This window comes from Delphinapterus leucas, chromosome 7 (genome assembly GCF_059928025.1).
Source record: "Delphinapterus leucas isolate spDelLeu-1000000601 "Yukka" chromosome 7, BTC_Dleu_Yukka2, whole genome shotgun sequence".
NCBI lineage: Eukaryota > Metazoa > Chordata > Mammalia > Artiodactyla > Monodontidae > Delphinapterus > Delphinapterus leucas.
In genome coordinates this window covers 1,657,334-1,796,729 of record NC_143135.1, presented here as the reverse complement: position 1 = coordinate 1,796,729, position 139,396 = coordinate 1,657,334, and the positions used below count along the sequence as shown (strand labels likewise).

General features: G+C 56.7%; 3 protein-coding genes, 1 long non-coding RNA gene and 3 pseudogenes across 14 annotated transcripts in view; 5 read left to right on the top strand and 2 right to left on the bottom strand.

Moving 5' to 3' along the window:
- Nucleotides 1–17,978: 17,978 nt before the first annotated feature.
- On the bottom strand, nt 17,979–38,655 carry TSPAN32 (tetraspanin 32). Of its 9 annotated transcripts, none has more exons than XM_022591060.3 (13): nt 38,531–38,655; nt 37,732–37,846; nt 36,826–36,923; nt 33,136–33,210; nt 27,378–27,479; nt 26,782–26,868; nt 25,219–25,302; nt 24,865–24,935; nt 24,017–24,348; nt 21,647–21,777; nt 21,297–21,389; nt 18,786–18,845; nt 17,980–18,569 (listed from the first exon to the last, which is right to left on the bottom strand). In XM_022591060.3, the coding sequence occupies exons 1-13, from the start codon at nt 38,594–38,596 to the stop codon at nt 18,384–18,386; spliced, it is 1,500 nt and encodes a 499-aa protein (XP_022446768.1). In that variant the 5' UTR covers nt 38,597–38,655; the 3' UTR covers nt 17,980–18,383. The 9 variants fall into 9 exon arrangements, 8 of the variants coding, with proteins under 8 accessions (XP_022446767.1, XP_022446768.1, XP_022446771.1 ...); XM_022591062.3 differs by having other exon boundaries at nt 18,398–18,569; nt 18,786–18,946; XM_022591059.3 differs by having other exon boundaries at nt 17,979–18,845.
- Nucleotides 38,656–59,532: 20,877 nt separating this feature from the next.
- Nucleotides 59,533–61,399, top strand: LOC149748659 (uncharacterized; annotated as a pseudogene).
- LOC149748658 (uncharacterized) lies at nt 61,372–62,341 on the top strand (annotated as a pseudogene).
- Nucleotides 62,342–62,978: 637 nt separating this feature from the next.
- On the top strand, nt 62,979–64,628 carry LOC149748657 (uncharacterized; annotated as a pseudogene).
- Nucleotides 64,629–64,724: 96 nt separating this feature from the next.
- On the bottom strand, nt 64,725–69,372 carry LOC115803576 (uncharacterized). 2 transcript variants are annotated; one of them, XR_004024309.2, is made up of 3 exons: nt 69,215–69,372; nt 66,392–66,846; nt 64,725–66,252 (listed from the first exon to the last, which is right to left on the bottom strand). It is a non-coding gene; the product is annotated as an uncharacterized LOC115803576 (long non-coding RNA). The 2 variants fall into 2 exon arrangements; XR_016393718.1 differs by having other exon boundaries at nt 64,725–66,846.
- Nucleotides 68,975–70,971, top strand: ASCL2 (achaete-scute family bHLH transcription factor 2). Of its 2 annotated transcripts, none has more exons than XR_002647073.3 (2): nt 68,975–70,479; nt 70,567–70,971. XR_002647073.3 is itself a non-coding variant. In XM_022591058.3 (2 exons), exon 1 carries the CDS (start codon nt 69,356–69,358, stop codon nt 69,929–69,931), a length of 576 nt encoding a protein of 191 aa, XP_022446766.1. In that variant the 5' UTR covers nt 68,979–69,355; the 3' UTR covers nt 69,932–69,948; nt 70,567–70,971. The 2 variants fall into 2 exon arrangements, 1 of the variants encoding a protein (XP_022446766.1); XM_022591058.3 differs by having other exon boundaries at nt 68,979–69,948.
- A 66,404-nt stretch (nt 70,972–137,375) lies between these two features.
- Nucleotides 137,376–139,396, top strand: part of TH (tyrosine hydroxylase) — a 6,975-nt gene continuing 4,954 nt past the window's right edge. Inside the window, exons 1-2 of the mRNA XM_022592258.2 lie at nt 137,376–137,482; nt 138,898–139,104. Coding sequence (XP_022447966.1) covers nt 137,393–137,482; nt 138,898–139,104 — 297 coding nt within the window. The 5' untranslated portion in view covers nt 137,376–137,392. The remainder of the gene's footprint in view (nt 137,483–138,897; nt 139,105–139,396) is intronic.

Below are 139,396 nucleotides of genomic sequence, written 5' to 3'. Positions count from 1 at the left end.
TGTGTCTTGGGGGTCGAGAGAGGGAGGACAGGTCAGCCACCAGAGGGTGAGGGATAGTTTAGGGTTCGTGCAGGGAGGGATCGGGGCGTAATTAAGGGTGCAGTGAGATGTCTCTTAGGAGACCCCCAAGGTGTGGAATCTGTCCCTCTGGGGCAGTTTGCGGTGATGGTGTGGGGCCTGGTCAGGCGTTTCGGGGGGTCCCCTGGCCTCCCCTTCAGTCTTGCTCTGGGTACGAGGAGGGGTGAGGGCCCTGGGCCCAGACAGGAAAAGAGACCTGCAGGCTCTGACCCTGGCTGCACTGAGACTGGTGGGGCTCCAAGGCCCAGGATGGACATCAGAGTTCCCGCCCCCCGACCCCCCACCGGCCATGGGACCCCCAGAGCCGCACGGCCACGTGCGCTCACTATTCACAGGGATGCTCCTCCTGGCCACCGTCTGAGGCCTGAGGGCGGCCTGGCGTCTGGTAACCGCTTAGCCTCCGGACCACTGGAAATCTTAGCCGAGGGCAGCTGGAGGAGGCCCCGCCCCAGGGAGAAGGACAGAGACGGTCCCCGTCCTGCTTGCGGGGTGGGGGAGCCTCAGGCTGAGGGAGTCACGGGGCCTCTTAACCTTGCCCCTGGGCGCCCAGGCCCCCAACAAGAGGCTCCCAGGGTCTTTCTCCCTCGAACAAGCTCTGATAGCATTGCCTTGTTTACGTCTACATGATTAGTACCACGGAGAGGAACTCTGCGTCCTGGCTGCCCTGGTGAGACCCGACGGCGAAATGGGCGGTGCCCAGAAAGGAAGGGATTCACGATCCGCTGTCCAGTACCGGCTCCCACGTGGGCGGGGAGGGGGCCCCACGTCATGACGGGCCCGGAGTGGGAGTCAGGTCGGGTCTACTGAGAATAGGGGGATGTTTCAACACTGGGACCGGGATCGCCCAGGCTCCAGGGATCCCATTTGGTGGACGCAGCAAAGAGTGGGGTCGGAGCCTTAAACCGTTGGTGCTTCCCGTTGAGGAGCTGGTGGGTCTCTCTGGAGGGAGGCCCAAGGCCCCTGAGCAGCCTGCTGTGGACAAGGCGGGGTCGTGCAGATGGAGACGTGGGCTGGGGAGCGGAGGCGGGGTCCTCGGTATCCAAACTGTGGTGGCGCGGGGCAATGGGGTTTCCGCTCTTACGATTAAGGAAAGCGAATAGCAATCAGCCCTGCCCACTGTCACTGCTTTGCCGAAGGACTCAGCTCTGGTTTCCAGATGAGACCAAATAATCAAATAACTGGGAGAGGACGTTTAAAACCGATACCAGCCAATGGAGGTGGGAGGGCGGCAGCGGACGAGAGGCGGGCAGAGGTCCTGGGGTCTCGAGGCCCCGCAAGGAGCTGATATCTGACCTCGGGCGGTGGGGCCCCAGGGAGGACTCAGAGGAGGGCGGGACGCTCTCCAGTGTTTGGATGCCTTTGGTGGCAACTCTGAGGATGGATTCAAAATGTGTGTGTGTGGAGGGTCCTCCAGGGGCCCAAGTGGGCGATGAGGAAGCCGGATGGAGTGACAGCATGGAGTCTGAGGAAGCCGGATGGAGTGACTACCGGGGGACAGGCCAAGGGACTTGCAGGAGGGGCCACTGAGGGATGTACCAGGCTTGGCTGCCTTGTGGGAGTGGAGAGGCTGTTTCCCGTGGGGGTACAGGTGCAGGGGAGGGTGGAGAGGGTCTGAGTCTGGGGGGGCCGGGGGGCCTCAGCAGGCAGGTGAGACGAGGCTCCCCCTCCCCTCTGTCCGTCCCTCTCCCCGGATTACACACCAGGGGCTCTCGGAAGGCGGGCGGGGGCAGGCAGGGGACTGGGGGCACTGGATGCCCAGCCTGAGGTGCTGTACCTGGGCTGATCCCAGCGTCTGGGTGCAGCTGGGGGACCTTTGACCTCAAACAACAGGCTCAGCTGGCCAGGCAGGTGGATGGGGGCAGTGAGTCCCGCAGCCCTTCTCCTTGGGGACTCCCTGGGGGCCGTTCCCCATTACCCACTTGGGCCAGGGGCTACTCTAAGTCCCCTTTAGAGCTGAGGTCCTGGCCAGAGTGCCTCCACTCCTGCTGGCCGTGGGGGTCTGGGCAGCGCGTGGGTCCAGTGGAGGCTGAGCCCTCGGCACCACCAGCCTCGCTGAAACTAGCCCTGGGCAGTGGGGCTCTGCTTCCCGGCTCTGTGCCCCGCGCACCCTCTGGGCCCCTCGCATCTCTTCCAGGCCCCCATTCTCTTGCTGCCCCTCCTCCCCTCCCCACCTCTGAACTCGCCCAGCCCCCCTCACACCACAAAGCCTGGTCACACCGATCCCAAGAACTCCTGAGTCTCGGGAACACTGGAATGGGGGCCCCACTCGGGCCAGCCTCCCGTGGGGACTTGGAGCCTTGGCCCCAGGTGGGCAGAGCAAGGACCCCAGCAGACCCAGTGCTCAGGTGGGGTGGGTGATGGGGAAGGGCTCTGAACCCCCGAGCTTGGGGCTGGGGAGAGCAGAGGCTGCACCCCTCCCCGCTGTGCCCAGAGCGGGAGCAGGGGCAGAGGGGAGTCCTGGGGAGCCCCCCACGCCTAGCCTCCCCAGAGGGTCAGCCTTGGGGCCAGCATCTGTGCCCGATCGGGGCCCTGCTGCATCCTGGGGGCCATAAATGGGGTTCTATAGGGGTTCAACCAACATATGTAAATGACTGAGCAAAGCCCACAGCCCCCCACCCTCCTGGCCTGGCTGGTGGGGCGGGAGGGCGTGACACTGGGTAACTGTCCACTCACAGTGCTTGGCTGGGTGGCCGGCTTCCCTCACACCCCGCCCCGGGCCACATACCCCTCCCTGCTCCCTCACCTCACAGAGCCCACGGGGTAGGAGAAGCTGGGGGAGCCATCTCCTGCCCCAGACGTGGCCCATCTCGGTGCTGAGGCCACCGGGTCACTGCCGGTCAGTCTCCCACGCTCCTGGGCCGCCAGCATGTAGCTCCATCCTGTTTCACCCCCGTCTCATTTTCCTTGAGCCCCTCTGTATAGGGCGCCAGGGTGGGGACGCAGCACCCTTTGGGCTGGGGGTCTGCTCTGTCTCCGTCTGTAACTCCAGACTCCATGTTCCCCCCCCCACCCCCATCCCCGAAGTGCATAGGGGTGTGTAAGGTGGAGAAGGTCCTGTGAGGCCAGAATGGAGCTGCAGACCTGCAGGTGTCTGCGGGCGTCGCCATCCGTCCAGTTCGGAGCCCCCTGCTGGCCCATCCATGAAGCCCCTCCTCACCCGGGCTCTGCCAGCCTCTCAAGAGTCCCCTCCCAGGGCAGGCGGGACGTCCTGCCTCCCTGCATGCCACGTCCAGGTCCGGGAGCACAGGCCTCGCCCCTGCTCCTGCCTCTGCCCTGTGCTGGCTCTGGGGCAACATGGAGCCGTCTGTGGAAGTTTTCATCCTCCCTGGGTGATGCCTTGCCTGCACCCCACCTCCAGGGTTCCCGAGTCCTCTCTGCCTGTTTATTTTATTATCTCCAAAATGTTTTCTACAAATCACCAGGAAACCTGATTTTGGTGGTGAGGGAGCTGGGAGGACGGCGTGGTTACAGGGACAGACCTCCGATCACGGGGTGCAGGGCAGGAGACAGACCCGAGAAGTCCAGGACAAGGTGACCCCCACTTCCTCCTGGGGGGTCATGACCCCTTGGCCACAGGAGCCCGTGCAGAGCTGGCGCCCATCTTGAAGTACCTCCAGTTCTTTTCTTCTAACTGTTGAGTTTTCCCCACACTCTCTGCTCAGATTCCAGAGACGGGCACCCAATGGCTCATCGGCTGTTATCGTTTTCACCCTTGGCCAGGTCAAAGGATGCTGGCCAGACCCTGATGCTCTGCAGGGGCCCCGGAGGTCCAAGGTCGTGAGGGACAGAACACGGACATCTACGCCTAAGGACAGACCTTGGTCCGACCCCTCCAGAGGCTGTGCACGGGCCCCTGGGCAGGGCCTGGGCTGGGAGGCCCAGGGCTGGATTCCTGATGGAGGACCTGTACTTCTTCATGCTGCTGACCCTCCCTGAGCCATCAGGTCAAGCCCTGGGGTGTCTGCCCCCATCCCCCTCCAGCCAGCCCACCCTGCATCACACCTGCTGGTCTGCTTCCTCTGTGGGAGGGGTGACGTTATGGGTCAAACTGTGTCCCCAAAAAATTCATATGTTGACGTCATAACCCCCAGTACCTCAGAATGTGACCGTATTTGGAAACAGGGCCTTTACAGAGGGAATTAAGTTTTCGATCTCAAGAGGCGATCACCCGCATTTAGAGTGGACCCTAAATCCAGGGACAATTGTTCTTATAAGAGAAAGTCACGGGGAGATTGGACACAGACACAGGGAAAAGGCCATGTGAAGAGGAAGCCGGAGGCCGGCGGGACGCTTCTTCAAGCCAAGGAGCCCCACCTGTCTGCAGCAAGCCACTAGGAGCTGGGAGAGGGGCCTGGACCAGATCCTCCATCACAGCCCTCAGAGGAACCCGCCAAGCCCTCACCTTGACCTTGGACTTCCCGCCTCCAGGCTGTGACAGGGTAAACCTCTGTTGTCCAGTTCGCCCAGGCTGTGGTATCCTGTTACACAGCCCCGGATGACGACGACACTTAGATTTGGTTCTCTTTTGTGCCCAGGCATCCAAGGGCCAATCTGGCGATGTTTTAGCGCTGTCTTCCAGGAGCGTTGCAGGGAGTTAAATCCCGTGTCACCGGGAGGGTTCGATATCCAGACACTTAACTCAGCTTGGTATCCCTTCCCCGTGGGGCGGCCCGCTCCGGACCCGGCCTCTCGCAGCCCCCAAAGAGGTCCTGCAGCTTCCTCTGCGTCTGGTCCTATCATGTCTGAACCAGCTCAGGGCTTGTGGCGGCCTTGGTCCCGAAGGGGGAGGTGGGGTGGAATTCTACACCATTACAAGGACAGAAGCCACGTGAGGGGGTTCATCGTGTGTGTCAACCTGACTGGGTCACGGGGGACCCAGGCTTTTGGCCAAACTTTATGCTGGGTGTGTCCCTGTTTCTGGAGGAGCTTAGCATTGGAATGTATAGACTGGATAAAGCAGGTGGCCCTTCCCAGCACGGTGGGCCTTGTCCAGTCAGATGAAGGCCCGAATAGAACAAAAGGCTGAGTGAGAGGGAGCTCCCCCAGCCTGATGGAGGAGCTGGGCCACAGCCTTTTCCCGCCTTCAGACTCAGACTGAAATGTGGGCCCTTCCCCGGTCCCGAGCCCACTGGCTTTTGGACTAGAACTGACACCAGCTGCCCTCCTGCTTCTCCCAGTCGCCAACTGCAGGTCCGGGGACTCCCCAGCCTCCCTGATGGCATGAGGCAATTCCTCGCAATCAGCCTCCTTCTATGCACACACAGTCTACTGGTTCTGTATCTCCTGAGAGCCCTGATGGATATGCTGTGTCTTTGGAACTGTTCCAAGAGTCTGAAGTCAGCATCCTAGGAGCCAGGTGCGCTGGATCTGGAGGGGACCAGCCCAGCCCTGTGTCCATCGCAGGTGGGACAACGCACTCAACGCCACTGACCTCGACTCCACCCGCGAGCCCACTGTCACCCCTTGGGTGTCATCAACCTCGGAACTGCCTCACCCGTGAGACTGGAGGTCCCAGGCGCCTCACTTCCATCCTTGCACTTGCCCTGTGTTTATCTCATACCTGCTTTGTCTTGAGCACCTACTTTCCTGCCGTTCCTGTCTTCACATCTTAGCCACCAGCCTACAACAGCCATCCTTCACACTAATCGTGCCCTTGCTCGTGTTGATGCCGAAAACCCGGCCTCTGTGCAGCGGTGCCTAATCGAATCTCGGAGACGGAGTTTTGGGTGAAGTAGAAGAGAATAGCTTTATTGCTTTGCCAGGCAAAGGGGGACACAGTGAGCTCCCCGCCGCCCTGAAAAACCGTGTGTCCCAACCCCGGGAGGGTTTGTTGAGGAGTTTTTAGCAGTGGCTCAAGGGCGGGGTTGCCGATAAGATCAGGGTGTGTGCAGGGCCTGCACTCCTTTAATCTGGCCTCGGGTGGTCTCTTGATGCGGTTCTCTGGAATGAAGAATGATAACATCTTCCGTTTGTTGGGGGTTTTAGTTCTGCAGAAGAGCTCAAAGATATTGTTCTGTGCATCCCTTGAGGTGGAACCAGGACCTGCTCCAAGGCTGCACTGTTGTTTCTTGACTGCTCCTCCCTTGTCTCTGCATCCCCTCCCTTCCCTGATTGGCAGCTGTTTGCGAGGCTTCCTGCCCAGGAGCCCCACAGGGTCCTCCGGGGTTTCAGTGTCTGCGACTCCTTTTAGTCGGAATGGACACCACACTCCCTGGGGGGCCTTCTTAGGACATGATTGCGTCAGCATTCCTGAGTCAGAAGTGCCAGGGTGGGCCTGAGGATCTGCATTTCTACCCCATTGAGGGGTTGCTACTGGTTCAGCCATCACACTCTGAAAGTAGGCTATGTTGCAGTAACAAATACACCCTGAACTCTCAGGGTTCTTCTTTCTGCCGCATTCAGTCTCGTGGGCTGAGCACGTCTGCCTCATCTTCTAACTGTTTTTGGAAACTGGCCTCCAAGGTCACCTTGAAAGGGGGGACCACGTGGGAATTAGCTTACTTCCCTTCCCCTAGAATCCCACTGGGTGGAATGCAGTCATGTGATGCTGAGTGACCGCACTGACCGTAGGGGAGGCTGGGAATTGCAGTCTGTTTGCCCAGCACCTAGTATCCCCTCTTCCACCAGGGCCCCTCTGCTCACCAGACAACTTCTTCTCACACACAGAACACATCCTCTTCCTCCCCAAAGCCCTCTGGCTATGGCATCTACCCCCCAGGTCCGAATCTCCAGGTGGTAACACATCAGGTGGGGGTGAGCCTCCTCCTGGTCCTGCAGCTTTTGACTTTAAAAGTTGACAGATTGTATCCGCGTCCTCAGGCCTCACCCTTACCTGTGCCCACGCTTTTGCTATGGGACTTTGGGGTGCCCTCCCACCGTGGTTCAGGAGCTTTGCCCCTTGGCGCTGGCCTTAGTCACGTGACTCGCTTTTGTTCTCATCAAGACAATACACCCAGGCCAGCCTTCTTGAGGACGAGACACATGGCGTGGAGCCAGCCAAGGTCTGGGCACAGCAGCCAATGTCCTGACATGGCAGGCGGAGCCCCACCTCATGTGCTGCAAAGTGTCACAGTGACGTGTGGATACTCGTTAATTTAGGTGTTTTGTTATGGCAGCACCCTACTTCAAAGAATCTTTTTCTCTGTTAGTCAGGATAGACCAGGTTATGCTGTGGTAACAAATAAGCCCTAGACTAAAATGATGTGGCACTGGCTTAGCAGACAGGCTGCTGGTGTTACAGAACCAAACTTGGGTCTGTGCACTCACGCAGTAAAACCAGTCTCCTGACCTCAGGTCATGGAAAAGGAAAGCACAGCATTTATTGCTGGTGCCAAGCAAGGAGTCCGGTGAGCTAGGGCTTAAAAGACCTGAACTCCCCAAAGGCTTTCAGGGAAGGATTTTTTTTTCTTTATTTTCTTGTGTGCGTTGGGTCTTAGTTGCAGCACGCAGGGTCTTCGTTGAGGCGTGAAGGCTTCTCTCTAGTTGTGGTGTGCGGGTTTTCTCTCTCTAGTTGTGGCACATGGACTCCAGGGCACCTGGGCTCTGTAGTTTTGCAGCACACGGGCTCTCTCATTCAGGCGCCCGAGCTCAGTACTTGTGTCGCACGGGCTTAGCTGCCCCGCAACATGTGGGATCTTTGTTCCCTGACCAGGGATCGAACCCAAGTCCCCTGCATTGGAAGGCGGATTCTTTACCACTGGACCCCCAGGGAAGTCCTCAGGGAAGGATTTTTAAAGACAGGGTGAGGGAGGGGAGGTTGTGGGGTGTGTGATCAGCTCGTGGACGCTCTTCTGATTGGTTGGTGGTGACGTAACAAGGAGTCAACATCACCAGCCTTCTGGTTCCGGCTGGTCTGGGGTGTACGCGCTCGTGGACATCGTAGAGTTAACTTCTCCCACCTGGTGGGGGTTTCAGTATCCGCAAAACAGCTCAAGGACGTGGCTCAGAACATGATCCACAGCCCTGGAGGAGGAGCTAAAGTCCTTGACTTTGTTCAGTGGCTAAAGTATTATTATTTTATCTTATCTGACTGTTTTCCTTTCTTACTGCATTTTCTCACTTCTCTGATTAAATTTATTCTTTGACTGAAGATTTTTACAGACAAAAGGCAGGCAGGGGACATGGAGGGGGATTCCTGCTCTGTTACACTGGCCATGGGAGCCGATAGCAGAGGCTGGAACAACGGTGGTGGGTGGTCCACGTGATGCTGAGGCTCTGCATTTGGTAAAAAACACCCGTGGTCACTTCGCAGGGGGACCGTGAAGGCGCTGAGCCAGTAGCCAAGGGCAGAAGTCGGAAAACAGAATGATGCATGTGTGCAAGTGTGCTGTGTGTGTGTAAGTGTGCTCTGTGTGTGTGCAGGGGTGCTGTGTGTGTGTTGGGTGCCATTGGCCTCACGTGTACAAGGAAGAGGTGAGGTCGAGAAGAAGGCCCACTCTGTGAGCAGAAATGAAAGTGAATACGGACACGGATCCAGGAATTCAGAAGTTGGCAAAGTTGGAAAGCCAGCTGCTTCCAGAGTTGGGATTTTAGAAGCTTGGTGACAGAGGCCCGGAACAACGTCTGAGTCGGAGCAAGCGAGGCAAAGGTCAGAGGGAGGGTCAGGCGCACATCAGTGCCCCAGAGCCCCGGCAGCGGCCGTCGGGTGCAGAGAGGAGCGAGCACACTGGTGCGTTCAGTGGGCACGTCTGGGGCCGGCAGCCGTCCCGTCGTCCCGTCGCCGCGCGCCACCCTGGACGTCCAGCTTTTGTTGCTCCTGACACAGAGCCCTCACCTCCAAGCAGCTGGACATTTGGTTTCCTCTGCTTGGAATTTCCCCCCCCACCCTGCCTGACACACACGTGCACGCGCACACACACCCACATGTACACAAGCACGCCCACACGCACACACATCCACGTATGTGCACACACAGGCACACACGTCTTCATCCCCCCGGCCTTTCGGGTCTCAGCTTGGAGCTTGCCCACCAGCTGGGCTGAGACCCTTGTGGCGCCCCCTGTGGCTCCCACCCCGCCCCATCTTCCTTCCTCCGTCTCGCTGGCCACCCCACGGGCTTGTGGCCCATTGGCGGGTCTTCCTCTGTCACCGCCGGCGTTGCCAGCTCCGAGCCGTGTCCCGGGGCCCGGTGCCCGGGGTGGGCTCAGCACGTTGTGGTCCGGTGGGCAGAGGAGGGCACAGCTGAGTGAACAGGGGAGGGGCTGACCGCGGCCTCTAGTGGTGGTGCTGCAGCTGGTGTGCAGGGTCAGGCCTGACCCGGGGGAGCCCTGGAACACGCCTCAATGGGAGGCTGTGAAGGGACGCCAAGGCTGGGCCGGGCTGCAGGCGGTGGACCTGAGAGTGAGCTCCGTGGCCCAGACAGAGGCTGCCGACACTTGGACACCGGGCAAACACAGGGGGCCCTGCGGGGCCCCAGCCCCGGCTTTACTGGAGCCTCCAGCTCTGGGGCTGAGGCTGGGACAGAGGCAGCAGCCGGCGAATCCCGGGTTCTGACCCTGAGCAGCCCAGTAGCTGTTCTTTTGTGCCACCCGATCCTCCCAGGCCCCCTCCAGCGTCTTTGAACCTGGGTCCTGGCAGCCTGGAAGGGACTCGGCCTTGGATGCAGGGGTGGGAACCCTGAAGCTGCCGGTGGGAGGCACGGGGTCCCTGCACAGCGGACTCCAGCTCCCGGGGGCTCTCCAGACCTTGCCCACCAAGGCCCTCGACCCCCTGGACGTGTGTCCTCACGGACACAGTGCCCGACAACCCGCACCTCGCCATCCGCAGAGCCGCCCGGAGGTGCCCGACAGCCAGTGGGGCAGTGTGAGCACTCTCCTTCCCCCGTGAGGTCTCCCGGCTCCTGGCGGGGAGGTGAGGCAGACGCCGCCGGCCATGCGGACGGATGGACACCCAGGGCCTGGCTGCGGGGACTGCTGCATGACCTCTGCCCCCAAGGCCTAGCAGGGCCTCCGACCCGGGACTGGGGCCTGGGGGGGGGGTTCTCCCTTGCTGCACTTGTCCCATGGATTGGGCACTTTCTGATCCCTCGGGCCAGAGGGACAGAAACCACCGGTGCCCACCCCTCACCCTCCCGAGTGGTGAGTTCTTGCAATCCCCTCTGGTCTGAGAGCTGGGATGTTTGTCCTCCCAGGTCACCCTGACCCATCTGGAGAGGTGCCCTGGACCCAGCGGGCTGCGTGCCAGCAGGAGGGAGGGCTGTCGGCCGCGGGCACGGTGGGGCCGGAGAACCCCCGGTGGGGGGTTGCCCCTTGCTGCCGCCGGCCAGGACCTCCAGCACTGCACCCTGACAGTGGATGTCAGCCTTTCCGCCCTCACTGCCCTTCCCCCCCGGAGCGAGTGTTGCAGATGGGGGGAGGGAGTTCTCCTACTGCTGGGCACCGAGTACATGTGATGAAGGACGGCCTGGGCCCTCCTGGGCCGGAACGAGTCAGTACCTGACAAGCGCCCAGACCAGCGCTGGGGGTGGAGGTTGCCGTGTGACTTCGGGGACCCCTACCATCCCTGGGGCACTGGGGCTGGCGGGGGCAGGGGGCACTGCTGGGCCTCTGCTGTCATGTTGTACATTTGTGAAACTGTGAAATGTTTTCACATATATGGAAGGGTGTGACAATGTGCAGGTGACAAGACAGACAGCAGTGCCCCAGCTAAGCAGTAGGCCGCTGCCAGCACATTGCATGTCATCAGCCAGGGAACCCCTGGGGGGTGAGTGTCCAGCGCTGAAAGCCTGAGCGACCGGCACACACCAGACGGGGAAGGAGGAGGCCTGGCTGCCCTGGGATGGAAGCCAAACAGAGCCTCTGAGCACCATCCTCCTGCAGCTCCTGGAGCGTCTGCAAGAACCCGTTCTGGGGGGGCAGGGGGAGCCACAAGGAAGGCCTGGGAGGCCTGTGACCGTTAGAAGGGCAGCAATGGGACCAGATAACGTGGCAGGACTGTGGCCAGCGGCACCAGAGCCTGTCTCAGAAGCCTGCTGTGGGGTGAGTGTCCCCGGCTGACCCTGGGTGGGGGGAAGGGGCGCTCATTGTCACATGGTCAGGACAGGCCAAGGACCAAGCCGAGCCGGGCCAGCCTCGCCAGGGCGCTCTGAGGACAGCGGACGCAGGGTGCCCGTGGAGCCCGTCCCTCCACTGTCAGCCACGAGACCGTCTCCACGAAGGCCAAGGACTCAGGAGGCCAGAAGCCAGGAACAAAATAGTTTAAAACATTTACCCCAAACAACGAAGGGCCAAAGGAGGAAACCGTTGTGGGAAGTTAACAATACCTTGGAAGAGCAGAAAATAATGAAATGGGGGCGGGGGTGGATACAGGAGAGAGGGTTGATAGCCAAAACCTTCCCTGAAAAGATGAACGAAATTAACAAAGTCTGGCGAATTGGATCACGAAAGGACACAGACAACGAAAAAATGTTAGGAAGGTAAAAAGGGACCTACCGACAGATTCAGCAGGAGGTTCAAATGACAGGGAGAGAGGATTTGATTACGTTGGCAGGTTTTTATTTGTTTATTTTTCAATAAAACTAAGCATGCAGCTACCACACAACCCAGCGATGACAGCCTTGGGCATTTCTCCAAAAGAAATGAAAATTTGCGTCCACTCAAAAAACTGTACACAGGTGTCCATAGCAGCTTTACTTATCATAGCCCCTTGGGGGTGTTTCCCAACACCCACATCCAGTTCTCTGAGTCTCTGGACACCAGTGAGGGATCCAAGCCTATTCTGACGCCGTCGGCCTGGAGTTAGTGTCAGACCCCCAGGTTAAGGGCTCAGCCCCACTAGATGGTCCCCACGCCAGCCGCAAGTCCAGGGCCACCCCTACTTCTGACCGACCAGCTGGGAGTCGGGGATTCTCACCACCCCCTCCTCAGGTTTGATAATTTCCTAGAATGGCTCCCAGAACTCAGGAAAGTGCTTTACTTACTATCACCCGTTTATTATAAAAGATGCAACTCAGGGACAGCCAGATGGAAGAGACTCATGGGACCAGGTGGGGGGCTGGGGGGGGCGAGGAGCTTCCATACCCCCCCAGGTGCACCACTTCTCCTGGCGCCTCCACTGTCCACCAACCAAACCCCGTCGGTTTGGGGCTTTTATGGAGGTTCCAGTCATAGGCATGGCTGGTTAAATCACCGCCACAGGGACTAACTCGGCCCCCAGCCCCTCTCCCCTCCCCAGAGGTCGGGGGGGGGCTGACCGTTGCAACCCTCTAATCACGCCTGGTCTTTTTGGAGACCAGGGCTCATCCTGAAGTGAGCTAGGGGCCCCCAGATACCCTTCATCTCAGCTCACAAAAGGACGCTCATTACTCCAGAGACGCCAAGGGTTTTATTTTATTTTTAAATTTCGTATTTATTTATTGTTTTAGGCTGCACCGTGCAGCATGAGGGATCTTAGTTCCCCGACCGGGGACTGAACCTGTGTCCCCTGCACTGGGAGTGCAGTCTCAAACACTGGACCGCCGGGGAAGTCCCAAGAAATGCCACGGGTTTTAGGACTGCGTGCCAGGAACCAGAACAAAGACCAGGTATTTATATTTTCTTATATCACAGGCCACCCTCTGGCCTCTGACTGCATCCCTTACAGTAAAGTGATCATAAAAGTCAAAAGATATTGGCATCTTGCCAGAGTCGGCCCGGTCCAGAGTCATATCAGGTGGGAATATCCCCCAGGGTGAGACCTCTCAGGACTGCAGGCCTCCATCCGAACTGGTCAGTTTCCAAGACAGGAGAGGCCCTGTCCCCACGGCCTCACCTTTCAGGCCTCTGGTGTCATTGAGCCTGAGCTAAGGACTGCCACCGTCTTCCTCCGGGCCTCTCTCAGGTGTCGGTGTAGTATGGGGTTTCCTTCCTGACATCACAGAACCCACTGATTCATCTCTTCACCCTCAGCTCCTGTTCCTCCTTCCTTCCCCTGGTGCCCAGACAAGCTGGTCTAGATTTCAGGCCAGGATGCGAGCCCCAAGAGTCCTCCCCCCAGTCCACTCCCGTCCACGCAGGTGCAGGGCTAGTGGGCTATCCGGCCCCCGGCCGCACGGCAGCATCCGCTGTCAGCCCCCGGTTTGCCAGATGGGGCGACGTCGCCACTGGCCTCTACAGGAATTCTGACATCAGGTTTAAAAACATAGTTACAATTTCTTTTTTTCTTTTTTAAATTTACCATCTTAACTAGTTTTTAAAATTAATTAACTCATTAATCTGGCTGTGTCAAGTCTTAGTTGCAGCACGCAGGCTCTTCATTTTGGCGTGCGGGCTTCTCTCCAGTTGTGGTGCACGGGCTCCAGAGCACACGGGCTCAGTAACTGCAGGGCGCGGGCTTAGCCGCCCCGTGGCACGTGGGATCTTAGTTCCCCAACCAGGGATCGAACCCGCGTCCCCTGGATCAGAAGGCGGATTCTTAACCACTGGACCACCAGGGAAATCCCCCCCTTGCAGTCTCTCGAATAGGAACCACCCCTGCTTCTGGCACTTGTGGTTGCAGATTTGGCGCTGTGACCACTGCAACAATTAGGGGAGGTGACGTGGGGAAGAAAGAAAAGAGTGCACCCCCCACTGGCCCTGCAGGAATTGCACAGTCATACCAGTACCCTCCTCCAACCCCGCTGCCCCAGCTCCACCAGAAAAAACAGGAGCATCCATCCAGTGGGATCACCCCACCAGCCCACCCACGCGGAGCGCGCGCCCTCATGCTTTCATCTCCCTGTGCTTCAACGCCCGGCTGGTCCCTCCGCCCGCCAGCCTGTGCTCTGAGGAGGGCAGCTCTGCCCGTGCTGGACATCCTGGGCCCTAGAGTGAGTTCCTCATTCTGATGAAATGGCAGTTGGCTGCCCAGATTGGTGCAACATTTCTGTTCCAGTTTCTTATGGCTCTGAGCGTCTACACCTCAGATCAGATGGAGTCAGCCAGGCCCCATCCCGAGGGAGCGTCTGTTCCTGTCGGGACCCCTTTGCAGACCCTGGGAGCCCAGCCTCAGTCTCACCTCCCAGCTGTGATCAGGGCCTTGCCCCCGGGAACGGCCACATGGTCATTGGCCGCCTCGGTCTCTTGTTGGTGGCAGAGCAGCTCTCCTTGGCACGTTGTGCCTCTGAGGGTGTGCCTACCTGAACGCACCCCCCAGATTCCCATGGAGATTTCCATGGGACCACGTCCCGCGTGGGCATCCCTGTGATAGGCCAGTTTTCCACGGCCCTCCTGCCTGACCATATGGCCGGGTCGCTGGCTGCTGCCCATGTTGTCAGTAAAAACCCGAACGTCGGGACTTTTCCCACCATTCGGTCCTTCCCCCGCTGCTAGGACAGCACACGCAAGCCTGCACGACGCCGGGCTGAGCTGTTTGCGCCCTCCTCGGCCAGGTTGGAGGCTCCAAAGAGGATGCTGCCGCCGTCCGCACACCGAGCAGCTCTCAGTCGGTCAGTTGAGAGCTGATGTAGGGCACTGTCCAAGTGACAGCAGAATCTAGCAGCTCTTCACTCGGTCCGTCCTAGGGGAGCCAGTCCTGGGCCAGAAGAGGGTCCCCGCCCGGGAGGGTCTCACCTCACGTTTCCCAGGCTGCAGGACCCGGTGTAAAGTGTGTCCATGTCATCATAGAGCTCTTCTGGGCAGCACCGCCCCCGTGAGAGCATTTCCCCCACAACACCCTGGACTTTATGGGTATTTCAGGATTCATGATCATTTTACGTCCTGTGACTACTGGGGTAGCTCCAGTGGGTGTCTGATACCAAGGTAATAAGTCCACCCAAACGGAAGTTCTCTCGCCCGAAGTGCCTGCAGGCATTACTGGGAGGTGCCCGCAGGCTTCTGCCCTGAGCCCCCATCTCGGCCTCACGCAGGACCATCGCACAAGGACCCGCCTGCCTAGCGCCCCAGCTTCTACTCCCCACTGCGTGGCTCAGGTCGTCTTACTGGTTCCCATTTAGCATGTCTGGTGAACACAGCTTGAAGGGTGGAGTCACATGCCTGTTTTACTAGTTCAGGCAGGAGAAACGCCCCCCAGTCGGGCACCATGTCCATCCCCCCAGTGCAATCAGGTGGAAGAGGTGCCGTCGCATCACAGAAAGCCTGTTCAAACATCCCAATGCTCCTCCAAATTTTGACCTTGCTTCCATCGACCCTGACATTCTTCGTGGTGGCCTGCACTGGGATTTCATCTATAGGATTTGGTTTCACAATACTAGGTAGGGGACGCGTCTGCCACTATGACATAATACTCATGTCATAAAACGTTGGGTAAGGGAGGCACAACTTCTTTACCAAAAGCCTGTTCAAACATCCCAGCTGCCATCTCTGGCGCCCCTGTGCTCTCCCCATCCCATCGTTCCGATTGTTGGCTGCACCAGCTGGTTTTGGTACCACCACACGTGGGGCTCCGGCATCAAGGGGTCCTGGACCATGTCTCTCCACCCCTGACCCTGGGGCCCACTCTGTGCACCAGGCTCTGGGTCCCCGGCCGGGGGTTGAGCCAAGGGACCCTTTTGTCGACTTTTATCTTTTTTTTTTAATTGGAGTACAGCTGATTTACAATGTTGTGTTAGTTTCTGCTGTACGGTAAAGGGAATCAGTTATACATATACACATATCCACTCTTTTAGATTCTTTTCCCGTATAGAGCATTACAGAGTATTGAGAAGAGTTCCCTGTGCTATGCAGTGGGTCCTTGTTAGTTATCTATTTTATATATAGTAGTGTGTATGTGTCAATCCCAGTCTCCCAGTTCATCCCTCCCTGCCTTTCCTCCCTGGTAACTATAAGTTTGTTTTCTACATCTGTGACTCTATTTCTGTTTTGTAAATAAGTTCATTTTTTTTAAGATTCCACATATAAGTGATATCATATGGTATTTGTCTTTCTCTTTCTTTCTTTTTTCTTTTTTTTTTGCGGTATGCGGGCCTCTCACTGCTGTGGCCTCTCCCGTTGCGGAGCACAGGCTCCGGACGCGCAGGCTCAGCGGCCACGGCTCACGGGCCCAGCCGCTCCGCGGCGTGTGGGATGTTCCCGGACTGGGGCACGAACCCGCGTCCCCTGCATCGGCAGGCGGACTCTCAACCACTGCGCCACCAAGGGAAGCCCTGACTTACTTCACTTCGTATGATAATCCCATCCATGTTGCTGCAAATGGCATCATTTCATTCTTTTTTTATAGCTGAGTAATATTCCAGCGTGTGTGTGTGTGTGTGTGTGTCTGTGTGTCTGTGTGTGTGTGTGTGTGTGTGTGTACCACATCTTCTTTAGCCATTCCTCTGTTGATGGACTTTTAGGTTGCTTCCGTATCCTGGCTATTGTAAATTGTCAACTTCTATCTTGATTAAGCTGCCCTATCACTGTCCCCGGGAGGTTCCAGGTCTGCTTTCTCATCGTCACCTCTGCCTTCCCGCTTCTTGCACTCCTCCAAACTGGGGGAAACAGACCAGACTTATTGGGAGCCCTTTAATGTTAGGGGTTCAGTAGGGGGTCCCTTTGTCCCACCCACCCTGCAGAGGGCTGTATTAAGACCTCTGTTTTGCCCCATCAATGTCCCTTTTATTAATCCATCTTTTAATAACAACCTAAAGATTTCCACCCTGCTAGGAGGACTTCCTTGACTCTGCATGGCCCTTTCCTCATTCTTTTGTTAGTTACTTATGTTTTGAGAAGTGTCTGTAAGACCCATTCAGGAAAGATGAGACAGCAGATTCTCCCATCAGGCTTCCTGGAGGAGGGGTGAAGGGTGCATGGGAGCTCCCTGCACACTTCTTTGCAACTTCCTGTAAACGTATAATTATTCCAAAATAGAGTGTCACAAAAAAAGTTGTGCCGTGAAATATGAAAACTTCAATGAAACAAAAACATTAGAAAATTATGAACGGGCCAAGTTGACTCAAGAAGAAATAAAAGTAAGAATCTCCCAAGTTCTCAAGTAAGTCTCAGTTGATGAAGGAATGCGTGTCTTTCCAAAGAAGAGCCCTCCAAGGGACACAGAAGGAATGGCAAAATCAGCACATTGGCTATCTATGGCTGAGGAGCCGGTTAGCCCCAAATGTAGTAGTTTAAAATAATAAACACTGGGCTTCCCTGGTGGCGCAGTGGTTGAGAGTCCGCCTGCCGATGCAGAGGACGCGGGTTCGTGCCCCGGTCCGGGAAGATCCCACGTGCCGCGGAGCGGCTGGGCCCGTGGGCCATGGCCGCTGAGCCTGCGCGTCCGGAGCCTGTGCTCCGCGACGGGAGAGGCCACAACAGTGAGAGGCCCGCGTACCGCAAAAAAAAAAAAAAATAATAATAATAATAATAAACACTTACGGGAATTCCGTGGCGGTCCAGTGGTTACGACTCCACGCTTTCACTGCTGAGGGCCCAGGTTCAATCCTTGGTTCGGGAAATAAGATCCCGTGAGCCATGTGACATGGCCAAAATAATAATAATAAAATAAAATAACAAACACTTATTATCTCAGTTTCTGTGGGTGCTGAGTCTTGTGGCCCAGGGTCTCTCACAGGATAAGCCCCAGGATGCACTGCATGGTGCCTCACGAGGTGGCCCTCAGTGGCTGGGCTACAGCCTCATCGGAAGGCACGACTGGGCAGTGTCCCTGTCCAAACTCACTTACTGGGCGTGGGCAGGATTCATCCTTGCTGGCTGTTGGCTGGACTCTGCCCTCCTTTACAGGGCAGTCCTCAATACAGCTGCTGCTCCCCGTAGAGCGAGCAAGAGAGGGTAAGAGGACAGAGGCTGGTGTGGTCTCTGGAGACACCCCATCATTTTTACCTCATTCAGGTGTTGGAAGCAAGTCACTCACTAGATCAGCCCACACTCTAGACAAGGGGGTTGCACAGGGGGGCATGACTATAGCAGGAGGAAGGGCTCTCCGGGGCTAATGTGTGTGTGTGTGTGTGTGTGTGTGTGTGTGTGTGTGTTAAAAAATTAAACTTTAATAAATGTTCATTAAGTCAAATGCAAGCTCTTATTTAATAGGAGAGAATGAATTTATCTTAAGCTCTAACTATTGAATTTTACTGGTCAGTCGTAAGTAATGAAGTTTTACACTAAAACATTATACTCTGGGGCTTCCCTGGTGGCGCAGTGGTTGAGAGTCCACCTGCCGATGCAGGGGACACGGGTTCGTGCCCTGGTCCGGGAAGGTCCCACATGCCGTGGAGTGGCTGGGCCCATGAGCCACGGCCGCTGAGCCTGCATGTCCAGAGCCTGTGCTCCACAATGGGAGAGGCCACAGCAGTGAGAGGCCCGTGTACCGCAAAAACAAAACAACAACAAAAAAAATCCATTATACTCTGACATTTGTATCTTATTTGAAAACAGTGCTGTAAGCCAGTGGTCAGCAAACTAGGACCCGCAAGTCAAATATAAATAAAGCTTTACTGAAATACACCCACAGCTACTCCTCTGTGTTATGATAGATGGCTCCTTTTGCAAACAGTCGCAGATTTGAGTGGTTAGACAGATACCGCAGAGTCTCGGGCTAATTTCAATGCCGACTCCCACAATCAGGAACTTGCCACCTTGCCGCACCTGGTGAAATAACCGGTTCAGACAAGGACGATCCACAGATGCTACAACCAGGAGGAGGATGCTTGCTGGGGACCTGGTTATCACCAGGGCGTCCAGAGCTACAACTTTACAGTGGAAATATCTGGTGTCCCCAGTGATCAAACTTAGCCTCACTAACATGGGACAAGCAGGCACCATGCTCCCCGGGCATGGGCAGCAAGGAGCACCACGCCTCACCTGTGCAGGGATCCTGCCAAAGTGGTCCAGCTGCCATACAACCGAGCCTTTAGCGCTGACCTCCAGTTGCGGGAAAAACAGGGTAGGGAGGGACACGTAAAATGGCACCGTGAGGATGGCACCTCCAGAACCTGGGACCTTCGGGCACCTGAGCTGGGCTCCTGAAATGAGTTAGCGGCGTGGGGGAAAATACTGCGCGTGGGAGGAAACTGCTGTAAATTAGAAAAGACTGGAGACATACCCAAAGCAGGGGGTTTGATGGAATCTTGGAGTAAACAAACCAGCAATAAAAGCTAATGGGGGACATGGTGGACATGGAATATGAATTCGGTTTTTCAATGCTATTACGGAATTATTGTTAGCTTAGCTCCATGATAATGGGATTGCGGGTCTGCTGGGGATGTCTTCCATTTTTGGAGATGAATGCTGAACTGCTTATCTATTTTATTTCTGGTTGAAGTGTCATAATGTATGGAATTGACTTTTAGAAACTTACATATATCAATACATACATCTTAAAGTAAATATATGTGTGTGTATACGTATGCATGTCTATATATAAAGAGAGAGACAGAGAGAGACAGACAGACAGAGGGAAAGAGAGAGAAAATGAGATATTTATTCTAAGGAATTGGTCCATGCAGTTGGGAGAGGGGCACATCTGAACTCCCTGGGCAGGTGGGCAGGCAGGAACCCAGGCGGGCTCTGTATGTTGCCGTCTTGAGGCTGAAATCCTTCTTTTCTGGGAAACCTCAGTCTTTGCTCTTAAGGCCTTTGACGGATTGGGCGAGGCCCATCCACTCGATGGCAGGTGACCTGTTTTACTCCAAGTCTTCTGATTTAAATGTTAATTTCATCTAAAAATACCTTTAGGACAACAGCCAGCTGTTGGTTGGACCAAACAGCTGGACACCGAGGCCCTGCTGAGTTGACACATAAAATGAGCTGTCCCAGTGGATATATGTGTGTTCACTGCATTACTCTTTCTACTTCTTTTCTGTGCTAAAGCTTTCATTAAAAGGTAAAAAACAAAGAGCATTTGTTCACAGAAGTCACTATAAAGAAAGCGAAAGTCAAGCCACAAATATTTACAATACATACAAATAACACAGGATTTCTACCCAGTGATACGTAAAAACTTCCCCATGCGTCGGAAGAGACGTAGGATCCAATTAAGAAAATGGGCAGAAGACATGAACAGGCATTTGGCAGAACACGAAACAGAAATGGCCAATGATCACGAAAACAGGAAACAGGAATAGGAGATTAGAGCCATAATGTGACACCACTTAACACCTGCTAGAAGGACAGAAGTTTAAAGTCTGTGGGCAAGAACACGTGTGCGCTTCTGCGAGCACTGAAATCGGAGCGAGCAGTCAGAGGACCGCTGGGCGATGTTCCTGAGGGTGGGCCCGCGCACGCACAGTGATTCGGCGCCCCTGCCTCTGGACGGAACCCTGGATCAAGTCTTCTGATTGTGAGCTGTGCCCCATTGGGGCGGGGGCGGGGGTGGGTGGGGATCTTGAAATCAGGTGGTGACATAAGCGCAGCCGTAGCTTCAGGTGTTCTTAATCAGTGCAAATCGATGTAAGGGGCCGCCCCCCGGCGTGTGGCTGCTCGGCCAGTGAATCCCTGGTTTTGTTTTTGCATTTTTAGGTTTGTCCAGAGATGTAGAAAACCAGAGGCCGTTTGCTTTCACCTGGAAGGGCAGGACTGCGGTCTTGCCTCGGGACCACACGGACACTCGGGGTCTCAGCCACAGCTGAATCCACAGGGACCTTGACCATGTGTCCCCCCCCACCCCCGAGATCCTGTGCTGATGAGATCTGGAGAAATGTCTGGTCACTTCGGTGAAAACTGCACCTGGCAGACTGAGAGTAAACCCTGGGAAAACACAAGTCCTCGCTGGGTCCAGTGGACACAAGCGTGTCCCCTCGGCAGCCTTGGTCACCTGTGCACAGGTGGAGGAAGCCACGTTTGGGCATCGGCTTTGCTTTCACCGGCACCCAGGAGGCATGTTGGGCTGCTGGCTTTGAGCGAGGTGCAGAGCAGCGGAGGTGCCCTGGTGGCCACACAGCTTGGTCCTTGTGACCCGGGGACCCCATGGCCCCAGCGGCTGCTGTGGAAGCTGAGACGGGGAATCTCAGCGCCATTCCCACACGGACACGCAGCCACACTCTTTGCAAGGACCTCGCCTCCCTCTGCGACTCAGCATTTGGCTTTCCTCTGGGCCAGGGGAGAAGCTGACCCCTGTCCGTGGGACAGCAGGGTGACCCGAACCGCGCATCCTGAAGTGGGTGTCATCTGTCCACTGGGTCACGTAGCTGAGCAGGCCCAGCAGCTCCGCATCGCCCAGTGAGGTTGGGTGTCTGGACTGTTGTAAGGTTCTTGGAGCCCCGTGGAGGGCATGCAGCCTCTTCCCCAGCCACCCCCATGCTGCCTGGTGGCCTCGTGAAAAGCAGACAGAGGGTAGGAGGGGGAGCCACCCGTGGTCCAGCTGCCGAGCCTCACCTGGACACCCCTACAGCCGGATGCTCCGTTTGTTACAGCAGTGTCCAACTCTGCACTGCAATGCAGTATCTTCACGGGAGACCAGCCTGCCACCTGTAGCAGGTTCAATGACTTTGGACCCTGTACTGGTCAGGATGCTCCAGAGAAACTGCACGAGTGGGATATCTGTCTCTACATCCATCCATCCATCATCCACCCATCCATCCATCCATCCACCCACCCACCCACCCACCCATCCATCCACCCACCCACCCATCCATCCATCCATCCTCCATCCACCCATCCATCCATCCATCCACCCACCCATCCATCCACCCATCCACCTATCATCCATCTATTTACCTACCTACCTCTCTATAAAAAGATATGATTATTTGGAATTGGCTCCCGTGGTCATGGGGTCTGGGAATGACCTGCCGTCTGCACACTGGCGGCCCAGGAAGGCCAGTTTGGTGATGTCGTCCGGTCTGAGTCTGGAGGCCTGAAAGCCAGGGGAGCGGATGGTGTAAACCCCAGTCTAAGGGCAGGAGGAGGTGACAGGAGCTGTCCCAGCTCAAGGGGTGGGGCCAGAAAAGGGCACGTTCTCCCTCCCCTGCCTTGTTTTCTGTTCAGGCCTTGGGGACCAGATGGTGCCCTCCCACCTGCTCTCCTGCGTCCGCGATCCAATGCTGATCTCACCTGGAAACAGCACCCCCCCAGGCTCCCCCAGAAGTAATGTCCCACCCGGGCGCCCGGGGCCGGTCACGTTGACACAACCGTAGACATCATGGGCCCCTGCCTTGTGGGGGAGGGTAGCGACTGTTCCCACTGGACTTGGGCCTCGTTCTGGATTTGGCTTTTCTCCCCTGCATGTACCGGCACCTTCCTTATTTACTTACTTAAAGCCTTATTTGCTGTCCCGGTTCCTCACGTGTCATTGTTTCTGACCAAGGACCTGACTTTACAGTCAAAGAAACAAGGTAATGGGAGGTGCCCATGGGCTTCCCGAGGGCCACCACGTACCCTGCTCCTCAAAGGAGGTGACCCTGAGGGATGGTGGCCTAGTCTTGGGCATCATTTAGGACCACGGCCAGGGGACAGTGCGGGGACACTGACGCTGTGTCCTGCAGGACATGCTAGTCAGCAGCGCCTTTCCCCCTGAGTCAGGATGCACGGTGTGGGGGAGGTAGGGGTGGGGGGCGGCACCCTTCCTGTGATTAGAACGACTGAGCCACTCACAAACGTTTGCCTCTCGGCCCTGTTGGTCCCTGCATTCCTGGTTTGGCCATTTTAGTAACCAGCAAAGGAATGCTTTGAACAAAACAATAGTGTCCTTGAGTTGGAAGCTGGGTGGGGGGTTCCACCTGGCCCACTTGGGGCTCCTCTGTCACTGGGTTAAGAGGCCATGAAGGGGCCACAGGGATGGCTGGGTGACGAGAGACGGTGGCAGAGGTGACCACAGGACGGAGACCTTCCTTCCCAGCTCCGTCCCTGATGAAGAGCGGGCTCACCCAGCAGGAGAAGCGCTCGGACCCGTGAGAGGACGTGGACAGGGTGGTGGAGCAGGGAAGCCCGAAGGTCGGTCACAGCCTCGTGGCCACTGCAGAAAGGAGCACCGTCTACAGCTTCTAGCAAAGCCCTTTCTCCTGCGGTGTCATGTACGTTTCTACAGAACTTAACTACATCCCCTTTTCTTTCCACCACTGCTGTACACAGGAATTCAGCTGGTGCTTCTTTAAAGTTTATTTTGCCTGATGAGAAGAATGGGACCAGGAGAGGTGCGCACATCCCCGGATGCCCTGGACGGTTATCAAATGCAGAACCGTTGGACTTCCGGCACATTCCTTGGGGGCAAGGCCTGTGTGCCTTCAGTTGTAGGAGAGCTATTTGCTTTATCCTGGCTGAGCACCATCTTGTTTTTGGAGGCGTAAGTGTGGGAAGAGAGAGAGAGAGAGAGAGTGTGTGTGTGTGTGTGTGTGTGATTGGAAACACAAGGGTTGGACTGCAGCAGGCGTTGGTCACTTTGTCCCTTTCTGGTTGCCCATCACAGAGGGCTGCTTCTTACTGGGGAGGCACCCGACTTTGTTGGTTTTGGGGGGCGGGCAGGGCTGAGCTCCCTCTATGGAAGTTAAAAGGGCCGCACAGTCCCTTCTCTCTTATCAGTTACGCTGGGGCCTCGGCCTAGGCTGGGTCAGTCTGGCGTCCCACCCAGGACTTTGGTTTCGAGCCACGGATGCAAATCGTCAGGGACAGTTCGTTAGCGAGAACTCACCAGCCGGGTAGTTGGATGGCCAAGGGGAGAGGCCGTGGCAGGCGGGATATCTCAAATGCATTCCCCAGAACCCGTGAACACAGTATCACCACAAATGTGATTTCTCTGTACGGCAGGAAATTTACCCGGGTGGCCCTCATCTACACACGTGAGCCTTTGAAAGCGGACTGTCCTCCAGCCTTGGGGAGAGTCAGAGGAATTCCCAGCAGGAGCAGGAACCCACCTGCCATGGTGACTTGAGGATGGAGGGGAAGGGGTCTCGGGGAGCACAGCGGCCCCGCAGACAGCAGGCAAGGAAGGGACGTCAGTCCCACAGCCGCACAGAACCGAAATCTGGCAACAGCCTGACCCAGCCTGGAGTGGGTCCTCCCCAGAGCCTGCGGGGGCAGCCCATCCCAGCCCATCCCTGGGTTTGACCCTGTGGGACTCAAAGCAGAGCCCAGCCAAGCTGCCCCCTGCCCTCACTCACCTCCCAGCCTGTTCCCAGAGTCTGCAAATGGCGCCCGGTCCCCCGTCTGCTTACATGGAGGCTGCTTGTCTGGCGGGGTCCCCTCCCTCCCCATCCCACCACCATGTGGAGGAAAACAGCTCATCCCCTCCTGGGAAGGATGGCGTGCGGGCCAAGGCCGGAGCGTCTCTGTTGCTCCTGTGTGTAGGCGGGTGGGTGTCCTGGGGCAGCGGAGGGTCACCCGAGCGACTGCTTGGACCCCGACGGCCCCTGCTTCAGACAGGTGAGGAGGGGCGGGCCCCTCCCGGCAGCGTCTGTAGAAGTGGGGCTCCTGGGGCTGGCAGCCACGGGCCCTGAGGGGCAGAGGGATCGTGAGGCCGTTGGAGGATGCAGAGGGGCCGGGCGGGATGCCTGGGCAGGGAGGGCACCCAGGTGGCCAGGGCAGAGTGGCTGAGTCAGGGAGTGAAGGAGGTGGCAGGCGGGGACTCTATGAGCGCTGAGGGGTGGTGGGGCGCTGCTCGGCTGCTGGGACCGGGTCCTCCCTGCTCCCTGTTCATGGGAGGTCCTGGCCGGGGGCCCCAGAAGCACCGTCTCCCGATGTCGGTGGAGTTGGCAGCTGTGAGGCCAGGTCTCGGCCAGGATGGGGGCTGCAGGGTGGAGTGCGTGCTGCCCCTCCCTCAGTGGGCCCAGCCTCCCCCAAAGCACCTCCTCTGGAGAATTGGCCTGGCCCGTGGTCCAGGGGTCCCACTCGCTGGGCAGAGGCAGAGACCTTGGGAGTGGGGTGGGGGGGCATGCTCTCTGCCTGCCCGCCTCCAGCTGCAGGGCTGTAGGACCCCTTTGGGGAGGTGGGGAGGGGCGGGCGGGCCTACCGTGGGCTCAGGGTGTATTTGCCCGAGCGGATGGCAAACCAGAGGAAGGCACTGAGCGGCATCACGTACACCTGGGGGAGGTGGAGGCCCCTGCACCAGCAGCTCCAGGGGAGGGGGCTCATCACCCCCCGAGGAGGTCACTGGGCTGTACAGGGCTCCCAGCCGTCTAGGGAAGGGAATCAGGGAGGCCCTGTCACCCCTCAGGCCTGCTCCTCCCGGCTCCCTGCTCAGGGCAAGCCTTGCTGGTCCCCAAGACCCGCGATCTGACCTGCGGCTGCCCAGCCCTGCCCTTCCGTCTGAGGTGGGAGAGCACAGGCAGGTGGGGAAGGGGCGGGGGTGGGGGTGAGAGGGTACCATGGAGGCGAGGCCGAGGCTGATAAGGGTGGAGGCGATGTTCCTGTGCATCCTCAGGACGTTCCTGATCCCCTGCAGGCAGTCCTGCGCAGAGGGCAGCACGCGTGGGCCCCTTGACCGCCCCTCCCAGCCCAGGGCAAGGTGCCTCCACCAAGGCATGGAGCTGCAGCGCCCACCTAGGACAAATGCTAGGGAGATGGAAAGCCGGGGTGCGGCACATCCCAGGGAAAACCACCCCGAGCTCTGGGGACTGGCATTGAAAACAGGCAAAAACAAGCAGGGTGGAGCCCACCTCTGCGGGGACTGTGGGGGCCCCAGGGGTCCAGTGGGTGCCATCCTCTGGGCGTCCCCTGAGCTGCCTGTGTTGGGACCCCCCAAACCCCATCCAGGGTGGGACAGAGAGCCTGGGTGAGGAGAGGACACAGGCTAACAGGTTGGGGCATGGGTGTCCCCAGGCTGTCCTGGCTCCATCCTGAACTTCCACGGCCTTTCCAGGACGTGGCATCCGCAGAGGCTCTCTGTCTCCAAGGAAACGGGAGGTGACGGTCTCAACTCTGAACCACTGATGATGGCATTTGGTTTTGGGGAAGGACTTGGCATTTGGGGGCACGCTGGGGAAGGATGTGCTGTGGGACATGCAGGGTTCGATTGTCAAGGCTGGGATGCCGGGGGAAAGGAGGCCGGCTTGGTGTCTGACTGTCCGTCCATCTGTCCATGAATTCCCTTGATCGGGTCTGGTCCCCCAGCGTGGTCCCACTTCCTCTTGGAAGGCAGCCCCGGGGTCAGACCACCATCTAGGACAACGTCCCTGCCCTCCCACCCCCTCCCCCAGGTGTCCCCACCCACAAGGCCTTTACAGTCTCCCCGTGGCCCCCACCACCCCAGAAGGTACAAGAAACCAGACTTTGCTCCCACTTTGCAGACGGGGACCTGAGGCCTCTCCCTGGGTGGCGTGAACAGGCCTCCCGAACCCCCTTCCCTGCATGCAGGGCCCTCCTCTGCCCTCGCCCCTCCCAGCGCGAGAGCCCAGGGCGCTGTGCTGGCTCCGTCCCTGGCTGGGCCTCCAGCCATTTGCATCCTCCTGTCCGTTTCTTGGAGGGTGGCCAGGAGCCTCTTGCCAGAGATAGGGGTGTTTGCTTCCCGGACAGCGGGGGAGGGGAGCTGAGGAGGTGGGGTGGGGGGAGGGGGGCCGCCGTCATCCTGAAGAATAATGTCCCTGCCTCTGTCTCTCGTCACTGAAGCCCTCGTGGCCACATTCTGGCCTAGGCTGATCCTCTGGCAAACGCCCTTCTGGCCTTCAGGGGCCCTCGAACACCTGCCCCCCGCCCTCCTAGAGGCTTCCGATGGGGGGCGGTCTCAGTGCCTGACACTGTGCCTGGCCGTGGGGAGCCCCCAAGCTGGGAACTGTGTGAAGGGGTGAGGAAGTGATTGGGGCCTGGAGAGGACCCGGGCCCGCGTCCGTCAAGTCCCCCCAGCCCAGGGTAGCCCCCAGGGTCAAGGCGTGGGAGTGGCCCTGCTCTGGGGCTGAGCCCCCCGGGGTCTCTGCAGGCCCTTCCCCCTCACCTGTCTGGCGGCCTCCTGCCCCCGACACAGGTCAGCCTGCGAGCCCTCCGGGAGGCCGAGTGGGGGGCTCTTACCACAGCACTGAAACTGCAGGGACAGAAGAGGGAGGCGGTTCGCTCTGAGAACCCCAGGATCCCTGTCAGACATATGGGGAAACTGAGGCACGAAGGGCACCTCCCCCCTCCCCCCCAGAGGCCAGGACCGGGGCTTAGGGCGAGGCTGCTGACTCTGCAGGGGGTGCCGGGTTCCGGGCAGCCTGGCCAGCAGTCACTGGGGCCCCACCGAATGCTGTGCCGTCACCATCCTGAAATTCTTCATCACCTTTGGACAAGGGGTCTTGCACTCTGCTCTGGGCCCCGCACATTCTGGAAGCAGCTGCCCTTCCAGGGCAGACGGAGGACAGGACCTCTCTGTCCCCTCCCCCTCCCCCCAAGGGGCACTGATAACTTGTGTCCTGGGACCTTCTGCTCAGCACCTGGCCCCCCGCCGGCTGGCTCTGGGGGCCTACCTCTGCCCATTTTCTAGATCACAGCCCACCTGGGGAGGCTGACCAGTCCAGGGCTGCCCAGGGAGGGGGCCTCCCCCACCACACTCACCATGTCCTGGATGGCCACCAGCTCCTGCCGCCAGATTCCTGACGAGCTCTTCACCGCCTGCTCGTACACCTGATCGTAGGCGTCCAACACGGCGTCCTCCACCTGTCCCGAGAGCATCACGGGAAGGCCCCTGTGCCGGTGAAGCCCCTCCCCCGATGGAGCCCCCCGAAGGCGGGGCCTGGCCCTCGGGTGCTGAGTGATGTCCAGCTGGCCCCCTCCTTCTCCTTCCACGGGGCAGAGCTCCCTGGAAGCGGAGACTGGGTCCCCTGGGTGGCTGGTCACAGGGGTCCCCATACTTCAGTTGTGGGGACCTCCCCCCAAGAATGGCCGTTAATGCCACTCTTGCCCCTGGGGGGTCCTGCAGGATAAACCAGAGGCCCGAGCTTGGCCACCCACCCCCCAGCTCTTGTCTTACAGCGGGAGGAGGCCCTGGCCGAAGTGTCCACCTGCTTCTGTTGATCTGGAAACAGGCAGTGGGGAGGGAAAGCCACCGGTGGGCCCTGGGGGGAGACGGCCAGGAGTGGCCTCGTGCCAGGAGCTCAGCTCCCCAGGGATGCTCCAGGTCTTTGCCCAGAACCATCGGTAGGTTCTGAAAAGCCCAGGCAGCTACCCAGAGCTGGCCAAGGGCACCCGGGGCAGACGAGGCCCCTTGGGGGCAGACGAAGGAGAAGCAGGGTAGCAACAGGGGCCCGGCCGGCTCTGCCTTCACACCTCACCCAGACCTCATTGCCTCTGCCCCCTTCTGTGCCTTTGCTCGTGCTGCCCCCAGACCGAAATGCCCTCCCCTTGCCAAGTGATTTCATCAGAGACTAACTGGAATCTTGCCTCCTCCAGGAAGGCTTCTGTGACTGCACTGGGTTCGCTGGCCTCTGGCATGGGCAAGGCCTCTGAGCTCCCTTGCCCTCTGATGCCTCTTTTCCCACCTCAGAGACGCTGCGCCCTGCCTCCCTTCCCTTCCCATCCCCATGCTGTGCTGACAGCGGGGACAGGCTGGCAGGCGCTCAGGGGTGCCCTGCTCTGGCCACTCACCCCCACCCTCCAGAAAGGAAGGGCGGCTTCCCCACTCCCAGCCTGGAGGACTTGGGAGCAGGTGGGCAGGGGGGCGCTCTCGCCCAGGGCTGTCCAGTAGGAACCAGACCGATTTCCACACTGAACATCGCTCCCAGGGCTCATTAACCATCCCGGCTGAGACCTTGCCCACAGAGTCAGCCAGCTGCTTTGTTCCCCACCCAGTGGGAGGTGGGCAGTGTCCTGGGCTGGGGGCCAGGCGCCAGACCAGCCACCACTGCGGGAGACCTGGCTGGGGGCCCTCTCTTGGCCTTCGTTTCCTCGAGTGACATGGGGGTGGAGATCTGCCAGGCTGTACTACGTCCTCGTGGGAGGGGGTCCTGGTGAGGACTGAGGGGCTAGCAGAGCTGGCTCCGGGTCGGTGGTGCAGGAGGCCGGGGCAGGGAGGCCAGCTCAGCCCACCCTCAGGGTTTCAGCCCCACCCCCAAGGCCCACTAGGGCCCAGGGAGACCCTGGCCCCTCTGGAGGTGTTGTTACTGAAACATGAACGGGAGGAACAAACCCGCTGGTGGTTGAGCTGCGCATCTCTCCCCAGGACCCCAGAAGTGGGGCGCGAGTTTCTCCTTCCCATGCAGAAGCAGATCTGGCAAAGCCACGCCCCTGCCCAAGACCCCTGGGCCTGGCATCAGGGGGCCAGGCTGACCCTCCCGAGGCCTGGGGGCCTGGGTGGTGCTCTACCGTCTGCTCCTCCATCACCAGGTTCAGGGGCTGTGTTTCTCCATGAGAAAACTGGGGGTGGGCTGGGAGGTCTCGGAGGCCCTTGGGCCCTGATACCTGGGTGCTCCCTGCCAGGGTGCCCCGATCTTTAAGCCCCATCTTCCAGGGCTCCAGGGGGCAACCCTCAGGACGGGAGTGCCTGGAGCGCTGAATACAAACCAGGTGCCTGGGGCGTCCCTGCCAGCCTGGCTCCCCACCCTGCCATTGACCTCTGCCTCCCCATTGTCTGCTAAACCTGCGGGGGTGGGGGGGAGGCGGGGGAGAATAGCTGCAGAGGGGGTGGCCCGTGGGAGCTGCAGGTGGTCTGCAGACCAGGGCCTTGTGCCCCAGGTCTGGTCCTGGTGGCCGCTGGACTATGGGGGAGGGGCCCAGACCTGGGAGCTAGAGGACAGACAGCCTTTCTCTGGGGCTCCCGGCAGTGCTGTACTTAATCCGTGCATGAATTATTAAGTGGAGCCAGGCAATTCATTGCCCCGCAGCCCGTCTGGGGACAGGGCGCTGTGGCAGAGTGGCTCTCAGGCTCCCGCAGGAATATAATTAATAGCCCTCGTGCTCTGTATTCATAGCACGGCCACCCAGTCCCTGCATTGCCGGCCCTCCCAGCTTCAGGGCGCCTACCAGGGCCCCGAGGGAGTGAGCGCCCCAGGGTGCGGGGGAGTGAGTGGCGGGGGAAGCAGGGAGGTGCCCCCGCTCCAGGGTCTGCGGCCTGGCTTCTGGGCCACCAGGAGTCATGGCCAGCCCCTGTCCTCTCCTTGTCCCCAGGTTTCCCATCTTGACCCCGTGTTTCAGGATTTCTTAGGGGGTCACTCAGGGGAGGTGCAGCGGGAGAAATGGGGGTGAACAGATCCCCTGGAGCAAACAGCTTGGCCCTTTGTGCTTCTCTGCTCCCTGGGCCTCCAGGAGGATCTCATGGAAGGAAGGAGCAGGGCTGGGATCTGTCTGGCCCAGGTTGGCCCTGATGCCAAGGCACCTGCCCAGGTTCCCGGGGTTGGGGGGCACAGGATGGGTGGCTTGTCCTGCCCCTGCTGCTCGGGGCCCGTGCCCTGGCCAGTGCCCAGCTCTGCACTGGCCTCAGTGATGGAGGACAGACCTGGGCTCAGGGGGTGCAGGTGGGTCCCACTGGTTCATTCCCACCACTCAGCAGCCCCCTCATCGGGGTTCTCTTGCTCCTTTTACAGATGAGGAAACCGAGGCCCAGGAAGGCTAGCTGATCCCAAGGGCACCGGGTGAGAGGCTGACCCCAGACTTTGAAGCCAGAGCTGCCCCACCCCGGCCTCCTGTGGGCCCGGACACGGAGGAAGCCCCAGCTCCGACTGGGGTCAGGCAGGACCCCGAGAGCTGGACCCTGAAGGCCAGCTGGAGCGCGGACCAGACAGGAAGATTTCTGTCGGGGATGGCGGCAGGGGCTGGGATATGGAAAAGGCCAGCTGGGAGACATCCGCTTTTGCCCCCTCCCCTTCCCGGAGCGGGGACCCCAGGCAGACTATGACCTGTGGCCCCTGCAAGGCCCCTCCCCTGCAGAAGTGCAAATCCTGGGCTCAGAGCTGTAAACAGTGTCAGGGCAGAAAGGATGGGCTGCAGCCGCTCCCCAGGAGAGCTGCAGCGGGGGCCCAGGGCACCCTGGCAGCTGTCTTGGCCGGGACCACCCACACGGTGACCCAGACCTCGCCCAGGCTTCTCGGTGGATGGGAAATGTGAGGCCAAAACACCAGCCGGGCCCAGCACTCCCTGGTCACCGAGAGCTGAGGCTGCCTTGCCAGGCTCCGACCCCTCCAGAGCCAGAGGAAATGCCCTTTCTCCATCTGGTATTCCATCTGGGTGACCCCAGATGATGCCCAGGTGGTGGTGAACAGTTTGGGGTGACCCTTGGGCAGGGAAGGGTAAAAAGGCATTGAGTCAGGGCGAAGAGCCCTGGATGGTGGACCCCTCCTGCCCGGCCTCTGCCAGGGCGATCTTGCCCTCCCCCTCACCCCCGTGGGCCTGAGTCCCTCCATCTGCTGACCAAGGGGATGGCCCCCACCCTGGAAGGTCTGGTGACGGCCTCATCAACTCCAAGGAGCACTGGGGCAGGCAGAGGGCAGCGGGGAGAAACTAGGCCCATTACTGCAGGTAAGACCAGAGTGGGTAATCACACACCTAAAAGCACACAGCACGAGCTCGGCCTCCTACCTGGCTGCTCTCTGCATCTTGCGTGAACATCTGGGGGGGCCTGGGCAACAAGGGGGTTGGGGCCGCTGGGACTCCTGATACACAGGCAAAAAATCATTGCTGGTCACCTGCTGGAACAGGGTTTTGCCCAGAAAGCGGGTATACTCCAGCTAGACTGGCTTTGGTTTCCCTGGTCCTTACAGAGTACATGGGGAAACTGAGTCCCAGTGAGAGGAGAAAGGATTGATCAGGGTCTCAGAGAGTCCAGCCGATGGGGCCCGTGGGGCTGGACTCTCCCGTCCCTCTCTGTGGCCCTACCCTCTGGCCCCGCAGCTCCTTCGGGGGCTGCCTCGGGGTCTTGCCTGGGGCTGGGCTCTCACAGGTGAAGGCTGGGGCGAGTTCTGCTGCCTGGGCTGTGTGCATTGCTGCGGACGGGGGGCGCTGCTCTCCGGCACCTCTCAGCCGGGGGGGAGCAGGGGCCTGAGGCCCGGGACAGACGCTGAGAAGCAGACGGGGCGTGGGGGTGGGGAGAGGGCCCTTTGGGAAGGGCGCCCGGGGGCTGCCCTGCAGGCTCGCAGCTCAGCTGGGGAGAGAAGTCTGATCCTGTCGGGGGGCCGTGGGCACAGGGTGCTGGAGGGCAGTGGCGTTGGCCGGCCTCGCTCTGTGCCCTGGCCTGGTACTGGCCAACTGGAGCCACCGGTGTCCCCTCCTCAGCCAACTGTGGACCCTCCTGGCCCCCACTAGTCCCCGGGCCCTACATGTGAGCCGGTCTGGGGTCGCTGCCCCTCTCCCTGAGCCTCTTGGGCACCCACATCCTCTGCCCGGCCAGAGGGGGTCTGGCCTTGACCCCCAGCCCTGGTCTGGGAGGGGTCAGCTCTGCTCATGAACTTGGCCAGCCCCATTTCCCAAGCAGGCTCTCAGCTCCGTCTCAGGACCCAGAGTTCAGACAGAATTTCTGCAGGGCCAGGCTGCCCCAGCCCCCTGTGTCCCTTGGGAGCAGTCCCTCCCAAGCTGTGGTCCTGCCCTGCTCCCCGGGGTCAGCGCCCACCCTAGACCCGTGGCCTGCAGTCTTCGAGCCCTGCTCTCTGGGGGCCGGGGCCCTGAGTGACCGTGTTACCCCAGAGCTGGGGCATCCCTGCCTCCCAGCCCTGAGCCGCCCTGGAGCCCCGCTGAACCAGCGGCACCCAGAGGACAGAGGGACGGATGAACGGATGAAGGAAGGAAGAAACAAAGGAGCCCCCTGCTATGGGGACCCACACCCACCATTACCACGGTCACCACCGACATGCACGTCCCTGGGAAAAGCCCACAGTGAAAATGGAAGGAGTAGGGTCACGTGAACGGTCCCACCTCCAGGCAGCTCGAGTCCTGGACTGCAGGGCCGCTGTCGTCCTGTGGAGGAGGCCTGGCCGTCCCCTCCACTGTCCTGTAGCGCCCACGCCCGGACAAGGCCTCCCCCTGCCTGGCCCGATCCCCGTCAGGAGAGCAGCCCCCAGTGCATTTTCTGGAACCGACCCCCACTAATCAATCCCTTAGGCCAGCTGGGGGGCCTCCCTCCAACCCCCCAGGTCCCATCTTCTGGGCCCAGGGGGGCCTTAGTGAGAAAGGGGTGTCCGAGGCCTGTACCTGCTTCCCCTCCTTCTCTGGGGATCCGCTGTCCCCAGCGCAGGAGAGGACCGGCCCTCTGGTCTCTGCGTCCCCACCTCACCCCCAGGCAGAGAATGTCCCCACAGTGGTGACTGGCAGGTGAGAGGGAGCACGGAACCGACTTTCTCATCCCTGAGGGACCCTCGCCGGTGGGATGGGGGCGGGCCGGGGCGCTCACCTGCGTGGGGTTGTGGCATCTCCAGAAGGCCACCTGCACCAGGACGCAGAACGCCAGGGCGAAGCACAGGAAGGCCTGGGGAGGAGGAGGGGCCGTGAGTCCGGGCGCCGTGGTGGCGGCCTGGCGGCTCCCCACTGCCCAAGCGGGAGGCCTTGGGCGGTGGGCACACTGGTCTCCATCCCTTCTTTTGGCCCTTCTCGGGAGACCCCCTATTGCTGGTTTTAGCTCCCGTGAGGGACCTTGATGGCAGTGCCACAGCCCCTGCCCCAGGGACGCAGGCAGGCAGTACCTGGGATGAGGGAGACCCCTGCCCTCTGCGGCTGCTGCCGGGAAGGGCACTGACCCCGGAAGGGCCAGGCAGGGCCTTCCCGAGCCTGAGATTCGGATCCCGGAGAAGAAACGAACCCCTTTTAAGCCTGGGCAGGAGGGGTGGCTCAGGGGCTGCCGGCCCCCCTGAACAGGGAGGGCCTTTGGAGGAGGGGCCGCTGCTTTGCTTTTGTTCTCTGAAACATGCCTCCCGGGGGCGTTCGGCGAGAGCGTGGCCAGGAGGACACCCTGAGACGAGGTGACTCCCGAGGAGAAGCCCCACCCCCTTCTTCCCACCCTGCTCTGTCCCCGTGGCCCAGCCGCCCCCGTCCCCACCTCCTGCAAACCCCTGGGCCCCAGGGCTTTGGTGGCACGTCTCTCAGGGGGGTTCTGAAGCTGATGAACTTTACGGCCCCTCCCCGCAAAATGCACATATGCCCCCAAAGCTCTTTTGTGGGTCGTTTCAGAGGGTCATCCCAGACTAGGAACCCTGGCCCACGTGCTGCCTCGGGGACATCCCCCCACCCATAGTCTGCCTTGTCACTTTGTGCTGGTGACCCTGTGATTCGGGTCTCGGGCTGAGGCTCCTTCTGGAGCCTTGGACAGTCAATTTGCCTGCTGACCACACGGCCCGGGGGTCCGGAGGCCTGGTGTCACTGCCCCACCTCAGTCACCCCGGGCTGTCCGTGGCCGGGGGCATGCTGCGGCCAGGCTCTCCCAACCTAGGGGCCGCACTCAGGGTGGCACCTGGAATGGAATGGAGGGACACCCCAGATGCAGATGGACACATACGCTGCCCGGGCTGGACGGGGTTGAAGAAACAGTCCACACAGGGGTGGGGGTGGGGGTGGGGGCCCACCAGGCTCCATTTAAGAGAGGGCCACCCCGCCAGCGCCCAGACTCAGTGCACAGGGACCTCCGGCTCTTCTCAGGGGCGGGCGGTCCACCGGCCTTCACCCCATGTTCCCTCCTGCCTGCCCAGGGGTCTGCAAGGCCTCAGTCTCAGGACAGCCCGGAGATGCTGCCTCCTCCCCCCTCTCCATCCTCCCCGCCCCCCCCCCCCCCCGGGCTGGCCGAGGGCCGCCTTTCCCATCTGGAAGCCATTGCTCAGCACTGCCTAGCAGGCTGGAGGCCCAGAGCCAGCTCAGGGGACCAGCATTTTCCAGGAACCGGCTCATTCCTCAGGAAAGCGAGCATCACTCCCTTCCCTCCCGCCGCCAGTCCGCCTGCATGGAGGGTCCTGGGCGGCGATGGGCCCGCCGGGCCCCCCAGGCCCTCTGCGGGGCTGAGGCGCTGGTGCGGCCGGGCCCAATCCCCACCGGTTCCTTTCTCCCTATTCTAAACAAAACCACATACATAGATCAAAATGGCTGCCTCGGCGCTGCTGCCAGCCCTGCTCCGAGCCTGCGAGCCTCTCATTTCCTGTGTGTGACGCTGGTGCGGGAGGGGGCTGGGGGGGGCAGGAAGCGGCGGGGGAGCGGCGGGTGGGAAAGATCTCCGCCCCCTGGCCCTCCACGCGGGCTCACGCACGCCAGACGCGCCAGACACTGAGATGCACACGCACGGCCGTGGCTCAGCCGGGCAGTAGGGGAGTGAGGCCTCCCAGACCCCGCGGGGCCGTGCTGGGCTTGCCATCCAGGCTGGGGGCCCAGGGCGGGAGGTTGGGGTGCAGCAGGCGGGCGGCCGTGGGGCCCGACCCAAGTAACGGGAAGGGACGCGGAACAGAGACCCTGGTGCTCCCTGGCCCCTGTCCCCAGATCAGGGTGCGGAGCTGGGGCGGTCGGGAGCTGGGGAAGGCCCTGGTGACCGGCTGGGCCGAGAGCCCTTGAGCCAGGAACCTTGGGAACAGGAGCCTTCGGCATCTTCCCGCCTCGGCTCTGAGCCCAGCACCATGGCGCCCCCTGGTGGCCGACGCTGCAGACTCGGCGCTGGCCTCTCCGGGCCGCCCTCGCCAGGACCCCTGGGTCTGGCCCCGCCAGCAGCCTTGACCTCCAGCCCTGAGGCCCTCTGGCAAGCCCCACGCCTCAGGGCTCCCCTTTGGGAGGACAGTGCACCTGCCTGGTCAGCTGCCACTGGGGCCTCCTTCCCTCCCCCCATACCCCAGCCAGACTGCACAGGCCCGGGTCTTAGTGCGCCCGCGCAGCACTGCCCTGCCCACGCTCCTGCGGGGTCCTGGTTAGGGCTCGAGCTGCCGGATGCCCCTCTGCTCCCCAAGCACACCCAGGGCCGGGGCCCGGCTCCAGGAGGTGACTCTGTCCCTGCCCTTGGAGATGTTTACAACCCAGGAGTCATTCAACCAACATTTGCTGACACAGGCTGGGCCGAGAGCCCCGCCAGCCCTGGGGACCCAGAGGGCTGCCCTCAGGGAGCCCAGGGTTGCCGGCCTCAGAGGCCACCCTGGGAAACATAGCCCCGGCCTGAGCTCGCAGCGGTTGTCAGCCCCACAAACCACTCCCAGGGGAGGGGTGGGTTTGCCGGAGCAGAGGGCCGGGGGCAGGAAAGCGGGAGGCCTTAGGGACCCGTGGAGGCACAGGGAGGCTGGACTTGGTCTCACGCGCCTCGGGGAGCCCGAGAAGACTCTGGGGGGTGGTGTGCATCAGGTGACAGCACAGGGCACCAGCCAGGAGCTGAGGCCCCAGTTCAGGTGAGAGGAGGGGCTTGAGCCCAGAGCGGGCAGGCCCGTGGTCCCTGGGGAGACGGGGCTGGCAGGTGGAGCAACAGGACAGGCCGGTGGGGACCAAGATAGGGCCACGTGGAGGAACAGGTATGGGGGCAACACAGGGCCACTGCTGTGGGGCGAGGTCAGAGGCTTGTGGGACCTCGAGGGGTGGGGAGACCCCACCGCTGGTGGCTGCAGGGGAGGGTGTGCCGCTCAGGAGGAGCCCGACTGCAGGCCGCCTCGGGGCCACTGCCCAGTCCCGGCCTACAGGTGATCGACTGGGCCTGGCCTCCTGGTAAGGGGATGGAATTCACCCAAACCACATATGCAGCGACTCCAGTGTCACAGAACCAGGCCCTCCCTGGGCCTTTGAAACAGTGCCCAGGCCTGGGAGGGTCAGCTCTGCCTTTCAAGGCCCCCATGGATGATGGGTGTGAGATAGGCACCTGGTGGAGGGGGTTCTGGCTGTCCCGGGTGGAGGGGCCCTGGCTGTCCCGGGTGGAGGGGCCCTGACTGTCCCGGGTGGAGGGGCCCTGGCTGTCCCGGGTGGAGGGGCCCTGGTGGTCCCGGGTGGAGGGGGCTTGGCGGTCCCGGGTGGAGGGGTCCTGGCTGGCCCACATCCCTGGAGCCTCAGTTTCTGTCGGGACACAGGGGAGAGGCAGGCTCCGTGGGCTCACAGCCCTGCCAGATCCCGTCTTGGGGAGCTGGGGACACAGAGAACTCACCCCAGCCATGAGGCCCCCGGCCTCTCTCACAGTGGCTGCAGCACTCAGCACAGCCCCCAGGGTCAGGAGCGCGGCCAGGGTGATTCCTGTGGAGAAGGCTGAGAGTGGAGAGATGTCAGTGTGCCCAGGGCAGGGGTCCCATGTGCACAGAGCCAAGGTCTGAAATCCAACCTGAGAGTCAACTTGGGGTGCTGAACTTTGGGGAGCTCTGAATGGGCCTTGTCTCGTCAGGCAGGGGTGTACCTCCCACCACCCATCCGCCTCCATGCCGGCCCCGCCCTCCCTCCTAGCTTCCTGTCCCCCCTGTCCCCCCATTCCCGGGGCTATCTTAGAGCCCACATCCCTGCCCCCAGGCCCTACTGACAGGTGGCTGTAATCTTATCAGTCCAGGCCCGGCCCCAGGCTTCCTGCTCTAGGGAGTCTGGGGTTCAGGGCTCAGGGTAAAAACATGAGGCCTGCGGCCACCAGGAGACCTGGGGTGGGGACCACCAGCCCCAACCCCCTGAGCCTCGGCTTCCCCCACAGCCGCCCTCCTTGGCCTCCAGTGTGCTCTCTCCGGAGGCCAAGCCCCCCGGGGGCAGGGTAGGGGGGACAGGATGCCATCTCTGATGCTCAAGGCCTCATCACGGGTGAGCACCCCTTCCTGGACACAGAGGACAGGGTCCAGATACCACCCGACACGCCCACGCTGTCCCTGGGGTCCCGAGCGGGAGACCTGCGCAGACCCCAGGCTCTGCCCAATGGAGCTGGGACTTCCAGGTGGCCCTTTCTTCCTCTGACCCCACTGCCTGCCCCAGCCCGGCTTCACTCGGGAGAACTCACGCCAGCCTGGGGCTCCTCCCCAGCCACCTTTGCTCCTGAAGCCCCCTCCCCAATAGTGGCTGCCCTGCCCAGAGCCTCACTTACCCCAGAGGTGCAAAGCTTCATAGCGGGTCCTCTGTGAGGATGCGTGGCCGATGACAGCAAAGTGAGGCCCGAAGTAGGTGAGCACTGCCGCGGTGGCCACAGCGAGGCCCAGTAGCTGGGGGTGGGGTAGACCCAGTGTGTGGGGCAGGGCTGGGCACTGACCCGTCCCCCTGCCAGCCTCCCTCCAGCTTCCGGGTCTCACAGGAGACAGGATCGGCTGCGGGGCCTCTGGGTGTTTCTGGGGGTGGTCTCAGGGAGACCTTTGCCCCAGACACCCCCCAACACAGACACGCCCCCGCACACACAGACACACTCACACAAGACACCCCAGCACACACACTCACACATCCCCCCTCCCCTGCAACACGCACACCCGCTGTCCATCTTCTCCAAGGGCCTGGAACCTTGCATCATTCCATTTGTGGAGCAGGGAACGGACCCACCCAGCCCTTCTCAGCCCGCCTCTCTCCCCCCGCCACGAGAGCACCTTCCAGAGCGGGAGGCCAGCCCCCGCCCCGCTCCCCCAGAGAAAGCCCCTCCGAGCCCGTTTCACCAGCCCACCAAGGCCCTCAGGCCTTCTCTAGGGCCCATGCCGCCCGGCAGTAGGACAGGCACTGCTCACGGGGCATCCTTCTGCTGCCAGGAGTCCGCCACCAGAGCCCCAGGTGCATGTCCACCGGGGCGGCAGGGCTGGTGTGGTCGGGGCGGGGACCGCAGTTCCAGAGGTCTGGGAACACGGCTCAGCACCCCCCCCCCCGCCCCCCCGTCGCCTCCTGCCCCTGCCCAGCCTGCCTGTTACCAAGACAAAGAGGCTGGTGACAAGCATCTGGCATTTGGCCACCCTGACTCGACTCCAAGGCCCCATGGAGGTCTCCTCTGCTCTCCCCTCCTCTCCTCTGCTCTCCCCTTCCCTTCTCTTCCTTCCCCTCCCCTCCCACTGTGGTTTCCAACTGGGCGGGGGCCTCAGACCACAGCTGCCCGCCCAGGAGCTGGGTTACGTTGGTCGCCTGTCTGTCTGTTTGCCAGCACACCAGGAACTGAGCCTCCGGGGACCCCAGAAGAAGGGCAGGCAGGAAGGCGAGGGGTGGCGAGGCCAGCTTCTGCCCCCCTGCTGCCCCCGCCCCTGGCCCAAGACCCCAGGATGCTTGCAGATAAACGAGACCTCTCCCAAAGGTGCTCCTGGCGTGGCTGCAGAGGACCCTGGGTGGAGGTGGGCAAGTGGGAGAGGGCACATGCGTGGGGGTGACAGAGCTTCCTGTCTCTGGAGTGTGCGAGCAGAGGCTGGACCTCCCGTTAAGTCCTGCCTGGGGCCATCGTCCTTGGAGGACTTGGGGAGAGAAGGTCTGATCCGGACGTCCTTATTGAAGCATTGTCTTACGAAACATCTTTTGAAATGTTCTGTGACATCAAAAGTTTTGAAAAAGCAACTTGATTTTTGATGCCTCAGCGGCACAAATGAGTAATTTAGGGCCGAGCCATCTGGAGGGCGAGGGGGGTTGGGGGGTGCTGGGCCCTCACCGGTACCCACACTGAGGCTTTGTCAAAACCCGAATCTGTAATCAAACTAAACCACGTGAACCCGGGGATGGGGCACGGCTGCAAACCCAAATGAACGTGGGGCTGTGCTAACTGGGCTACTGGGCCCAGTGTGGGCCCGGAGGGGACACGTGGTGAAGGCGCTCGCTGGGTCCCGCCTGGGCCAGCTGGAACCACTAGGGCCCCTGCTGTGGTCCTCCAGGGCTGGCCACCTGTGCACGGCTCACCTCTCATGCTGGAGTGGCCCCCATTCAGTGTCTCGTAATGTGGGTCCTCTGGACCCTGGGGGACCTCAGCTGGGGAGGATGAGTGCCCCAGATAGCCGTGGGTGTGGTGATGGTTGGCCTTCTAGAAACCAGCAGAATGGGGCTCTGGGCTGGCTGTCAGCTCCGCCACCTCCTTGCCCAGAGCAGGGGCCAGCCAGGACCCCTTATCTATCCCAGTGCCCCCCGTGTGCCCCCCTGGCCCCCAGGAATCCCTGCCCTGGGTCTGCAGGGACAGGAGGGGTCCCCGATGTCACCACATGTGGGTCGCTCCGGTGGAGCCCAGGTGTGGCCTAAGGGGGCGCAGCGAGAGTGAAAGTCTGGGATCCGGGGCAGCAGGGCCGTGGGCTGGGGAGCTGGCCACCTGGACCCTCCCTCCAGCAGAGATGAGCCACAGGTCACCGTGCCTGCCTCACTTCTGGCATTATCTTTCTCTGACTTTGGGGCAAATCTTTTGGAGCAGGGCCGGGCCTGGCTTCTTGACCTAGCCCTGTGGAGCACGTACCCTGCGCCAGGCAGCTGGCACAGATGACCTCACTGTGTTTTCCCAAAGCGGCACCAGACCCCTCTGTGGGCAGGAAATGAGGCTTCCTTGATGACTGGCCTGGTGGGGACTGAACCCGGGTCAGACCCCCTAAAGACCAGGCTTCTGACCACGGCCCCCGACCGTGGCCCCCTTGCCCCATGCCCACTGGCTTGGCAGGGAGCCTGGCCTATGTCGGGCACCATCCACACTTGCCCCAGGGAACCCCTTTCCGTGGCTGAACCTCACCTTCCCACTTCGACAGCCTGTCTGCGAGAGGAAGTGGCCTCTGGAGGGGAAGCCGCTGGCCCTGCCCGGCTGCCTGACCCTCAGCCACTCGCCCATCCCCTCTGGCACCTGGGGTGGCCACCCCCTCGTGAGGGCAGAGCTCTCCAAAGGGGGCCTGGAGCAGCAGCTTCCGTCCGGAGGAGCTGGGCCAGGGGACAGACCCCCACCCCGCACGGACCCTGTGCTGAGGGCCAGGCCCCGCTGTGAGCTGCCTAGGCTGCCTCCTTTCTCTGTGTCCACGGAAGACGTGTGTGCACGTGTGTGCCTGTGCATTTGTGTGCACCCACGTGTGTTTGTGTCGTGTTCGTTGCTGGCCAGTGACCTCCTTTTTCTCCCTCTTCTCCGCCCTCATTTAATAATTACTTGGTCAATAGAAAACTGTTTTGTCAGGGAAACCAACTGACAGAGCTCCCAGTGGCCAAAGCTGGGATGGTTTGAGCAACAGAATAAATAACGTATTGGATGACAACCCACGATATTAAGCAAACATCCATGAATCCATGCTGGTCCAAATAAAAGATTGAATAAACCACTGGGGCAGAAGAGAAATCGTCCGTGCAGAAGAATTCCAAATAATGTGTGTGGATCCTCCGCCACCAGGGATGGGATCCCCACTCCTAGCCGTCAGGTGTGGCTGCACGTAGCAGCCTCCTCCTGGTCCCCCTTCCGGTTCTGACAAGCACACCTCAGCCAGGTGAGCGCAGACAGCATCGCAGAGGTAAGCCGTGTTGAGGGCATGTGCCCTGATGGGATGGGACGAGTGGGCCCTTCACCCCTGTGGTCTTGCTGCCCAAACCCACAGCCCTAGTCCAATCATGACACGAACACCAGACAAACCCCAACAGAGGGCCGTCCTGCTACACACCCAGGAGTCCTCCTTCCCACTGTCAAGGTCATCAAAACTGCCACAGCCCAGAGGAGCCGAAGGAGATGTGATGGCCAGATGTGTGTGTGATCCTGGATGGGCTCCCAGAAGAGAAAAAGTGAAGCAGGTACAGACTAAAGAAACCTGAATAAAGTATGAGCTTCAGTCAATAATAATGGATCCATATGAATTGAATCATTGTGACAAATGTCCCACACTCATGTCAGACGTTGGTATTAGGGGACGCTGCGGGTGGGGTAGTATAGGCGAACTCGCTGTACTATCTTTGCAGCTCTCTTCTGTAAATCCCAAACTGTTCTCAGATGAGTTTTATTTAAAAACATGGCTTTGGCTGCCACCCCAGTGTCACGGCACAGAGGGGCGCAGGCAGTATGGTGTCGCCTCTGCCCGTCCACTCACTGGGTCGTCAACTCTTGGCCCCATGCTGGCCCGAGCTCCACTCCATTAACTGCTTGTCTCCAAGATGTTCACTTACTCAGTGATGTCACCTGGCCCCCTGCCCACCTGCCCACCTACCACCTGCTCACCTACCCACACGTCCCCCTGCTCACTTGCCCCCCTGCCGACCTACCACCTGCCCACTTGTCCCCCTGCTCACCTGCCCACCTACCCACCTGCCCCCTGCTCTCCTGCCCACCTGTCCCCCTGCTCACCTGCCCACCTGCCCCCTGATGTCCTGCCCACCTGCTCCTTCCCCCATCCACCCTTCATTCACTCTTCACTTGCTCCCTTGCTCCAGCCTGCTCTCTGCCGGCCACCTCAGTTTACCTGGGCAGTGACCTCTGGGGATCCGGGAGGGGGTGTTGGCGCTGAGGCGGGTCCCTCCTACAGCGAGGCTACTTCCCCTGGGCTAGGAGGTGGCAGCCTCCACCCTGCTTCCTAACAGTCTCCCAGAGGGAGGCCAGGGACAGGTCCCCCCTTCTCTTCCATCAGAGGAGACCCTGCAGGCCTCACGGGGGCGGTGACACGGCCCCGCCCAGCCAGGGAGGAGCGCCTGGGCCGCCAGTGAGCGCATCACCACACCGCAGCCCTTCGTGTGGGGCTCTGCCGGCTGGGTCACCCACCTAAGGTGGGGCTCAGGGCCGGGGGGAGACCCTGAATTCAGTCTCTGGCTTCCTCTCTGCCCTTCACCCTGATTCTGACATTGTCCCCGCCGCCCAGACGTGTCCGCCCTGGGCAGCGTCTCCTGAGCCCTGGGCGGGTGGGGAGGTTTCTCTTCCCAGTTGTCTTATGTCTGGTCAACCGTGTGAGCTCTGGTGTTCTCGACCAGCTTTCCCGTCCACAGGACATCATGCTGGTCCATTGCCTTGAGGACATCGTGCTGGTTGGGCCCGGTGAGCAGGAAGTGGCGATCATTCAGACACCGTGTCACCACAGGCCACGGCGGAGATGGGAAACCAATCCCACAGAACTGGGCGCCTGCTACCTTGGTGACACTCGACGGGTCCTGTGGTCTGGGGCGTGTCTGGGGCGTGTCGAGATCCACATCCGGCCCTTCCTACTGCTTAAGAGGACGCGTGATGCCCCGTGGGCCTCTTCGGGCTCTGGAGGCTGCGCAGACATGAGATCCGTTAATCGAATGACCCGGAAAGCTGTCTGTGTTGAGTGCGGCTCAGAGCGAGAGACGCCTCCGCAGCAGATCCAGGCTGCTGTACCGGCCGAGGTACCCCAAGGGCCTTATACGTATAACTGGCAGATCCAGGGAGCCTGAGGGGTCTGTGGCAGGTGAGGACGCTCTTTGGAGCCATCAGCAGCTCCTGTAGGTAGATGACAGCCCAGCGCCCTTAGGATTGGAGCAAAGCCCCAACATCCTCTGAGGATATAACTCTCCTTTGGAGAAACAGATCCTGGCTTTTGCTTCTGGGCCTCAGTGGAGACTGAACGTGTGACCACGGGCCACCAAGCTACCATGAGACCTGAACTGTCCATCAGGAATGGGTGTCATCTGACCCACCAAGGAGACCAGACCAGACCATGCAGCTGGGCTTACATGCTTTTATGCCATGAAGCTGGGCATGCACATTTGTATTCCACCATCAGAGAAGGGGTGCTTACAATAAGGGCTCAGAGCAGGTTCTGAGGGCACAAGTAGGTCACGTGAAGAAGTGGCTGGAAAGCCTGTTGTGACCACCCCCTCTTGTGTCGCCTCTGGCTTCATGGGATCTTCCCTATGACCTGGTGATCGAGGAAGGAAAAGCCTGGGCCTGGCTTTCCCGTGGTTCTGAGCCATGTAGGGGCATCACCCGAAGGTGGAAGGCCCGGAGCTCCAACCCTGCTGAGGACAGGGGTGAGGGGAAGTGCACCCGCTGGGCCAGGAATTCCAACAGCCCCTCTTTGTTTGATTTTGCCGGGAAGGATAGGTCGGAGTTACAGGTCTACACCGATCATAGCTGCTAACAGTTTGGCTAGATGGTCAGGGACTCGGAAGGGGCACGATTGGAAAACTGATGGCAGGAGGTGTGGGAAAGAGGGGTGTGGTTAGACTTCCCCACAGGGCACGGAGTGTGGAGGCGTTTGGGGCCTGTGTGAACGCTGAGCGGCCACCACGGCTGGGGAGACTCTCACTCACCAGGCAGACCGCCGGCCCTTCTGTGGACCTCAGCCAGCCTCCGCCCCCATCTCCATCACCGCCCAAAAGGCTCGCTGTGGCCACGGCAATGGAGGTGATGGGTGGGCTCAGCACACAGACTCCACTCCCCAGGGCCGTCCGTGAGCTGGGGATGAGAGACCGACACTGAGAGCCAAATATGGTCCAGGGGCCGCACCAGCATCCCGGGGGCGAGGGTGAGGCAGGCTGCTTCCACTTCGGGAGGGGCACCGCTTGGCTTCCCTAGAAGAGATGCTCTGAGTATAGGTCCTCTCTCCTGTCCACACGCGTCTGCTGATACCCGACCTGTGCCCAGTGGGAGGCCTGACCCACCATCATGGGTCTCACGGAATGTTTCTTCCAGCGAAGGAGCCCATTTCCCAGCCGGTGGGGGGCTGGGGGCAGTGGGCCCAGACTCACAGGCCTCACCGTGTGCCCTGTCACCCTGAAGCAGCTGGCCTGACGGGACAGTGCGATGGCCTTTTGAAGATGTGGCTATGGCGCCTGCTGGGTGACAACACCTTGTGGGGCTGGGACTCAAGGGAGAGACAGCAGTGACCTCTCTTACCCTGATGACACGCCCCCAGTGCAGGCTTTGCCCACAATTCCAGCTCTTCTTGGTCTAGACATTCGAGTTCCCGAGGGAGGAGGGTTCCCACCAGGGACACACGAGGAGTCCATTAACCCCGGCCACCTTGGGCTCCTCGTGCCAGAGGATCAACAGGCAAAGAGGGGTGACTGTACGGCTGGAGTGACCTGTCCCTTCAGGTGGGAACCGGTGGTTACTCCACGGCGGGGATGAGGCAGAACCCGTCTGGAAAGCCCACAGTCCCCTACAGCATGGGATTCTGGTCCCGTGATGGGAATCAATGGAGGGTTACAGCCATTGGCCCAGACCCCTCAGGAAAGAGGCCTGAACTGACCCACGAGGCAAGAAGCCACCGTCCAAGGTGCCTGTGGAAGCAAAGAGGATGGGGAGGGGGCCGTGGGGGAAGGTGGCTGTAGCGACCAGCTGCAGCCGCGTGACCAGCCACAGAGCTTGGGGGATGTGACCACGGTTTATGGCCCGTCACTCTGCCCCAGCAGGTGGATCCTGGGACGTCAGGGTGGGAATGTGACTTGGCTGGAAGAGGAGAGGACACCACCCCAGGGTGGATAAAGGGACCTCCTCTCCCTGGGGGGGAGGGGAGCATGCTTTTGGTTGTACACATATAGTCACACCTCGTTAGGTAGAAGCATGATTTTACTTTTTCTTTATTTGGAAGTTAAGAACAATCAAAAAAGGTGCATGGGGTTTTGTATGACTTCATTTGTATGAAAAATCCAGAAACAGAAAGTGGAGTCTTGGCTGCACGGGCTGGGAGTGGGTTGGGGAGTGACTGCTGGTAGGGACAGGGTTTCCTTTTGGGGGGGTGACAAAGTCCTAGCCGTATGTAGATGGTGCTGGTAGTTGCAGGACCCTGCGAAGACGCTGACAGCCATGGACTGGTAACTAAAAGAATGAATTTCATGGTGTGTGAGTTACATCTCAGTAACACTGAGTTCGTAAGAGAAGGGTTGCCTGGGGATGCCAAGGGGAGGGGCACCACGGTGGATTGGCAGGGTGTCACCTTAGCTGAACTGGAAGTGAATTTCCCAGAGCTACCCTCCCTGCTGGGTTCCAGGTTGGTCTGGGTCATGTGACCCGTGCAAGCTGTGGAAGGTGAAAGGGGACGTGTGACCATTTTCTCCGTATGCTCAGAGATTTGCTCAGGGAGCCACCGTGCCCTCTGGCCCGGTTGGTCCCCTCCCTCAGCTCCAGGCCAGGCTGCCCAGCCCCCCGACGGCAATCCCAGCTCGTGGCAGAGGCAAGGGCTGCTCGGGCTCTGATTAACCACACCACGGTCGTAGGGGGTCACACCCAGATTCCAGATCAGTCCCGGGGTCATGTTGATGCGAGGATGCAGTTGGGAGCCCGCCGTCGGGCTGCTGCCCGCCCCCCCCCCCGCCCAGTGACCTCTGAGCTCCCAAACCCAGAGACACGGTTCCGTCCTCCCTGGTGTCCTCTTAGGGCAGCCCAGCCCGTGGCGCTGCGGACCCTGGGGAGTCCTTGTCTCTTTCACTGAAGTCAGTGGCCCTTCTCAGTCTCCTGCTGACCCCTCCACTCTCCCACTGGTTGAAATCTTGGGGTTCCTTGGGTCTGCATCCCTTTCTCTTCTCCCTCTGGCTCCCTGGGTGGTATAAACAGCTCCTGGGGATTAGATGGCACTGAACGCAGGGGACCCTCCAGCCCTCCCCCCTTTGTGTCCCACGCTGACATTTCAGTGGCCCGCCTCCCGTTTCTGTGTGGATACTTCTCAGACATCCCAAACTCCATGTGTCCAAGAGGGAGCCCGCGCCTTCCCCTGAGTCCTCCCCCCACCTCTGTGGCCAGGCTTCTGCCCCACCCCAGGCAGAAACCCTGAATCAGCTGTGACTCCCCCTCCCCCCGTCCATGAGAGCCACGTGCCAGACCTTCTTCCTTTTTAAGATTGTGGTGCCACACACGCAACATAAAATTTACCATCATAACCCTAAGTGCACAGTTCAGCGTCATGAAGTGCACTCACATTGTCGGGCAACCATCACCACAATCCGCCTCCAGAACTTTCTCATCTTCCCAAACTGAAGCTCTGTCTGCATGAAACACTCACGCCCCTCGCCCTCCCCCAGCCCCGGGTCCCCACTGTCCCACCTTCCGTCTATGGGTGTGACTCCTCCAGGGACTTCCTGGGATTTGGTCCTCTCATGTGACATCCGACATATCTGATGAATCGTACAGGACGTGTCCTTTTGTGTCTGGCTTCTTCGCAGAGCGTCCAGAATATTTCACATGACTGTGCTTCTCTCCTTCATGGCCGTCATCCTACGACCTTGCTCATCTGACTGCAACATCCCTCAGCTGGACTCACTGGTCCTGCCCGCCCCATCCACTCTCCTTTCCAGAGAGAGGTGGAGTGACCATCGCAGCGTCAGAATTGGCCGCTAGATGGGGACACCCAGAATCAATCCCTAGGACCTGGAGGGAGGGACGGATCTGCCTGGAACACTAAAGGTCGTGGTGCTCCAGTGTGTGTGTGTGTGTGTGTGTGTGTGTGTGTGTGTGTGTGTGCGTGTGCGTGTGTGTCTGCGATGTGTCTCTCTCTGTCTCTCTCCTTCCCTCCCTCCACGGATCTGCCTGCAAATTCTACTTGCCTCAGCCTCCCTGAACTCTGATCTCCGCTCCCCCAAGTTCATGAGACCTTGGGCTCAGCTGGAGAGTCACGGGGTTCCCCTGGGTTGTTTCCCTTCTTTCACGGATGCTTCACTCCCTGTTGTCTGTGTTTGAACACCACTGTGCCACGTGTTGTGTCCTGTTCTCTGGGCGCTGACAGTAGGTCAATGTGGTCCTGGTTGCTCCATCGTGGCCAAGAGAGACCACCTGGAGATGTTAACTTTGAACACTTGCTTGACGTCGTAGCGGCAGCTTTGCAGTTACAGGGTAAAGTGAATATTTTGCCCTCTGTCATTTATATTTTGTGGGGAGGAACTTTGAAACTGTGTAAATATCCTGTTGCTCCTCAAACTTACTCACTGCTTCAGCATCATTTGGTGGTTTGCGCCTACATAAATCATTTACTATGATGCTGTGAAATGGAATATCAGGTGGAGGAATTCAGAACGGTTCAGGAAGAATAATGGGGTAGAAAACAGGAAGGGGACGCTGAGCGTGTAGGGAGAAAAGTGTACATACGTTGACTGGATGAGAGGAGTCACAGAGGGAAAGAGAAACAGGAGGAAATATTTGAAAAAGTAACCAAATTAAGTACCTCAGAAGGAAAGAAACATGAGAAAAAGTGCTCAGGGGCCAAACAGGACAGAAAAGGAAGAAACCGGACCCATCATCGTGCCACTTACAAAGACCACAGTTCTAGACTGTTCTAGAGTAACCCACAGACTGCCTGAAAGGATGAGAGTCACATCATTCTTCTCAAGGGCAGCACTGGATACAAGGAGAAAAAGTTACATTCGGAAAGCACAGAGGATGAATAACTTTGCACAGCGGACTTTCCAGGGTATCATTATTATTTAAATGTGAAGGCAGAATAAAAACACTTTCAGAGGCACTAAGCTTCAGAATATTTACAATATTTGCCACAGTAACATCCACTTTGCCAACAAAGTTTTCAAACAGTAGATAAATAAATCCTGGGAGATCTGTAAGAGATATGAAAGTGGGAGAGACCGAGTATCTTCTCTCCATCCCTGCAATCACCAACGAGAAAATACAACATACAAGACACCACCCATAACCGTAACAAAACTGAGAGCATCCAGGAGTTTGTGGAGCAGAAATATGCCAGGTCTCCCTGTGATACATTCTAGACTCAAATAAGGACCCTGGTAGAGGTCATTGGGAGTGCACAGACAGACTTTTCATGTAGGAATGCCTTAATATGACAAAGACGTCAAACCTCCCAAAATTAACCCAGATATCCAGTGCCACCCCAATTCACATCTCAGCTAGGGGTCTGAAATGCCCAAGTCACTTACCCTAATGCTGATATCGAAGCATACAAGTCCATGAATAGGCAGATCAGTTTTGAATAAAAAGGACAAGAAAGAAGGTCTTGCCCTGTCTGATATTAAGGCACCTGGCGGAGCCTAATACGAAACCCCAAACCGCATGGGATTGTCACCAGGACAAAGTTAGACTAAAGATAGGGAGTAGAGAGCTTGGAGACAGACTCTTGTATACATTGATTCCATGCTTAAAACTATTAATTTGTTTGTGAGAGCCCTTCTGGGATGTGAAAAGCCATTAAATGAAAAAATTTTTCGTTAATTTAATGGTAAAAATTATGATATGTTCCATCCTAACCTGATAACTTCCAAACGTTCACAGATAAAATAATATATCAATTGAGGCATGAAATAAATTTATATGAGTCATAAAGAACACCTGGATTTTAAAAGTCAGTTTGTCAATTTCTACAAAAAAGTCTTCTGGGATTTTGATTGAGATTGCGTTGAATCTTAGATCAGCTTTGGGAAAATTAGTATCTTACTATTGGGTCTTCCAATGCATGAACATAGCGTATCTCTCCATCTATTAGGTCTTTAGTTTCTCTCACCAACGTTCTGTAGTTTTCAGTGTACAGGTTTTGCACATCTTTTGCCATATTTATACCTAAGTATTTAATGTTTTGGGGGGTGGGTACACGGGCCTCTCACTGTTGTGGCCTCTCCCATTGCGGAGCACAGGCTCCGGACGCGCAGGCTCAGCGGCCATGGCTCACAGGCCCAGCCGCTTCGCAGCATGTGGTATCCTCCCGGACCGGGGCACGAACCCGTGTCCCCTGCATCGGTAGGTGGACTCTCAACCACTGCGCCACCAGGGAATCCCAGTATTTAATATTTTTGATGTTATTATAAAGGGCACTTTAAAGCTCTTTTTCCAGTTGTTTTTTGCTGGTGCATAGAAATACAACTGATTTTCTGTATTGGTCTTGTGTTTTGCAACCTCGCTAACTCACTTTAATTAGAGTAATGCTTTTGCAGATTTGGTCAGATTTCCTTCGTAGATGATCATGTTTTCTATGAATAAGAACATTTTGCTCTTATTTTCCAATCTGAGTGCCTTTGGTTTCTTTTTCTTGCCATATTGCACTGGCTAAAACTTCCAGAGCAATGTTAGCTAGACGTCTTGAAAAGAGACACCCTTGTCTTGTTCCTGATCTTACAGAGAAATCAGCCAGTTTTCCACCATTAAGTTTGAGGCCCTTTATTAGGCTGAGAAAGTCTCCTTTGATTCCTAGTTTGCTGGGATTTTTAAAATTATGAATGGCTATTGGATTTTGTCAAATGCTTTTTCTGCATCTATTGAAATAATGATATGGTTTTTATTTTAAAACTTAATATGGTCAATTAATTGAGTTGATTTTTAAAAATGTTGAACGAACTTGCATTTCTAGAATAAACCCCACTTGTATGGTTGGATTTGACTTGCTTAAGCTTTTCTTTAGAATTTTTGCCCGTATGTTCCTGAGGAATATCTGTAGTTTTCTTTCCTTGTGTTGTGTTTGTCTGGCTTTGGTATCAGTATAATGCTGATCTCATAGAATGAGTTGGGAAGTATTTCATCCTTTTTAATTATTCTTGATGAGTTTAGGTAGAATTGGTTTTATTTCTTCCTTAAATATTTGAAAAAATTCACCAGTTATTCTATCTAGGCCTGGAGGAAAAAAAAATAGGAAGTTTTTTTGATGTTTGCTTTTTACTACAAAGTTAATTTACTAAATAGATATGAGGCTATTTTGGTTATTTCTTCTTGAATGAGTTTTGGAAGTTTGTGTCTTTTAAGGAGTTTGTCTATTTCACCTACACTGATGAGTTTGTTAGCATAAAATTCATAACATTCTCTATTATTTTAAAAATACCTATAGAATCTGTATTGATGTCAGTTCACTCATTCCTGACATTGGTAGCTAGCGTCTTCTCTTTTTTTCGTGGTCATGTTGGCTTCTATTGATTTCAGTGAATTTTACAAAGAGCCAGCTTTTGATTTCACTGATTTCTCTATTGTTTTCTGTTTTCAGTTTCACTGATTCTGCTGTGATTCTTGTTTTTACATTTGTTTTACTTATGTTGTGCTAACTTTGCTCTTCTTTTTCTAATTACTTAAGGAAGCTGAAGTCGGGGATTTGAGGCCTTTATTCAGCTTTAATACATGTTGGCATTTAAAATTTTCCTCTAAGTACTGCATTCCACAAATTTTGAAGTATTATGTTTATACTTTTATTCAGTTCGAAGTACTGTCTAATTTCTCTTTTGATTTATTTTTGAATCATGGACTATTTAGATCTATTTTTTACTTCCAAGTGTTTGGAGATTTTCCAGATATAATAAGATATATTATTAGTCTAATTATTAGTGCAATGTAATTCTATTATGGCTAGCAAGTATCTTTGTATAACTTGAATCCTTTTACGTTTTTCGAGACTTGTTTTATGGCCCATAAGATAGCTTAATTTGGTAACTGTTTCATGTGCATTTTAATAGAACGTATATTTTTCTGTTATTGGGTGGAATTTTCTATCAATGTCAATTAGGTCAAGTTGGTTGATAGTGTTATTTACCTTTTCTATATTTTTTGGATTTTCTGTCTATATGTTCTACCAGGTACGAAGGGAGGAGTATTGAAGTCTCCAACTATAATAGCAGATTTATCTGTTTCCCCTGTGGATCAATCAGGTTTTCCTTAATGCATTAACATTTAGGATTCTTATCTTCTTAACTGACCCCTTAGTTATTGTGAAATGAACTTCTTTATTCCTGGTAATATTCTTTACTCTGAAATATACTTTTTCTGATATTAAAATAGCTACTCCAGCTTTCTTTCTTCTTTTATCCCCAGCTTCACTGAGATATAATTGACATATAACATTGGGTAAGTTTAGGTGCACATGGTGACTTGATATCCTTATATGCTGCAAAATAATTACCATGATCAGGTTAGTTAATTCATCCATCAACTCACATATTTACCATTTTTGTGGTGAGAACTTTTAAGACCTACTCTCTTAACAGCTTTCAAGTGTATAGTACAGTCTTGTTAAGTTCAGTCATCATGCTGTACATTAGCTCCCCAGAACTTATTCTGTTTCCTCTAACCAACATCTTTCCATTTTCCCCAACCCCCAGCCTCTGACAACAGCCATTCAACTCTGTTTTCATGAGTTTGGTTCCTTTAGATTCCTCTTATAAATAATATTATACAGTATTACTCTTTCTCTGCCTGACTTGTTTCACTTAATATAATGCCCTCAAGTTCCATCTACATTGCAAATGGCAGGATCTCCTTCTTTTTCACGGCTGAATAATATTCCATTAATTCTAGTAATATACCACATCTTCTTTATCCATTCATTCACTGATAGACACTTAGGCAGTTTCCACGTCTTGGTTATTGTAAATAATGCTGCGATGAACATGGGGGTACAGATATCTCTTCAAGAGAGTGATTTTATTTCCTTCAGATATATATACCCAGAAATGGGATTGCTGGATCATATAGTAAATCTATTTTTAATTTCTTGAGGAGCCTCCATACTGTTTTCCACAGTGGCTGTACCAATTTACAATCCCACCAACAATGAACAAGGGCTCCCTTTTTTCCACATATTCACCAGAATTCGCTATCTCTTGTCTTTTTGGTGATAGCCATTCTAACATGTGTGAGGTCGTATCTCATTATGGTTTTGATTTGCATTTCCCTGATGATTAGCGATGTTGAGCATCTTTTCAACATCTGCTGGCCATCTGTATGTCTTCCTTGGAAAGATGTCTATGCAGGCCCTTGGCCCATTTTTTAATTGGATTGTTTGGGGGTTTTCTGCTATTGAGTTTTATGAGTTCTTTATATCTTTTGTATGTTAACCCCTTACCAGATATATGGTTTGCAAATATTTTCTCCCATTCTGTAGGTTGTCTTTTCATTTTGTTGATTGTTTCTTTTGCTGTGCAGAAGCCATTTAGTTTGATGTGGTCTCACTTGTTTACTTTTCCTTTTGTTGCTTATGATTTTGGGGTAATTCCCAAAAAATCATTTTGAAGGCCAGTATTAAGGAGATAACCACCTTTGTCTTCTTCTAGGAGTTTTATGGTTTCAAATCTTACATATAAGTCTTTAATCCATTTTGAGTTAATTTTTGTGAATGATATTAAGTAGGGTTCCAGTTTCATTCTTTTGCATGTGGCTGTCCAGTTTTCTCAACCCCATTTATTGAAGAGATTATCTTTTCTCCACTGAGCATTCTTGGCTCCTTTGTTAAATATTACATATACACGTGAGTTTATTTGGGGCTCTTGATTCTGTTTCATTAGTCATTGTGCCCATTTTTATGCTAATACCATACTGTTTTAATTACTATAGCTTTGTAGTATAGTTTGAAACCAGGAAGTGTGATACCTCCATTCTCAAGATTGCTTTGGCTATTCAGGATCTTTTGTGGTTCCCTAAGAATTTTAGGATTTTTTTCTACTTCTGTTAAAATGTCATCAGAATTTTGATAGGGATTGCATAGAATCTATAGATGGCTTTGGGTAGTATAGACATTTTCACAATATTAATTTTTCCTATACATGAACATGGGATAGCTTTCCATTTATTTGTGTCTTATTCAATTTTTTTCATTAATGTCTTATAGTTTTCACTGTACAAGTCTTTGGCTAAACTTATTGCTAAGTATTTTCTTGTTTTTGATGCTATTGTAAATGGGATTGTTTGCTTCATTTCTTTTTCAGATAGTTTGTTATTTGTGTGTAGAAACATACTGATTTTTGTCTGTTGACTTTGTATCCTTCAATTTTACTGAATGTGTTGATTAGTAGTAATAGGTTTTTTTCTTTCTTTTTTTTGTGGAATCTTTAGGATTTTCTATATATAAGATCATGTCATCTTCAAAAAGAGACAGTTTTACTTCTTCCTTTCTGATTTGGATGTCCTTTATTTCTTTTTCTTGCCCGATTGCTCTGGCTAGGACTTTCAGTGCTTTGTTGAATAGGAGTGGCAACAGTGAACACACTTGTCTTTTTCCTGATCTTAGAGGAAAAGCTCTCAGCTTTTCACCATTGAATATGATGTTAGCCATGGGCTTGTCATATATGGTCTCTATTATTTTGAGGTTTGTTCCTTCTATACCTACTTAGTTAAGAGTTTTTATCATGGAAAGATTTTGCATTTTGTCAAGTGCTTTTTCTGCATCTATTGAGATGAGCATATGATTTTTATCTTTCATTCTATTAATATGGTGTATCACATTGATTGATTTGTGTATGTTGAGCCATCCTTGCATCCCAGGGATGAATCCCACTTGATCATAGCGTATAATCTTTTTAATGTGCTGTTGAATTTGGTTTGCTAGTATTTTGTTGAGAATTTTTGTCTGTATATTCATCAGGGATATTGGTCTGTAGTTTTCTTTTCTTGTAGTGTTCTTATCTGGCTTTGGTGACAGAGTAAGGTTGATCTTGTAAAATGAGTTTGGGAGTATTCTCTCCTCTTCAATTTTGGAAGAATTTGAGAAGTATTGGCATTAATTTTTCTTTAAAAGTTTAGTAGAATCCATCAGTGAAACCATCTGGTCCTCTGTTGAGAGGTTTTTGATTCAATCTCCTTACTCACTTGTCTGTTAAGATTTTCCATTTCTTCATGATTTAGTCTCAGTAGGTTGAATGTTTCTAGGAATTTATCCATTTATTCTAGGTTTTCCAATTTGTTGGTGAATAACTGTTCATAGTAGTCTCTTATGATCCTTTGTATTGCTGTGGTATTAGCTGTAGTGTCTCCTCTTTCGTTTATAATTTTATTTATTTGAATTCTTTCTCTTTTTTTCTTTGTTAATCTAGCTAAAGTTTTGTCAATTTCTTTATGTTTTCAAAGAACAAACGCTTAGTTTTGTTAATCTTTTCTACTGTTTTCCTATTCTCTATTTCATTTACTTCTGCTCTAATCTTTACTATTCCATTCCTTTTGCTAACTTTGGGCTTAGTTTTTCTTTTTCTAGTTCCTTGAGGTGTAATGTTAGAATTTTTTTTTGAGGTCTTTCTTTTTTCTTAACGTATGTGACTCTAGATTTCTTTTGATTAGTTTTGACACAGAATAGCTTTTGAAATCTGTACTAATTATTTATTGTTCCATAACAAATACCCCAAAAGTTAGTGGCTTAAAACAATAAAAAATATTTTATCTTACAGTTTTCTGTGGGCCAGAAAACTGGTGATTTAGCTGGGTGCCTCTGGGTCAAGGATTCCCACAGGGCTAATTTTTTCCTTTTGCCTCAGACCCCAGTAGGGCTTGGCATGGCATGGTACCATTATTAATCCTGTATTTAAAACTTATATTTTGGTTTTCATGGAATATTTTTACATAAATTTGTATTTAAAAAATACTGCATTAAGATATTATTTATCTTGATTGATGAGTTTATCGGAGAGGGTGCATTCTTAAATTTACTGACTGAGGCAAGTGCCTCACTCATCTCACCTTAGACTCAGTCTTGGATGTGACTACCAGGATGATCGGGGCTTCCTTAGCTACTGCCTGTCAGAGTATTGTCTTACTTTTAACATATTTGTGTCTTTATATTTGACGTGTGTTTCTAAAAGGCAGCATAGAGTTAGATCTTGCTATTTTGTCCAATATGACAGTATCTGCCTTTTACTTGGTGTATTTAGACCATTTACATTTAATGTGATTATTGATTTGGTTAGGTCTGTCATCTTACTCTTTGTTTCCTATTTACCCATCTTCTCTTTGCTCCTTTTTATTTTTTTTTCTGGATTTAAAAAGTTAATTGAGTATTGTAATTTTTAATGACCCCATTAGTTCCCTAATTGGCTTATTAACTATAGCCCTTAGTTTTCTTATTTTGGTAGTTGCTTTGGGGTTTGTAGTTCACATCTTAAATTTATAGTCTACCTTCAAGTGATATTACACAACTTCACACGTAGTATAAGAACTTTACAAAAGTTACTTTCATTCCTCCCTCCTGGTCTTTGTACTATTATTGTCATGCAATTTACTTCTACACATGCTCACAACCCCACACTAAGTTGTTATTATTTTTGTTTAAACAATGGCTTATCTTTTTAAAATATTTAAGCAACAACAACAATTTAAATATATTTACTCATACAGTTACCATTTCTCGTCCTCTTCATTCTTTTTTGTACATCTATAATTCCATCTCATATAATTTTCCTTCTTCCTGAAAGACCTTCTTTAATATTTTTGTAGTGCAGGTCTGCTGGTGATGAATTCTTTCAGATTCTGAATGCCTGAAAAAAAATCTTTATATCTCTTAGCTTTCTTTTTTTTTTTTTTTGCGGTACACGGGCCTCTCGCTGTTGTGGCCTCTCCCATTGCGGAGCACAGGCTCCGGATGCGTAGGCTCAGCAGCCATGGCTCACGGGCCCAGCCACTCTGCGGCATGTGGGATCTTCCCAGACCGGGGCACGAACCCGTGTCCCCTGCAGCGGCAGGCAGACTCTCAACCACTGCACCACCAGGGAAGCCCTATATCTCTTAGCTTTTGCAAGATACTTTCACTGGGTATAGAATCCTACGTTGACAGATTTTTTTCTCTCAGTACTTTAAAAGTTATGCTTCACTGTCTTTTCCTTGCATTGTTACTGATGAGAAATCTGTATTGTCCTTATTTTAATACATTTGTACATACCTTATTCCTCTGTACATATGTAATGTGTCTTTTTCCTCTGGCTGCTTAAAATTTATTTTTTCTTTACTATAATTTTGAACCATTGGTTAAGTTTTGTCTTAGTGTTGTTTTCTTTATGTTCCTTGTTTTTAGGGTTTGTTGGGCTTCTTGGATTTGTGGGTTTGTCATTTTCATGAAATTTGGAAAAGTTTTAGCCATCTTTCTGTCCCCTCCTTTACCTCCTTTTATTCAGGGACTTCAATTACTTGTGTATTAGACCACTTGGAGTTGTCCAATGCTCTCTGGTGCACTTTATAGTTGTAAACAAATCTCTTTTCTCTTTATGCTTAATTTTAGATATCATATATTTCTATGTCTTTTCTTGATGTTCCTGAGTTGAATGCTTTGTCCATTCTCACCCAATCTCTCTGGTTTTCTAGGAAATCCACCAAAAGCTATATGATTGTTCTGGGGATATTAGAAATTGTTCTCGTGACTATTTTCAAAAAACCTATGCTTGCTGGGATTTTTAAATATTTTATTATTTATTTGTTAATTTTGGCTGTGCTGGGTCTTAGTTGCAGCATGTAGGATCTTCGTTGCAGCATGCGGGATCTTTAGCTGTGGCGTGCAGACTTCTTGGTTGCGGCATGCAGACTCTTAGTTGCGGCATGCATGGGGGATCTAGTTCCCTGACCAGCGATCGAACCTGGGCCCACTGTATGGGGAGCTCGGAGTTTTACCCACTGGACCACCACGGAAATCCCTATGCTTTGCTGTTTTGATTTCTTCTTTATGCTGAGATTTATTTAGAGGCTTTTTCTCTTTTTGTTTTGCCCTGCTAGTGACTATACTTGGGATGTTTTCTTTCTAGCTTTACTGCACTGTGGTTAGAAAGTGTGGCCTGAGGGATTTGTCTTGTCATGACTGCATTGCACTTTCCTCTTGGTCTAATATCCACCTGGCTTTCTGTTCATGGAAGCACGAGGTGGACTTGGTGGAGGGGAGACCTCTCCCCTACCGGTGGGCTGGGTGGCTGCTTTCCAAGCGGGCTTGACCGGTCTTCAGGGTCACACCTATAGGAGCCCTCTCAGCTTCAGGGGGGTGGTGGGATGTTTAGGAGGCCAAATCAAAGGGACTCAGCAATGGGATGGCTGAGTCTCTTCTCCCACTGGCTGGTCTGCCTTTGGCAAGAGGCCTCAGTTTGCTTGTCTGTCATGTGAGGCAACGGGTGTTTTAAAATGTAGGTTTTGTTATTATTCAGGTACAGCAAGACCAACAGAGCAGAAGACGAATGCCATTGAAAAGACAGTTACAGTTTCCGAGAGGAGGGGGCAGGTGATGGGATGCACTGGGCTGGGTCAGGAGGCAGAAGGAGAATGGGGAAGGGGGGAAACGTGGGCAGGAACCTTTATCGTGGTTTCTGTGGGAAGGAAGAGGCAAGGCTGGGTGAACAAGCTTAGCATTGGCTGGTTTTAATCATTTCAAGGGGCTCTGGGGCACAGGGTCTGTCCCTGGCTTTCTGGCACCTGATCTGGGAGGACGAGGGCAGGGGATGGCAGTCCTGAGCGTGAGAGGCCAGTGGAGGAGGTGGTGGGGGTGATCTCTGCAGGGGGTGGTTTGCTTATGAAAGGAGCACTGCAGCCTGGCCTTTACCTCTAGGAATTGGCCAGTCCTGGAAAGGGCAGGCTCTTCAGGGTCCCCGCAGCCCCAGGATGTCAAGGCACCAAATACAGAGCAGAAAATGTAGTCTTACAATGAGGCATGATGATCCCTCTGTCCAGATCTGTGTGGCCCAACGTGGTAATCACGAGCCACACATGGCTTTTCAGCATTTGAAATGGCCAGTCCTAATTGAGATGTGCTGTGAGTATAAAAAAATACACATCTGATTTCAGAAACTTAGTATGAAAAGAAATTGTGAACTATCTATCTCCTTAATGATTTCTATATCAATTACATGTTGAAATGCTATTACTTTGGATATATCATGAAAATGCATTTCTTTTGTTCCTTTTTAGTTAGTTTTTTTTTTTTTTAACATGGCTATTAAATAATTCAGTTACATTTAAGGTTCACATTCTATTTCTCCTGGGAGGCCTGGGGCTCTTCCAACATGTGTTCCCATGGGGACTTCACAGCCCTGGAGGTGGGAAAGGCCTAGCAACACCCCTTCCACGTGGGGACCCCAGGCTCTTCTCTCCAGAGCAGGCTTTGAATCTGTTCTTTCAGCTGGGATAGTTAATTTTGAGCTGACGTGACTGACCACCAGGTGCCCAGGTTAAACACGATTCTGGGGTGTCTGGGAGGAGGTTTCCAGGTGAGATTAGCATTGAATCATGGATGCAGTAGAGCAGGTGGTCTCCCCGTGTGGATGGTGAATCCAGCGAGGCCCGATAGAACACACGGTGGAGGAAGGAGGAATTCTCTGCTTCCTGCCTGGTTGCTCGAGCTGGACATTGACCTTCTGTCCTTGGCGGTCCAAGGTCCCTGGACTTGGACTGAATTGCATCACCAGCTTTCCTGGGTGGCCCTCTTGCAGACGGCAGATGGTGGGACTTCTCAGCCCCCATAATTGCATGAGCCAAGTTACCAAGACAAATCTCTATCTCTTATTGGTTCTCTTTCTCCGGAGAACCCCAACTAACACAGATTTTGGCAGTGAGCATGGTTCCAGAGGGTAAAGAATGTTAAGAATGAATTTTCTGAGTTGGTTCCGGGTTCCTGGAATCAGCTTTCTAATTCGATGGGATTTAAAGAAGCCAATGACTCTATTTCCAGCCGGAGAGAAAGCACTGACAGTCCATGGCGGGATCTGGCAAGAGAGATGCCCACGGTATCTGCACCCTCCCCATAATGCACTTACGTGAAGCCAGGGGCTGCCTTACTCTGTATAGATACTTTTGAACATCTTTGGAAAACTGAAGAATATGACATTGGCTGGTGGCTCCTGGTTTTTGCTGGACAAAGTGGTTTAAGAAAAGGGTGAGTTCAGGGTTGTGAACTCCCAGCTCAAGTGCCCCATAAATAACCTAAAAGCACTTCTGTGTGTGGCCAAGGAAAGCCTTATCTCCTACCACGGCAAGGCTGAGATTACTGACAACCAAATGCAGAATCTCATCCTGACTCACAACGTAAAGTGAACTCCCAGTCTCGCAGGGTGTCTACGGTGAAAGCAGAAGGACTGGAAGACTGTGTGTTGGGGTGAGGATGTGTGGGAAGACCCTGAAGGAGCGGGGGATACTGAGCCCTTAAATTCTGATGAGTCCCCTTTGCCAGTGGAAGAGGTCTCCCCACTCCTAATGGGTAGGGAGCCTTCCCACCTCCATTTGGAGGGGTTAACTGTGCATTGCCTGGGGAGATGCTAACAGCCCCCCAGAGGCGGTTGCCATGGAAGACTCTGCTGCTTCTCCTCAGGACCCACCCTCACCACCCCTTTACTTCTAGACCCATAACTAGACTCAAGTCCCAGCAGGTCCTCAAAGGTGATGTACAAAGTGTGACTCATGACAAGGTGTGCTGCGTTCCAGAAGAGCGAGTTGAGTTTTCTAATTTATACAGACAAAAGCCAAGGGAATGTGTGAGATGGAAACTGAAGGTATGGGATACGGGAGGAAGGAAGATGAAGTTTGCCGGACCGAATTTATTGACATGAGCCCTCTGAGCACGGATTCTGGATCTCATGTTGCAGCTCTGCGGGTGAGGGAGGGCTCTTACAGTTGGTTTAGCGGCTTGGCTGAAACAGGGACCAAAAGATGGCCCATAACGGGTGAACTGGAGATGGCCTACCTCCCTTGGTCAAAGGCTCAGGGATATAGGATGTCAGAGTGGATTTGTTGTGTAAGATATGCCCGCCCTCCCGGGAGGGTCCGGAAGACCCTCTCACCACGACTGCGGGGAGTACGTCCATGGAGAGCCCCAGCACCCCCTCAGACCGCATCCTTAGAGGGCTCCGTTCTCTGCTGTCCAGACCTCACAGTGGGAGCTGCAGTCACCCAACTAGGAAACCTAAGCGAGTGGGGTCCCTGGATCCCAGGGTGCAGGGGCTAAGTGGGGGCACTCACTGCCAAAGGTGAGGTGGGCATGGTGACCGGCACGGACGGCAGAGCAGAGGCAGAGGTCAGAATAGTCAGACTCGTGCTGACCCGTGGCCTTGGCTGGTTGACCCTGGTTTTCCTAGATGTGAACTGAGCAGGAAGCCTGCTGGATTCTCACCGCATCTGGATAAGGGAGAAGTCCTAGGTCCAGTGAACAAATGTCTATCCCGAATTGTAAGATCAGAGGGTCGTGGTCACTCAGTCAATCCCCAGACGTGAGCCAGTTTTCAGCCCCAGAACGCTTGAAGGAAAGGGAGGCGGGGTCCCCTTGAGGAAGGACCCAGGACACCCTTGGAAATGGATGCTGTCAGTCTTTCTCCCAGCCTTGCCCAGAGGACCTGCAGACACTTACAGGGCGACTGTGCTCTGGGGAAGGGGAAATAATGAGGCTTTCCAGGGACTCCTGGACACTGGCTCTGAACTGACACCAATTCCAGGACACCCCAAAATTCCCCGTGGTCCCCCAGTCAGACAGGGGCCCCTGGAGGTCAGGGGGTCAGGGGGTCAGGGCAGCTCCAGCTCAGGTCCATCCACAGCGGTCCCACTAGAAGGCATAACTGGAATAGAAATCTTCAGCAGCTGGCAGAATCCACACATTGGTTCCCTGACCCACGGAGTGAGGGCTGTTAATGGTGGGAAAGGCCAAGTGGAAGCCACTAGAACTGCCTCTACCAAGGAAGATGGTGAAGCAACCAGCGTTTCTGATTGGATTGCAGAGATCAGTGCCTCCATCTAGGACTTGAAGGGTGAAGGGGCGGTGATCCCACCACAACCCCATTCTATTTGGCCTGTGCAGAAGACAGGTGGGTCTTGGAGAGTGACAGTGGATTCTCATAAGCTTAATGAAGTGGTGACTCCAACTGTAGCTGCTGTACCAGATGTGGTTTCATTGCTCGAGCAAATTCACACATCCCCTGGTACCCAGCATGCAACTTTTGATTTGACAGATGCCTTTTTCTCCATCCCTGTCCATGAAGTCCAGCAGAATGTTTCCTTTTACCTGGCAAGGCCAGCAGTACACTCCACTGTCCTACCCCAGGGGTAAGTCAGATCTCCAGCCCTGGGTCACAATTGAGTTCACAGCGATCTTGGTCACCTTTCCCTTCCACAAGACACCACACTGGTCCACTTCATTGATGACATTATACCGATTGGACCTATTGAGCAAGAAGCAGCTACTACTCCAGACTTATTGGTATGACATTTGCATGTCAGAGGGTAGGAAATAAATTCAACAAAAATTCAGGGGCCTGGGGGCTTCCGTGGTGGCGCAGTGGTTGAGAGTCCGCCTGCCGATGCAGGGGACGCGGGTTTGTGCCCCGGTCCGGGAAGATCCCACATGCCGCGGAGCGGCTGGGCCCGTGAGCCATGGCCGCTGAAACTGCGCATCTGGAGCCTGTGCTCCGCAACCGGAGAGGCCACAAGAGTGAGCGGCCGCGTACCACACACACACACACACACACACAAATTCAGGGGCCTTCTATCTCAGTGAAATTTCTAGGGGGTCCAGTAAAGCGGCAAGATATCCCTTCTAAGGTGAAGGATGGATTGTTGCATCTGGCCCCTCCTGCAACCAAAAAATGGGGCCAACACCAATGGGACTTTTTGGGTTCTGGAGACAGCCTAGTCCTCATTTGGGTGTGTTACTCCAGCCCCTTGACTGATTGACCTGGACAACTGCTCGTTTGGGGTGGGGCCCACGCAGGAGAAGGCTCTGCACTGGGTCCAGGCTGTGCTACCCTGGGGCCACATGATCCGGCAGATCCAGTGGCGCCTGAAGTGTCAGGGCAGAGAGGGATGCTCTTTGAGTCTTTGGCAGTCCCTAGAGGTGAATCATAGGGCAAGCCCTTAGGATTTTGGAGCAAGACCCTGCCATCCACCCAGATAACTACTCTGCTCTTGAGAAACAGCTCCAGGCCTGCCACTAGCCTTAGCAGAGACTGAACACTTAGCCGTGGGCCCCCGAGTTACCATATGACCTGCCCATCATGAACTGGGTGTTATCTTTACCTCACCCACTGAGCTACAAAGCTGGGCATGTAGAGAAAAAAACACTCCACCATCCAATGGAAGTGGCACAGAGGCGAGCCTGCCCGAGCAGGCCCTGAAGGCACAAGTAGGTTCCCTGAGGAAGTGGCCCAGATGCCCACAGCCCTCACCCCCGCTACACGGCCTTCTCTCTCCCAGCCTTAACTTACGCCCTCAGGGGTGTTTCCTAGGATCCACTGACAGAGGAAGAGGTGACTAGGTCTAGTTATAAGTGGTCCTGATTGATATGCAGGCTCCACCCACCAGTGGTGGGACATCCCTCAAGGACTCGGTGAAGGGCGATCCAGTGGGCAGAGCTTCAGGCAGTGCACCTGGTCCTGCACCTTGACTGGAAGGAGAAATGGCCTGAGTGATGATAACCAGACCCATGGGCTGTGGCCAGTGGTTTGGCTGGGTGGTCAGGGACTTAGAATTAACATGATTCGAAAATTGGTGACAAGGAGATTTGGCAAGAACCCTGAAAATATTCGTGTCCCATGTGAATGCTCGCCAAAGGGTGACCTCAGCAGAAGATTTTAATAATAGAGTGGACAGGAGAACTGTCCTGTGGATCCTGGTCAGCCTCCTTCCCAGCCACTCCGTCACTGCCCGGCAGGCTTATCAGCAAAGCGGCCCTGGTGGCAGGGACGGAGGCGGCACAAGGGCCCAGCAACACGGGCTCCACCCACCAAGGCTGAGTATCCAGCCTGTCAGCAGCAGAGATCAACACTGAACCCCCGATATGGGACCATCCCCCGGGGTGACCAGCCAGCTACCTGGTGGCTGGTTAATTACACCAGAGTGTAACCGAGCAGGACCTTATGGCGTCTTCCCAGAAGAGACCCACCCACCCCACCCGACACCGTGTCCTTCACCTGCCTCTTCTCTGTAGACAAACTTTAGCCTCCTAGACCTTCCCCTAGTTCCAAGGAGTAGATTTAATCAGAGAAGTGAGAAAATGCAGTAAGAAAGGAAAACAGTCAGATAAGAAAAAATAATAATAGTTTAGCCACTGAACAAAGTCAAGGACTTTAGCTCCTCCTCCAGGGCTGTGGATCATGTTCTGAGCCGTGTCCTTGAGCTGTTTTGCGGATACTGAAACCCCCACCAGGTGGAAGAAGTTAACTCTATGATGTCCACGAGCGCGTAGACCCCAGACCAGCTGGAACCAGAAGGCTGGTGATGTTGACTCCTTGTTACCTCACCACCAACCAATCAGAAGAGCGTCCACGAGCTGATTACACACCCCACAACCTCTCCTCCCTCACCCTGTCTTTAGAAACCTTTAAAAATCCTTCTCCTGAAAGTTTCTGGGGAGTTTGGGCCTTTTAAGCTCTAGCTACCTGGACTCCTTGCTTGGCTCCTGCAATAAAGGCTGCACTTCCCTTCACCACAGCCTGGTGTCAGCAGATTGGCTTTACTGTGGGCAGGCGAGGGGACCCAAGTTTGGTTCGGTGACAGGACAGGACTGCTTCCATCATGGAAGGGGCAGTGTTTTGTTCTTACTGGAAGAGTCACTTACTCTGGGTATGGATTTGCCTTCTTTGCATGCAATACTTGGGCCAAAACTACCATCCGTGGACTTACAGAATGCCTTATCCACCCTCCTGGTATTCCACACAGCACTGCTTCTGATCAGGGAACCCTCTTCGCAGCAAAGGGAGAGTGGCAGGGGCCCCTGCCTGTGGAATTCGCTGGTCTCACCATGTCCCCACCATCCTGAAGCAGCTGGCTTGAAAGAATGGTGGAACAGCCTTTTGAAGACTCAGTTACGGCACTAGCAAGGTGGCAATACCCTGCGGGGCTGGGGCAGGGTTCTCCAGGAGGTTGTATATGCTCTGAGCCCGTGTCCACTATATGGCACTGTTTCCCAGCCAAGACTCCTGGGTCCAGGAATCGATGGGTGGAAAAGGCAGTGGCAGCCCTGACTGTTACCCTAGTGACCCACCAGGAGAACTTTTACTTCCTGTTCCTGAGACTTTGTGCTCTTAGAGGTCTTAGTTCCAGAGGGAGGGATGCCTCCACCAGGAAATGCAGCAATGATTCCTCTGAACTGGAAGTTAAGACTCACTGGCCACTTTGGGCTCCTCATGTCTCATCAGGCAAAGAAGGGACTTACTGTGCTGGCCGGTGTGACTGAGCCTGACCACCTGGGGGAAACTGGGCTGATGCCCCCTCCACACCGGAGGTAAGAAAGGGCATGAAGGACGCAGGAGATCCCTTAGGGCGTCTCTTAGTGTTACCGTGCCCTGGGATTGAGGCCAAGGGAACATGACAACAACCCAATCCCAGCAGGACCACTGATGACCCAGACCCTTTAGGAACGAAGGTTTGGGTTGGCTACCAGGTACAGAACCACAACCAGCTGAGGTGCTTACTGAAGGGACAGGGATAGGCAGTGGGTGGTGGGAAAGGATAGTTATATACATGAGTTACAACCTCGAGACCAGTTACAGAAATGAGGACTGTAATTGTCGTACTTATTTCCTTCTTTTGCTATAAGTGTTACGGAACCAAACTTGGGTCTCCTCATCCATGTGCAGTAAAGCCAATCTATTGACACCGGGTCGTAGTGAAGGAAAGTGCAGCCTTTATTGCAGGTGCCAAGCAAGGGGTCCAGGCAGCCAGTGCTTCCAAGGCCCGAACTCCCCAAAGGCTTTCATGGAAAGGATTCTAAAGACAGGGTGAGGGAGGCGGGTTGTGGGGTGTGTGATCAGCTGGTGGACATTCTTCTGATTGGTTGGTGGTGAGGTAATCAGGAGTCAACGTCATCAACCTTCTGGTTCCCACCAGTCTGGGGTCTACGTGCCGGTGGTCAGCATGGAGTTAACTTCTTCCACCTGGTGGGGGTTTCAGTAACTGCAAAACAGCTCAAGGATGTGGCTCTGAACACGATCTGTAGCCCTGAAGGAGGAACTAAACGTCCTTGACTTTGTTTAATGGCTAAACTATTATTAGTTTGTCTTGCTGGACTGTTTTCTTTCTGCATTTTCTCATTTCTCTGATTAAAATTATTGACTAAAGTTTTTCTACAGACAAAAGGCAAGCAGAGGACATGGAGGGGGGTCTGTTCTGGGAAGCCCCCCTAGGGTCCTGCTCGGTTACATGTGTGTGTGTGCGTGATCTTTGTTTCTTTCCTCTCTTCTCCCTTTGCCATGTCACGTAAGATGTACTGACTTTGCATCACAGCATTTAGTCCTGGGAATTTACACCCTAGCGTTTAAGCTGTGGGACGTCAGCCCTGGGGAGAGGGGGAGACTTCACCTCCTCCTCTGAGGAAGGGGTTTGTGCGTTTTCGGTTGTAGGCAGGACAGTTGTGAGGCAGAATTATGATCTTCGTGTTGACTTTGTTTGGGGATCAGGTGCGGTTTAAGGAGGTGGGTACAGGTGATGAGGTGGCAAGGGGTGGATGTGTGTTGGTCAGTTTTATGTATCAGCTGGACCAGGCCATGGGTGTTCACATTAAATTTTATTTCTGGGTGTGTCGGGGGAGCTCTTTCTGGATGAGGTTATAGGGTTAGAATTGGTGGCCTCAGTACAACAGATGCTCTTCCCAGTGTGGGTGGGCATCACCTAGTTCACTGAGGGCTTGAATAGGACAAAAGATGCAGAAGGGAGGAATCTGCCTTTTCTCTTCCTGCCCACCTGCTTGAGCTGGGACAGCCCACCTCATCATTTCCGGCCCCTGGACTGGGATTTATACCACCAGCTCCCCAGGTTCTCAGGCCTCCAGGCTTGGACTGGATTCCACCAGCAAATAGGCTTTTGTGGATCTGTAGCATGCAGACAGTAGACGTGGGGCTTCCCAGCCCTCACGATCATGTGAGCTGGTTCCTCATAATAAATCTCTTCCTATGTATTGTGTTTGTCTGTCTCTCTGGAGAACCCTATCATCAGTGGGTCTGAAGCTTGATGTCTGGAAACACCTCATTTCCCATGGCTCCTGCCTCTCCACAGCTGGATTCCGAAGGCTCCGGGCTCCCAAGTGACCTGGGCGCACAGGTGGGACTCCCGCACGAGGGCTGCAGCACAACCTGTGGGCCTGGAGAAGGTGCCGGCCCGGCCCAACTGGGCTCTCCGCCTGCCACCTGTGACCTGACCCAGAGAAGGCAATTAGGAAGCCAGTGAGGAAGGCCCTGGAGGGGGGCGGAGAGGGAGGTGAGCAGAGGCCCTGGGCTACAGGCGAGAGAGTGAAGAGCCCAGGCCAAGCCAGCCGGCTGTTGGCCCCCCTCACCTGGGCATGGAGCTCGCCTGGCCTCTGCCTGGTCCAGTCCGCCATGGGGGAGGCCCCAGAGGGTCCAGACAACTCCCATCGCTTCAAGAAGGGGAACCAGAGCCTCTCTGAAGAGCACCTTCTGGACCTTGTGTGTCCCCGGGGCACCCCAAGCTTCCGGGGTCTGCACCCCAGTCCCATGGAGGCCGAGGTGATTTCAGAGCTGACGAGTGCTCAGCCCTGGTCACCCCTGGAGCAGAGGCTGGCGTACCCCTACTGGGCAGCAGGACGCTGGGCTACGGGGCCCCTGTGTCAGGGGCAGAGCTGGGCCTGGACGCTGTGGGTTCCTCCGTCCCTCGGCCACCTCCCGACCCCCGAATGGCTGTGGCTCCAGTGGCACCGTCTCCTGATCCTCTGTGCTGGATGTGAGGTCCCCTTAGCGAAGCAGCGTCACGCACGGCTCGGGCACGGGTGTCCTGTGGGCATAGAGAAGGGCACATTTCTGTCTGTGCAGAGCCCTCCGATGGACACCCAGGTGTGATGGGTGACATACGGCATGGAGCACAGGGCAGGGGGCTCAGGGCAGGGTTCCAGCGGATCTGGCGACAGAGCGCAGGGGGCCCGGGCTTCATCCCCAGGGCCAAGGCGTGATCCAACTCGCCTCCGTAACGTCCCTCCTGCTTCGAGGCTGTGGACGGGCGGGAGGGAGCAAAGCCAGAGCCCAGGAGATGGGGTAGGAGGAGAGGCAGCACCCAAGGCTGTCCAGGTCCTGGAGGCCCAGCGCAAGTCCAGGCAGGGCCCTGTTTGCAGGACTCCGGGATTTTTCCTGACACCCTTGGCACAGGCAGGGAAGGAAGGACAAGCATCTGGCTGGGGTTTGCCAAATAACCCTCAGGGAAGGAGAGGGTGGGCTCTGACCAGAGAGAGGATGCAGAGGTGAGCCAGGCCTTGCGCTCTGAAAGGGAAAAAGATCGGGCCACCTGGACTCAGGCAGGGACCCGATTCCTACCTGATTGCTCCACTGGCCAGAGGTGTGACTGTGGACACATTCCATGTCCTTTCTGAGTCACAGCTTCCTCCTAAGACAAACAGGGCCCCTTGCTCCTGGCAAGTTCTGGCCTCCAGGTAGCTTCCTAAAGCGGGAAAGTCAAGCAGACTTGCCAGGAGAATCCTACAGGGTTAACGGGAGCCGGTGGGCGCCATGAAGTGGGCAGTAAATCCTCGCCCGTGTGCCCTGCGGACTTCTTGGGAGGGGTCCTGGGTCACCGCCCCCCCCCCCCGCCCCCAGAACAGTAAGTCGGCTCCGGGAAGCTGGGCCCGCCCGCCCCCGGCCTCCATTCCCAGAGGTCCTGGCCCAGAAGGGTCTGGTCACTTTTTGGGAAAAACCTGCTGGGTGTGGCCTCCTGAGGGCACAGCCACTTGACTGGCCTTCCCAGGCCGCGGGGCAGGGCAACACTCTCCCAGTAACGGTGCATTCTGCACACTTCCAAAGTCCCTGCCCCCTCATACCCCAAAATGCACCCCCATCGGTCAGGGAGGAAGTCTCTTGACGCCTCACCTCCGCTGGGAGACGCTGGAAAGGCCGCGGCCCCACCACCTTCCCCCACAGGCCAATCTCAGTGCGGGGGTAGGTGGATGGTGCTGGAGGCATGGCAGTGAGGAAGAAGGGCCACGACGGCGGGTACACGTCGACGGGTGAGCGGCCGGAGGGAACTGGACCAGGAAGGGAGGAAGATTTGGGGGGAACGTGGAAAGCGGAGGAAGCTGCGGGGGCGGCGGGGAGGGCGGAGGGGAGAGGCAGGCCGACAGCCACGCAAGTCTGAAGCGGTCTGTGCCAACCTCCAGGCGCTCCGCTTCAAGGCTCCCCAAGGCCCGGGGCGCACGGCAACCACCCGCAGAGAGTGGGCGTGGAGGGGATGTTGGGGAAAAGCGCCCCAGGAACCTGAACGCCCTACCCAAGCGCGCCAGGTCTTCATCACCTCTCAAGCCCCGCCCCGCCCCGCCCGGAGGGCTGCGTTCCCCTCTCGAAGGCCCGGTGGAGTCATAAACAGGTGTGCGCCCGGCCAGGAACAGGCGCGCGTGGGAGTGCGCGCCCACCCTGGTCGCCGGGAGGGGCCGGGCGGGGCCGCGCAGGCGCCGAGCTTTGTTAGAGACACTCCCGGGAGCCACGCGCCGGGCAGACAGGCTTCCTCCCAGGGGCCGGGCGTGGGGTGGTGCCCGCCGCGATTGGCCAAACGGGCGGCCCGCCACTGGCTGAAACCCCGGCCCCCGCCCCTCGGCCGCAGGGGGCGGGGCGCGGGTGCAGGTTGGTCGGCGCGTGCTGCTCCCCGGGGTCTCACGCGACCCAGGGATGGGTGCTCTGTGGCCTTAGACCTGCCCTACCCCCAAAGGCGAGCGTGGCAGGGGTCGCACCAGGGACCTGCGGACAGCAGCTTGGGGGTCGGTGCGCACACGGCACCTGCGTACTGCATCTTGGGGGGCGCACTGGACACCTGCTGGGAGCCGGGACCCACTGGGGACCTGCGGACTGTGCCCGGGGGACGGGGTGTGGTCGCGCTCACGGCTTGGTCTTTGCAGGCTGTGTGCGCCAGGGGTTGGACGAAGCGTGGCGGGAGGGCGAGGCAAGGGAAGGAGGGCGTGGGAAAGGAGGCGGCGGCGGCGCGGAGGAGGGTTATCTATACATTTAAAAACGAGACGCCTGCGCCGCGCGGGTAAGACCTGGGGAGCGTCCGACAGCACGCGCGAGTCACGAGCGCCCCACGCTCCCCGGTGCGCACTGCCCGCCACCTCTCGGCCTCCTGCGCCTCGTTGTCTCCGGACCCCAGACGACCTGGCACCACGTACCCTGGGTAGTCGTTTGGCAGCACGGTGCCAGATCGTCGCTGAGGCTTGACCGTCGTTCCTCCGCCCTCGGTTCCTCGCCCCACACCTTCCTGCGGCGCGCAGGCACTCGGAGGAGGCGCGGGGCGAGTGGATGCGGGCGCGATGGACAGCGGCGCGCTGCCCCGGCCCGCGCCCCCTGCGCCTGGTGTCTCGGGCTGCTGCGCCGCTCGGCGGCGACCGGAGTCTCCAGAGCTGCTGCGCTGCAGCCGGCGGCGGCGGCCAGGCGCGGTGGAGACCGGGAGTGGCGCGGCGGCCGTGGCGCGGCGCAACGAGCGGGAGCGCAACCGAGTGAAGCTGGTGAACTTAGGATTCCAGGCGCTGCGGCAGCACGTGCCTCAGGGCGGCGCCAGCAAGAAGCTGAGCAAGGTGGAGACGCTGCGCTCGGCGGTGGAGTACATTCGCGCGCTGCAGCGCCTGCTGGCCGAGCACGATGCCGTGCGCGCCGCGCTGGCCAGGGGGCTGCTGGCGCCAGCCGCGCGCCATCCACTGCCCCACGGGCCACCCGGGGCCGCCGCCGCCTCGCCCTCCTGCGCCTTGTCGTCCCCGGGCCGCGAGCACAGCTCGGAGCCCGGATCCCCGCGCTCCGCCTACTCGTCGGACGACAGCACCTGTGAGGGCGCGCTGAGCCCCGCGGAGCGCGAGCTTCTCGATTTCTCCAGCTGGTTAGGGGGCTACTGAGCTCTCGTCCCAGCAAGGTAAGCGCCGAGAGGCGGGGAAGAGGGAGGGTCGGAGGCAGGGCTGCCGGGCGCGGTGGAGCAAACGGCCTCGCAGCTCGCGCCCCCGAGAGCCCGCGGAGCCCAGCCTCAGGCCCGGGCGATGGCCTGGATTTCGCTCACTCTTCATTTCCCCCAAACTTTTTCAAGCCTGTGCAAGACCAGCGTTTGTTTGTCCGGGATTGCAAAACTTCCCCTCGCCGCTCCGCCGCCGAAGTGGGAGTGGGGAGACGGAGGGGGGCGGCCCTCGGGCGGGTGAGGCCCCAAGGGCTTGCGGATCCGGGGCAGATTCGGGCGCTTGGAGGCGGAGTGACTTTGCATTGCAAATTGCGCGCCGGGCCGGGTGGCAGAAATGAGTCGGCGGGGTGCGGATCCCTGACTCACTGCGGATCCGAGCGCTCGCCCCGCCCCGCCCCGCGCCCTGGCTGGGCCGTACTCCGAAACCGAGGCACCCACGGACCCGAGCTCCAAAATCCACTGAGCAAACGAAACTGACGGCTCCGCTTGTGGGAGGTGGGGGCGGGGCAGGGCCGGGCTGGGCGGGGTCTCCCGGGCCGGATCCCGCACTAACGCGCGTGCCTATTCCCTCTTCCCTCCTAGCGGCCGCGAGCGGGCTCACCACTTGGGAGCCAGCGCGTTGGAATGGATCACGTTTCCGTCCCCGCCGTTCCCGCGGGCCAAGCCACCACCGAGCCGGGGATCCCGCCAACCCTCCCCGGCCGTCCAGCCTGACCAAGGGCTAGTGTAGAAGCGGCCCAGCCTGACATCAACCGGGCGGCAGCTTCCTCGGACCCCAGCCACCCTGTCCCCGGAGGCCTTCCACTGGAACGGGTCTGCGGCACCAAGACTTGGAGGTTTGAAGGGGAGAGGATTTTATGCCGACACAGATATCTATTTTTTACGCATGAACTTGAACTGCCCAGGGACACTGACAGTATGAACACTTCTTTTTGTGCAAAGAATCCTTAGATTTGGAACCCAATAAAGATTGTCTACTCCCGCCCACTCCCTCTTCCTGGAATTTTTGAACCTGGCCAAGATCTGGACATGCTGCAGCCCTTGAGGGGCAGGGTCCCTGGCGGGTGTCCCCTTGCAGCGCTGCCAGTTGGGGAGAGACCTGTGTCAGAAAACCTGTTTTAGGGAGGGTGGATCTTATAAATAAATCGGTGCTGTGTATCCGTGGTGTTGGGGGTGCCCACTCCATATCCCGAGGCCCCCCATTTCCCAGGTGAGGGCCCGGTATGGGTGGGAGGTTGGCAGCTTAGACCCTGTACCCAGCAGGCCCCACCTCTGTGGTCGTGCCTCCTTGGACTCCACTCCCTCCTCTGTAGGGTGGGCGGGCGGAGAGAAGTGAGGTCTGGGAGTCCAACCTGGTCGCCACCGTGCCAAAGCAATTCACAGGTGCTGTGTGGAGCTGGGAGCTCCTGGCAGGTGGCAGCAGGCTGGCGGGTGGTCCATGCAGGGCTACTTCACAGTTCGGAAGCTGAGGTCCGCACGCTGCTGACTGGCTCGGGGATCTAGGGCAAGTGCCCAGTGTAGGGCTGGGCCTGAGGGGGTCTGACCCAGGCCACCCTCTGTCTCGGGGTCCAGGCTGCTGGGTTCAGATCTCTGCTGCCTACCACCAGCAGGGTGACCCTGGGCAAGTTGCTCAACCTGCAAATGGGGGTGACCTACAGTTGTGGGAGGACTTAAGGAGAGGTGTCCGGCAGTGTCCAGCATCCCGTACTCGGCCCTCAGCTGCTGCGCCCGTGGCTTCCAGGCCACTTGTGCCCGGCAGGCTGCAGAGGCCTAGGCCTCTCTGCCTGCCTGTTTGTGGGCGGGGGCTGTGAGGGCCTCCCTTGAGGGCAACGAGGAGGGCCCCCCCAGGCTCCCTGAGCCCAGAGGGCCCGCAGGTGATTACTCAGCTCTACCTTTGACCAGGGCCTCGGCAGCTTTGAAGTCTCGCTGTGCCCAAAGCTCTCTTTTATTGCAAGGATGGGTGTGAGGCTGACAGGGATCCCCTGTGCTGCTTTAGGGTGCTGAAAGCACTCCTTCCTCCGGCAGGGAATGGTTGGGTCAAAGCCGTTGGAACCCTGGGAGGTGGGGCGCCGGGTGGTGGCAGAGCAGATGGCTCCTGGGTAACCATGGCGACAGGGCTGGTGGGTCTGATGAGGCTCAGACTTGGTGGGGGTCAGCAGAGCAGCTGTGGCTGGGGCTTCAGGGCCGAGCGACCCAGCCTCATACAAGGGACAGAGGAGGCATGTGACATGGCCACCCAGCAAGCGCCACCCCTCAGCCTTCTCCCAGGGATCCACACCACAGTCAGTGACCTCACTGAGCCACTGGCTCTGGGCTCTCCTGGGACTCCTTACCTTGACCCCAGGCAAAGGCCTGCAGCCCCCAGGACCCAGAGTGGCACCAGGTGGGCAGGGAGGGACCACGCCTGGGTGTGGGGGAGGAAAGCATGGGAGGAGGGGAGCTGGGGCCGGCGATGAAGCTCTACGAAGGATAAGAGGTGCCATTTTTGTGTTCCTGTTTTTTATTATGGAAAATTCCAAACACATGCAGAAGTTCCAGAACTTTTATCTGACATCTTCTCTGTACCAGGCACCGAGGATGCACCGGTGCCCTCATGGAGCCTGCGTTCTAGCAGGGCGTACAGGCTCTAACCCACAGCGGCACTGTCGAATCAGACGTGTGGTCCTGTCGACGATGGACATGCCAGACCCTGGAGAAGGCTCTGAGAAGCCCCCATCACCAGCACCAAAAACTATTAACACCAGGCCTCTCCCACCCATCCACCCCACCGCTCCCACCCCCACGTGGTTCTGACGCAGATCCCAGGCATCATGTGGTTTCACCTGTAGATTCACCATGTGAGCCTCCAAGGGAAAACCCAATACCACGGTCCCACCCAAAATGAACAACAGCTCTTTCATTTCGGTGAACACCCAGCGGTGGCACAGCCCTCTGATTGCCTCCGTTTTTCACAGTTGGGTTTACAGAATGAGAATCTGGTGCAGATCCGCACCGGAATTAAAGACTTGTGAGCATCCCTCCCCCAGTCCCCTTACTGAGAAGACGAGGTCATCCGTGTTCTGGGTGTTGCCGACGGCACCACCCTAGGTGTTAATATTATTGAGTGTCTGTCCCTGTATTTTCTGTAATTGGAAGCGGGTGGGTCGGAAGCAGATGCGTGATCAGATTCTGGTTTGGTTTTTGGTTCCTGCACTTCAGAGGTGGTGCCGTGTCCCTGGATTTTTTGAACCTGGCCAAGAATCTGGACATGCTGCAGCCCTAACCCTAACCTAACCCTAACCCTAACACTGCATCCCATGAGGACGCACATATGGTGAGTGGATCAGAGGGTCTGAGCGGGTTCAGTTTTGAGAGAAGAAAGGTCTGTGCTTGATCAGGCAGGATGACAGGCGTGTCACCGGGCACACCGGCCTGCCTGCTCACTCTAGTTAGAAATTGCTCCCCCTTGGCCACCAGCTGTCACTTACTGGGTGCCATTCACTGCGCCATTTTACATAATTGAAAGGGCAGCTCTGAAAGGTTAGGTGCCTGAGGTCACAGAGCTTGAAGGTGATGGGGCTTGGGATTCCAACCTGGGATGGCTTCATTCCTAAGTCCTTGCAGTGGTCCCCTTCCAGGAGGGTGGGGCTGCCTGGGGCTGTCCCGGGGAGGACACCTTAGCAGTTCCATGTCCTAGGTCAGCACATCTGCACGGATCCCCACCTGGCCAGGTGGTCAGCCAGCTATCGGCTCTGCAGTGGGGTCAGCAGGGATCTCCTGGGAGCCTGTGGTCCAGCCTTGCCCCCATCTGGAGGTTGGAAGCCAATTGCAGACAGAAGGTGACCAGGGGCTGAGCGGTGGAGTTGGGTCGGGGACCCCATCTGTGGTGCGAGGGGAATGGCGCTTCAGCCTTGGGGTAAAGCTGGGTGGGACCAGGGGAATCTTTACAACAGCTCTGAATCAGGCAGGGCTGGGGTGGATGCGCAGTGGCGTAGCACAGCCTGGGTGACTACAGCCCCGGGGGGCCCTCTGGGGGTGCTTTGCTACTGGGGGTCCACACGTTGTCTTGTCTATTCATGACAGCAGGCGCCCCAAGGAACCCTGCTTTGTAGTCCCGGGAGTGTCTCTGTGGCTGAAACTCACCCACTCAGAGAATGATGTGTCCCCGGTGGCCACCCACATGGGGGACCTGCTGACACAGGACCACCCTCTTGGAGGCTGGGGCCCAGCACGGGTCCCTGCGTCCAGGCCCGCCCTACCTGGTCTGCTGGGGTCCCACACCCACTCATTCTGAAACCTTTATCAGACTCCTTCTCTGTATTCCAGGTGCATCAACGCCCGAGGGAAACCCTGCCTTCAAGGAGCTTGTGTTCTAGGGGGGACACAGGTACCGTCTGGCCCTTGGTAGACACACTGGTTCCGGGGGGGGGTGTCGGGAAACAACAGGGGTCCTGGGGTGTTGTCCAGGTCACTCAGCATCTCCGAGCCATGTCCCTGAAATAGAGGCTGCAGTGCTGGCCTGTCCTGTGTGCTGGAACCAGTGGGACGTGGGTCCCGAGAGGGGCAGTCAAAACCTCAGTGGTTCCTGCCTGTTCCAGGGCAGCCTCACTGCCTCTGGGACGCACCCATAGCCCCCACTGGGAAGATGACGTCTATCTGTTCCTTCTGGCTTTGGTTTTGGTGGCGGGTGGCGGGTGGTGGTGGGCGGGGCTTGCAGGTAGCCTGTGAGTCTGCCTCTGAAGCCTCCCTGGCGCTTGGAAGCAAATGAATCGACTTGCCAGCTCCTCCCCGCCCAGGGCCCGTTTCCGCATCTGCGCAGCCACCTGCGGGGCCAGATGACGGCCAGGCAGCCTTGTTCAAAATTGGGAAAAGGTGATGTTAAAGGTGCTGAGATAGAAAGCCTTTTCCTTTTTTCCATGGTCTATCTCTTGACTCATGGTGTTTTAAACTTGCTATTTAATGCCGTTCTAAGTAAAGAAAAATTAACAGTTTAAGTTATTAGCATGAATTTTTATACTGTGTGATGCCAATCTTAAATGCAGAGATAAGAGTGTTAACTGCTATAATGCAGAATCACCGAAATGACGCCATTCGTATTTTGCAATTTGCACTTGTACGTTATTTTATTTATGTTATTGGAATAGTCGAGACGCCACACAAAACTAGCACCAATTATTTTATTTTAGTTTATTTCTCTTTATTTTATTATTAATTTTTTTCACCGCTGTTTTTATTTCCCTCCTTGGTATGCGCGTTCTGCATGCACCCGCTCCCTTCAGCTTGTGTCTGAGGAAGAGCTGAAAGGAAGGAACTCTGGACTCACCCATCTCCCCTTTTCCTTCTGTGGTTATTTTCCCCGTAAGTGGTGGCCGGTGCAGGAAGTCACTTGAGGAAGGAGGGACGATGGTTCCCGTGGGCGTGCACGTGGTACGTCTTTCTGCACTTCGAGCAGGTTCCGGTTGGAGTAAGAACATGGCCCTTGGGGCTGTGGGCGCCCCGCCTGCTGGGTGGAGGATGCAACACACACGCCTCGGGTCTCCCTGGGCTCGCACGTTGCCGGTCCACGCGACCGCTGGTTCCTGCGAGGGGGCGGACGCGCAAGGGGTGCGCACGCGCAAGGGGTGCACATCTCTTCTGCGCACGCGCCTCCCCGCTCTCGCGTTAACCTTCACCGGCAAACAGGGAGCCTGTGTGTCTACCGAGCTCCAACGGCTGGGAAGGCGGCCGTGGTGCAGCACCCCTCCCAAGCTGGGGTTGGGGGACCACGTGGGGAGGCAGCCAGCGCGAAGCGCATCACCAGACCCTGCTCCACGGAAAGGATCCCCGGAATGGGAGCGAGCCCGCCCCGCTCCACCACGGAAGGGACAGGGCATCAGCTGCGGGGCCCATGTGCGCACCTTCCCTTCCTGCAGAGTCTGGGGGATAGATGGGCATTGAGGGCAGGGGAGGGGCCACGCAGACCCCTCCTCAGTGACACTGACACTTCTGTCCTCACCAGAAGGCAGGGGAGCGGTCCAGTATGGCCTAGAGGGCTCGGGAGGCGGGGCAGGCAGGTGGCGGGCTCCCTGTGGGGCTGGCGTGGAGTAGCCTGAATAAGGTCAGGGGGCTGTGTCTGCTCCCACACCCGTCTCCCGGGCCAGCCCTGCCTTCCTTCCCTGCTCTAGTTCCCTCCAGGTCCCTAAATCCCCGTGGGGTGGGACCTTGGGGAGAGGGCCGGCCGCTGTGCAGCCAGGGAGCAGGGAGGGCCCCGGGGCTCTGAGGCCACAGACCAGAAGACCGGGAGAGGACCCTTCGTGGAAGGAAGAGGTTGAGCCTCAAATGCACTTTGAGAGGCTGAGGCTCTGCTGGTCGGGGAGGGGCGTGGGGGGATTCCAGGCGGGGCTAGGGCCCCGTGGGTTGAAGGGAGTCCCCCCGCCCCCGCTGTTGGGTGGGGGCAGGGAGCCCGTGGGGGGTTGGGGGGAGGGCAGGAGGAGGCTGGAGTCAGCGTGGGGGGGACGGGAGAAGGGTCCCAACCACAGCGATGGCGTTGTGGGGTGCTGGTCGGGGGGCGGCCCTGAGAGGCTTTGGAGGTGGGGCAGAGCAGCTGCTTGTGGGTGAGGAAGAAGGGGTCCAAGAGGGCTCGTGGACCCTTTCCCAGCAGTGACAGTTGGGGTGAGTGGCTGTCTCTGGGGGCTGCACCAGGGCGGGTGGCTGGAAGACAAGGTCACACCCTCCGTCTTTGCTGCATGAAAATGGGGAGTGGGCCTAGGGCCCGCCCAGCGCCTGCCCACTGCCGTCCCGAGCCTGTGGGCTGTGAGTCAGCCTTGAGCTCTTCGGAGTGATGGTGCGGCCAGGTCTCTTAGGAGCCCCTCGTTCTCCCAGCCCCGTCGAGGGGTCTCACACCCCTGATAGGCCCAGGGAGGCTCAGTGACCTGCCCGAGGCCCACAGGTACCCAGAGGTGCTGGGGTTCTGAGCCGGCAGTGCAGCTTAAGCCTCCATCACAGCCCCCCGCCGCCTCCCCTGGGCCTGGAGGGGCTCCGTTGTGCTGTACTTCTGCTGGGAACACTGTGGGAGAGGGTCTCGTCAGCAGGCGGGGACACAGAGAGGAAGCAGGAAGCCAACTCAGACCTCCGGACGCGCCTGCCCTCCGACTGGGGGGACCTGGGGAGGCGCACGTGATGAAGGGGCGGGGGCAGAGGCCTGCGCGGGCCCTGGGGTCTCCTGAGGAGCTGTACTGGGGCCAAGCACTCTGCCCCCTCCTCCGGCTTCCCCTCGGCCTGGGCTGGTGCAGATGGATGGGGGAGCCTCTGTGAGCTGCGGCCTCCCCGCCTCCCAGGACCCCCTCCGGCCCCACCCTAACCCCCATCCCCAGCTGCTGCGGCAAAGCTATCGGCTGGGGAGGGGGGCCAGGCAAGGCATCTGTCTCCGACGCCACGGGAACTGCCATCAGCCTGGCGACCTTGCCCCTAGCAGTGCCCACTGCTGAGCCTGGCACCGCAGCCCCCTCTTACATGTTGAAGTGGGCCTTTGTCACCGGAGCTCTGAACTCCAGCTTCTCACAGGCAGGGAGGGGCCTGCTGAGGGGCTCCCCTGGTCAGCACCCCCAGAGCAGCCCCTGCCCAAGGCCACACACCAAATGGAGGGAGAAGCCTGGGTGGGTGCCAGCTCTGCGCACACTGCCACGAACCGGGGGCACGGTGGGGTTTCCTAGCCAACCCCTGTCTGCCCGTCTGCCATCAGCAAGGCCCTTTCTCCACAGTGATGGGGAAAACCAGGCCCCAGAGCTAAGGTACCCGGGGTGGGCTTGGCAAAGCTGCAGCAAGAACCCAGGGGCCCTGACAGCTGGTGGCGGGGGGCAGTGCATGCGTCCGCCAGGGCCCCTGTGACCAACACCACAGCCGGGTGACTCAAACCGCAGACATTCACGGTCCCCAGTCCTGGAGGCTGGAATCCCAGATCCAGGTGTGGGGATCCTCCTGAGGCCTCTCTCCTCGGCATGTAGACGGCCGTCTCCTCCCCGTGTCCTCACGGGGTCGTCCCTCCGTGTGGGTCTGTGTCCTGACCTCCTCTTCTTATAAGGACACCAGTCCTACGGGATTAGGGCCCACTCTAGTGACCTCATTTTACCTTCATCACGTCTGTAAAGGCCCAGCTCCAATACAGCAACATTCTGATGTACTGGGGGTTAAGGCTTCAACATAGGGATTTGCGGACACAATTCAGCCCATCACAGGCTGGGCTTTCCAGTAACCCCGGCCTCCAGGGGCACCGCCCTCCCCCTCCCCCAGGACCCCACGGGCACGTTCTCCACTGCCACAACCTCGTCCCTTGGGTCAAGCACTGTCCTCTCTGGGCCCCTGATCCAGAGTGGAGCCGGCCGGGTGAGAGGCACGGGCCACTAGGGACCGTGGGCACCACTGAGGACAGAGAGGCCTGGGTGGCCTTGGACGAGCTGCCTGTCCTGGGGCCCCAGCGAGCCCTGAGAAGGGTGGGACAGGCTCCAGGCCTTCCCAGGGAAGGTCCCTGAGTGTCCACTACCTGTGACATCGGTCCTGACAGCTGTCCCCTCGGTGGGGTGATGTAGCCCGTGTCAGGGGGTGGTTGGCGTCATCAGGCCCCTTTCTTCCCCTTGCTTGTCCCACCAGGGTTCTGTATGGCGTACAGACCTGGCCCCAGGTTCCGAGTTCCACAGCACAGCCCAGGCCCCATGTGGGTGGCCTCCCCGCAGTTCAGGTTTGGTACCCGATATTACTGAGGAGGTGCTGGCCGCCACCCAGGGCTCCTGAGTCCTTCCCCCCACTGCCCACCTGGCATTTGCCTACAAGCCCTGGGGCCCCGTCCAGGCCTGGCCCCCAGTGGCTGGCCATGTCCCGCATTCATAAACATGCAAATCTCTAAACGAAGTCCAATTAATACCCAAATGAGGGCCTGGGAGCAGCTCGGCTGCCTGAAGAGGGAGGCTGGGCTGGGCTTTATCTTCAGCCTCAAATATTTGTCTCTCGTTTGAATGCCTTTTGTGGGCTGGAAAGGGGGCGGGGCTCTGGCAGGCCAAGCACGCTAGGTTTAGGGAGATCTGAGCTGTGCCGAGTTCACCTTCCTTCACCCACCCTACCCGCACCCCCTGCAAGGCCTCCCAGGCCCCATGGCCTCTCCCTGACCATCCCCTCCCAACCCCCAGCCCTGACAGCCCCCTCCCCCAGTGGGTCTCTGTGCTGCCCACACCCTCCTGCAGGGGCCAGGGGAGGGACGGGGTCCTGGGTCCTTCTGCCCCAGGCCAGAGCCTGGGTTCTGTGGGAGCGGCTGGCAGGCTGGGGGTCACTTCCCCCTCGGCACTGGGGTTGGGACGCACAGGAGCTCGGGCATGATGGGCCCAGCTCCACAGGCGGTGTTGTGGAGTGGTCCCTCAGAGGAAGGCGTGCATCTTTCTCTGGGTGGGTGTGAGCCCGTGGCTGAGGTGGACGACTGGACATGCGTGGCTGTGTGCGCGCTAGTGTGGTTAGCACGTGCCTTACCCCTCCAGCCCAGTCTGACTGGCCCTGGTGACAGAGCCCGGGCCTGGGCTGTGCCCCAGCATTGCTCAGCTCATCCTGGTGTGTTGTGCCCATTTTACAGGTTTGGAAACTGAGACTCTCGGATGTGGGATAAGCTTCCAGGGCTGGGAATCCAGCCAGGGCTGTCTGGGTCCAGAGCTCTTACCAAGGAGAGGACACACATGGGCAGCTTTGCTCAGGGGAGTGGGGCTGGCTAGGGTGGGGTGTCCTTCCCGCAGCCCCTGGCAGTCACCCCCTTACCTTCAATTGCCCCTCAGCTCGCGCACGACCTCTCCTCCAGAGTCCTCTCCTCCCAGACGCTGGCTCTCCTCCAGGAAGCCTTCCAGGCCTGCCTCACCTGTCTCAGTGGGCAGGGCCAGCAAGGTCCTCCTTTCAGCTCCCTCTGGAAGATGGGAACAGAGGTAGGTGGGATGGGAGCAGGCAGCCAAGAGGGGGAAGCCCAGCAGGCCCCCACTCACCCCGGGCCCTGTGTGTGCTCCCTGCCCCTGTAGCGACACCGCTTGGTTCCTGGCCCGCCCTCCCTGGGGTGGGGGGAGCCCTGGGGCTTGGCCAGAAACTTAGGAGGGCAGAGGTGGGGGGATTTCAGAGAAGAGAGGGCAGTGGGTGTTCAGCAGCTGAGGGCTCGGAGTTAGGACCTTAGTCTTTTGAGCAAAGCCCGGCAGCAGGATTCTGCTCCCAGACGGCTGCCCTGCAGGGGCTCCTTGGGTCTCCTCACCTGGGGAACAGGGAGTGAGGGCCACAAGGGCAGAGGGCACCTGGGGAGCCCGCGGGAGGGAGCCAAGAAGCTGTGGCAGAGGCTGGGTGGGTCCTGAGGGGAGAATGGGGTGGACGGGAGGGACCAGCCCCTAACCAGGGAATGTGGAGGGGCAGGTCGCAGACCCGTATCTACCATTCCTGCCCGGGGCGCTGGTGACCCAGCCCTGCCCAACTCCCTGTAGCACAGCCCGCACTTTCCTGGCCACCTCTCTGGCCAGGAGGAGGAGGTGGGGTCAGGAGGGGGCATGCAGCCTGGAGGTGGGTGCTGGACTGGAGAGACAAGCCCTTGGGACTAGCCTTGGAGCCCCCACCCAGGGATGCCCCATCCCCGGCTCCCAGGCTCTTCACCCAGGGGCTGTCTGGGGTGGGGGACTGCTCTGGATCCAGTGGACACCCTGTGCCCAGGGTCCCCTGGCACCTTCTCCTCCGCCTTCCAGGACACCGATGGAGGGTCTGTGGGTCTGCAGGGCACTGCATGAACAACGCTGTCCTCTCCTAAGTGGGGTACAATTTACCTAACATGCACCAACCTGGAGTGTCCGCTCACTAATTTTACATGTGTGTAGACGTGTATAACCTCCACCCAGGTCGCCACGAGGAGTGTTCCCAGCCCAGCAGGTGGTCCCCAGACCCCTCCCCCCACCCCTGCTCTGACCTCGATCACTGGGCATCGGCTTGTCCCTGAGCTTCATGTCAGCCCAACCACACAGCACAGACCCTCGGTGTCCAGCTTTATCCGGGCTCCTTTTGGCAGTGGTCAGCGCACTGGGACTTTTGTGGGCCTGTGTCTTGGCACATGTGAGCTCTCGTGTGTCCTCTGCTTGTGCCAGGAGGGGACAGGATAGGCCTCAGCGTCACCTGCATCTGTGTCTTGTGGCTGCCCGAGGCCCTGTGGGCTGCACTGACCGACAGCCACAGGCCTTGCCCTCCATCTGCAGGGCTGGCAGCTAGGGCCAAGGCCCACGTGCATGTGTGCTGGGGGGACACTGGGTTTCTCCCCGTGCCTCACGGGGTCAGCATCCTCATCTCTGTCCTGCAGGATGTTCAGGTGTCCAGCAGGGCTGTGTCCCAGCATTGCTCATCCTGGTGTGTTGTGCCCATTTTACAGGTTTGGAAACTGAGACTCTCAGCTTCCAGGGCTGGGAATCCAGCCAGGGCTGTCTGGGTCCAGAGCTCTTACCAAGGAGAGGACACACATGGGCAGCTTTGCTCAGGGGAGTGGGGCTGGATTCCAAGAAGCCCCTTTCCGCTTCTTCTCCTCACATCCCTTTTGGAAGGATGCAGAGTGTCATTAAAATTAATAGATGCACCAATTTTAAATGAAAAAGAAAAAGAAACCAACCCACTGCCTGAGGTCTGACCCCCTGCATGGCGCTGGTCCTGGGCTGGACTGGCTCAGGTTGGGGAGTGAGGGGGAGGTGAGGACCCTCCCTTGTTAGGCAGGCCCACCTCCTTGTCCTCAGTCCCTGGCTGTGGGGACCTGGAAGGGAGGTGGGTGGATGAGTGTCTCTGGGACCCTCTCCTCTTGGATACCTGGGTTCCCAGCCTCTCCGATGCCCTTGTAGGTGCTAGGAGGTGATCTGACATGGGCGTCAAAAGTCGGCCAAGGGGACAGCCCTGTGGGCGGGGCGGGCAGTGAGGGCTTCCAGGAGGTGGGGACTGTAGGACAGGGAACCTTCAGGCAGATGGGGCACCCAGGATCAGGCTGCCTCAGGGGGAGGGACGCAGCCAGGCCCCCACTGCCACCACCCCTGCTTCCCCTCCCAGCCCCAGCCCCCAGGGCAGCCAGCCGGGCAGTGCTCGGTCAGGTCCAACCTGTTCTGGGCAGTGCCGCGCTGCCGCCGGGGATGGATTCCAGCTTTCTCTTCCTGTTCCACTTCACCTGAAGGCTCGTAACCACAGCCTCCGCCCAGCCCAGCCTCAGCCCTCCCTCCTTCTCTCCCCCGTACACACACACACACACACACACACGCACACACACACACATGCACACCAACATGTACACACGCACACAGAGGTACACACAAAGATACACACATCGCACACATATTCACACAGACACATACTTGTATACACACGCACAGACATACACTCAGACACATACATACGTATACACAGTGACATACAAACACTCTGACACAGAATATACATATACACACAGAGACACACATACATATACACACACAGAGACACATACATATAGACACACACATAGACATACACTCAGAGACACACATATGCACACACACTCAGACACAGACACACACGTGCACACACAGAGACATACATTTACACACACACTCATAGAGACATATACACATATACACACACAGAGACACACAGAGACAGACACATACTTGTATACACACACACAGACACACACTCATAGAGACAAATCCATAAACAGACACACACCTGGAGGAGGTGTGGCCTTGCTGCTCTCGGGCTGTGCCAACAGGGCCCTAGCCTCCCTGGGCTGGGTGAGGAAGCCGGGTGCCCTGAGGCTGCCTCTGCTCTCCAGTGCCCCCCACCCGGCCTTCCTAGCCCCTCCAGCTGTGCAGAAGGCCCCCGCTGCCCAGGAGCGCAGGTGCGCTGCCCCAGCACCGCCTGGCCCCCCTCCAGCAATGTGAGGCCACCACCCAGCCCACCGTCGCCGGCACTGGGACTGTCCTTTCTGTTTCTATTGTTTGGTTTTATTCTTGGCCTTTGCAGTAGGCACATCCCAGTGTCCTCGTGGCTTTCCCTTGCATTTCCCCGGTGACTGATGGTGTCGAGCACCTTTCCATGTGCTTTTTTGCCATCCCGTATCTGCACTGCTGATTTCTAAATTGCTTTGTTTTCTTATTACTGAGGTTTGAGAATTCTTTGTATATATATGTGTATCTTTGTATATTCTCAGACCTTGTCTGTTCTGGGTACAGGTTCTGTATCTGAGATGCGATTTTCAAGTATTTGCTCCCAGTCTGCCATTTGCCTTTTAATGTCTTAGCATTGCCTTTTACAGAGGAAAAGTTTTAAATTTAACAAAATCCAATATATCCGTTTTTTGTTTTTGTTTTATGGTGTCATGTCTGAGAACTCTTTGCCTAACCTAGTGGTTCTCAACCAGGGGTCCTTTTGCCCCCTGGGGGGGTATTTGGCAATGTCTGGAGAGACATTTTTCATTGTCACGTTGTCGAATATTTCGCTAAATATTCGACAGTACACAGGACAAGCACCCACAACAAAGAATTATCTGGCCCCAAATGTCAGTAGTTCTGTCAGTAGTGCTGAGACTGGAGGCCCTGGCTATCCAGGTCACAAGGATTTTCTCCCATGTTTTCTTCTAGATGTTTTATAGCCTTATATTTTACATAAAGGCATGTGATTTATTTTGAGTTAATTTTCATATAAGGTGTGAGACGTGTGTGCCAAGTTTCATTTTTTTGCACCTGGATGTGCAGTTGATCCAGTATCATTTATTGAAAGGACTATACTTCATTGAATTGCCTTTGCACCTTGGCCAAAACTCAACTGACTACATTTGTGTGGATCTATTTCTGGACTTTCTATTCTGTCCCATTGATCTATGAGTCTTTCCCTTCATTGTAACACACTGTCTTGATTACTGTAGCTTTTAGTAAAATCAGTAAATAATAAATATATAGTAAAGTGAAGTGAAATCAGGTAGAGTGAGTCCTCCAACTTTGTTCTTTTTATAAATTGTTTTAACTATCCTAGCTTATTTGCATTTCCATATGAATTTTAGAATCAGTTTATTGCCATCGACAAAAAAATTTGCTGGGGAAATGCTTGGATGTGCAAATCTTTAGATCAATTTGGGGAGAGTTGACCTCTTAATAATACTGAATCATCCAATCCATGAACATAGACTATCTTTCTGTTTATTTAGGCATTTGATTTCTTTCATCAGTGTTTTATAGTTTTCAGCATAAAGTATCTACACATTTTTAGTTATATATTTATACCCAAGTATTTCATTTTGGGGATGCTATTGTAAGTGGAGCTACATTTTAAAATTTAGAATTTGAATTGTTCACTGCTAATATACAGAATAAATTAGTTTTGTATATTGTATTTATACTGAGATCTTGCTAAACTCTCTTACTAGTTCTAGTTTCCTGAAGTTTTGGGGAGGATTTTCTATATAAACATGTCATTGTGAATAGAGATGTTTTTTTTTTTTCCTTTCCAGTCTGTATGTCATTTGTTTCTTTTTCTTGTCTTGTTACACTGGCTAGGCCTCCAGTAAAACACTGGATGGGAGCAGTAAGAGAGGATAGCCAGGCCTTCTTCCCAATCTTGGGGGAAAGCATTCAATATTTCCCCATTTAGTATGTTAGCTTTTCTTTTTAGAAGATGCCTTTTATTAAGTTAAGGAAGCTTTCTTATATTCCTGCTTTTCTGAGAGTTGTTTTTTTTTCTTAAATCATGAATGAATGTTGAATTTTTTTTGATCACTTTTTGATTCCTGTATTTTGAACCTCTGTTGTTTGGAGGCTGCACATCTAGGATTGTTCTCTATTCTTGGAAAACTGATCCCTTTATCATTACGTGATATCCCTCTTATCCTTTGCAATATTTCTTGTTCTGAAGTCTACTTTGTCTGAGATGGATGTAGCCACTCCAGCTTCATTTTGACAAGTGTTTGCATGGCATATTTCCCACATCCTTCTACTCTAAACCTACTCATGTCTTTATATGAAGTGGGTTTCTCATAGGCAGCATCTAGTTGAGTCTTGCTTTGTTTTTCAACTTGACAATCTCTTTAATTGGTTCGTTGAGATTGTTTAAATTGAATGGGATTATCTATATGTTTGGATTAAGCTTTACAATCTTGTTAGCTCTTTTCTGTTTGTTCCATCTGTTTGTTTTCCCCCCTCTTCTGCCCTCTTTCGGATTAACTGACTGTCAGTATTCCATTTTATCTTCACTATTGCCTTATTGTTTAAATCTCTTTTTAAAAAAATTAATAGCTGTCCTAGGTTTTATGATACATGTCTTTCATCAATCGACATGTACCAAATAACATCACATTGCTCTATGTGTCGTGTGAGGAATTTACAACTGTATATTCTCAATTCTTCCCTTACTTGTGCTATGGTTTCCATAACTTATATTTTACATTATGCTGTAAACATACACTACATTACCACTATTTTTTTCTTTAGATGGTCAGTTATCTTCTAAAGCGATTAAAATGAGGAAGAAATAAATTTTATTTTTACTTTTATTTGTTCCATTTCCAGTGCCCTTTCTTTCTTTGTGCGGATCCAGGTTTCTATCTGACATCACAATCCTTCTGCCCAAAGAATCTCCTTTAACGTTTCTTATAAAGAAGATTTTCCAGCAATGAATTATCCAGTTTTTGCTTTTCTGATAAAGACTTTACTTCTCTTCCTTTTTTTTTTTCTTTTTTTGCGGTACGTGGGCCTCTCACTGTTGTGGCCTCTCCCATTGCGCAGCGCAGGCTCAGCGGCCATGGCTCACGGGCCCAGACGCTCTGCGGCATGTGGGATCTTCCCGGACTGGGGCACGAACCCGTGTCCCCTGCATCGGCAGGCAGACTCTCAACCACTGCACCACCAGAGAAGCCCTCTTTTCCTCTTTTGAAAGATATTTGTGATGGGTGTTGACTTCTGGGTCAAGAGTCTTTTTTTCCCTTTCAGCCCTGGTTTACTTGGTTTCTGATAAGAAGTATGCTGTTAATTTTATCTTTTTCCTCTGAATGGAACATACCTTCATTTTCTGGCTACTTTCAAGATTTCGTTTTTTGTTGTAGGTTTTCAGTGTCTGAATACAATATACCGTAGTTTCTTTTTTTATGGTATTTATCTTGCTTGGTGTTCTCCATGTTTCTCAGCTGTATGGTTTATTGTTTGTCAATAATTCTGTGAAATTCTCATCTGTTATGTCTTCAGTTATTTCTTCTGCACCATCCTTCCGCTCTTCTGTTTCTGAGGTTCCAACTATGCCTGTGCTCTCTCCTTCAACATTACCCCACAGCTCTTGGATGCTTTGTTCTGCTTTTTCCCTTCTCCTTTCATTATTTTTCTTCCTTACACTTCAGCTTGGATATTTCCTGCGGCCCCATCTTCAGGTTCCCTGGTTCTTTCCTCGGCTGGGTCAGCTTTACTGATGAAGCCATCTCTTCTGTTACGGTGGTTTTCGCTCTAGTGTTTTCACTTGATTTTTCCTTCGAGTTTCCATCTCTTTGCTGAAATCTGTCTGATCTTGCAATTTGCCCTCCTTCCCATTAGAATCTTTAACATACTTATCACAGTTACTTAAAATGTCCTGACAGTTTCAACGTCTGTACTATGAATGAGTCTGGTTGTTCTGATGGCTTTGTCTTGAAAGTGTGTTGTTTTTTCTTGCTTATTTTAATAGCCTCATAATTCTCGTGGAAATCCAGACATCTTTTGGAGGATGGCAGAAACTGGGGTAAATAGTTTCATGCCTGAAAATGATGATCTCCTTTTTGCCATTTTTTTGTTGTTGTTTGTCTGTTTGTTTCTGGTTTTTTAATGTGGGGTTTGCCGTCAGTCTAGTTGAGAGTGGAGCTGGGTTTGGGGTTTTTGTTGCCATGGTTACCCTCAGAATACCACCACCCACATCAGATTCCTCTAGCATCACCTTGTGTTTAGTGTGGAAATAGTTATAGTTTTTCCTGGTGTCAGACCCACCTCCAGCCTCAAGTATTACTTTGTGCTGTGCCTCAGGTGGTGTGTCTTTCCACACTCCTAGAACTTTCCCAGTGATAGTCCAACATCACCTGCTACTTGTCAGCCTGGCGGTGGGGTTGGGACTGTTCTCTGTTTTTCTGATTAAACCTATGTCTTGTGGGTATAGGCTTCTCAGGGCTCCGGTCCCACCTGCAGCTGTAATCAGGGCGGTATGTGTCTCATCTCTCTGCTGGGGGTGCAGGGTCCTTATGATTCTTTCCCCCAGATGCAGTGGGTTTTCACCAGTGCGCTAAGTGTGACAGTGTGTTTTGCACTTGCCCCAGCATCTCAAGGCTTGTGCCCCACAGGGGAGATGGGGGAGAGTAGCCTGGGGGGTTTTCTTCAGTGTCTGCCGTTCCACTGCCCCAGGCCCACACACATGCGATGTATTCGTGGGAATCATACCCGTTTCTGTGAGTGTCCCCAAGGTCCATGGGGACCTGCAAGTGGGGGTGCATTTCCCTTCTATCTGCAGCCCCAGGGCTTCTTTATCCTCTCCTGAGCCCTCGCTCAGCTACCACGAATTTTAGCCGATGCTTCTCCTGGTGTCCTCTGTCCCAGGTCAGCAGGTGGTCATGCCTGTCTCCCCTGCAGGTGCACCTGCGGGGGCCCTGTGGCCCCAGCTCTCTGACAGTTTCCATGGATGTGAATTTCAGGTTGCTTGCTGCCTCTTGTTGTTTTCATTGTTGTGGAGAGAGGGGTGTCCTTTCCAGCTTCTGCATCCCACATCCCAGGCAGAAGCTGGAAGTCTCCTCTTACTTCTGCTTCTGAGGAGCCTCACAAGCCCCTTCCCATGGGAGCTCACCATGCCCTCCTGAGGGGCCCTCGCCCATCCTTAGCCCTTTGCCCAAATGGAGCAACCAGGGACCCAAGGGGTGGGCACCTAGCCCCAGACACTCCGTTATGTTGAGGTCAAGCCATGTCTAGGACACGTTCTCATCTTGGAGGTTCTGGAACTGCCCGGGGCATGTCCTAAGCGGGACGCTTGGGGTGGTCTGGGACTATGGAGTTTCTACTCCTTCTAGGGTGCTCCCCAGCCTGGCCCTCTCCTGGGGTCACCTCTTATGCCTGTTCCTGGGAGCCTCTGATGCCACCTGGGGCCCGTAGCCCCCAAGGCCCATCCCTGGAAGTGCAGGCAGACTGGGATATTGAGTCTGACGTATGGGGCCTTACTGACAGTCTGGGGGTCAGTCGGGGCAGCGGTAGGGGTGGGAGGGTGGGTGGGTCAGGTTTCTGATTCTCCTTGGAGCACCCTATCCCAACCATGCCATCATTTCCCTCTGCTGTCACCTGTTCTAGGTGACACCTGCCTCCTTGGTAATCCATAGCTTCCATGACTTATCATGCTGGGCTGGGGAACTTGGGCATTTGCAGTAAAGTGTGGGTATGGGGGCTCCAACAATGCCCCAGGGGATCCCCTGAGCCCCAGAAACACTCCTTCCCGCACCCATGGACTAACAGCACCCTACCTCATTGTGATGCTCAGTGTCGTCACCCCTGCAGGTTTGCTGGCCCAGAAGCCCCCGTGACCAGGTGACAGCTCTTCCTTTAGGTTTAATAGTGTCGCCTGGTGGAGGCATTTCCCCCCCCCACCCCGCCCCAGGAACCAGGACCTTTGGACCAACAGCCTAAACCGCTGGATATGGAATCACAAATTTGGTTCTCTCTCCACTCAGAATGGATGACCAGGTACAGCACTCGAAGCTTAGCCCATTGGGAAGGTTTCCCCCGAAAGCTGCCCTTTAGTCCACACCCATCACCGCCCCTGGGAGGGCGGCAGAGCACAAGCAGCCCATGTGGGCTTCGCCTAATACACCTTTTGCTAAGCTGTCAAGGAATCATGCTCTGGGTACAAGGGTTCCTTTTTCTCCACACCCTCGTGACCGCTGATCTGCTTTCCGTCACTGTAGGTGAATTTTCGTTTTCTAGAGTTTTATGTCCGTGGAATCCTGCAGTGTGTATTCTTTGGTCAGGCTTCTCTCACTCTGCATACTTTGAGATTCGTCAGTGTTGCTCCGTGTACCCACAGGTCGTGCATTTTTACTAATGATTAATATGAATGGATATTTTGTTTAGACATTTGCTTGTTAAAGATCATTTGGGTTGTTTCAGTTTGGGCTACAAACAATGCTGTAAATGTTCACGTTCACGTACAAGTCTTTATGTGGCTACTTTCATTTCTCTTGAATAAACAGCTAGGAGTGGAATGCCTGCGTCATACGGTAGGTGTCTGTTTAACCTTTGAAGAAACAGCCCAACTGTTTTCCAAAGTGTTTGCACCATTTTCCATTCCCACACGTACTGTGTGAGAATCTAGTTTCTAATATTGTCACCAAAACTTGGTATAATGAGTTTTTAAACATTTTAGCCATTCTAATAGCTGTGTGGTTGTAGCTAATAATTTTAATTTGCGTTTTTCTAATGACTAATTATGTTGAGCATGTTTTCCTGGGCTTTCTTACCATCTTTTTAGTCAAGTGTTTTTTTCAGTTCTTTGTCCAGTTTTACAGGGTTGTTTGTTTTCTTATTACTGAGTTTTGAGAGCTCTTTGTATATTCGGAATACAAGTCTTTTGTCAGAATATGATTTACAAGTTTTTTCTGTCAGTCTGTGGTTTGTATTTTAATTCTCTTAATACCTCCTTTCAAAGAGCAGAAGTTTAAATTTTTTATGAAATCCAATTTGTCCATTCTTTTTTTCTTTTATGAAGTTGCTTTTGGAGACAAACACCAAAATATATTCTTTTGGTGCCTAACCCAAGGTCACAAAGATTTTCTCCTTTGTTGTCTTCTAGATGTTTCATAGTTTTAGGTTTTATATTAGGTCTCTAATTCATTATGAGTTAATTTTTGTAGGTGGTGTGAGGTATGGGTCAAAGTTCTTTCTTTTTTAAATTTCTGCACGTGGATATCCGATTGTCCCAGTGCCATTTGTTGGAAAGACTATGCTTTCTCTTTTAATCGCCTCTGCACCTCTGTCAAAAATAGTTGCCCTCATATGTGTGGGTCTGTTTATTGATTCTCTGATCTGTTCCATTGATTTATTCCTCTATCCTTATGCCAATACCACCCTGTGTTGATTATTGTCGCTTTTATAATCAGTCTTGAAATCAGACAGTGTTAGACTTCCAAGTTTGTTGTTCTTTTTCAAAGATGTTTTGGCTATTATAGGTCTTTTAAATTTCCATATGAATTAAAAAATCAGCTTATCATTTTCCACCAAAAGGTTGCTGGGTGGTAGTTGAGACTGTGTTGAAGCTGAGAGTTTTTATCAGGAGTGGATATTGTATTAATATGTCATTATTTTTCAGCATATATAGGGATGATAATATATTTTTCCTTTTTAGTGTGTTAATATGGAAAATGACATTAATTGATTTCCAAATGTTAAATCAACCTTGCATCCCTGAGCCTCGTTTGACCATGACATATTACCTTTTAATATATTATACCAGGGTAATGCTAGTCTCATAGCCTGAGCTGGGAAATATTTCTTCCTCTTAGATTTTCGGGAAGAGTTTGTGTGGAATTGGTATCATTTCTTCTTTAAATGTTTGGTAGAATTCACCAGTGAAACCGTCTATGCCTGGAGTTTTCTTGTAGAATAGAATATTTACTACAAATTGGATTTAAAAAAATATATAGGGATATATTTTCAGGTTATCTACTTTTTTCTAGTACAAGCTTTGGTAGTTTGTGTCTTTCAAGGAATTTTTCTATTTCTTCTAAGCTGTTAAATTTATTGTCATGAAGTTGTTCATAATAGTCCGTTATTATCCTTGGATAGCCGTAGAATCTGTAATGTCCCTTCCTGAAATTGCCAATTTTTGTGTTCTCTTCTTTTCTCCTCTGATTAATATGGTTATAAGTTTATCAATTTTCTTCATTTTTCTCAAACAACCAGCTTTTGGTTTTATTGATTTTTTCTTTCATTGATTTACTCTGATTTTTATCATTTCCTTCTTTCTGCCTACTTTGGATTTAATTTAATTTTCTTTGTGGTCAGAAAACATACTTTGTGTGACTTGAATCCTTTTGAATGCACTGAGACTCAATTTATGGCCATAATGTGGTCCATCTTGGTAAATGCTTTCTGTACACTTGAAAAGAATGCTTGAGAGATAAATTAGGAGTTTGGGATTAACAGGTACACACTCCTATACATAAAACAGATAACCAACAAGGACTGACTGTATAGCACAGGGAACTAGAGTCAATATCTTGTAATAACATATAATGTAAAAGAGTCTGAAAAAGCATATATATATTATATTATATATATAATATATTATATATATTATATTATATTATATATATATATTATATATATATATATAACTGAATCACTTTGCTATATACCTGAAAGTAACACAACACTGTAAATCAACTATACTTTAAAAAAAAAATTAAAAAATAGAATGCTTATTCTGCTGTTGTCAGGTGGAGTGTTCTATTAGTTAAGTCAAATCAGTCAAATATTTTGTTTAAATCCTTTATATCTTATCAGTTTTCTGTGTATTTCTATTATTGAAAGTGGGGTATTGAATCTCCTAGCATAACATGAATGTCTATTTCTCCTTGTAATTTGATCAGTTTTGCTTCATTTGTTTGAAGCTCTATTATTAGGTGCATAAATATTTAGGATTGTTATATCCTCTTGAAGAACTGACCCTTTTATTGTTATGAAGTGACTTTCTTTATCCCTGATAATATTCTTTACTCTTATTACTTCTCTAACTTTAATATTGCCATCCCAGCTTTCTTTGACTAGTGGTAGCTTGGCTTGTGCTTTTTCATCCTTCAACTTTTAACCTATTTGTGTCTTTATGCGTAAAAAAGTGCATTTTGGGGGTACACAGCATATAGTTGGGTCTTGCTTTTTTATTCATTCCAACAGTCACTACCTGTTAATGTGGGTATTTAGACCATTTATATTTAATGTGATTGTAGATATGCTTGGATTTAAATTCATCATCTTACAATTTGTTTTCTTTCTTTCTTTTTTTTTTTTTTGGCCACACCACACAGCATGTGGGATCTTAGTTCCCTGACCAGAGATTGAACCCTTGCCCCCTGCAGCGGAAGCACAGATTCTTAACAACTGGACCACCAGGAAAGTCCCTTACAATTTGTTTTTTATTTGTTTTATCTTTGATTTGAGTGTCTTTCATGATATTATTTATTTTCTTTGTTGGCTTATTATCTATAGTCATTTGTTTTGCTATTTTCGTGGTTGTTTCAGGATGTCTTGTATACATATTTATGTTATTACAGTCTGTCTTCAAGTGATATTAGACCATATCCTATGTAGTATAAGAATCTTACGATAGTATATTTCCATTTTCCCCCTCCTCACCTTTACGCTACCATTGTCATACATTTCACTTTTACATGCTATAAATCCCACACTATACAGTTATTAATTTTATTTTAGTCAAATTTTAAATAAAATGTTTATTCTCGAGTAGTTTTAGATTCTCAGAAAATTTTCAGAGTCAGTACAGAGTTCCCATGTATTCCACACTCAGTTTCCCCATTCTTAACATCTTGCATTATTATGGTACATCTATCACAGCTACAGCTATATTTTAAAGATATTTAAATAATAAAAAATGTACGTATTTACTGATGTAGTTACCATTTCTGTGCTCATTGTTACTTTGAGTAGATCCATACGTTTATTTGGCATCACTTTTCTTCTGCCTGAAGAATTTCCTTTAACATTTTTATAGTGAATGGCTCCTGGAAATTAATTTTTCATATCTTTTGAATGTCTGAAAATGTCTTTTTAAAAATAAATTTATTTATTTATTTATTTATATTTTTGGCTGTGTTGGGTCTTCATTGCCGCACATGGGCTTTTTCTAGTTGTGGTGAGTGGGAGCTACTCTTTGTTGCGGTGCATGGGCTTCTCATTGCGGTGGCTTCTCTTGTTGCAGAACATGGGCTCTAGGCACATGGGCTTCAGTAGTTGTGGCACGTGGGCTCAGTAGTTGTGTCACACGGGCTTAGTTGCTCTGTGGCATGTGGGATCTTCCCAGACCAGGGCTTGAACCTGTGTCCCTGCATTGGCAGGTGGATTCTTAACCACTGCACCACCAGGGAAGTCCCTGAAAATGTCTTTATTTCACCTTTCAATAGATGCAGAAAAAGCTTTTGCCAAAATTCAACTTAAAAGCTTTTGCACAGCAAAGGAAACCGTAAACAGATGAAAAGACAGCCCTCAGAATGGGAGAAAATATTTACAAATGAAGCAACAAATGATTAATCTCCAAAATATACAAACAGCTCATGGAGCTCAATATCAAAAAAACAAACAACCCAATCAAAAAATGAGTGGAAGACCTAAATAGACATCTCTCCAAGGAGGACATACAGGTGGCCCAGGGGCACATGAAAGGATGCTCGACATCACTAATTATTAGAGAAATGCAAATTAAAACTACAGTGAGGTATCACCTCACACCAGTCAGAATGGCCATCATCAAAAAATCTACAAAAAATGAATGCTGGAGAGGGTGTGGAGAAAAGGGAACCATCTTGCACTGTTCGTGGGAATGTAAATTGATACAGCCACTGTGGAAAACAGTATGGAGGATCCTTAAAAAACTAAAAATAGAACTACCATATGACCCAGCAATCCCATTACTGGGCATATATCCTGAGAAAACCATAATTCAAAAGGACACATGTACCCCAATATTCATTGCAGCATTATTTACAATAGCCAGGACATGGAAACAACCTAAATGTCAAACGATAGATGAATGGATAAAGAAGATGTGCTACATACATATAATGGAATATTACTCAGCCATAAAAAGGAATGAAATTGGGTCATTTGTAGAGTTGTGGATGGACCTAGAGTTTGTCATACAGAGTGAAGTAAGCCAGAAAGAGAAAAACAAATTTCGTATATTAATGCATATATGTGGAATCTAGAAAAATGGTACAGATGAACCTATTTGCAGGGCAGGAATAGAGATGCAGACGTAGAGAACAGATATGTGGACACAGGTGGGGAAGGAGATGGTGGGACCAATTGGGAGATTAGGAATGACATATATACACTACAATGCATGAAATAGATAGCTAGTGGGAACATGCTATAAAGCAGGGGTCCCCAACCCCCGTGCTGCACAGCAGGAGGTGAGCAGTGGGCTAGCGAGCAAAGCTTCGTCTGCCGCTCCCCATTGCTCACATTACCACCTGAACCATCCCCCGCCCCCCACCGTGCTGCCATCCGTGGAAAAATTGTCTTCCATGAAACCGGTCCCTGGTGCCATAAAGGTAGGGGACTGCTGCTATAAAGCACAAGAAGCCCAGCTCGGTGCTCTGTGACAACCTAGATGGGTGGCATGGGGGTGGGGGTGGGAGGGAGGTCCAAGAGGGAGGGGATATATGTTTACATATAGCTGAATCACTTCCTTGTACAGCAGAAACTAACAAAACGTTGTAAAACAATTATACTCCAATTTTTCCAAAAACCCATTTTTGTAGTGAAAGTCTGCTGAAAATTAATTTTTCATGGGTTTGGTATGTCTGAAAATGTCTTTATTTCACTTTTATTTTGGAAAGATATTTTCATTGAATATAGACTTCTAGGTGGACAGTGTCTTTTTCTTTCAATCCTGTTCCATTGTCTTATCTCTTATATTATTTCTGATAAGAAATCCCAGTCGCTCTTATCTTCTTTCCTCTATACAGAACGTGTCGTTTTCTCCTCTGGCATATTTTAAGGTTTTTCTTTAACAATGGTTTTGAGACATTTGATTGTGATCTGCTTTGGTGTCATTTTCTTAGTCATTCTTGTGCTGGGGTTCATTAAGATTCTTGAATACAGAATAAACCTATTTGCTTCTGAAAAAAAAAAAGATTCTTGAATCTTTGGGTTTATGTGTCTCCTCAAATTTGGAAATTTTGGGCTGTTATTATTGTTTTAACAAACTTTTAACTTATAGAACAGTTTAGATTTACAGGATTATTGTGAACTGAGAGTTCAGACAGAGGTCAGAGAGGTCTGGTACATCCCACATCCAGTTTCCCTGATGATTAGCATCTTACATTTGGTACGGGAGCACAGGCTCCGGACACGCAGGCTCAGCGGCCATGGCTCACTGGGCCCAGCCGCTCCGCGGCACGTGGGATCTTCCCAGACCGGGGCACGAACCCGTGTCCCCTGCATCGGCAGGCGGACTCTCAACCACTGTGCCACCAGGGAAGCCCTAATGAACCAATCTTGATACATTTTTATTAACTAAAGTCTATACTTTTCTCAGATATTCTCAGTTTTCCCCTAATGCCCTTTTTCTCTTCCAGGACCCCTTCCAGGTCACCATATCACATGGAGTCATGATGTCTCCTCAGAATTCTTCTGGTTGTGAGTTTCTCAGACCTTGCTCTCCTTTGATGACCTTGACAGTTTTGAGGAGTATTGGTCAGGTATTTTTTAGAATGTTCCTCAATTTGGATTTTGTTTGATGGTTTTCTCATGGTTATGAGATTTGGGGTTATGCGTTTTGAGGGGAAAGACCAGAGAGGTAGGGTGCCCTTCTCATCACACCCTGTCAAGGGTACATGCTCTCAACATGACATCACAGTTGACATTAACCTTGATCACCTGGCTTGGGAGAGTGTTTGTCAGATTTACTATTTTTTTCTCCCTTTCAATATTATACTCTTTGAAGGGAGTCACTGTGGTGTGCAGGCCACCCTAAGGAGTGGGGGGTTATGCCCCACTTTCTTAAAGATGGAGCAGCTACATAAATTATGTGAAATTCTTCTGCAAGAAACTTTGTCTATTAGCCCCGTTTGTTTATTCAATCATTTTTTGGTATCAGTTTGGACTGATAATTATTTTATCATTTGGGCTATAATCCAATATTACTTTATATAAGTTTTTGCTCAAATTATTCCAGCTTTGGCCATTGGGAGCTCTTTCAATTGGCTCCTGTGTCCCTTTGACATATCCCCACTAAGGCTGGATTTCTTCTTTTGATGCTTTCTTACTTTCTGGCACTCCAAATGCTCCAGGATCATCCTATATATTTCCTGGCTCATTTCAAGAATCAGTCATCTTTCTAAGATTGCTTTTACTGGAGAACGATATTAGAAACCAAGATCCGGGTGCCGGGTGTGCTTACTGCTGTTAGAGCATCATTACTTCTAGGCCCTCAGCAGACATAGCAAGGAGATATATGTGTGTGTACTAACTGGGGCAGCCATACATATCTATAAATGTTTCTATATGTAACCATCCATATGTTAAGGTAAATATGAATTCACGATGATTTATCCAACTCTATGACCACATGGATTATTCTAGCCTCCTCTCCTTGCTTCTCCGTTTCTTCTCCAACAGTGAGAAACCTGGCTCCCACCATCCACCGTCCATTCACTTAATTGTTCAGTTGCACTGCACACGTGTAGAGGTATCAGAATGGGTAACCCATCACCCTGTGAAAAACAACTTTACCAACTAGACTGCAGTGTTCATGTACAGTGCCTATGCCTTTAGTCTTACAAATTCCACTCATTCCCCAAATTACTTAGGTTGGCACCTTATTCTGAAGTACCCTTCAGTGAGGTTGTGTCCTACATTTGTAATACATTTAGATCATTTTGTCACAATCGACATTCCATTCTGGGATCTCTTGACCTAAAAAATTACTTAAATTTGCATATGTATTGTTTACTCTTTGTGCTGTAAAATTTTAGGAGTTTTGATAAATGCTTAATGTCTTATATTCACCATTGCAATATCATTAATGATAGTTTCCCTGCCCTAAAAATCCTTTGTGCTCTGCCTATCCGCCCCTCCTTCCCCATTAACCCCTGGCAACCACTGACCTTTTCCCCATCTCGATAATTTTGCCTTCTCCAGGATGTCACAGTATTGGACGTTTCGAACTGGCTTCTTTCCCTCAGCGATACGCATATCTCTTCGAGGCTTGAGAGATCATTCCCTTTTATCACTGAATAATATTTCACGGTGTGGGTGAACCACAGTTTGTTTATCCATCACCTAGTGAAGGACTTCTTGGTTGCTTCCAGCTGTTTGGTGACTATGAATAAAGTGGATCGTATGTGAGAGTATGTTTAGCTTTATAAGAAACCATCCAACTGTCTTCCAAAGTGGCTGTTCCCTTTTGCATTCCCACCAGCAGTGAGAGTTCCTGTTGCTCTGCGACCTTGCCATTCGTGTTGGTGTTTGATCAGTTTTTGTTTTTTTTCTTGTAGCCATTCTAATAGGTACATAGGGACATCTCATTGTTGTTCTAGTTTTTAATTCCTTAATAACAAGTGATATTAAGTATCTTCTCATATACTTATTTGCCATCTCTCTCACTTGGATGAAGAATGAAAAGGGGTGTTTATAGTTTAAATTGGGTTGTTTGTTTTACTGTTGTTGATGCTTGAGAGTTCCTTTGTAAAGTTTTGGATACGAGTCTTTCGTCAGATATGTGTTTTGAAAATATTTTCTCCCAATCTGTGGCTTGGCTTTTTATTCTCTTGACAGTGTCTTTCACAGAGCAAAAGTTTTACATTTTAACAGAGTCCAACTTACCAACTTTTTGTTTCATAGATTGTGCTATTGATGTTGTGTTTAAAAACTCAGCACCAAACCCAAGGTCATGTAGATTCTTTCATATGTTTTCTTCAAGAAATGTTACAGTTTTGCCTTTTACCTTTAGGTCTATGATCTGTTTGGAATTAATGTTTTTAGGGTATGTTTTTTTTGCACATGGACATTCAAATATTCCAGCACCGTTTGTTGAAATGACTATTCTTTCTCCATGAGTTGCCTTTGTTCCTTTGGAAAAGAACAGTTACTATGTATGTGTTGGTCTATTTCTGGTCCTATTATTCTGTCCCATTGATTTATGCTTATTCTTTCACCCATACTGTGCTGTCTTGATCACTGTAGTCTTTTCTTTCTTTCTTTCTTTCCTTCCTTCCTTCCTTCCTTTCTTTCTGCATTGGGTCTTTCATTGCTGCGTGCGGGCTTTCTCTAGTTGCGGCGAGCAGGGGCTACTCTCTGTTGCAATGCGTGGGCTTCTCATTGCAGTAGTTTCTCTTGTTGTGGAGCATGGGCTTCAGGCGTGCAGGCTTCAGTAGTTGTGGCACATGGGCTCAGTAGTTGTGGCACACAAGCTCTAGAGCGCAGGCTCAGTAGCTGTGGCGCACGGGCTTAGTTGCTCCGCGGCATGTGGGATCTTCCCGGACAGGGCTCGAACCCGTGTCCCCTGCATTGGCAGGTGGATTCTTAACCACTGCGCCACCAGGGAAGCCTGATCACTGTCGTCTTATAGGAATTTTGAGCTCCTCAGCCTCGTCCTTCAGCACTGTGCTGGCTGTTCTTGATCCACAGGAACGTTAGAATCCATTTGCTGATACTTACAAAATATCTTGCTGGGATTTTGGCTAGGAGTGTATTTAATCTATATATTAGCTGAGGAAGAATGAATATGGAGTCTTCAAACCCATGTACAGACAACTTCTCCATTTATTTAGCTCTTAAATTTTTGTTCATCAGTGTTTTGTAGTGTCCTGTATGGTGTTGGGGAAATGCCTTTGCCAGGTGGGATGGGCCGCTTCAGACCTTCCCCTGGAGAGCCCGCCCGTCGCGGAGGAGGCTCTGCATGTATTACTCAGTGATTACCCTTCACTCCTTCCCCCAGCCCCACACCATCAAAGCCAAGGGTGGATCTTTCTGGACTCCTCCCCAGGAGAACCTGGTGGAGTCCCACGGAAGTTCAGGGGCCTCAGACTGTGTCCCCCAGGAGACTCTCACTCACACCATCGTCCATCCTCAGCCTCCGGCAGCTGTTCAACGTGACCATGTGAGCGTTTCTGCCTGTTTCTGGCTCGTGGCCTCTGTCCCTGGGAAGCAGATCTCAGCTGTGACTCACTGGATCTGCCTGTCTCTCCTGACTTCAGGGGAGACTTTTTTTTTTTTTTTTTTTCTGTACGAGGGCCTCTCACTGTTGTGGCCTCCCCCGTTGCGGAGCCCAGGCTCCGGACGCACAGGCTCAGCGGCCATGGCTCACGGGCCCAGCCGCTCCGCGGCATGTGGGACGTTCCCGGACCGGGGCACGAACCCGTGTCCTCTGCATCGGCAGGCGGCCTCTCAACCACTGCGCCACCAGGGAAGCCCCAGGGGAGACATTTTGCCTTGTGACCTCAGGCCTTTGATGGATCTGAGTTAATCATCACAGTTAATGATTTTTCACTTGGTTTGGCTTTTTCTTGTAGAAGGATGAGAACTCTTTATGTGCTGGAGCAGAAAACAGAAATCCATTGTTTTTCCAAATATCTTTCCCTGTCCATCCCTCCTATGGGGACTCTAGTGACACATATGGTATGTCCCACTGGTACGCTTTTCCATTTTCTCTCTTTCATTTGGAATGTTCTCTCCTGGTCCATCTTCAGTGATCACGGCCAGCGTGTTCTCACCTCCGTCCCGGTCGTGTTGACGTCTAGAGGTTCCACTCGTCCTGTTTGTGTGGCGTCCATGTCTCGGGTCTGTGTGTGATGCAGTCATGATAAGCGATCAGTGTTTCCCCGTCCCCGCCTGCTGATTCTAGCAGCTTCAGAGCTCCGGCTGATGGGTCCATCGCCCTCCTATGCGTCCTCTTTTCCTGCTGCCTTGCACGCCTCCCAGGTTCTCATCCATGAGGTTGGTGTGAGTTTCGCCTTGTTGGATGCTGGGTGTGTTGGCATGTCTACGACTGCTACGCTTTATTCCGGGATGCAGTTCTGTTACTTTGGAATGGTTTGTTCCTTTCGGGTCTTGCTTTTACCACGTGTTAGGTACGTCTGGATCATTGCTCCCCCTGGGGCTAATTATTCCCCACCTCGGAGGCAAGATGCTTTGCTCTACCTGATGCCCCACACACTACGAGGCTCTCGGGCCCAGCTGGTGGGTGCTGGCCCCGTTCCTACTCTGAGTGGGCAGTGGGGCCTGTTGCCCTGATCCCCTTGGGTGGCTCTTTCCGCAGCCTGTGCTGGTCAGCTCTCCGCTGCATATTTGAGGGGCTCTCTGCCGCTCTCCGGGGCCCTTGGTCCATGCAGCTCTCCCTTCTCTGTCCTGCAAACCCTAGCTGTCATGTCTCCCCAGACCCCCAGCTCCATCTTCAAGACTCAGGGCCCTGCCTGGTCCCCGCTGGATGCTGTGGTGGACGCTCTCTCAAGGCCGTGAGCAGGGGCTTTGCAGGGTCACTGTGTCTGTTCCCCGTCACTTGTGGATCACTGTCATTCGTTGCCTGGTGTCCAGTGTCTTGAAAACCATTGTTGCTAATATTTTGGCTTATTGTTTTAGGTGAGGGGGAATCTAGTTCCGTTTCTCCATCTTGGCCAGAGGTGGATGAAGGTCCTCTTGGCTTTGGGGCAGCGGGTGGGGGGACAGTTTGGGGACTCCGCCAGCTCTTGCCTGCTACGAATGGTCAAGAGGCCATGTGCAGGCCTGCCACTGCCAAGTGGGTCCGTGTTGATTATTCAGCAGGAAGGGCCTGTGGACACAGGGCCCCCGTGCAAGACAGACCCGGGTGGGACAGTTGTTACCTTCCCCATGTGCTGCTTCTATATTGGGGCTGGTGTGTTAGCATCAGTGGGAACGCAGACTCTGCGTGCAGTAGCCCTGCAGAGACCGGGTCCCTCGGGTCCTTGTGGAGACAGTCTGACCCAGCGGTGGTAGGTCCCTGGGGAGGGGGACCGAGGGGCCTGGATGCACTTGGTCGTGTGGTGCGTCCTCTTACAGGGACCCACCTTCGCCTCAGGCTGATGTCTGGGTCAGAGAACTGGCTCAGTCTGTGAAGTTGTCGGGGTCATGACTGCCTGGGGAGGATGACCTCCACCCCGGGTCACGTGGCCTTCCTCTCCCATTGATGGGTGTAAGTGGTGGCCTGGTGGCTACCCACCCATCTTACCTCCTTATAGATCCCAGGTGCCGTTTCAACTTTGCCGCCTCTATGAGTTTGCTCAGGGCACCATAACAAAGGTCCACGGCCTGGGCACCTTAAACAACAGACATTCACTGTCTCCAGTCCTGGAGGCTGGAATCCCAGATCCAGGTGTGGGCAGGGCTGGGTCCTCCTGAGGCCTCTCTCCCTGGTGTGTAGACGGCCGTCTTCTCCCTGTGTCTTCACAGGGTCGTCCCTCTGCGTGTGTCTGTGTCCTGACCTCCTCTTCTCATAAGGACCCCAGTCCTGCGGGATTAGGACCCACCCTAGTGACCTCATTTTACCTTCCTCACCTCTGTAAAGGCCCAGCTCCAAATACAGTCACCTTCTGGGTGCTGGAGATCAGGACTTCAGTGTGTGAGTTTGGGGACACCGTCCAGCCTGTAACATTGCCCGTCACGTGGTGGTGCCCACCTTGCTGCTGGCAGGTATGCATTGCTCCTGTCCTACTCTATTCCGGGATTCTCTCTGACCCGTCGCTGCCCAGGAGCCCAGTTCTGTGACAGGCCCCCCGCCCACCGGTCCCCGTCCCCGGGGTTGACCACTGCTGAGGCCCCAGCTATGCAGGTGCCCCTACCAGCCCCTCCCACCTCCTTGGAAGCAAAGCATGCTGGGGGCCCCCCTAGCATGGCTGCTGCTTTCCTGGCCTTACACTCAGACCCATTTGGGATGGGCACTCTTCCAAGCCTTCTTCCTTCCTCCAAGGTCTGCTGTGCGTCTCTGGTCTCTGGGCTTCCTTTACTGTGAGCCACTGCTCTTCCTGTACTTCCGAGGGCCGTCACGGCAGTGAACTTGGGGTCCCTGCCGGGGGGCCGGATCCCATGTCCCAGGAAATGCGTCCTCCCACCTCCAGGGAACTCTGCTGCTGCTTCGACCTCCTCCAGGCCCCCTCTGGCCAGCCCTGCAGCTCCTTGGGTGTGTAACCCCGCACCACCCTTCTCAAGGCCAGCCTTTCCCACTGGCCATGCTGAGGCTTGGCCCTAGCTATGGGTCTGGGGGCCAGGCAGGGAGGTAGGGTGGATGCCCAGGAGGGCAGGCATTGCCCTGTAAGGCCCCTGCCTCACGTAGGTCCCTGCATGGTCTTTGAGCAAGGTGTGGCCCCCAACTTCCAAAGGGGGCTTCCCTGCGGGCCCAGGAGGCTGGGGGCGTCAGGTTCAAATGTCTCAGGTGGGAGGGTCTCACGGTGTCTTGCTTCCCCGTCCGGACTCTTGCCCAAGAGCTCTGGAGTCCCCACAACCCATTCCTGGCCCGGCCTCGGCCCTGCCACCTCTGCCTCTCGGTGCTGCCAGGAGTTCCTGGGACTCTCACACTTGACGGTAAACTGCAGATTCATAGATCTGAGCCAGCCGCCTGCTCCCCTGCCCTTGGGTCAGCTTTCCCTGTGGTTCTCAGGTGCTGCAGACACAGCACTGGCTGGGGCTCCAGCCCAGCTCCGAGCAGTGTTGGTGCAGCAACAGCGCCCTGCCCACCCTTCCAGGCCCCCTCTTTGCACGGCCCGTTCGGGACCTCACGGCTGAGCCCTGGGCTCACAGTGGGCTTCCCAGCGCCTCTCTGGCCCAACCCCAGAGGCAGAGCCAGCGATTCTCCTTGGGATTTGTGGCAGGGGGCGCCCCTGGGAGAAGGGGAGGGGCTGAGAAAACAGATAAGCAAAGAGGGGTCTCCCGAGGGAGACACAAGTGCACAAGAGTGGAGTTGAGGCTGCAGTCCTTCCTCTCCCTGGGGGTCCCTGCCTGGCCGGGCTGCCCTTGGGGATTGGGCACGGCCTCTTGGTGCCTGGAAACAGTTCCCTGGAGAGGAAGCTGGGAGCAGCTTGCAGCCAATGGCGGTGGCTGCGAGATGGGTGCAGGGAGGGGGTTTCCCCGTCCCAGGGTCAAGGCGCACGGGGAGAGCCTGCGGGAGGGCCAGCAGCCTGGGGCCCTAGCGCACGAGGCGGCCTGGCCCCGGGCAGGCGGGCGGGCGGGGTCGTGTGCGTCTGCGCGGCCGAGGAGGTCTCCCTGTCCCGGCAGGCCGGACTCCCGGCACAGGGGCTGCCTGGGGCTTTGAAGTGCGCGGCACGTGTCTGAACCTGCCGGCCTGGGTGGACGCGGGTGAGGACGTGTGCCTGGGCACCTGTGTGGTTGTCACTGCCGGCGGGCGGCGGGAGCAGAGGGTGGGTCCCAGCGGGTGTGGCGCGGGCGCGGGTGCGTGTGCCCCTGCTGGGGCCGGGCACGTGTCTCTGCGTGCCGTGTGTGCCTGCGTGTGCCGGCAGGTGCCGGTGCCCCCGGGAGCTGGAAGCGGGCAGCCCGGCCAGGGGACCGGTGGTGCCTGGTGTCCGTCTCCCAGTGGGTCACTCTGGGCGCGAGGGTGTTTGTGTCCTGCTGCCGCTCGTTGGGGACTTGAAGGGAAGTGGGGAGGGAGGAAAGAAGGGCGAAGGGACACTTCAAAACCCGCCCGCCACGCCGGGAGGCCCTGCGTGCCCGAGCCCTCCCCACCGAGAGCTCCCCCGGGACCGCCCACCCCGGGCCTGGCCCGGCGGGGCCCTGACAAGGCTGAGCCAGGTGCTGCGCGGGCTCAGACAGACACGAGGCCTAAGCCGCAGCTGGATGCCACCTTACCCTCGGGCCAGGCCCTGCCCCTCCCAGGCCCGGTGTCATCCTCAGTGAATGGGGACCACGGTGGCTGCCACCCCAAAGCGGTTCATGTGGGGAGGCTCCCCTGCCCCCGTCCTCCTCCAGGGAGGCATCCAGAGAGCCACCGAGTCCAACCGCATCCGGCAGCCTCGCCGCGTTGATGCAGCGCCTGCCGTCTGCGCTGGCACGGCGGGGATCAGCGAGCAGGGCTCGGGGTCCACGGCGGGACAGGGACATCGGGAAAGCAGCCCGGCACTGCGTGGAAGGCTACTCTTCAGTGCCCGCCTCTCGGGGTGGAGGGGCCAGGGCTCCTGCGTGGGTGCCTGTCCCAGGTGTGCACGTCCCGTCCCACCGCTTCCGTGCCCCTCGCAGGCAGCACTGCCCGCCGTCCGTCTCCAGCTTCGGCTTCTCCCTGAGCAGGGTTCACCAACCCCACCACGGCTCCTTGGCCCCCCGGCCCGTCCACCCGAAGGTCAACATGCTTCTCAAAACTAACCTGTTGGGAACGTGCGCCTGGTGCCCCTCCCCCCCCTCCGCAGACAAGGGTCCTCGGGGTCTTCCCATCCATCTTCTACTTTTGCATGGAATTTCTCTCCGTGAACACCCACATATTTACTGACTTGTGCGTCCTCTGCTTCCTCCCCACCAGGATGGAGGCCTCACTGTTGCCAGGACTTGGTCTGTTTCGTTCCTCACGTTCCCCCATGCCCGAGCAGTGCCCGGCATGTGTGTGAACTACGAGTGAAGACCAGGGGCACAGGGCCTGGCTGGGAGGCTGGGGAAGGCTTCCCAAGGGAGTGGCGCTCAACAAGGGTAACTCGGCCGGGGCACAGCACATGCCAGGGCCCTGTGGCTCACTGGGTCCATCCTTCAGAGGACAGAGAGGGGCTGGGGTTGGCGTGGGCCACCTAGTCAGCCTGGGGAGGCCCGGGGCCCTCTAATCACAGAGAGGTGCATGTTGCCTGGTATGTTAGCAGAGGCTGAGAGCGGGTGGGAGGAAGGGGAGGGGAGACCGCAGCACGAGGTAAAGAGGTTGGCAGGACTTTTAGGGGCAGCCTTCAGGGCAGGGGGTCTTTCTGATGGGAGAGGACTGGGCGTGTCCAAAAGAAATGAGCCATGTGTTCAGGAAGAGACACGCAGGAAACGTAAACGCTCATCACTGGTGACAGCAGCCCATCTGAAGAGGCACAGACTGTTTCCAACCCTGCGACGTCCTGGAAAACGTAGAACTATGCAGACAGGGAAAGATCAGGGCTTGGGGAGGGATGAAGGGGGAGCACAGGGAGTTTTAAGGGCAGTGAAACACTCCATGTAAGATGATAATATACGGATACAAGTCCTCATACGTTTGTCCAAACCCATAGAACGTGCAACCTGGGAATGAACCCTGACGTCAGCTGTGGGCTTCCTTTAATAATTTATTAGTGTGAATAGACAAAATGTGGTCCATCCATACAGTGGAATATTATTCAGCCTCAAAAAGGAAGGAAATTCTGGCACATGGCACATCGTGGAGGAACCTTGGGGACATGACACTCAGTGAAATAAGTCAGACTCAAAAGGATGAACTCCTGTAAGATTCCACCCACGTGAGGTCCCTGGAAGAGTCAGATTCATAGAGACAGGAGATGGGGGGGCCCCGGGGCGGGGGCAGGGGGAGGGGATTTCAGTGGGGACCAATGGCCAGTTTGGGACAATGAGGAATTTCTGGAGGCGGATAGAGGTGGCGGTTGCACAGCAATGTGAATGCACTTAAAGCCCCCTTACACTTAAAAATGGTTAAGGTGGTAAGTTCTATGTTTTGTATATTTTACCTCAATAAAATCGTTTTTACGTATCACTGTTGGTTCATCAGTTGTAACAAACGTATCCACCGATGCAAAATGCTAATAACAGGGGAAACTCTTTGGGGATGAGGGCTGGATATGGGAACTCTGCGCTTTTTTGCTCGGTTTTCTGTAAACCTAAAACTGCTGTAAAAAATAAATGGGCTATTAGGTAAAAAAACAACAACAACAATCCTGTAGACTTGGGTCCAGTTGTGGGGGCATCTGAAGAGTCAGGAGGCAGGTGAGGCCCTGTCCAGGGTGGGGTCCCCGGGGGAGGGGAGCCAGGAGGCAGGGGGATGCCGCAGGTGGTGAGGCAGCCCCGCCAGGAACACCTTTGCTCCCACTGGCGGTGAGGTCAGCTGGAGGCACGGTCGGAGTGCGGCAGGGGCACCACCCCAGCACCAAGCCCAGGCCCGGGAAGGGAGAGTGGGGCTGGACTGGCTCCTGGGGATGGGGCAGCTCTGCCCTCAGGGGGCGGTGCCATCTCCCCTAGAACTGGGAGCTCTGTGTCACCTGCTCACTCCTGGCTCCCGGCGACTGGCTGGCGCATAGTAGGTCTTCGGGGGAAGAGGATGAGTGAACAGGAGCTAAGGAACTCGGGGGAGGGCGTCGGGGGAGGGCCCCTCCTGAGGCTGCGGCTAACTCTGCGTGGGCACCATTGTCACCCAAAGGCTGACTTATTCTCCCGACTGTCTGGGGAGGCCCAGCGCCCCAGCCGGGGAGACCCAGGCCCAGGGAGGCCAGGTCACCTGCCCACGGTCATGGTCAGTAACAGGCAGAGCCGGGGTCTGAGCCAGGCTGTCCCGGCTCCCGTTCCGCGCCTCCCGCCGTGAGCCTCTCTGGGTTTCCCACGCTCCGGAACCCGCTGTCTGTGCATCTGTCTCAGTGGGTTGTTCTTTCAAAAACTGAGGTGAAATTCACATCGCATAAAATTAACTATTTTCTTTTCTTTTTCTTTTCCTTTATGTTGGGCGCCCACGCGGCACGTGGGTTCCCTGACCAGGGATTGAACCCACGCCCCTTGCATTGGAAGCGTGGAGTCTTAACCCCTGGACTGCCAGGGAAGTCCCCAGATTAACTATTTTAAAGGGCACAATTCAGCAGCATTCATTCCATTCACAGCACTGTGCAACCATCACCTGTGTCTTGCTCGGGATGTTTCTATCACCCCAAGAGGAAACTGTACCCATAAGACCTCACGCCCCATTCCAGCTCCCAAACCTCCAGTCCGCCTTCTGTCTGCGAGTTTTCTTTTCTGGACGTTTCATATAAACCGAATTGCGTAGTTTGTGGTCTTTTGTGCCCGGTTTCCTTCAGGCTCACCCATGATGTCGTGTGTGTCAGAACCTCCTTCCTCTTTAAGGCTGAACGAGGCTGCTTTGTGTGGTTGGGCCACGCTGTGTTTATCTCTTCATCCCCGGATGGACACTGGGCTGCTTACCCCGCCTGGCTGCTGTGAACTCAGGTGAGCAAGTGTGCCTTTGAGACCCGCTTTCGATTCTCGTGGGCCTGTACCTCGGAGACAAGTTGCTGGGGGGTCGAGGAACTGCCCCGTTTTGCACCATTTTACACTCCCGCCCGTAGTGCGTGAGGTTTGCTCACGTGTCCCCTTCTTTCCTCTGGGCCTCGGGGTGTGCAGTGAGTGGGGTCTGCCAGCCCCATGATGGGGCTGTTGGAGTGGCTGTCTTGCTGTCCCCTGGGCCTGTGTCCCGGCTCCAGGGTTCTGGAGGCTTGTTCCAGAGCGGGGGAGAAGCATGCACTCTGCCGGCTGGGGGCCCCAGTGCAGACGGCAGCGGCCGGTGGGATGGGGGTGGTGCGCCCAGGCCATACCCAGTGGCTCCCCACCCCAGCCTCAGGCAGGGACCGTCATTCCCCATTTACCCATTAACAGGCCGGAGGCGGTGGGGCTGGAGACAATGGTGTGTTTGTTCCCCGCGGCCAGGGGCGCCCCCATGGGTCCCTGGCACAGTCATCAAAGCTCTGCGATTAAGTCTATTAGGGAAGGGATTTGTGCAAACACAGAGACAGGTGCAGGGCCCGGGCCAGCTGCCGGGCTGGGGGCTCCCCAAGGTGGCCATAAACTTCCCGGCCGGCGACCTGCCTGCCAAGGTCTGCCGTCCACCCAGGCTGGGCTGAGGGCGTCCCCGGCGTGTGTCCTGCAAACCCTACTCCCGTTCACCCCCAAGGGCTGCCTGGAGGCCTGCTGGCCCGTGGCTGGACAGGCCCTCGGAGCGGCGCTGGCTCTCGGCCTGTGTTCCAGCAAGAGCGGACACGGCCCCACCGAGCGGGTCCTTTGTAAGTAAGGACTCCTTTGGTGAAGTGAATCGTCACCCGATCAGGCTTGTGCGTGCTGCGGGCATCCTCTCACAGGGCTGCCTGGGCACTTGTCCTGGCCCCTGGACCCCCCCACCCTCCGCCCCGAGCCACAGCTGAACCCTGGACCTGCGCTGCGGGGCCCTGGGCACAGGGGTCAGGGGAAGCCCAGCCATGGCCACGGTGCTGTGACCAGGGTGGCTCCTTTGGAGGGGCACTGCTGACACTCTCTACCAAAAACCAGTGCCAGGCAATGGGCCTGTGGATAGGGCTGTCTGGGGCCCGAGGGGCACCCAGGCCTTTTGCTGGGCGGCCCTCTCTTGTCTGCTTGCAGAGTGGCCATGCTGACCCGTTCTCATCCATGTGGAGTTGCTGGAGCTACGGACGACTGGCCATGTGCTCGCCCCTCTGCCATCCTGTCCTCCTGGGCTGGCCCCACTGTCCTGCAGGGACAAGTCAGGACAGATGGATCCTGGCCCTTGCTGCCCAGCCACTCCCTCGAGGGCAGGGGCCGGGGAGAGTGGCTGGGCGCCGGGCTGTGAAATGAAAGTGGGCCTGGGGTCAGGGTCCTGCCCTCCCTGTGAGCAGGTGGGACGGTGGCTGGTGCCCGGGGAGCCCTGCCATCCTGGGCCCGCAGCCTGTGATCTCCCACAGACACACCACCCAGTCCGGGGGCGCCCTTATCCAGGCCCAGGCCAGCAGTTTCCTGCAGCCCCACCCCTGCCATAGGTGCGGCACTGGTTCCTTCCTTGGGGTCACAACTCAGCGTTTGCATAAGGGACCTGGCTCTCCGGCCTGATGACTCCCCCTCTGTCCCCTTCCCTAGGAGGCAGGTAGAGACCTCCCACCACAGGAGGGTCCTTGCTGGGTGGACTGGGGAGCCCTCCGGGATCACGTCCCACCTGGAGAACCATCTCAGCTCCCCTCCCACCTGGGCCTTCTGGGACCCTCTCCTCCAGGAAGCCTTCTCTAACGTCCCAGACCCAGTCAGTCACAGACTCCTCAGGAGTGGACGGTAGGGCAAACTGTGAGGCCTGAGTCTGTGCTGGTGGCCTGGGTCCACAGTGCAGGGCACAAAAGGCAAGCGTGTGCACCTTAGCAAGGGGGTCGGACAGCCCCGCCTCTCTGAGCCCCACCCCCTGTTCATAAACTGGGCTAAATCAAGACTTCTATGCCCCCAGGGGTTTCCTGGGAGGCCTCAGCTGTGGAGGGTCTAGCTGGTCAGGACTCCCAGGTTGCGCTTCCTGTGTTCCTGACCTGACCCCGCCCCCGCACTGCAGGCTGCATGTCAGTTCCTTGCCCCGAGGGCCTCTCTAGGGGCAGCCCCTGCCTGCCTTCCCTCAGGGAGAGTGAGGGACTGAGAGGCCCGACACAGAGCCAGAGCCCTTTGTGACCTAATCTTGGAGGCCATGTGGTCGCTTCTGCTGCGTCCTATTGGTTAGAAGTAAGTCCCAGGACAGGGACCCAGGAGCCGGTCAGTGGGGGCTGTAGAGGCCATGACCACCGCAAGTAGGCCTGGGCTGTGTCCATGGGGTCACCAAGGTGCCTGTGTGAGCAGAGGCCCAGGTTGTGGGGAGAGCCGAGCACGGCAGTGTCCCCCTGGGCAGGTACCTGGACTGGGGTCTGGTGTCCTCGCTGGAGGGGTTGGTTCAAGGGGCCAGGCCTGGACACCCCTCATGCCTGCCTGCAATGTCCACCCTCTCTGTTCCCGGGAAACTTCTCTCTAGGTACAGGAAGCCCCTGGTTGCAAACTCTGAACCCTCGGACACCTGTGGTCCTGGGGAGGGGACAGGACAGGGAAGCCCTCAGGCTGGACAGAGTGAGTTGGACAGAGAGAGGCAACCCTGTCCTCAAGGCTTCACAGAGCTGTCCCTGCCACGCCGGGGACACTGGGAGGATGTCTCAGGCTTGGGCTCCATCCGCAGGACCCTGAGGGTCAGGGTGGCCTGGAGGTAGTGAACGCCTGGTCCCTGGGAGTATGCAAGCGCAGAGGCTGGAGCCCACCCTCCGGGGAGGGCAGGAGTAGATAGTCACCTGGGAGGAGCAGTGGACGGGAGGGGAGGGGAGGCAGGTCCAGGCCTGCAGGCTGGCAGGGGAGGGGAGGCCGTGGCGCCAGGGATCAGAGAGGGCCCAGTGGGGCCCCTACCCCCCTTCCTTCGTAGCCACTGGCCATGCTGGTCACTCTAGGCCCCGGCCAGGCCATGGCCCCTGCCTGGGCTGGGGAGACGTGCAGCCCAGCCCTGGGGAGAGGGACCACTGCGCCCTCCAACTCCCCCAGCCCCTCCCCTCTTAATCTCCTGGGTTGGGCCCTGCGCCTTGGGGTGGGAACTCCCGGATGGGCTGGGCTGCCCCTGCCCCTCCCTCCGAGGACACCTGAGTCATGTCGCCCCTGATGGGCCCCGAGTCCCAGCCCTGGCAGGTCCCGTGTGCCTCTGTCTGTTCTGGATGGTCTGGGTCTGACCCGCTGCCCTCTGGGCCCGGTGTGCCCTGTCACTCAGGGCTGGAGGCTCTGCCCTGATCTCTCCACCCTACAGATGCCCCTTGGGGTCTCTCCCTGGCCCCTCTCAGGCCTGCCTGTGACTTGGTTACTTTTCCAGAGTTTTCTGGGCTCTGCTGTCCTCTCCCATCCCCGTCGGGTGCTTCTGTCCCCACCATCCCTGGCCTTTCGGGCTTACCCACCCCCTGGATCCTGGCCCCTGCTTCAGGCCACCTGCCCATCTGTCCGTCCATCCTGCTGTCTCACCGGCCCTCTGCCGTCCTCCGGGCGGGCTGCTGGCCTCTGTCTCGGGAAGAGAAAGGACCAGGCCTCACCAGGCCAGGAGCCAATGCGGCCTGACGCTGCTCCAGACGGACAGGTTGGGACCCCAGTGGCCTGGCCTCCGAGCTGTGGAGCTGGGAGCAGGACAGGTTATTTCTGGAATGTGCGGCCAGTCAGGCTCGGCGTGCGGGGGGGCCGCGGCCAGATTCTGTCAGGACCGCTCACAGGCCTGGCGAGTGACCCCGTTTTGTGCTTGGCAACCAGCTTGCCACCCAGCTCACGACAGGCCCCCGCCCCCCCAGAGGCACCAGCACAGGCCCCTCCCGCACTCTGCCCTGGCCTTCCTAGATTCTCAGGCCTCAGGCTCACGGGGCTGCCAAACTGGGGGCTCCTGGGAGGGTCCTGAGAGCATCCAATGCACATCCCCAGGCCTGGCCACAGCCCCTTCAGTCAGGAGTGGGGAGGGACCTGCATTTTAACAGGCTCTGCAAGCCATTCTGAGAGTCTCTGACCTGGTGTGGCCCTTGCATTCCCTGGGGGCCGTGGACATGGTCCACCTCATCGCTCTCCCTCTGAGGTCCGGCCCGGTTTCCCTCCCACCTGCTCTCCCACCCCTCCCCCACCTTCTCACCCCCACCTACCGCTCTTCCTGCTGTTCCATTAGCACAGCACACACTCCAGCCTCAGGGCCTTTGCACACGCTGCTCCCTCTGCAGGGAAATGTCTGGAGCAGATCCTCGTTCCCACACCTTCTCAGGGAGGCCTACTGAGAGCCTCTTACCTAAATAGCAGTGACTCATAGACTCGGGGCTCTGTCCCCACGGTCCACATGGGTTTTTCTCCAGGGTCAACGTTTGACATCTCTAGAAGATAGATATTTATTTGTTCATCGTCTGGTTTCCTCCACCAGAAGGTAGCTGTGTGTCCCCACACCTAGAGCAGGCCTGGCCCACAGCAGGTGCTCAGCACAGCCTAGCTCTTGGGGTGTCTGCTTGCCCTTGGGGACCAGCCACCACGCTGGGAGGAGGCTGGGCAACACAGGAGCCACGTGTAAGTGTGCCAGCCCCGCGGAGGTCCCAGCCAAAGCCGGCATCGACCACCAGACACTCGAGCGCGAAGGGCTTGGAGGTGAGAGAGCCCCCAACCCGACTGCACACAGGGACCCCAGGGGAGAGCAGCCCTGCTGAGCCCGGCAGCCTGGACCGAGGGCGGCAATGACTCCACAGCTGCTCCTTTTGGAAGCCCCTGGTGTCAGGCAGTGGAGAGAACTCAGACTGAGCACCTGACATGTGGGGCCTGCCAGCCTGTGTGACGGAGGAAGGCCTGTGTCCCCCACCAGTCCCTTGACCCCGGGGAGGTCACCCTGCCCAGCCTCAGTGCTCGCTTCTGGAAAGTGGGGATACCTTCCAGGGTTGCGAGAAAGAAATGAAATAGTACGTGGCGTGTATGCGACAGATGGGGGTCAACACCACACTGTCAAATCCCGGATCAAGTTGCACCAGGATTTTGTCATCATTGTGAGAAAAGAAACAAAAACTAAGCCGTGAAATTTTGATTTTTTTTTAATTTTAGTTTTTTTAAATTTAATTTATTACTTTGGCTGCTTTGGGTCTTCATTGCTGCGCGTGGGGTTTCTCTACTTGCAGCCGAGCGGGGGCTGCTCTTCGTTGCGGTGCGTGGGCTTCTCATTGCGGTGGCTTCTCTTGTTGCGGAGCACGGGCTCTAGGCACGTGGGCTTCAGTAGTTGTGGCACGTGGGCTCTGTAGTTGTGGCTTGCGGGCTCTGGAGCGCAGGCTCAGTAGTTGTGGCGCACGGGCCTAGTTGCTCCGTGGCATGTGGGATCTTCCCGGACCAGGGCTCGAACCCGTGTGCCCTGCATCGGCAGGTGGATTCTTAACCACTGCGCCACCAGGGAAACCCCATGCTTATTGACTGGGTCATTTTTGTATGCACACAGAGAAAGGAAAATGCCAGAAAGGGAAGGTGGTGGCCATTCCCATGTCGAAGTCCACCTCTTCCCATTCCCTTTGGCCCCGAGGTGTCTGTGGCAGGGCTGGTCCTCCTCGGGCCCCATTGCCTGACGCCACTCTCCCGAAGGACCTGGGGTCTTGCCTGCTCTGCTGCTTTCTGGATCTTGCCAGCAGGTGCCGGGAGACGGTTTCTCGGGGGGGGGGGTCACCCACAGGGAGAAACAGCCGCATTGGTAAGTGGTGAGTGGCCACCACACCGTGACTGCCACCCGGCCAACGGCAGTGTTACGAGGCGGCCTGATCTCAGGGAGTAAATGTGAAAAAGTGGCAGAAGTGATAAATGGTGCCCAGTTCAGGGCCCTTCTCCTGGGGACCCCACCCCGGGCTCTCCCACACCCAGTGCCCGGCCTGGTCCCTTGGCCTCAGATGTCCCTAGAGGTACAGCCTGACCCTTGCTGACCCCTTCCAGCAAAGCCTGGCCAGTGTCTGCCTGGGTCTCCTCTGCTGGAAAGGGGCTGGCGCCCGTGGCTGCGGAGATGGAGACACCACCGCACGTTGCTCGCTCTTTCTGCGATGTCGGTCCCAGGTCTGTTCCTGTGGCCACAACCAGCCCAGGCCTGACCCCCTGGGGCAGGGACAGGGGTCACAGAACGACAGAGGGGTGGGTCGCTGGAGACCCAGTGCAGCTGCAGGGGAGGCAGGGGGCTGAGGACTCACAGTGATCACTGGCCCTCAGGACAGCCCAGGTCAGGGGCTGCTCCACCCAGACGCCAACAGTGATTGGTCCCCACCGCCCCTCCCCCCAGAACCAGGCTGCCAATCCTGCCCCTGGCTATGGCATCCTGTGGAGGAGGGGAGCCCTCTGCAGACACACCAAGCCAGGGGAGCTGCCACATCAGGATCCCTGCCCTGGAATCTTCTAGAATCTCTGAAGCCGCAGGGCCCCACCCCCACCCAGGATTCCATCAGTTATTTTAGGAATGGAGTCGGGAAGGCTCGCAGGCCTCCTGCGTCCTGCCTGGGTGAGCCTGAGAGTAACATGCCCTGGTCCTCAGATCCCATGGGTCCAAATGTCGTTGAGAGGGGCAACCAGGAGGACAGTGTTGGATCCTGTCCTGACCCCCATGCTGCCAGGGCAGTGAGAGGAGAGGACCTGGGGCCGCAGGGAGGGGGCTCTCGGGCGCCCCACCCCATGCAGGCCAGCACACCCCCTCTTCCCAGCCTCTCCCCAGGGCCATGGGTTGGCTGGGCCTGCACTCTGGGCGGTGGCTTCTGCCCCCTTTCAACCCATGGGCCCCTCCACCCCCTGGTGTTCCAGATCTGGAGGAAGGTGGGCATTGGAGATGGGGTGATGACCAGGCAGTCTCATGGCCTTCGCCCCTGCCCCGAGAGAGGCAGCAGCCAGGGGTATGGAGGACAGACGGCCTCGGCTGCCCGGGCGTGGGGCTCAGCTGTGGGTGCTCTCGGCCCCCAGTGTGGGGGTGCCGGAGGTAACGCCCCACAACCGAGGCTGGGCCTCCTGGTACCTGGCCCACCATCCTGGGCCCAAAAGCTCCCTGCATTTCCAGAAGCTCCTTGATCTCTGTCAGAACTGGGTGCTCATGAGGTGGCCGGGGTTGTATCCCAGCCCCCAGGAGGCCACCCGCCACCCCCTCCAGTTGGGAGCAGTGTGCACCCACCCTGAAGGTGCTTCCAAGAGGCCCCAGAGGGGGAGCCTCGGGGTGAGGTCCCGGCGACCTGGGGTCACCGTGGGGGGCCTTCCTCTGGACCCAGGGTAGGGCGGGGCTGGCCGGCCACTCCCTCTGGAGACGGAGTGCTGGGCGGCTCCATGCTCCTCTGCCAGGCCCTTTGATGTCCCCAGACTGGCAGGGGCGGGGCCCAAGGCTTCCTCCGGCCCCTTTGAAACTGGCACTGCCCTGTGGCCCCTCCCACCGCAGAATCCCCGAGGCTCGGAGTTCACCCAGGTGTCCCGGGAGGCATGTGGTTCCCAGCCAGGGCCGGAGGCCTGCTCACCTCAGTGGTGTCCAGGGTGGAGAGACCTCGATGGAGGCTGACTGTAGACGGAGTCTGTCCTCATGTCCCGAGCATCCCGCTGGTCCTGGTACTGGGGGTGGGGAGTGGGGACCGATGGCGGTGGCTGCCCCGGGGCCTCTGGTGCCACCAGGCAGGAGTAGCCTGCCGGAGAGGCCCCCGGCGTCCCACCCCCTCCACCAAAGGCAGGCAGGAGGGGCAGGACCCGCCTTATCAGAGTGGCCGCCGCCACGCCACCTGCCCGCTGACGGAGAGATGGGGAGTCCGGCCATAAACCCGTTTGTTCCCCCGAACGAGAGTGCAAGTAAGAACATAACCTCATAAAACGGAGACCAAATCAAAGCTGACTTATCTCTGTGTTTTGCTATAAAATCGCAGAATCAGAAAGGCAGCGGCCTCTTTATGGTTCAGGATGACAGAGATTTCCGGGTAAGCGTGGCCATGTGGAGGCCACCGCTGCCCACACAGGTGCCTGGCCAGAGGTGGGAGGCCAACCTCCGGCTGAGGGGAGCCTGCAGGATGCTGTCCCCCCAAGAATGCACGTGGGCTCAGGTTCCCCCCTGGGCCTCCCGTGGCCACCAGGGTGGGGTGAGCAGTTCCCCACGGGCCTTCCCAGATGCCGTGATCCTGATGCAGGCTCAGCCAAGCTGACCACAGGCCTTGGCGGCCCCTGTGAACCCAGCAGAGCAACGGCCCTGCCTACTGGGCTGGTGGGGTCTCCTGGCCTGGGGCCTGGTGTGCCTACTGATCTCTGCAAAACCCCAGCGCTTCCTGGGACTCCTAGACCCTCAGGAGACCCGCTAGGAGGGAGGGGCCTCTGCGCGGGGAGGGGCCTCTGCGCGGGGAGGGGCCTCTGCGCGGGGAGGGGCCTCTGCACGAGGAGGGGCCTCTGCACGGGGAGGGGCCTCTGCGCGGGGAGGGGCTGTGCTGGGGCCTCTGGGGAAGCCAGACAGACCTGGAGGCCATGAGGGTGCCCGGGTGCCCTCTACCCCCCAAGTGTGCCCAATGGCACAGGGCGGACAGGCACACATGTGCACTTGCCCACCAGCACACATAGCACACGCCTGGGTGCTGCGAACCTGCCTTTACACGCACATTTGTGTCCTGGGCCTCCCATGCTGCCACGTGCTTGGACACGCGCTTGGGCTCCTGCACACACGCACACGGGCCACCACTGCCACGCTTCCTGCCGCTTCCTGCACGCTTCACCTCCCTCCCAACCAACGCCTGAGCCCCCGGCTCCAGAGAATCTGGCGGCGGTGCTTTCTTCCAAACAGGATGGGCAGGTTGGGACACTGGATTGCAAACCTCCCCAAGGGCGGATGGGGAGGGATGCTAAACGCTGGGCGGGGAGGGGGCTGAGGCTATCCATTATCCGTCCGTGCTGCCGCCGCTGCAGCCTGGGAGCTGGACACCCGCGGCCCTCCCCACTGTGCACTCGCCCCTGTGGGGTGGGCGTGGGCCTGCGTGCAGGGGCCCCGGTGGAGGACCCATCCTCCGGAGGCACACGCAGGCCCAGGCCAGGGTGGGGCAGGCTCTGCCCTGCCATCTCCGAGGCGCCCAGGGCGACTCTCTCCACCTCTCTCTGAGCCCTGAACAGGCTGGTCTGGAGGGAGGGGTCTGGTGGGGCCTTTGCTCAGTGCTGTCAGGTGGGTGCAGGTCCAGGGGAGGCAGGAATTCTGGCCTCAGCCTCCCACCTGCCCAGAGACCACACCCCAGCTTAGGGCAGAGCCTGGCTGATGCCCAAGACAGAACCCAGGGGGCTCTCAATGACCCCATGGGAGAATGGGATGGGGGAGACCCTCTGGTTCAGAGAAAGTTTCCTGGAGGGGGTGACTTTTCAGGTGGGCCTAGAAGACAGGTGGCACGGACAGCAGGCAGCTTCTAGCCTTCTCCAGGGCTCTTGAGAGCCCCTTCAGGGGGGGTGCTGTGCAGGTGTGTGCACTGTCTCTGACCCGTCTGTCTATCCATTTAACCTTAGCTCGGTGTGCAGAAGGCCAGCTGAGGTCTCGGCGGGTCACAGGGGTCAGCATCTGTGCAGCCTCCTTGCCCCGGCTGTGAGGACCCAGGTGACCAGGGCTTTGGTGGTTATGTTGACTCTCCACCAGATTTGACTTTGGGAAGGGTTGGATTTTAGCGAACTGGAGGCCTGTTAGGCCAGTTTGCAAGAGGCTATCTAAGAGCTTATGAAGCTGGAGTTGGGCCTCTACACCAGGAATGTAGATTTAGAGGACAGTGAACACATGAAGGTCTGTCTCCTCAGTTTCTCCTTCCATGCATCCATCATCCATCCACACATCCATCCATGCATCTATGCATCCATGCATGCCTTCATGCACGCATCCATCATCCATCCATCCATTAACTCATTCATCCAGTCATCTGTTCATTCACCCATCCATCCACTCACCCACTCATTTGTCCATCTCTCCATCCATCTCTCCCTTCTCTCCCTCCCTCTTTACATCCATGGATCTATCTATGCATTGATCTATCTATTTTCCATCTATCTATCCATTAAACATCCCCCGTTTTACTGAGCCAATGGACATGAGTTTTAAAACACAACTTACTTCTCATTAGATTATGAACTCTGGGGGCAGAGTCCACACGTCTGTAGAAGCCCTAAGAGGCACAGGACAGAGCAGAGTCCCAGGAAACCTTTGCTGGATGAATGAGAGCATTCGAAAGCAATTGCACTCTTGTATTAATCCAGCTGCTTTGAAAAGATCTGGTTTTCACCTTCCCAGAGGACTGGCTAGTTTGGGGCTGTAGGTCAGCTGTGACGCCACGTTTGTTTTGCACGTGGGTGGTCCCTGTCCATTGTGTGGGTGCTTCTCGTGCGTGACCAAGGCCAGGGGACAGGCAGGCTCTGGACACTCAAGGGACGGGTGGTCAGATGTGTGGGGAGGATGGAAGAAGGGGGGTGTGGAGGAGGCCATCAGGAGGTGGGGGAGGGGTGCAGGGGACAGACTCCCAGGTCAGACACTCCCCAGCCAGGCACCAGGGCAGGTGATAGGCGGGGTGGGGGCTGCCTCGGGGGTGAGGGATGTGGGCATCTCAGAGGAGCCCCTCCCACCAGACCTGGCGGGGTCAAAGGACTGGGGGCTCTGGGCCTTGGGGTGGCTGGAACTGGAGTTACCCCCAGCTTGCCGGCCGGCGGGAGAGTGACTGGAGGAGTGGAGAGCCGGCCCCTGCTGGCCGCACAGCCCGGGGAGGAGCTGGTGCAGAAATGGCCCAGTAGCCTGTCGGCCCCCCGGCCAGGATGTGCTGCCCAGTGGCCCACCTCAGCCCAGGCAGCAGCCTCCCCTGTGGGAGTTCCTGCTGCTACCCAGGGGCCTGGGGGCCAGTCTCCTCACTGGAGGTGGTGATGGCCACCAGGGCACCCAGCTGGCCGGGGGCTCTACCCAGAGGCTCCAGTCTTAGGAGGGCCCGGGCTGAGGAGGGAAGGGGGCCCTGACTTGGCGATCCTGAGTGTGGGGTGCAGAGACCCCCCAGGCATCCACCCGTGCCTTCCTAGACCCATCCTTGGCAACCCCCAGGGCCTCCCCTCGCACGAGAACTGGGTGGACGTTGGGAAGGGAACGTGGCCGGCGAGGGCCCAAGGGGACAGGGGCCACCTGCAGGAAGGGCCAGGTGTTCCAGGCAGGGGGTGTGCAGGGCCCTCGGGGTCTACCCGGGCCCTCCCGCCATCTCGCCCCAGCTCCTGCAGGCCTGAGAGTGAGGTGGAAGCTCTGAGCTCCTGCGAGGTCTCCCCTCACTCCCAGGTGGGAGCCCCCAGGCCCGAGTGACAACTGCCTGCAGGCGCTGGCTCTACAGGTCCTGAGGGCCAGGCCTCAGCCAGCTGCGGCGGCCCCTCGTGCCCACAGTCCCCAGGCCGTCTGTCTGCGGCCGTCAGGCTGCCCCGGGCCGACAGGCTGCACTGACGTGGCCAGGTCCTTCCTCCCAGTGTGGCCAGGGTTCTGGGCTGGATGCGTCTGTGGGGACAGTTCTGGGTCAGCCCTGGATATCCAGGAGGGGGCCCTGCAGGCGCGGGTGACTCTGGGACTGGCAGAACCCAGCACCGGATGCGGGGCGGACGCTGGTCCCCTGGGATGGGAAGCTGGGGAGGCGAGAGGCTCAGAACCAGGCTGGCTTGGCCCTCTGTCCACCCAGGGCTGGATGGCGTGGGGCTGGGCTGAGAACAGCCACATGACAGGCCCAGTCCCCAGGTCCGTGAAGCAGGGGTCACCTTCCCCCCGGGGCTGCTGTAAAGAGGGGTGCACCTTTTATCGGGGAGCTGTCTCTGGGGAGGGCCTCTCCTTGCTCCCAGATTGAGATGGCCTGAGCCCACGCCCCTGGCCCTGGGCGCCCGCAGGAAGTGCCACCTGCCAGCCCCCTGGGCCCCCACGGAAGCACCTTGGGCTCAAAGGTGTCTCGAAGGACAGCACGGGCTGTTTCCCCCAGCTACGCACACCGTGAGCAATTATGGGGCCCCTCTGTCCCCTGAACTTGGCTTTGCCCTGGAAGAAAGGAGAGCTGAGGAGGGGGTGGGGTCGTGCGTGGCCCTGAGGGTGTGGGGCGCAGTGATGGGGACACCGTGCTGGGGGGCGGGACCAGGTGGGGGGCATGGGGGTGGCCCGGCCACATTGGTCCTCGGAAACGGGCACAGCCGCCTGAGGTGGGCGGGAAGCCTGCTGAGTGGTCCCGGGGGAGCTAGCGCCCTGGCCTGTGTCACCCCAGTGTTGGTGCCTGGTGAGCAGGGGGCCTTGGACACTAGCCCCTCCCCGACGCCGCACCTGCCCCTCCCTCGCAGGCTGAGCCCTCCACGCTCCCCTCCACGTGAATGAAGGGCACGTGCGTGTGTGTGCATGGGCACGTGCATGTGTGTGTGCACTCAGGTGTGTGTGTTGGTTGGAGGCCCCGTGTCCTCAGGCTTGGCCCCCGTCATCCTCGTGGTGACAGTGAGATGCAGAGCTGTGAGGTGGGACTGGGGAGGGGTTTGGGGGACCCCCACATGTGGGAGTCCCGGGAGGGCTCTCAGTCTCCGGGTGCCCCGCCTGCCCCTGGAGACATGAGCAGCCCTGCTCGGCCTGGCGCGGGAGGGGGCTCTGGGCAGGCGGCCTTGCCTGGGCCCCATGCCTCCCCCACCAGGCCCTACTCTCCCCTCCCCAGCGCCTGTTGACCTCTGACCCTTCCCATCCTTCTCCGGGTGACCCAGGAAGCCAAAGCCTCCTCCCTTGGGTCTCTGGGCCACACCAGCTCCAAAAATGGGGCCAGGTCTCCACCGTGTGGCCACCTGACCACACTGCAGGGCGGTCCCCATGGTCCTGTCTGCAGCCCTGGTCACTCCCTCCCTGACTCTGTGTGTGTGTGTGTGTGTGTGTGTGTGTGTGTGTGTGTGTGTGACAGACAGACAGAGACAGGGGGATTGAAGAGGCCACACAGCCGCGTTCCTGCCTCCTCCTGCAGATAGAAAACCTCCCATCCAGAGTGCGTGGTCCACTGCCATCCCCAGGCTTCCAGGTGGGGACAGTGGTGGTGACTGGACCCCAAGCTGGCTGGGCCGTAGCAGCAGAGGACAGACGGCCCAGCCTCAGCCCCCAGACCAGCACCCGGCCCGGCCCAGTCCCTGTCCCATGTGGGCAGGGTGAGCACACGCCCCCTGTGGCCTTACCCACCTGGATGTGAGGATGGATGCCGCCCCCCAACAGAAGCAGGACACCTCCTCCCTTGAAGCCCCCTCGCCAGGGTGGCAGAGGAAGCCTGGCCCGGTGAGTCCAGAAGCCTGCATCCATGCTCACCCACTGCCCCTCTGGAACCCCGTTTTCTCACCTGCCAAGTGGGGGTGATGACAGCAGAGCCCCCAGCTGGTGGAGACCCACAGACGACCGTGGAGCTGCCCGGGGGGCCTGCCTCCGTCAGGTCAGGAACAGCCACTGCTTGGCTGGTGAGGCTGTGGGCAGGTCCCTGGGTGAGAACCAGGGCGGGGGGCTCCCCAGGCCACTGTTCATGCCAGGTCAGAGGTCTGTGCGTGGCTCCTCACACGTTCCCGGGCATCTGGGGCTGGTATGGACAGCGCTGACATACTGACCTGTACTGCTGACCCCGTCCTGGAAAGCACCACCCACGGACCAGCAACGTCGGGGGGTCGGGAGCCCCGGAAGGACTGCAAACCCTGCCTCCAGGCCTGGGATCTGGGAACTAGGGACCGTGGGCTCCGCCCACAGTTCAGCCCAAAGCCTGCAGTCCTGAGTCCCCGAGTATCCCAGGGGTCCCCCATAGACGGCCCTGAAGGACTCACCTGAGCCCCAGCCGCCTGCCGGGCCCCTGCCCGGGGTGGGGCTGCCTCCTCTTTCCTGCCGAGACACGGCTCCCCACGACGGCGGAGCCCAGAGGGAGGCAAAGCCGCAGACAGCCATGTGTGGGCGCCAGCCCCCAGGGAAGCCCTGGAAAGAACTGGACGTTCAGGGTGGCTGCTGACCCACGAGGCCCCGGGACTCTCCATGGCCTGGCAGAGGTGGCCGGATGTGCGCTGCCCCCGGGGAGCTTGCACACGGGTGGTACTTGTGGCCGGAGCCTGGACCCCGGAGAGCTCCATTGCCGGGTGGGCAGTGGGGCCTGAGTGTAAGGTTCTGGGGTCCACGGACAAGCTCTGGGTGGACCGGGGGGCACTGGGAGGGCCCGAGGACCCCCATCCACACCCTCACCCGGTGTGTGCACATGCCCACATGCTCCCACAGAAACACGTCCTCTCCAGCCCACCCCTGCAGACGCAAACGCACATACGTCATCCCCCCAGGACCACCCACATGTACCCACACGGACACAATCCACTGCACACACCCCCGCCCCACTGGAAGGAGAACCTTGTGTCCAGAGAGGGCCCCGGGCCTGCTGGAGATCACGGATCGGTCCCCTGACCCCACCCCCATCTGCGGCCGGTGGGGTCTTGGTGATCACGGCTGTGGACGGGCCCCATATCCAGCTGGGTCACAGACCCTCATGCCCTCACAGCTGCTGTCCCTTCCCCTCCCCAGGGCAGGCTGTATCCCTCTTGCAGCCACTGTCACCACTCTCAACGGGCACGAACACACGCGCGCGCACACACGCACAGGCGCGCACACACACAGGCGCGCGCACACACACGCACAGGCGCACACACACGCACAGGCGCGCACACACACACGCACAGGTGCGCACACACACACGCACAGGCGTGCACGCACAGGCACACACACGCACAGGCGCGCACACACACGCACAGGCGCGCACACGCACAGGCGCGCACACACACGCACAGGCGCGCACACACACGCACAGGCGCGCGCACACACACGCACAGGCGCGCACACACGCACAGGCGCGCACACACACACGCACAGGCGCGCACACACGCACAGGCGCGCACACACACACGCACAGGCACGCACACACACGCACAGGCGCGCACACACACGCACAGGCGCGCACACACGCAGGTGCGCACACACACACGCACAGGCGTGCACGCACAGGCACACACACGCACAGGCGCGCACACACACGCACAGGCACACACACGCACAGGCGCGCACACACATGCACAGGCGCGCGCACACACACGCACAGGCGCGCACACACACGCACAGGCGCGCACACACACACGCACAGGCGCGCACACACACGCACAGGCGCGCGCACACACACGCACAGGCGCGCACACACACGCACAGGCACACACACGCACAGGCGCGCACACACACGCACAGGCGCGCGCACACACACGCACAGGCGCGCACACACACGCACAGGCGCGCACACACACACGCACAGGCGCGCACACACACGCACAGGCGCACACACCAGCAGTCCACAAAGAGCATGGCGGGCCCCGGGCGCGGGCTTCAGGCTCCTGACATGCCCTCTGGCCCGGGGGAGAGCACCGGGCTGAGGCTCACTGGCCATGTGGCCTGGGGCACGTCCACTTGTCTTGGACAGGCCCAGGCGGGGGCAGCGTTGGAGGGAGAGGCCTCCAGCGTGAGTTCTCGCCCTCCTTCCCTGGGACTCAAGGAGTCAGAGCCTCTCTGTGGCCTGGAACGGGGCGCCTGCCAGCAGGGGCAGGCTTGATGCCCCTGCCCTGAGCGCCCTCCTCCCTGCCACCACCCCTGTTCCTGCCCCTCACCTGTCTGCCTGGTGCCTGGGCCTCCCCCGCTCCCCCGCCGACCTGACGGGCCCTCCCCACCCTCCCCGCCCCCCCACTGCCCCTACGGGCCCTCCCTGTCCCCCCCACCCCGTCCCCCGCCGCCCTTACGGGCCCTCCCCGCCCCTCCCCGCTGCCCCTACGAGCCCTCTCCACCCCACCCCCGCTGCCCCTATGGCCCCTCCGCCCCCGCCTGCCACCCCCCACCCCCCCTGCCTGTCCTCTGTCCCAGCTGTACTTCCTCCCGTCTACCCCGCTCTCCTCGCCTGTGACTCCTGGAGGAGGGGTGGGTGGCACCTGTCAGGATGACACAAACCAGGGCCATCAGGGTGGAGGGGCCGGAGGAGCGGAGCAGCTGCAAGGTGCCCGCAGGCAAGGTCAGGACTTGAATCAGGAGAGAGCGCCATGTGCCCGTAGCTGCAGGACAACCGGGGGTGGGTGGGGTCGCCAGGCCCTGTGAGCCAGCTCAAGGTGCCACCCTGTCACCCCACCACCTCCCACTTGCAGCCCTCAGGGTTGGCATCAGGACCCCTGTAGAGGTGGGGACACCGAGGCCCACCAGGGAGCGGCCACACAGGGTCTCCTTTCCTAAGTGGCATCAGGGCCGACCCCATCCATGCCCCCCTACATCTCCCTCTGCTGCAAGCAGCATCGGACTCGGACCCCAGACCCCGTGCCGGAAGCAGGAGAGCTCAGGACAGCCTTCCCGATCCCCCGGCTCAGCCTTGGTGGGCAGGGGCTGTAGCTGGCTCTACTGGAAGTGGAGAGGGAGGGGGGAGGGGAGGGCCTGCCTGCGTGCAAACCCATGTGCCCCCGGCTTGCCCAGGAGCTTGGCAGGTTGCCCCTCCCCTCGTCAAGCAGCGGTGCATTTGCAGGTGCCTGACCCTTCTTGCTCCTGTGGGCAATGGCCAATGTGGCAGGGGCTGGGGACAGGCCTCCTGGGCAGGGACCCTCACCCCGCAGGGGCCTTAACGGGCTCCGGCCACCACTCCTTCCTCCCTGCGGTGGAAACCGCCCCCCTGGGTGTGGAATATGGCAGCCCCGGTGACCGGAGCCCTGGCCTTGGGCTGGGGCTTCTTGCTGCTCCAGCTGTGGAGGCTGGGTCCCAGCCTGGAGGTAGCGGCCCATTTTGCTCTGAGATCGCGCTGCCCCCAACAAGGATCCTCCATGCCGGGAGTTTATTATCAACCCCTGGCTCACAGACACAGTCAACACCAGTATCCCCTGAGCCCTGTACCTGGGACGCAGCACAGCCTGTCGCCTCCTGCCTTAAAGAATAAGGAATAAGAAACACGGGAAGAGCTGAGGCCCAGCGTCCCCCCTTCACAGGGATACAGTGACATTCTGAACTGCGGTCCCTCGCAGCATGAAGGTCCCTACCCGCTGCACACGGGGCGTCCATACAGAGCGCCCTAGTCTACTCGGGCCCCTGGGGGGCGCCACACATTTTGTTTGCCTGTATTAGAGGCATCTACTATTTTCGCCTTCATACGTTTCTGTACCTTTTCAGTGTTTCTAATGAGCACGGATTACATTTACCATCAGGAAAAACTATACATATATATTGGGTTGGCCAGAAACTTTGTTCGAGTTTTTCCATAAGATCTTTTTTATTATGGTTTTTTAAATTTATTTATTTAATTTTTTAATTTTCGGCTGCGTCGGGTCTTCCTTGCTCCACACGGACTTTCTCTAGTTGCGGCGAGCGGAGGCTACTCTTCGTTGCGGTGCGCGGGCTTCTCATTGCGGTGGCTTCTCTTGCTGCAGAGCACGGGCTCTAGGCATGCCGGCTTCAGTAGCTGTGGCCCGCGGGCTCTAGAGCGCACGCTCAGTAGTTGTGGCGCACGGGCTTACTTGCTCCGTGGCATGTGGGATCTTCCCAGACCAGGGCTCGAACCCGTGTCCCCTGCACTGGCAGACAGATTCCTAACCACTGCGCCACCGGGGAAGTCCTTCCATAAGATCTTATGGGAAAACGCAAATGAGCTTTTTGGCCAACCCAATATATATATCCGGTTAAAACAGTTTCCTGAGAAACAAACATAAAGCCCAAAACATCCCCATCCCTGTGACTTCTAAGGGATATCATCGTGTGCCTGGTGAAAATTTCAGCAGGATAAAGGGATGCAGGGTGGGGGGGAATCAGGTCCCTCTTCTGCCGCAGCCTCCAGGCCCTGGGGGCCCCTCCAGAGCAGCCTGGGGCCCAGCTCTGAGAGTTCTGGAGACCAAAGCGCAGACAGAGGCAGGCCTCTTCTCTCCCCCAGCCCCCATGCACACAGCTTCACCCCACCCAAGCCATCCAGAGGAGGTGCTCTGGGCTTTCTCAGCACCCGGGGGCACCGCCAGCAGGTGGAGACGGGGGGCTGGATTTCTATGTTTCTGCACCGATTCCCCGGATCCCTGGGGCTCGTGCGAGAGCTCAGCAGGCTTGTCTCCACATGGCTACAGCGACGATGCTGGACAGATAAAGGGAAGACAGCCGCCTGGCCTGACTGTTAACGCGCGGCGGTTTCCATAGATACTGGATTACCGTGTTTCACGAGACAAAAGTGAACAACTTCCAAACCTCCTTAAACGGCAGCTCTGGTGAAATTATGCCGTCACCTTCCAGGCTGCGGCCGCCAGGACTGTGCTCTTCCTTTGTCCTCTGGGTTGTTTGTGGAGACGCCGGACCGATTCGAACGTGCAGCCGCATGGTGGCAGGTGTGATGCCTGGTGCGTCCTGCGCTCAGATTACCCCCAAGACTCTCCAAAGGAGATGCTCTGAGCCGGGCGCAGGGCCCAGGTCGGAGGGTCGGCTACATGGGGGCTCAGCCCTGGCCGCTATTTGCTCTAATTTTGTTCACTTTGTTGTGTAACAGGAGACAGCACGTCAGTATTTAGAAAATCAATAAATGGTCCCGACGCTTTTAATGGAGAGGAAATAAATAGAAACCGAGCCTGAATGGCTGGAGCACAGCTGCTGAGCCCCAGGCTGTGCCCGCCCTGGCGGGGGTTTGAAGCCCTAATCAGATCAGACAGCACCTGGCTCCCGGAGGCTGGGCAGCAAACGTCCCTGAACTGGGGGAAGGGTCCATCCTTCCCTCCCTACCTCCAGCCGTGTCCCCAGACTGTGTCCCCTGAGAGGAGGTAGGGAGGGGCTCTGTCACCTTGGCCCTGGGGAGGCGGCCTGGGGCTCTGTAACCGGCCCACTGTCCGGGAGGGTGGGTCTGGGGGGCCTGTGCTCTGGGTCCTGCACACCCAGATGGGGCTTTTCCCTGGCAGAGGGAGGCAGACTGTTGGGGTCCTGCATCCCTGGCTCCATACTCCCCAGTTTCCACGGTGACCTGGGCCTCGTGGGGCGGGGCGGAGGGGAGGAGGGGCCTCCAGGCTCGAGTCTCTGTGTCCCCGAGGCTGTCTGGCCTCCTGGGAGTGTGGCTGAGAGGGACCCTGACTCAGCCCTCCTGCTGCCCTCCGGCCACTGCTCTGGACCTGCTGACCGAGATGTGAACGCTCCAAATGGGCCAAGGAAAGTGAAACGGAAGTCAGCTCCTGACTGCCAAAGGGCTTACTCTGGGGCCTCCTTTTAAGCCCTCTTTCCCCTCTTTATGTTGGAATAGGGTATCCATGGCCCCCCCCGGGACAGCCCCTGCCAGGTCCTCCCGCCATAGTCAGTGTGGAAGGACGCTTCGGTGCCTGTGTGCACACACGCATGTACGTGCATCAGTGTTAATCTTCTCAGGAGCTTATCAGGAAGAGCAGGCCCTCCGCAGCCTTGCCCCCGGCGTCCCCTCCAGCACTGATCTGCAGGCCGATTGTCAGGTCAGCCCACGCCTTCTCTTAGCAGCCTCTGAGGCCACCCCCTGTTTAAGCAGCCCCCTCCAGGGGACTTGAATGGCTGGAATCTTTTGCTTTTCTAGCTGGAGTTGCGGTGACTTTTCCCGGAGGACCAGTCCAGTTGGAATTGCTGGGTCATTGATAATTTGGGGAAATGTTGCCCAAGTGGTCCCAGTCTAGGCGTCATCCCCCCAGAGTCCCAGCAGCGGTGGCTGAGAAGGCCTTTTTGTGGGGTTGCCTGTAAAACAAGCCCCCCTGTTGCATCAGAAGCAGGTCAGAGTCAATGTCCATCATTACTGATGTCCAAAAACGCCTGGATATTTTGTTTATGGGGTCCAGGGAGGCCCCTCCTCTGGGCTCTGAGGGTGCAGGCAGAGGGGAGCGGGGGCTCTGGAAAGGCATGGCTGGGCCTGGCTGGGGACTCTGGGTTGGCATGGTAATGAGGTCACGCTGTCATGGACAGGCACTGGGAGCCACAGAAGGTGCTTGAGTGAGAGAGTGACCGAGGAAACATATTTAGGTGAAATCACTGAAGCACCAGTGTCAGAAGGGAGCTGGGGGTGACTGGAGGAGCTGAGAGGCCTCCAGACATGTTTCAGGGGTCCTGACCCACCAAGGGGGTCTCACGGATCGGAAACGTGTCCTGAGCAGACCATGGCATTTGTTTGTAACCCCAAATGCCTGTGGGCATGTGGAGAGAGAGAGAGACCCTGAGGCCAAGTGTGCTGAACCAGGGGAAGGGGGCCGACTGGGTGGGAGGCATGAACCCCAACCATCGGGACCCCCATCTGGGCGCAAGGTGGGACCAGGGCACTGTCCTTGAAACGTCCCCATCGGGGCACAGAGGAAGAGCAGACCCAGGTTGTGGGGACGAGGAGCCCCCCACGGCCTGGTGGACAGTGGGGCAGGCGTGTGAGCTCCAGCCCTCCCGGGACCAGGAGGCTGGACACCCAAGGGGCCGAAGCTGGAAGGAAGGTGTTCCTTCCAGAGGGAGTCAGCTGGCATCCCTGCCCCCCACCAGAACCCCGAAATCCGATCCTGCACACCCCAGGCCACCTTGCCTGCCTGTGCCCGCCATACCCCCCGGCTCCATCCCTAATCCCCTGCATCCCAGGGTGATTGGAAAGTGGATTGAGTTTCTGTGGCCTGTTCTCCTGGATCGGCTCTGAAGTCATCAGGGAAGCAGTAATTACTCAGCCTGAGTCCAGGCCCTGGCCCAGGCCCCTCACACGAGCCCCCAGACAATTTGAGGGCTTCTCACATTACCGAGGGGGAAGAATGGCTCCCCCCCAATAGAAAGTGGGGCACAGACCCAGCAGCTCCATCTTCAGGGGTGCCTGGTGTATCTCAACACTTGTCACTCTGCCTTTTGTGACCCCTGACCCTTGTGATGAACATGAAAACTTCAACATCTGCCCCGCCCTCCATGCCCCGCCCCTGCCCCGCCCCCTGCCCCACCCCCTGCCCCGCCCCCCCTGCCATGCGCCCACCACACCCCAGACCAGCAGATCGCACCTTGTAAAAGGAAAGCAACAGCATGCCTTGGGTTGTTCTCATCCAAATGCAAGATGGTATCATTCTAACGGTGAATTCGATGAATTTGGAGGCCCCTGGGGGTGCTGCCTGAGGGGCTGCGTCTCCTCCTTCAGGGGTCCCTGCTCCACTTGGGGTGGGGTTCCCAGATAAGACCCAGACTGCAAAGACTGTGAAGGGAACGGTTCACCTTCTTGACCCTACCGGGGTCACATCAAAGCCAAACCCCTCTGGTGCCAAGAGGCTCCATCAACCAAGTAACAAGAAGACCAGGGGCTGGGAAGAGAGTTCCTGCAAAAAAGGATTCGTGTCCAGAGCATATGAATCCTCCTCTATCTCATTACAAAAAGCACAAGGACCAAAGGGAAGATGAGGGAAAACTGGAGAAGGGACCCCTCTCGAGGGAGTGGGTGTGGCCAGAAAGTACAAGAAACATGGTGGCCTGGGCTCCGGGGTGAACCGCCAGGGTGGATCCATCTCACACCCATCCCTTCGGCAAAATACAAAAGAAACACAAAACGTTTGGTTCTATCAAGTGTTGGTGCAGACTTGGGAAGCAGAGGATGGGTGACGATGGCAGAGTTTCCTGTGGCAGTCACTCTGGAAGGCACCAGGTGTTCCTACTAAAGCCCTAAAGCTCAGGTGCCTTGGGCCCAAATGTCACTTCTCGCGAGAGGCTCACCCTCCCGGCTTGGAGAGGGGGAGGGCCAGGCCCACAGGAGGGAGGCCTTTTATTTCTGCGTGTGTGTCCGTGTGTCTGTGTGCATGTGCACACGTGTGCGTGTGTGTGTTTGAGGGAGAGTCTGTTGCTTGTATAACTGAAATTAAAAACAGTGACACAGACGTGGGCAAACTGGAGCCTTGTGTACTGTCGGTGGGAATGTACAATGGTGCGGCCACTGTGGACAACAGGATGGAAGGTCCTCAGAAAATCACCATGTGATCTACGCAATCGCACTTCCGGGTGTATTCTCAAAAGAAGTGAAAGCAGGGCCTCAAACAGATACTTGCACACCCGTATTCACAGCAGCGTCATTCACAACAGCCAAAGGTGGATGCAACCCACGTCTCCATCAGCGATGAGTGGATACTCGAAGTGTGGTCCATCCACACAATGGAATATCCTTCAGCCTTGAAAAGGAATGAAATCCTGATACCGGTGACAACATGGATGAACCTTGGGGACATTACACTCAGGGAAATGATCCAGACACAGGACAACTCCTGTCTGATCCCACTTCTATGAAGTCCCTGGAGGAGTCCCATCCATACTTACAGGAAGTAGACGGTGGGGCCCGGGGCTGCGGGAGGGGAGGGGCAGAGTCTGGAAAGTGAACAAGTGCTGGAGGTGGACGGAGGTGACGGTTGCATAGCAGCATGAGTGTGCTTCATGCCCCTGAGCTGTGCGCTAAAGATGGCTGAGATGGTACGTTTTATTTTATGTGTATTTTACAATTTAAATAAATAAATTATTATTTTAAATTTAAATAAATAAATAATTTAATAAATAATGATTAAATAATAATAATTTAATAAATAAACCATTTAAATAAATAAGTAATTATTTTAAAAACACAATAACATAAAGGGCAGTTGGGATGGAGGCTGGGGGGAGGGGGGAGGGGGGCGCTGGCACCACTGCAGACATCCTGAGGGCCCTGAGGGGCACCCCTGCCCCGGGGGAGGAGTGGGTGGGTTTGGGGTGTCGAGAAGGGGCAGGGCCGGTTAGGGAGCCTGCAGGGCAGCCAAGGAAGGAAGGGTGGGTTTCACGGGCCAACAGTCCCCCCCAGCCCCCACCTTGCCACCTGGAGCCTGACTGCCCCCCGAAATTCTCTCTTTGTTTCTTCGTTTAACAGAAGCGTAGGGCCCGCCGTGTAGCTACTGGGGAGGCCCAAGACGACCCTCCAGGCGGGGAGACCCAGACTTTCACTAATTAGTCACATGAAGAAACAGCAAAGTCACAGCCGCAGTAAGTGCTGCGATGGGCCTGGCGTCCAGGAGCTGCGGGTTCCAGGAGCATCCCCGTGTCTGGGGAACGGGGACGCCTGGAGAAGATGAGGGCGGAAGGGTCCCAGGCCCTGTGCTAGGAGGGAGGTCCTGGCCACCCTCTCCAGGTCTGCCTTCAAGGGCAGCAGCTGGGCCAGCACTGTCAGTCCCCTGCCCGGTGTTGTCATCCCCGGTACAGGTCTGGTCTCTCCGGGGGACAGCTGAGAGGAGGGCTTTGTCAGGATGGGGCTAGGCCTGGCCCCAGAGCTGCAGAGGGAACCAGGAAGGCAGGGGACACTTGGTGCAGAGAGCGGGGACTCCCCGGCCCGCAGAGGCTGCCAGGGACCAGGGTCTGCACACCCCACTCCCCGCTCCCAGCCTGGCTTCTCAGGGCTCTTGGAGTGTTGGCGTGGCCTCTCCCAGCCTTCGTTTTCTGAGGCTCCTCACGGCTTTCCGGCCCAGGGAAGCAGACAGACAGACAGAAGGGCCCAGAGGAGCCCTCACCCCACACAAGGGCTTTCTGAGGCTCCGAAATCTGGGGAACTTTCAAGAATTTGGAAATCTCTCCCAGAAACCTTGGAGTGAGGGGAGGTGCCCCCAAGGTCCCACCTCTGGCCTCCCATGCCCCCACACCCTGATGTCCAGCGGTGCAACCCCTGGCCACTGTCTCCCTGGAGAGTGGTGGGGTCACCCTTCCTCCCCCACCCCCTGGCCGTGCTGGGTGGGGGCCAGGGTCTGCAAGTGATCCATTCAGGACTCAGCCTGGGGGGCTGGAGGCCCTAGAAGGTTCACACCTGCATTGTGATGACCCTCCACAGGTCTCCCCCCACGACTATGAGACCCCTGAAGGGAAGGGGCCCTGGTTCAAAGGCTTCTTGGACAAGTGAATGGATGGAGGGAATAGATGCATGAAAGCAGCAGCCTTTCCGCCCCTACAGGACCCTCCCCGCCAGGGGGCTGGGTGGGGATGGGCAGCCTCCGCTTCTGGGAGCTCTGCGGGACGCGCCCCTGGTGTGGAGACCCAGACCTCATGTGATATTCCCGGAAAACGTGGGCTTCGCCCTCTATCCTCCCACATAGGAGGAAGCTGGTGCAGCCTGGACGTGTTTATATTATAAAACACAAGCTTGAGATCAAGGTGGGCCAGCTCAGTCTCAGCCGAGCTCATCCTGGGCCCCAAAGTCATCAGAACTAAGTAATCGCAAATAAGCCCTGTCTAAATATCACGACTAGCTGGGTCAGCGGCGTGCGGCCTGCAAATGTCAGCGGGGGGCGGGGGCCCCTCCAAGCCTGGGATTAGCCAATGGCACCTGGAAGGATTGTGCCAGCAGCCCCTCCCGCCCGAGACCCCGGCCGGCACCTGGCAGAGGCACAGAGGATTACACAGCCGGGGCCCTTCTTTCAGACCCGCTGGTTCCCAGGAGAGGATGCTAGCTGCAGCGGAGGTGGGGCTTGGACGGAGTGGGGGACACGCATCTGGGTCCAGACCAGGAGAGGGGGGTGAGGGTGGCAGGCAGCCCCAGGGAGAAAACTGCCCACCGTGGGCCCAGTGGGGGGGCGAGGTGTAGGGGAACCAGCGAGGCCCCCATCCAAGCCCCTCTCAGTGGGCAGTTGCGTGCGTGGCTTTCTCTCCGAGCCTCAGGCTCCCCACAAAGGCCCTGCCCTGCCCGGGGTGGGGTGCTGTCAGCTTGGAGACCCAGCAGACCACACCCCCTCTAGCTCTGGGCTCCCAGAGCTAGAGGGGGCAAAACGTGTCTTGGGAGCTCAGACAGAGGGAAAATACAGACGTTTGCTGCCACGCTGGGTCTGGGTCTGGCAGCGTTACTGAGTCTCCTGCAGGGTCACAGCACTTCCTGGGACCACCTCTTCTGGCAGGAGGTGGGCATCGCCGCTGCTGTCGGGTCCTGAAAATGTCAGTGTTGGGGGGCAAGGTGGGACCTCAGAGCGCTCCCCGGGCCTCACTGAAGCAGGAGTATGGGGGGGGGCTGCACTGCCCTCCCCACCCTGGAAGGAAAGGTCGTGAGGCCATGCGAGAGGGGAGGATGGGATGGGGTCGGACACAGAGCGGGCCTCGGTCCCAGCCAGCTCCCAAATCCCAGCCCGGCGGCAGGAAGCACTGCGGAGGCCGCCTGTGGGCCCAGGTGGACACAGGTGGACGGGCCTTGCTTGGCGCTCCCGGCGGGCAGGGCCGAGGAGGACCCGAAGACGCTGGACCCCTGGAACAGCCAGGTGAAGCAGAGTCTGGGGCACTGGCCGCCCAGATGTTCAGCTGAGAGATTCAGCTGTTGTGGTCTGGCCACACTGAGCACAGCAAGGCTGTCCCCTCCCATGTTTCGGCCACTGTACTTCTGTTAATGCAGCCCAGGGCCACAATGTGGGGAGAGTCAGATGCCGGAAGCCAGGCTCCCCCTAGGATGTGAGGGAGGCTGGGTGGGTGGAGACGGGGGATGAGGCAGCCCCTCACCATCAAGGGCCCTGGGTGCCCCAAGCAGCCACAGGGGCGGGTGACTGGGACCCGGGCCCGTGGCACCAGGACTGGAGGGACACTGGTCTTGCAATTAGACCTGATTGCTGTCACAGCACAGCTGCCGCAGGCTGCCCGGGAGTGACTAATGAGAACTGAATGTGGCCCTTATTGCTTTTCTCCGGCTAATTTGTCAGAAGACTGAAAGGGCCAGGTGGGTGGGGGCCCGCAGGCAGGCTGAGTCACTGGCATGGGGGCAAGGCAGGGGGGTCTGCAGAGGGACCCCCAGGAGCCAAGAGCACCTGTCAGGAAACTGGGGCCTTGGCTGTGACTTGGTGTGAGGGTCTGGAGGGACACAGAGCCAGGGGTCACCCTGTGTACCACCAACCGTGGTTGGTCAGGCCTTCTAAGCCCCTGCTGCACACCACATGCACACACTCACCCACACACTTGCACAAGCACCTGCGTGCACACATGTTCACTTGCACACGCACACAAACAGACCAATAAAGCTGTGGTTGCAGCTCCCCATTGCGGGTCCCAGACCTGGCGGCAGCATCTCGGCTGCTGGCCCTACCGCATTTTCTGTCTCTGCACCGCAGTGCCCGGCCCAGGCCTCCCCGTGCCCAGCGCTGGACAGATGTCTGCTGCAAGGATCCTGGGATGGGGACCCTTGGGAAGGTGTGGAGTGCTTCTCCAGAAGCCTGAGGGCACCAATGTCTGGTGCCGAAGGGACCCGTGCTCCCACTGCTTGGATGGGAAAACAGAGTCTGCAGCGCAAGAAGCTAAGCCAGGACCCCCCGCCTGCCCCCCAAAGGCGTCTCCAGCACGGGGCCAAGGGCCCAGCCTCCTGCCAAGGGCAGGTCCCACCCACGAGGTGACAGTGTTGACGGGAAGGGAGCTCAGAAAAGGGGCAAGAGGGAGGTCTGCCTGGAGGAGGAAGGGGCAGCCACCAGGCCTGAGAGCCTGGCAGGGGAAGGGAGCCAGGAGGACCCCGGTGGGGGTGGGAGTAGGGTGGGCCCTCTCTGAGGGGACAGGGGGCACGTGGCCCGCTCAGCCGGCTCTCCCCTGACTTCCCAATTATCCTGAGCGCATCGGGTCGACCAGTGGGGCGGCCGGCTCCTGGCCCGTCTTGCCGACCTCCTCCACCCGCCTTCTCGCCTCTGCTCCCTCCACATCCTCGTTAGGGCTAATTGCTCTGACATTTCAGCTCGGACAGGCCTGTGTGTCAGGATAGCATGGATCTGCTTCTCCGAGTCTGAAGGGAGCTGGGCAGCTTTTTCCATGCCTGTCCCCAAGCACGGGGTCCGGCAGCAAGAGGACTGGGGCCCAGGCTGGGCGAGGCTGGAGGTGGGCGGCTCAGGCAGGACCTCTGTCCCTGATCCCCGGGGCGTGTGCTCTGCGGGGCCCGTGTAGCTGCCCCAGGCAGAAGGGGTGGGATGCAGACCTCGCGGTCCCCAGCTGCCCCTGGGACCACAGGGGCCCGGAGACGGCCCAGGCAGCGTGACACTCTGAGTGCCCCGAGTCCTCGGAGGTGTGTGTCGTGTCTGCGTGTGTCACGCAGCTGTGTGCCCTTCCCAGGACACACACGATGCCCGCACACAGAGACCACCCTCGGACATGACCTTTGACCCCTGGATTGCCAGGAGCGCTTTCCCTGACTGTTTGCTCATGGTTTTTGATGGTGGGGCCCTGCAGAGCCCCGGGATGGAGCAGCGCCCTGCTCAGCAGCCCTCTTGAGGGGTTTGGGGAGGAGAGCAGGGGCTGGGGGTCCCATGCGGGGGAGGCGGCGCCTGGGGGAGCAGCCTGAGGCCTCGGAACGGCCCTGTGGTCGTGAGGCCGGGGGCTGCATGCTGCTTACCCTGCCCCTGCCCCATGCCAGGCGCCAGCTTGATGCCAGGAGCGGGCACACTGTCATTACGGGCTATTACATCCTCTGGGGGCCTCGCTTGTTGAGAGAGAAAACACTCCAGCTCAGCACCTCCTAATTGCCTGGCAAGGCGGCTGTAATTACTCAGCGTGACTGTGGCAGAGGGGACTGCCCAGGGGAGGGGTGCGGGCAGCGAGGGCTCAGGCCCAGAGTAGGTGGAAGGACAGCAGGGGCTGCCGGAACCCTGGCCTCCCGCCACATCCCTTGTCCTCTCACCTCCGTGCCCGGCCCCTCCTCCCAATCCGCCCCCAAACCCAGCCCTCGGTGCTCGGCCCCTTCCTCCCCTGTGGACTGTGTCCAGGCCACAGGGCTCTCTCGTGCCTGACCTTCCCCCGTGGGTCCCCTTCCAGCCCTGCCCTCCTCGGGGGTGTCTGCCTGCCTGGCGTGCGTTTGTTAGATTTCTCCCCTTGGGGCCTGGGGCCCTGAGCCCCCTCAGCCCCTGGGATGGACACCACTGGGTCCCTGAAAGAGCCATGTCTCAAGAGATGGGAAACCTGGGCTCAAGACTCGCTGCGTGACCCAGAGGAACCACTCACCTCAGTCTTCCCATCTGTGGAATGGGTCTATGAAGCCCGTCTGAAGGCAGACACTGCGATCACCTGGGAGGCCCAGGGCAGAGGGGACCCTCGGCGGGAAGGAGACCAGGGTGCAGAACCAGGGGAGAGGATGTTAGCGGGCTTGGGGCGCCCTGGGTCCCCTCACCAACTGGGGTGGAAGAGGGTGTAACACACAGTGCGGGGTGGGGAGCGCGGCTAAAGGAAAAGGGAGCACTTCTGTGCTCTGGGGGCCCCAGAGCTGGGCCCAGTCCAGCCAGCCCTGGAGGGGCAGGGGTGTGGGAAAGTCTTCCCAGGATGGATGGGCAGATGGATGCGTGGTCAGGAGGGGACCATGCTGCTCACTGAAGCGTGTCCACCAGCTTCCCGCCTTCAGCTCTTGCCTGGGGTCTCACTTGGGGGTTGCCTGGCCCCAGGGCAGACTCAGAAGGCTGGCTCCACACAGCTTCCACGCAGGCACCGGCTCAGGGAAGCCAAGGGATTAGAAACAATATTTGTTATCAGTGGAGATATTTGCCGAAAGGTTAAATCCACAGCCGGCAGTGCAGTATTTAGTGGATATGTCACCCCCCTGCACGGGGCCCCCTCTGAGCCCATGAGCCAGCCACCGAAGGGCTGGACCCATGTCACCAAGGGGTCTCCAGCAGCCCTCCCAGAAGGAGACACATGAGAGCCCCAGGGGGCTTCCAGGGGGAGCAGGAAACCTGTCCAGGGCTGCAGCAGACCTGATGCTGGGCATGGAGGCTGGCCACCCCTGGGGACCATTGGGCACTCAGGGCAGATGCGGCCTGGGGCAGTGGAAGCCCACCGCCCTCCACGTCGGCCCACAAGGGCAGAGCCAGCCCCGCCTTCCCCACTGGGGTCTTGGGCAGCTCCTTTTAGCGCCATTTAGGGCTCACAGCCCTGTGGAACCTCCTCTAGGCTGGGCCCTGGGGGCAGGGGCCACTGAGGCATGTTCTCCAGGAGCCCAGAGTCTAGGAGATGAGACAGGCCAGGCACGGGGATGCAGCCGTGGGCCAAGCCAGCAGGGTTCTTGCTTTCAGAGAGCAGAGGAGGGGGAGGTTATTATCAGGGGCAAGAAGGGGTAGGCATTGCAGAGTGAATGGTAGCTGAGCTGGTTTTGTGGGATGCATAGGAGCTCGCCAGGAGAAGAAAAGGGTGAGGGGCAGTATTTCAAACAGGGTGTCATGAAGTCCAAACCCTCCTTTAGCAGGAAATGGGGATGGTTGGGGGTGAGATCAATAGGGGTGGGTGAGGGGAGGGGGTCACTCAGGCTGCTTCCAGAGAGCAATGGGGAGCCATAGAGGATTGTGGAGCAAGGGAACGGCATGGTCAGACCACATTTGGGGAAGGTCCGGGAGGAGAGGGCTGCGGATGGCCGCTGTGATGAAGAGTGGGTGCTTCTTTGGGGCATGAGGGCTGCCGGGGAGGTGGATTGAGACAACATGGTGACCAGCTGGAGCTGCCAGGGGCCTCACGCCTTTCCCAAAGCTGTGCCTGAACGTGGGGATGGGCCAGGGGGCGGGGTAGACAGGGCAGGACTCACGTCTGCCTGGTGCCAAAGGGGGGTTCCCTCCGGTCCCCTGGTCGCCGGGGTGGGGGCACCACCAGAGGAACATCGTGCATGGAACTCAGGAGAAACTCTGGGCTGGGGTTGTCCCAGGACCCGCATGATGCCAGGGACCACGTGAAGAAGGGTTGGGCCACAGGGACTGGGCCTCAGTGCTCAGGGATGGGCGCATCCCCGAGGCAGTGACACCCCAGCGATAAGTGGTGAGAGGGCCTTGGGGGACGCTGGGGGGTAGCGGCGGGCCAGGAGAGGGGGAGAGACAGCCATGCAGGAGTGAGTGGGACAATAGTTAGAGAACTCCCTGACCCCCGCGTCCCTCATTCTCCTGCACCCTGGAGGATGTGCCCTTCTGGAACATTCTGAGCCATGCTGGATGTGCCTGGGGGGGGGGCAGATAACATTCCCGCTGAGGACATCGAACAGGAACATGCCTCGGGACCCTGCTGGGAAATTTGGTGAAGTGAAGAATCTTCTGGAAAAGCGAATTGCCTCCTGACATCTGAGGTCTGAACCTGGCTTTCTGGACCGATGGCCACCAAAGGTCAGGGTTTTGTGTCACGAGCACGGTGGGGTGTCCAGAACTCCACCCCCCCCCCGTGTACCCGCCCATCACCCGGCTCGGGTGTGGGCCGAGGGGCCTGGCTGCACCCAGCCCTGCGGAGCACGCCTGCCGGAGCCCAGATGATTCAGAGGAAGGGCCGCCCGCCCGCCTGGGTGCCTGTGACGGTGGATGCAATTAGATTTAATGGGACAGAGCCCTTTCTCCTGCGTCTCCGTGCTCCTCGCCCACCCCACCTCCCTCAGGCGGCAGCAGGAGGGGGACGCAGAGGAGGTGGGAGGTGGAGGACCCAGAGGGGCTTTGACGTCAGCTCAGCCTATAAGAGGCCGCCCGGCAGAGGGCTGTGGAGACGGAGCCCGGACCTCGCCGGCATCATGCCCACCCCCAACGCTGCCTCGCCGCAGGCCAAGGGCTTCCGCAGGGCCGTCTCCGAGCTGGACGCCAAGCAGGCCGAGGCCATCATGGTAAGAGGCAGGCTGGTGCCCACGGGCCGGAACGAATCAGAAGCCCAGGGGTGTCCCCTGAAGGCTGGAGGGAGGCTCCAGGCTCAGGGTCCATATGGGCGCCCTGGACCCAGGCCTGGCGTCCAGTCCTGGCCGCAAGCACCTCCCCTGCCCGGACTCTGTGGGCAACCCCTGTGCCCGGGTGTTTGAATCTCTATGGGTGGGTCCTGCTGGACCCAGGGTGTGTGCAACAGTGTCCCAGGCCCTGCAGCAGCTCAAGGTGGTGGGGGGCACTGGGCAAACAGGGGTGCAGGCCCCAGTTCTGCTGAGCTGAAGGGAGGTCTGAGCTCCAGGGTGATTCCCATCCATCCCCCGCCCATCCACCTGTCCAGCCACCCGTCCATCCACCACCCACCATCTACCTGTCCATCCACCATCCATTCATCCATCCGTCCAGCTGTCCATCCATCATTCACCCATCCACCTGCCACGCATTCCATGTCCCACGTGGGATCTCCTGTCTTGAAACCCACCTCCCCTGTTCCCTTGCCCAGCAACCCTGGGCCTCCCTGACCACCAGGGATGGCCCCCAAGGCCTGGCCCACCACTTGGGAGCCCCCGAGTTCAAGGGAGGCTGTGCTGGGAAGACCCGCTGGGCCACCCCCTCTCTGAGACTGGAAAACTAGGGGCTTCTTGACCTGGAAGAGGGGTCTCCAGTTCGTCCTCAGGGATGGCCTGGAATGATCAGCTCCCTGCAGGTTTAAAACGGCTCTTGTTTATAGAGCTTCAGTGGAAACATGGGCTGGGTTCTAGAAATTTAATTTGCAGGCACCATCTCAGGGCACTGGCCGTGGGGTAGACAGCGCTCACCCCAGGCCCCTGGCTCTGTCCACACCCCGCCCACCGTAGAGTGGGAGATCTGGGGAGGGCTCCCCCGCGGCCCCCTGCCATGTTCCAAGACCCAAGAGCACCAGAAGCTTCCTGGAAGTTCAGCCGCAAAAAATGAGCCCCAGACAGGGGGCTTCTTCTCTACTCAGGCCGGGGGGGGGGGGGCGGGGGGCGGGGTGGGCAGACACACTGACCCCGGAGGCTCATGGTCTCGGGACCGGCTGTGGACAAGGTGTGGCCAGGGCCCCTGGGCTGTGAGGCAGGGCTGGGCATGGGGCCATGAGGAGAGGTCACTCCATGGGGCCAGACACCATGTCCCCTGGCCCTGCGCAGCCTGGGGGGCAGCAGGGCAGCTCCCCAATCAGCCCTCGTCACCTAACCCGGTTAGATGTGGCCTGAGGGCACAGACCACCCTCAGCTGTGGCTCCCAGCGCCCTCCCTGTCTCCCTCCCCCACTGCGGCCCCCAGCAGGCGCGACACTGGAGCTGGGTCCCAGGTTCTGTGGGTCCGGCTGAGGGCAGGGGGAGCTGGCGCATCTGTCCCCACAGTCCCCACGCTTCGTCGGGAGGCGGCAGAGCCTCATCCAGGATGCCCGCAACGAGCGGCAGAAGGCGGAGGCCGCCGCCGCCGCCGCCGCCGCCACGGAGCCGGGCGAGGCCCTGGGGGGACGGGCCGGGAAGGCCGCGCTGAATCTCCTCTTCACCCTGCGGGCCACCAAGCCCCCCGCGCTGTCCCGGGCTGTGAAGGTGTTTGAGGTGAGGGAGCATAGGGGGCCACGTGCGGAGGGGGCTCACAGCCCCTCGCCACACCCTTCTGTTCTCAGGAGCTCCCTGAGCCCAGCCCCCCGCCCTCCCCCGTGCCCAGCACCTCACCCTGGGGGCAGGTGGGTGTGGGTCCCCCAGGGCAGCCGGGGACGCAGGGCCCCCCATGCCCGCCTGGCCCTGGCGGGGCTGGGCTCACGTGACAGCTGATGGCGTTAGCTGCTGGATCCCAGCACACGCACCCAAATGACATTACAGCCGACTCCTCTCAAGCTCCCGTGCTGGC

Coding starts and splice junctions, on each gene's coding strand:
- TSPAN32 (XM_022591059.3), bottom strand. CDS start 38,596: ATGGGGCCTTGGAGTCGAGTCAGGGTGGCCAAATGCCAGATGCTTGTC. Junction 37,847..38,530: donor TCACCAGCCTCTTTGTCTTG/GTAACAGGCAGG, acceptor CCCCACCCCCAG/CTACTGGGCCTCGCTGTGGC. Junction 24,349..24,864: donor AAATACACCCTGAGCCCACG/GTAGGCCCGCCC, acceptor TCTGCCCCTCAG/GGCCCGTGGCTGCCAGCCCC.
- ASCL2 (XM_022591058.3), top strand. CDS start 69,356: ATGGACAGCGGCGCGCTGCCCCGGCCCGCGCCCCCTGCGCCTGGTGTC.